This window comes from Podarcis liolepis, assembly GCF_965112155.1.
Source record: "Podarcis liolepis genome assembly, chromosome: 3".
Lineage (NCBI taxonomy): Eukaryota > Metazoa > Chordata > Lepidosauria > Squamata > Lacertidae > Podarcis > Podarcis liolepis.
Window position 1 is genome coordinate 75,550,130 of NC_139557.1, and position 139,010 is coordinate 75,689,139.

A 139,010-nucleotide genomic window follows, 5' to 3' on the forward strand; every position below is an offset into this window, starting at 1 on the left:
CCATCATCCTAAACAAACAAAAAAAAAGGTATATGCAAAGTGTGTGAAAGACAACAAGGATGCAAACTGTATGCAACAGGTAATGGCACAGAGACCTTTTTAAGGTATGAATTTCTGTTCACAGTCTGTCTCTTTGCTCAAAAATCTACCTAATGAGTTATGTAGGGCAAACAACAATGAACGGAAACAGCTTTTACATATCCAATTAGGTCTGCCCTTTCAAAATGGCAATTCTGAAGTCACATAAATTTTAAAAAGAACTTTTTCCTCCTATTAAAAATTCCTTTCTGTTTGATTTGCGTCATTTTTGAACCCACAATGAAATATTTTGGATGCAGTGGTCATAGATCAGCTTGAGGAATTGCACAGACTAATTGCCAAGCTAAAAAGGTAAGTTTGACAACATTCCTGGAATTTGTTTTTGTTTGGTTTGGTTTTGAAGTTGTGCTTCTTTTAAAATATTAAAAATGACAACAACGTTTTCTCTGGGAAATGTTTTAATGGAAAACAAATAAATCTACAGCCAACTTTGCTTTCTGCTTACAAAGAACAGGAAAAGCCAATCCATTTGACTCAAACCCTTTTCAGATGTGATACTTACTAGTGGTTTTTTGCAACCAAAGATACACACCAGTATTAAAAGGTGTTTCCTCGCCTCTACCATTCCTGGGCATGTGGCCTTCTTCTCATAAGAACATCAGAGCTCTGCTGAATCAAGCCAATGGCCCAACTAGTCCAGCACTTCCCAGGGGAAGACGGCAAGCAAAACAACAGTGCTCTCCCCATCTGTGGTTCACATCAACTGGTATTCAGAGACACACTGCCTTCGACAGTGGAGATGGAACATAGCCATTCTCTGTTTCAATTTCTTGCCCTCGTTTTCCTTCTACCTCTGAACTATGATTTCCTAGAGTCTTCCTTGCTCCCCTTGGCCTCCTGTGCTGCATTCTCAGTCCCCCATCACCTGCTTTCATAGGCCCTTCCATTCTGGCCTTCCCTCCTTGGACTCTAGACCATGCTCTCCAACATGTCACCATAGAAAACCAGGACGCGGGTGTTCCAGGATGCACAACTGCATGAGTCACGTGACTCGTGAGAGATCATGGCGACCCAAAACATGCATTTTTGGGCGTCATAATCTCACATGAGATCACGCCCTGAGTGTTTCGGGGGGCTTCAGTGCCCAAAAATGCACCGCAAAATAGGATGTCCCTATTTAATCTGGGCAGTGGGGGGGTATGCTAGACTCTGAGAGGTTTCTGTCATTTCTGCCCCCATGGCATCAAGGCAGACCTGCCTGTCATTTTGAGAAGCGTCTAAACACCACATTCTCACTTAGTGCTATATAGATATGTATGGTATAGTTAGTCACCATCACCTACAGAGAAGAGTCAGACTTGCATATACATCCAAGCATTAATGGCATTTAAGCATTAATGTTGGCGGTAGTTTGCTGTGTTTATGGAGTTCTTTGTGCCTAAATTCATTCTGTTGGAGTGAGCCACTGACTGCAGAGAAGTGACCATCACCAGCTACATAACCCATCGCTTACTTTCAACTATGTTATGTTTAACTTACAAACTGATGCATGAAAGCTTTATTAAGCCCATTTTTATACCATTTTTACTGATGGATTGATCTAGACCAGGGGTAGCCACATGGTGTCCTTAATATGTTGTTGGACAACAACTCCTATAATCCCTGAACACAGGACATGCTGGCTGGGGCTGATGGGAGCTCAAGTCCAACAGCATGTGAAGGGCACCATGTTGGCTACTCCTGACCAAGGCACTATTCTGTATCTAGTAGGGAGCAGAACCGATTGCAATAATTTGAAAATGCCATATTTTGCATTTTCTAAATTATTTTTTTTTACAAAACCGTGTGGATTGGTTAGAGAATTCAAATGTGGAAAACCCAGGTTCAACTTCTTGCTCCGCTATAAAGTGTGCTGAGTGGCATGAAGCTTTTTCTGTCTCTTATCCGAGCTTACCTTCCTTTTGTGAACCCAAATGCTATCATGAACTTTTTGGGAGGAAGGGAGGTATGTGGGTAGCAGTAGCAGTGCATGTGGCAGGGCAGAGCTGTGAACCAGAGGTAAGCCACTGGTGCTGCTGCTTAACTGGACAGTGCTGTGATGGGGAGGATGGTCACACCAAGTTTGATGCTGAGCAGTTGCACTCTTGGGAGTTCTGCTGCCAATCCAGCACCCCGGTGATTCAATCGCAAAGCCCTGACCTTGCCACCACATGAGCAGTAACAATGCAATGAAACTGCTAGCACATTTGCAAAGCTAAGCAGGGTCCGGTATGGTTTCAACTTGGATGGGGAACCATGTGTTGAGATTCCTGCATTGCAGGGGGTTGGACTAGATGATGTTCAAGGTTCCTTCCAACTCTATGACTTCATGTCAGTGGCAGAAAGGTGGTTCTACTGCACCACAGGTGCCACTGCTGGTGGATACTGTTCAAGCACCAGGAGGCAGTGGCTGTAGTTGATGGTATTCTGCTCTTGTTTGAGATAAACAATAAAGTTTCCGTTGATTTTCCCCACTGATATGCCCTGAGAGCCTTCTATGACAGGAAACAAACAAACAAGAAGAAGAAGCATTAACCTGCACAGAGTTTGTCTGAGCCTCAGAAGACTCAGCCTAAACCTTCAAAGGTGAGCAGTGCCTGAATCGAGTGTTTCCATATTTTTAAACTTCAAAGGTTTCCACTTAAAAGCCTTTTTTCCACTCTGGAGCTCAGCATGAGCTTGACTGCAGGATGGTTTTGTGTGGCGGCCTGTCAGCTTACATCTCCACCACAGTGAAATTCAACTAATTGTAAGTGTGTATTGTTCCAGGCACAACATACACACTCTGCTGCCCAGGCGATGCACACTTGCAAACAGACTTCTCCACTAATGTATCAGCCTGCTCCAGTTTCCTCCCCTCTGCCCCCAGGATAAACTTGTGGTACCTTTTCCATTAGAGCTCTAGTTTCCAGACAGCATGTTACCTGCTGGAATACGAGTCATTTTACCTGTTTTTAAAATGCAGGATGCAATCCTTCCATATTCTAAAGTCAAATAAGGTATTTAGGAAGACTGTCTCAGGAACATAACAGGGTTTGTCAGTGACATCTTTCTTCTCTGTATACACAATTCCACTATAATAAGAGAAGCAGGGAAGATTATTTCCCCATGGTCTTCTTCTCTCAGACTAGCAAGTTCTGTGTGTAAGTGTAAAAGGCATTCATGCTTTTTACCACTTTACACCAGCTGCATCCTTGATGGTTTCACAAACGGGGCACAAAGCTTAGGTTAAGAAACAAAGTCTTTAAACTTTTAAACAGTGCTGTTTAGCAAACCAAGCCTCAGGAGGACTTTCCCACCTAGAATGGCTCTCAGTGTTCTACCCAGCAACACCCACTCAGCACCTTCTAGGATTTAACTTTCTCTCAGGGAATCAAAACCAGGTTGCCCTGCCTGGCTTACCCCACGCAGATAATTCAATCCCCAACTGCCCACATTGACAGTTAGCCCCTCTCCCACTGACAGTCAAATCTCTACCTCTGAGAGCCAATTCACTATCTGTCCCCACTGATGGATACTCTCTACCTGAGCCCATTCACATAGTCAGAGACCTCATTTGCCCACCCAGGCAGAAAGTCCCTATCCGACCATTAAACTGTCAGCATCTGACTTAAATTTTCCCCTTCTCTCGCTCCTGATTGACTGATGGCCTCACCAGCTCTCACTGGTTGCTGGGTCACCAGGAGGCAGCCCCAAGGCCTGTCCATCACAGAAGGTGTTCTAGATTTATAATATTATCACCATCCATTTTAGGGATGGGTCGATCTGTCTATTTTGAATTTTGAAGGAGGGTTGTGTTTCATGTTGCATATTATTTCAGAAAGTGTGAATTTTGTAGGCTTGTCTTTAAGAGAAAACTTACTGTACTTTTCTGTGTATAAGATAATGTTTCCCTCCCAAGTTTTTAAGTGAAAAATTGGGGGTCGTCTTATACATGGATTTATATGGTAAGGCTGGGGCTAGTTGCAGTTTGGCATGGAGGTAGCTGGAGATGCGAGGCAAGGGGGTGTGGTGGTGAGGAGGCAGCTATTACACAGTGAAATACAGCTCCACTTCCCACTTCCGTCAACCAGGGTGGTGGATTGAGTGGGGAATCATGGGAGAAAAGCTCATCAACTTTTTGGTTGACCTTATTAGATAAGCTCAACAATCTTTTGGGCAATTTCCCCCCCAAAAGCTCACTTAAACTATTGATTTCTTATTTGGAGGCTCCCCAAAATAGGGGTTGACTTATACATAGGGTCGTGTTATACACGGGAAAATGTGGTAATTGACTTTCTCCCCCTTCCCTTTCGATGGTTACAACTTCGTTTACGATAAAATGCATTTGGGTGCCACACACCCAGATGGTAGTCAGTCAGAAGGTACAAGACCAGTTCATACTGTGGTGGCAAAGGTGGGAGTCGACAGATGGCTACCGTAGGTTTTCAGTGATCAAATGACTAGGCCCTGTAGCCTATCACACTTTTAAGTGTAAAACCGGTGTGGATAATATTGAAACAAAATTTAATTTAAATAGCTGAGCCCCATCCCGTGCAAAGAAGTTCATTAATCAAATGGCTTTCTGAATAGACAGCAGGAAATTTACTCTCGCCTGATTAAGTATTGCTCCTGCCTGGTGTCCACACTGCATTGACAGTAGCTGTTCGTACTGTATTTTGTGTACAAAAATCCTTTAAGTGGAGCATGGCTTACATATTAGGTTTCTGCTCTCAATAGATCTGTGTAATGCCGATCCTTCTGCTGTAAAAATGAGAGGCGCGTAACTGAGGTAGTGGTGTTCGAGATGGGAGGGCATGATCACGGGAGCCACCATGGAATTAAAGTATCCATTCTGGGCCTGTTCCCAAGGCCATGAGATGGAAAGGCACGTCCACCATGACTCAGGTTGCCTTTAGATCAAGTTTTCTTTGTGCAGTTGTCTTTTTCTCCCGACTTTTTCTGCTTCTTCTCCCATACTTCTTGTGTGGTAGTTATGATGCATAGCAAACAAGACCCCAGCTGAGAGGCTGCTGCATGCTGGGATGGAGAAATAGAAGGTTCCTGATGTAGATCTCTACACACTCCTTCTTCCCTGGTGGGAAGCGGGGCACCATTTTGTGGTTTGCCTCAGGTGCCAAAATGTCTTGGGCTAGCCCTGCCCGGAAGTCTTTGAGGGAAACCATGAGTATTAATTAAAGTATTATAAATGTGCTTAACATGTATGGTGTGCATGTGAACCAAAGGTTCAGGAATGCACTTGAATCTGTGCTGCAAAGTACTTACAGGCTGGACTTTTTGGCATTTGGTGACCATGGGCTTATTGGTTTTTCAATGGCAATAACTTCCTGACATCTTGGGGAAAGGTTATTAAATGTTCTAGCAGTGCCATAAAGGGGTGAGCAAGACCTGAGATGTATAGTTTCCTGGTTGATCCTTAGACACCCTATTGAGTCTTGAGGGGTCTAATAAATTTGTTATCAAACCGGCAGCCGTATATCTAACTGCTGTAACATCTCAGACCTGCTATGAGGGCTAGTTCCAAACTTATCACCTCTAATAATTAATAATTGGTTCCACTGAGGCTGTCGTTTTGCATTTTCGCTGTGTTTCACGATCAGTCAATCGTAATAAACGTTTGCTGGATTGGTGAGTATGGCCATGATTGCCAAAGGCCTCCAAGTCCACCTTGCAGAGCTCCAGAGCTTGACAAGCTGTATTTGTACCACACAAATCCTAGGGGTGGATTGATATATTTGCCCCCTAACTGATCCCTCAACCCTTAGAGTATAGAAACCTCAGCCAGTAGAAACCTCAGCCAGTGGAAATACAATTGAAGACTTATGGGGTGGATGTGGCTGTTGAGCTACTACAAAATTAGCAAACAATTTTTTTAAAAAGAATAAAGAAGGAATTTTATTTTATTTTTAACTCCAGCCAAATGCCTCATTTTTAATTTGATCTCACTGTTTTAAGATAGCTCAGGGCAGTGCAAATCTGCTGTCAGTACACTCTTATTAATAAGCAATCATGACGGAGCTGCAGGTCCTTTCCTCTGAGGATTAAATGGTCTGAGATGCATCAGGAGGTCATTAGCCCCAAGTCAGTCATTAATCCCCAGGAAGTGTCCTTTGCTAGGTGGTACTGCTATTAGCCTGAAAAGCATCATAAAGCAGTTGTGGGAACAGTAGTGTTGTTGCTTTGTTGTCTTTTTAAAAAAAAAAATCAATAGACATAGGCAGTGAAAAGCATAGCAGTGCTTTAAATGGAGGATATCTCTTGTGTAAGGGCATTTTGGTGACAGATACAACATACCAGCAGAAGGCCCAATAATGTGTCCCTGCTTCCCCGCCTGTGATCACAGCTCAGTGACTTTGTAGCTTCAATTGCACATTGATTTTTGTTTCTCTGAGCACTGTTTATTCAAGTAATTGTCAACTCTTTTCCTGTCCTTTGCTGACCCCAGGAAACAAGTTTTTCCCCCTTTTTTTCAGAAAAGAAACTTGTTTCCATTTTGGGATTCCTATTATCTACTGAATCGAGCTGCATGGACTTCCGTGGAAGACCAAGGAGAGAGAGAGAGAAGGCGAATGCAATTTAATCTTGAGCAAAAGTCAACACAGAAAAAGGCAGAGATTAAAGCGAAGGATTTCCACCACCCGCTCTTAAAAGAGTGCTAGGACTCTAGAACAAGAATAGCCAAACCAGGATGCAGCCATTAAGGACCCTGGTGAAATTAAGGGGAAAGGATTGTACAATTTGAATGGGGGGGGGGGGAGGCGGAAAGTTCATGGTGTTCATTAGTGAAATTTACTCAGCATGATTTACCAAAAAGAGAGGGATGCAGAAAGGAAACAAGGCAGGCAAAACGGGGTGAGAGGGGGGAGAATCTTTATGATTAGGTGCTGGGCAGCAAAGAAAAGAAACAAGAGCCTTGCAGGATGGAGGAACAAAAGACAGACTTTTCTGCCTGTCTTCTGATATTTTCGAACTCAGCAAAAAATCCATTGTGTAGCTTGAAAGGGGGGGGGGAGAGTTAAACTTGAAAGTGATGTGGGGTGTGAAAGCAACTGTTCAACCATTGTTTAATATGAGCTAATGTAATGTCACCATTTCTCCATTATGTAAGTTCTTATTTTTATTACAGTCACTTTGATGCCATGCTATCACTTTTGCTTCAGTGAGGGGGGGGGGAGCTTGGAGGTGGCATCGCTTCTTAACCTCCTTCAACCTAGCCCATCCCCAAGCAGATACTTCTGTTTGGAAAGATCACCATTAACCAGATGTCATTGACCTTCCCCTCCCTCCCCCCCTTTTTTTTGCATGTGTCCCCCTAACAGCTGGCAAGAATATCAGCTCAAATTATTCACCACAAGTACACTGTTTCTGTTTGTCTCCAGATAAAGGGATTGGAAATCTTGCTTGTCAGAAGGGGAATGTCAAAAATGATGGGATGGATTTCTTGCAGACAAAAGGAATACTTCTTTAAGATCATTAGCCAGTGACCAATAATTGCCATAGTGAACATCAGAGCATCCAGATGACCTCTCTGCCCTCTGGATTTGACATCTGTTATCCCTGGAAATCTTTTAGCCAATAACTTTTTATGCCAGCCTTTTGCGTGTAACAAATGTGTCCCTAAGATAGTTCAACATGAGGAATTCGTGTTTTCAATAAACAGTGTGGAACAAGATGGTAGACATTATGGCTAGGTTCCCTGTAGGCTCTGCAAAGCAAATGAAAGCAAAATTATTTACCCTACTGCCCAAGGGCTACTCTCCCCCACGTATACTGAATTAAAATATTGAGAATTAGCCTCATCAGAATTGTTACTCTAAAACATCCCAATCAAAAGCTATTTTGTCAACAAGCAAAGAGAAGGGATGGGGTTTGACGTTCCGCTTTGTTCTGATTATTAGTGGCAATGTCAGCTATTGATAAAGCACTTGCTGTAACTTATTCTTTGGAAACATGGCTGTAGCCAGGGCTTTTTTTCAGGGGGAACTTGCCGGAACTCAGTTCCATCACCTTTCAGGTGGGTGCTATTGCCATTCTAAGAGAAAGAGAGAGGCATTCATGATGAGTTCTGGCCACAGGTCGCAACAAATCTCTTCTCAAACAGGGGTAGGTACTTCTTAGTTTGTTATTGCTGTCTAAAGCAGGGATAGATTAACCTTAATTCTAAATGTGCTACTGGTATCTGTATGCTTTTCTATTCGTTTTTTTGGTAAGGTGCTTTAGAATGTAGTGGCAACCCAGCTCAAAGAACTTCTGGGTGAAACTATTTGCAGAGGGGTAGCCGTGTTAGTCTCTTGCTGTAGAAACAAGAAAGAGTCCTGCAGCATTGTGAAGACAGGGGCAATGTGTCCCAGTGGGTTCTGTTGGGCCTCTCATCAGTTCTTGATGCCATCGTTCTGCCCAGACACTGAGGTCCAGTGCCGAGGGCCTTCTGGCGGTTCCCTTGCTGCAAGAAGCCAAGTTACAGGGAACCAGGCAGAGGGCCTTCTCAGTAGTGACACCCACCCTGTGAAACGCCCTCCCACCAGATGTCAAAGAGAAAAACACCCAACAGACTTTTAGAAGACATCTGAAGGCAGTCCTGCTTAGGGAAGCTTTTAATGTTTGACAGACTATTGTATTTTAATATTTTGGAGAAGCCTAGCCAGATGGGTGGGGTATAAATTATTATTATTATTATTATTATTATTATTATTATTATTATTATTATTATTACAAATGCCCTGTCCTTACAGCATCGAACAGACTCTGTTTTAAAAACAAATGTTTATACTCTATCAAATAAAGCTTTTACAGAGGTCTCGTGAGTCCTGGGCATCCCTCCCCTCGGGCCGGAAGGAGAGGACATTTATTTTAATGTTGTAGTGAAATTGTATTATTGTGTATTTAGATTATGCATGTTTATATTTCTTCATAATTGATTTTGTACAGACTGTGCTGACCCCACCCCTCACCAACCCCAAATAGGTCTCATTGTCAACTCCAGGCTCCAGGTGCTCAAAGTTGGAGTAATCCAAAGCTACATTTATGTAGAGGGATCCTAGAATACATATATACAAATCCTAGGCCACATAATTTTTAAAAAATAAACATGGCAAGTAAAAAAGAAAACTATGGAACAAATTTCAGGAACCTTGGAAATAGTATACTAGCCTTAGTTGCTATGTCGTCTTATTCCTGTGTTTATCCCACCCTATACCACACCTCAAGAACTACCTGGAAAAAGTCCAAGAAAAGCCCAGGTGTAATGGCTGCAGGAAGTGACACGAGGAGTGCTTGGAAAAGCGGCACGCGCCTACTGAGTCAATGTTGGCATAGTTTTTCTGGCATAGAATGCCAATGTAATTGGTTGCTTCTGGCTATTAAAAATGGCATGACACGATTCACACTTCTGAGTCAGTATATTTTGCCCAGCTAATGCTCCCTGTAACTTTAATTACATTAATTGCTATTCTCAACTTCCCCGCCTTAAAAACTGTTGCGTAAAATTCCTGGCACTGAATTACACCTGGCTTCTTCGCAGCTGTGAGCTAGCAGTTCTAGCACAGATGATGTACAAAGGGGCTTTTTGTGAGAAAGGCATCTTGGTGAAGTGGCCAAGTTAAAATGCAGTTAGAATCTTGACACTATAGAAATTAACTTTCCTAAGTTCAGTTCAAACTGATCCAGATGTACAGATTCTTAAATAAAGTACAGTGGAACTTCGACTTCTGAAACATTTGACAGCCGAGGCACAATGGGCGGTCAGCAATTTCAATGGAGAAAATTGAGAAATGTGCCTCAGAAGTCGTTCGACGTCCAACGGAAGCAATTAATTCTGGGTTTTCGGTATTTGAAAACCGAAACGTTCGGCTTCCGAGATGCTCAAAAACCAAGGTTCCATTGTATTACAAATTAAACAATCACCTCATATGGGTCCCATGGCTCTGGGGCCAGTTTCAGAAGTTAGTGATGACCACTGACTTGGATGACTTTAGAGAAGGGCTCAGCAAATTCACGGAGGATAAGGCTATCAAAAGCTACTAACCATGATGTTCTTGCTCCACTGTCAGAAGAAGTACCGTATTCCTCTGAATACAAGATGCTGGGATTTAAAAGTGGAGTGTGCTATTGTACTCAGGTCAGCTATGTGAGCTTCCCACAGGGATCTGGCTGGCCACCATGAGAACAGAATGCTTGACTAGATGGGCCTTTGGCCTGCTTCAGCAGGGCGATTCTTAGGTTATGCTTGCTTCAGACAGGTACAACAGATTGTTCTACTCCTGCTTCAAAGAGAAGACTAATACCCAACAGCAGCTGGGCAAGGGTAAGAAGTGAGGCCTACTTACATTGACAGATCTCCTACTTCCGTGTCATCAGTCTTTTGGAGCCTTGTTGGCTTGAGTTAATAACTCCCTCTAACAGTAAAGTCAGGGCTAAGGTACGTGGAGGCACAAGGGTGACATTGGAAACAACAGGGAACTATCAGCATGCTTAGAGGGAACCCTGAATTAAGAAGGAGGAGGAGGAGGAGGAGGAGGAGGAGGAGAAGAAGAAGAAGAAGAAGAAGAAGAAGAAGAAGAAGAGGAGGAGGAGGAGGAGGAGGAGGAAGAGGAGGAGGAAGAAGAAGAAGCAGCTCCCAAAACATCCTGCTTAGTGAGAACAAAGCATGCTTTGGAGCCACAGAGTGTTGTCACATAGAAAATAGGAATGCATAGGAGAGAGCCAGTGCTTTCTTTAGGGGAAAAAAGGTCCCAGTACTCACCAGGAAGTTGTTAACGTACCGTATTTTTTGCTCTATAAGACTCACTTTTTCCCTTCTAAAAAGTAAGGGGAAATGTGTGTGTGTGTGTTAAGGAGCGAATGCAGGCTACACAGCTATCCCAGAAGCCAGAACAGCAAGAGGGATTGCTGGTTTCACTGCGCAGTGATCCCTCTTGCTGTTCTGGCTTCTGAGATTCAGAATATTTTTTTTCTTGTTTTCCTCCTCCAAAAACTAGGTGCGTCTTGTGGTCTGGTGCGTCTTATAGACTGGAAAATACGGTAATTGCCACACTTTTGACATGGGGGGGGGGAGGTCTGGTACTGCACACCTTTGAGTACCCCCAGAAGAAGCACTGGAAAAAGCTAGGAATGGAGTGTCCTGTAGTAGGACATGACTGGCTGTTTGAAACTCTGAACAGGAGTACTCTTGGGGCATGTACACATTCGCGGCTTAAATTTCAGTGAGGTCCTTTCCCCTGCTGCCTTTCAAGTTGCATTTTACATCTGATTATCTGGTTTCTTTTCCTGTGCCTTCAACCAACCCCCACCCTGCTATTCAACAAAGCTGCCATCTACACATGCATAGCCATTTGTGCATGCGCAGCAGCTGTGTGAAATGAACACACCTCAGCTTGACCGCAGTTTGAGGGGAAACACACCCAACAGCAGAATTTTTCAAGAAACTACAGAATTCAGATGAATTGTGGGTAAAGTCACATGTGATCTGCTTCAAACACCAGTGGTGGGAGCAAGCTAGAACCAGAATGGCAAAGTGTACACAGCCTTCTCAAGAGGTGAGGATGTACTGCAACCTTTTGTTGACAGCCCCACTTGTCTCCCAATGATATAGTCTCAAGAATAAGCACTGAATAAAACAATACCTTGACGTAGTACTAAAAGGACAGGAAATTTATATTGATTTCCCTCTTTTGCCACAGCCACCCTGATTCAGTGTGGGTGGGAGAAACCAAATTTCAGATAGTCACTGAGAAATATGAGTGGTTTATCTTTTAAAAGGGCAAGATTTGGCTTATGAGGGCACCCCAATGATTTCACCGCATGAAATGCAAGTCAGAAATAATGTTTGGCTTTAAAAGCAATATATATAAACATGGTCCAAATGCAGTCAGCTAGAGTTATGAATTTTGCTGGAAAGTTAATCCTTTGAAGGCCAAATGTTAACCAGGCCAAAGATTTGTGATTAGCAGAACCAGCACTCACCCTGAAGTTGTTACAGTAAGTGTCATACTTTTTAACAACAACAAAAAGAGGTGCTGGTACTGCGTATCCTTGAGTACCCCTTGAAAAGAAAAAGCACTGAGCATGACATTTATTTGGGGGGCTGAGTTTTAGAAACAAAGAGAGAAACATTCCTTGAATATGTGATGGTGGAAACCCTCTGGGGGGAGAAATCTTGATCCCTTAACAGAAAACCGATTGAAAAAGATGACTTGTGATGCACTAGCAGCTGCTCACAGCACCTGTTATTTATTCCCATCGTTACATTTCCTGCAGCATTTCTGGAAAGACCTAAAGGGGTCTCCCTCTTCTCCTCTCTCTTTTGCAAAGGCTTCTTTGGAATGGCATTTCATGGTAGTTGACTGGTATATTTCAGCGATGACAAGGATTCCGAACGTTTCTCGAAGTAAGCTTTTCCCACAACAAGATATGTGTGCTTTGCGTCTCAAATGTAGGACATGAAAGATCGTTTCTCAGGCTACAGTTCCCATGCGGAGCCTGCCAGGAAATGGGGCTTTGTGCGACGTGCTGTTTCATGTGGACGGCTTCATTCTCCGGATCAGCCTCCACCGTCTGGTTTGCCCTCCAGATGTTGTTGGACTCCAAATCCCATCAGCCCCAGCCAGTGTGGCCAACGGTCAGGGAGGATGGGACTCATACCCAGCAACATCTGAAGGGCATCTGGTTGAGGGAAGGCTGCTCAAAAGTTGACACCAGTTGACAGCAATGCACAGACAACTCATACTGTGGATAGGATGTTACTCTGTGCGATTAACCAGAGTACACAAAATTATTCCCTGCAGGAAACAGCCATCAAGCATAGCCTCCAAGTGCTGCAGCAGTAACCAGTGTTGGTTAGAACATGGTGCTGATAATGCTAAGGTTGCAGGTTTGATCCCAATAACAGACAGCTACATATTCCTAGATGATCGTCAGGGTCCCTTCCAACTCTGCAATTCTATGATTCTGAACTATAGCTCTTTTAAGGTCTTTCAACAAGCCTTTTAAATGGAGAGATTTATTTTGGCCTGCATCTGCAGTGGAACTGTTTTTATCTGTTTTTGTATATGGAATTGTTTTTAAACATTTGCATTGCTCTTATACATGGAAATGTTTTTGACTTTTTACTATATGGAAGTGCATAGCAGAGAATTATGCTAGATGACCCTTCCAACTCTTTGGGTTCTGTGATTCTATGGTTCATGTCATGTCATGTACTGCTATTCATAAAAAAAATAAAACGGACAATTCACAACAACTGTACATAAAGCCATACAATGAAAACCATTTTTTTTAAAAGTTAAAATCAGAAATCAGTGAACTATTATGGAAAGATGCAGTGCCCTGGCTGCAAGACAGGCATAGCAGCCAGAATTAAGGCTTGGCTACCAGGAACGAAGTGCTGTAGTTCTGTTGTTGTGGGAGAAGAGTCTGTTGCCATTCACATTCATTCTATTAGCATGTAGGAGGTCAAGCATCAGCATGATTTGCTGGGTTCTTGTGATCTCTTGAAGAATCCTCCCTCCACTCCTGGGCAATTTGCACTTTAAAAAAATGTGTTATTTTCAAAATTACAGAATATTTCCGCATATTAAAGGCTAGTAGATATATTGTGGCATAAATGGACTCTTGTCCATGAAAGCTAAGGCAACAATAAATCTATTCAAATTCAAGGTGCTGCAAGACTTCGTTGTTTCTTTATGCAGATAAACTTTCACCGGTGCGTTTTTAATTAAAGTAATGGATGAAGTATCAGCAAGATTGGCAGCTGATTGTGTATTTGATTCAGTAGTTTGCACAGACTGGTCATTATTCCACCTGTATTTTAAAGTCAGAAGGAAGCCAAGCTCACCCTGCAGCTGAGGGTTGCTATTTTTTTTTAGATTACACCTGTCTTCATGATATCCACTGAATTATATCTGTGCTCACCCAAGGAGTGCTTGCCTGGCTAGGGAAGCCATGTGATGATGGGAGTGGAGCCCCACTTCCCCTTAATCAGCTGGAACACTCCGTGCATGAATGGCGCTAGAACTGCTTCCTGAGGGGCTCCTTCAAGAAACAGAGTGATGCTTCAGCCCATGTCAGGACTGGCCCACACAGAGGGACTGCATTGCAGAGCCACCCTCCTGACACCAGTGTCACTGGGAAGGTCAGCAGCAAGGTCAGGGCTGCACATGGATATTGATGGAGACAATCTGTATTTCATATTGACTGCTAAGTGTGTAACTTCACACTTGGGTCCTAAGAGACGTCAGATTGTTCAGGTGTTTGGACTAATGTCGAGAAATGAAGCAAAAGTCTACCATTATCACATTGAACTGCAGCTCTTGATATTTTAATGGTGGGTGGGAATGGGGATCACTTTTAAAGATGATATGCTGAAAAAGAGAACTGTCTTATCATTAAATCCCCAATAGTGTTATTTTAGTAGTTTGGCACTCTTGATGTTTTCCTTTCAATATTTGTTTAATTGTAACTATTAGTAAATGTAGCTATCAGTAAATGTAAAACAACTAATCATTAATTGGTCAACTCTACTGTGTTAGATATGGCTACAGTAAAAATATATTTTAGTAAAAAATAGAATCCGTCAGTTGTTTCCCCCTGCCCCAAGCTTGTGGAAACAGTTCCATTCATCTTAACTCTATGAAAACATGTTGTTACAAAATTATGCTGCAAGACAAATGCAAGTGGACAACACTCCTTTGACAGCAACAGTTCAACAAAGCAAAGTATTGTATTTCTCAAGAGGAAATGTCAAAAGAACTTTATCATCAGGCAGATTGATAACCTAGATAAATATGCCCGGCTCTGGATGCTCAGAACTGCCATTCTAGAAGATAACACTTCCTGGAATCAATTCAAAAGCAACCCTGGGCAGCGTTACACAAATCCTAACTTGTTGATATCTAAGGTTACATTGCTTTTTTCTTTCATCCAAGCACAAAAGCAGAGGAAGCGAGATCTAAACCAACATCAACAGATTAAATAGTCACACTCCCAACACAGAGTGAAGCATGTGTGAACCTATTTCAGTCATTGGACTCAATCAAGTGCACTTCACTCCTTGCTCGACTGTGGTCACTTGCTTCTTATTGCTGTTGACATGCAAGATGTTCAACACTGAGAACAACACTAGAAGTTTATCCTGAGCTACAGCTACTTTGTGTATTTTGGTTGCATATTAATTAATCTAATCTGGATATCTTTTGTGTTGGCAAGAATGCGTCAGTACCCTCGTTACTGAGGATCTGACATTTTTGTCATTGAAAACTAAGGTTGTAAGATTGCACACTTCCATGGAAGTAAATTCCATTGAACTCGGTTGTTCATATTTCTGAATGTACAGGATTGCACTGTCAACTGTTGCACAACAGCAGCACATAATTTCCTGTGTTCATGCACCATGGTATTGAGGTAAGTTAGGTGGTTATTTTATCATTATTATTCAGAGAAAGAGAAAGAGATGAAAGATAGTTATTGTGTGTCCTCAAACAGAATTAAACCTTTGTCTCTTTTGGTGAAAGAATAGTTTGATGCTAACTTTATTCTCTTCCTATCGGTTGTTCTGCTCACATATACAAGCCAGTTCCTGGGTTCCATCATTTTGTCACATTCTAATGGGGCAAAGAGAGAGCTTGCCCAGAGCTTATCACACTCATCAGTCATGTTTATTTCATGAAAACCAAAGGTCATCACAAAAATGCCACATGCCAAAGGTAGACAAGAACTGGGTAATAATTAAAAGTAGACTACACTGGGGCTGAATTCACTTCTCATGTGCTTTTTCTGACACCCAAGACCTTTCAGGGGAAACACCCTCACACAATCAAACCTGTTAACATTTTTGTGCGAGGTTTGCCCATCTCCAGTGTGACTGGTCAAACTGTGACACAGGCAAGAGACCGTGCCTGTCTGAAGGTTACATAGGGTGGGTGGGTGAAACATAAAACTGGGAACCTTCCCCAATACAGCAGAAATACTTTAAAAATGTTTCTCCAAAGGAGATTAAATATTCAGAGGTGAGCGCCCAGGGGTTCAGTCCAATACTTTACATGCTTGCTCAGAGTTCCATTGTTTTCAATGCCTTAGAGTGCAGTTTGGCAGTAACACAGTTACTCTTTAAGACTAATGGGGTTTAAAAGAAGTCTGATTGTATGGAAGCTTTTCACTGTAATCCAGCGTTTCTTGAACTTGGCTGCAAGGTATGCCACTAAGCAGAGGAAGTAGGCAACCAGGTGCAATGCTAACAAAAAATCTGGACCACTTGAAAGGGCTTTCATTTTTGCCTGGATGAAGGCCTTTATGTACAGCCCTCTGCCACAAAGTCAGCCAACTTCTTTCCAAGTGCACATGGACCTGTTTCCATGCATGCAACACAAGCGGCAAATTTGGATTGCTTAAAACATGTCTTTCCCCTTGCAGAAAAAGGTCTATCAACAGAGCCCAGATATGTGCAATTTCAGATCCAAGAAAGCCATGTGGATTCGGGAAGCTTTAGAAAAGGTGCACAGCTCAAAAAGAGGAGATCATTTAAGCTGGATGCCCAAGGACTCACCCAGAATCAATGCTGAACTTCAGCACGCTGTACTGATATATAAACCATTGCTTTGTGATAACTCTGAGCTTGTGCAAAATGTAGTTTTGCCCCTGTCATCACACATCAGGGATGAGGTGTCAGAGATACCAAACAAGCTTGCTTCAGCATCTGCTTCCCCCATTAGAAACCAAGTGATTGAGAGGGACAAACCTTTTTCAACAGGAGTCCGTCCACCCATGAACAGGTCCTGTAAATTACAATGGCCCTAGCATGAGACTGGCACTCAGCGAACTGCATCTTTATCATTGCTCCCAGAGTTTAGTAAGTTTTTTTCATTGCTACTGATGGAATGACAAAGCTCCATGTTCAAACAGTGAACTTTCACTTACCGCAGCTAACCGTGGGAGAGTCCCAGCTGAGCATGCAGTTTTGCTCCATGGGACCTCATGATCTACAAGATTTAATATAAATGCATGACATTGCTTTAAATGGACTTGGTTCATATTATCCATGTAGCCCAGCTGGGTGGCAGTGCCTATCCAGAGTCTCAGCCAGGACTATTTTCCAGAGCTATTACCCAAGATCTTTTAAGACCTGGTATTTGCCATAGCTGGGTTTCATGCATCCCCCTCCACCAATTTGCTTTCATGTCAATAAGAGTCATGCATGGGGAATTCAACCTTTGTGAATTCTGATAGAAACTGCCCCGAACACTATCTCCCAGACTAAATGTGTGGATCAGAAAACATTGTTATTCTTTGGAGTGAACACTTCTCCAAATTCTGTAATAAGATCCTCAGCATATTTTATAATAAAATACATTTAAAAACATAGGAAGCTGCATTAGACCATTGGGTCGATCTTGATCAACATTATCTAAACTGACTGGCAGTGGATCTCTAGGGCAGAGCTTTCCAAACTTTTCATGTTGATGACACACTTTTTAGATATGCATCATTTCGTGACACAGTAATTCAGTTTTGTGGGAATGTTGTGGATAGTAGGAGAGGCTATATTGACTAAATATTATCCTTCCTCACTCATGCTAGTGAGCTAGTAGCAGAGCACGTTCCTTTGCACATTGCTGGAAGCAAGTTAACAGTTCGTTAGAATCCTTTAAATTAAGCAGTCCAGTCTGGCTTGTCGAGTCTGGATTGTTCCTGGTAAAATTCCCCTTTATTTCCCTCTTAAAATAATAGTAACATGGCAGTCTTCTTTAAAAGTAAGCGTAAAGATGAGTTACATTCAGTTCACAGTAGTTTCCTGAAGGCAGGCTTTAGTTTATAGTTGCAGTTACATTTATAGAGATACAAAGTGTGGCTTCCTCCTCTGTAGGGATGAGACATATGCTGCTGGCTGAGAGCCAGCAGAGAGCAAAAGGCAAAATGGAGAGAAAGGCATCAAGAAAGTATCAAGAGGAAGATGGCTGTGTGACTGGCCCTTTTATAGGGTCTACGCCAGGGTCACGCCCCTCTACCTGGTCACACACAGGAGAAGGATGCTCCAGACCAGGTGTGACAGGAAGTCCCCTGTGAGTCCACTCTGGGCAAACAGGAAATGTTGTATTTGACTGCTTCAGTGATGTTACATCCCACAAGTTTTACTAGCAAACCAGAGGTTAAACTAACCCTTTCCAGCCCTGGGAGGAGTGCTGCAAGCATTCGTACAACTACACACTGCAGCCGACACACCAATGTGTCCCGACACACAGTTTGGAAAGTTCTGCTCTAGGGTCTCTCCTAGCCCTACCTGGAGATGCCAGGGATTTAACCTGCCACATTCTGCATGCAAGAAAGGTGCTCTGTCACTGAGCTATCACCTGAGAGCTGCATACATTGAGTCCAAAGCCATGCAACTCTGATATGGAGCAAGAAATGGACTCATCTATCCGTCCGTCTACCTTCAGATGACGATGATGAATGATAGAATATGGTCCAACAGTGTTATGTTTTTAAAAAAACAAACTCACAAATGTTACTTTGGATATCATTAATAATATTTATTTTGGAAAAATAGTTTAAAAATGAATTTCTTCATTAACCAAAAAAAAAAAAAAAACCAGTAAAAAAACCTCAAATAACATTTTGCACAATATTCCATAAATACATTATATACAAAAAATATAGTCACATAGACCCGAAGTGCCTTTGTACATATTTACCAAAAAAATTAAATTATAAAAAAGAAACGTCACAAAATACTCAAGCTTTACAAATATCCTGAAAATAATTTTTTTACAGTTTTAAAAAAAATAACACACTTTCCCCCCACCTAGTAAAAACACATTTTAGTATAAAAAGGACAATAAAGGCAGTGTTTGTATCTCTAATTCAAGAAACGACTGGCTCATAAGAATCCAAAATATACACTTCAGGCAGTGCATGCTTCTTATGTAGGAATTAAGTCCATTCATTTAAATATATATAGGAAAAAAAGCAACTGACCATAGTGCAATGATAAATAGTCATAAAAGGCAGTGCAACAGGTATCTTTGAACACAGACCCTGGCCTAGTGTCCACCATGTATTATTTGCAGTCACTTTTGCTAACTTCAGTAGAGAACCAGCTCAGCCTGAATTTAGTTTCTCAGCAGCAGTCAGTGAAGGAATCTCTCTCCCTTTCTTGTTCAGCAGCATTCATTGGGGCATATCACCTTTGAAAATTGTTCCAAAACAACAATCTTGCCATATCGTCTTTCCTTTACACCTGCGTAAAGTTGGAGGGAGGGAGAGAAAGCGAGAGTGAATTGATGAAGGTACAAAAGATGAAGGTACAAGACCCTCCCAGTACGATGCCAGATATAGAAAACAGGCGCTTGTCTGTCTGGTCACCTGCAGGAAGCAAGCATCTCTTCCAGACAATTAATTTTATGGAAGTTGGTTCTTCCCTTCATGCCCCCAATAAGTACAGGTGGTTTAGCAGTATTTGTGTAGACTAAGCACTTAAGTGGAATTATTTGCAAGGCTGATGAATCTATCAGGCAAGAAGGAAGACTGGGAACAACAATATGCATACAATCTTATACATTCTCATATGCAGATGCCTTGTAGGGTCTCCCCTTGAACCACAGCCTACCGGATGCCTTTCTCTTTAAGGACACATTTCTGATTTCATACTACTAAAGTACCTAACCTAGTAACTGATGCAATCCACTGGAATCGGTAGGTGGTTTTTCAATAGCAATGGATACACATACAACCTATGGGGCAGTTTCCTTGGAACACAGAAAGCTGCCATTAGTCCATCCATGTCTACACAATAACAGGCTTACCGGCCCTACCTGGAGATCTTGGGAACTGAACCTGGGACCTTCTACATGCAAACCATGTTCTGTACCACTGAGCATAGCTTTATAGGGATCTACTCTGGAATTGCCCTACTTACTTTCCACCGGACTATTCCTATGTACCAAACCAATTAACTCCTCTTCAAGTCCCCAGTTGCAAAGAACAGCTTGAAGAACTGGGTTGCATTGGGAAGAGCAAAAGTTGCAGGATTCAATTAAGAACAGCAACGCAAAGCCAGATCCAATTTCAGCTAGTCTAAGCTAGCACAGCATTGGTAAGTGACGGAATTTGCTGGCTGACTCTAGTTAGCTGGGAAGTTGGATGGGTAAGTTTGCCTTTCGAGTGCATTAGAGAATATACCAACCTCCGTTGCTATTATGCATTCATCTTTCTCTTCTGATATGACATACACCGACTGGTACTTTGTGTCTTTCGAAGTGGAGTATACCGATTCTGGCCGTTTCCTTTCAGACAGTTCACTACAAGCCAAAAAGAAAACAGGAAACAAGGATGAGACGGCTGCTTTGGCGACCAGCTAAATTAGCTGCCTGCACTTCACAAGGGACATGCTGAAACCACCCCCTGCCACCCTCCTTAACCTACCTCTTTAGTTGTACTGCGCCTTTCTCCTCTGCCTCGGAGTCGTATGTGTCGCACTTAGCTTCACATTTGCTGTGTTCCTCTTTAACAGAGTCCTCGTTCTTGAGTTCATGCACCAAATTGTAATCCACTGACGGGTACCGGGCTTTGTAGCCGTTTTTGTCCGCGTTATCGCTGTGGAAGTCCACTTTCTTGTTGGTGTTCTTAATCTGGGTGGCGCCAATGACGCTGATGGAAATGTCCTTCTCTCGCTGACAGTTGGCCAGGTTGTTCATGGTCTCCGTCTCGCTTCTGCACGGGTCGGGCTGCTGTTGCCTCTTCTGCATTTTGAGCCGGAAGCAGACAACCACAGTGGCGCAGCCCAGCAGCAACATCAGGACCAGGATAATCCCGGCGCATACTGCAATCCAAGGGAACTGCGAACTCTGCCCCTCGGTGTACTTCTCGGTGATGTCAACCGTCACTGCCCCCGGAGGCTGTTCGGGGAGCAAAAACTGGCAGTTCAGGCCCCCGTAACCACGAGCGCACTCGCACACATAGCGGTTGTTCCTCTCGTGGCAAGTAGCCCCGTTGTGGCAAGGGCTGTGTTCGCACTTGCTGACGGGAGTGCTGCAGTTCTTCCCGCTGTAACCCGGAGGGCAGGTGCAAGAATAATCATTAACCCCATCTTGACAGGTCCCGCCATTCAAGCAAGGAAAGGAAGCACAATCGTCCACATTATTGTCGCAGTGTCTTCCGGTGAAGCCAGCCAGACATTGGCATATGTAGGAATTCCCCAGATCAACACACTGGGCTCCTGCAAAACATCAGAGAGGACAAATGAGATCAGTATATAGCCCAGGAGTGACCATTTATAGCATTTGCAAAACTGCCTTTTCGCCAAAGAACACGTGGGATTTTTCTATTTTATTCTAGCAACAATCATGGCCAAGTGGGGTCCTGACTCCAGATCTCACAGGGCCAAAGACAAGCCTCTTATCCATTAGACAACAGATCTTTTCAGTTCCCAGTCGACAGCATCCTTTAAACAGCCCTGTCAACGGCTCGTCCACACTTTTGCCCGATCTGCATTTGGATCGTATTGTGTACCGATTAATTTCCCTGGGCCCAAGAGCCTTTCACATTGTTCCGAGGATGTACTTTGTGAAAATCTGATCTTCTCCACTGAAATGAAACTCGGTTTAAGCAAAATGTCTTTGGTTTTTCCATGCACACTGCAAGATCCAATTCGATGGGTAAGATTGGATTTTCGAGAGGCACAGCCATGGCACAATGAGAAAAGCTTCCAGTCCCGTTGGAATTAAGTGGTACACAATATGATCAAAATGCAGGAGAAAGTATGGATAATCCCTGAAGTTATGTAGTATTCACAGCCTCACAGCGTACTGCTTCATTGTGTAGGAAAGCAAGGAAAACATAGCCCAAAGAGATGAGCCTTTGTAACGGTAGAAAACGCAGGGGAAGCCCAGTACAATCAAATGTCTTATTACAGGGCTTACTTTCAGCTACAGGATTGCAGCTTCACTCTGACACACGTAGTTGGCAGGCTGCCTTCAAGGCATGATGAAACATATTGCCCACTGAGATCCATCAGAACTGAGGCTTTAAAAGGAACTTGTAAAAATAACTTGTAAAAAAAAAATAAATCCACAGGCCTTTAAGGTGTGCTCTGTTATCAGCCAGTTTTATGGTTCTTACTAGAAACAGTTTTGAATCATTTACAATGGGGTGGGGAAACCTCAGGCCTAGGGGTCATATGCAGCTCTCTGGGCCTCACTTTACAGCCCTGGGGACTCTACCCAGGCCATGTCCTCTAGGCTGCAGCCTCCCTGGTCCTGCTCCGCATCTTTCTCTTATGGTTTTACCTGGCTGGAATGTGTCCTGGAAGTGTGATAACACCTTTTGCTTGCCTGGGTGGAGGATGGAGAGTGGTATGCGTCTGGCCACACCTGCTTAAGCCACTTCCATTACTGGTAGGAGGGCCCTGGAAGTTGCCCCCAAGGGAATGTGGTCCCAAGGCTGGAAAAGCTCCCACCAGCCACCAATTTTATCATGACTACTTCTTGATGAGGTGTGTCTAGGATTCTAGTGGACATTTTGTATTTGGTTGGTTATGTGATTTTATTGCTTAGGAGCTGCTCTGGGGGTCTACAGAAAGGGAAGATAAGGATTTGTAAAACAAATAAATGAAGTGGTTTTGCGGTCGCCATACTTCACTGCTCCAGCGTTTCGAAGGGGTATGTTCTATATAGAAAACAAATGTCCAGATCTGGTGACCCAATTCTTAAACACACAGAGGAGGACATATAGTCAGGGTATCAAGCTGGTCCAGGTCATTTCTTAAAAACTGAACCGCAACAGAATCTGAAGCATACGCATAACCTTACTTACTAAACTCAAGCCAAAAGTGCAATTAAAAAGAACCATCAGAGAGAATAGGAAGCAGCCCGTCTGATGCCAATTCCCTCAGCTGAAAAGCAGAAGATCAAACTGGTTCTGCTCTCTACACTCATTGCTTAAGACCATATGACAAGAACAATTTGGGAAGGGCAACAGGCATGGACAGGGGGATTTCTTCTAAGTCTTTGGGTCTGTTTAGACATTTAGCAGAGAGAACCAAGCGGCCATTTCCTAGACTGCACTACCTCAAGCTACTTTGGGGCAGGCGTGGGGAGCGGAAGAGAAGAGTTCTCATGGGTGTGAATACTTCCTCATATTTAAAAGTTAAAAGCCTGCCTGTACACCTCAGGGAGAGGGGGGGGGGTCAGGAGATGGTTCTCTTTCCTGATATGCTAGGTTTTCCTTGTTTAAGAAGTATTTGGGAGAACAAACTTCCAAACTTGCAACCTTCCAGCCACAGGCTGAGCAGCGATTTATTCAGCTGAAAATGGAAAGCTGACACTGTTGAGAAACAGAGCATTTATACTAGGCAAGACAGATGCGCAGAACAATCCTTTGCGTGTCTACTCAGAAGTAAGAGTTACTGAGTTCATTGGGAATTACTCCCAAGTAAACATGCGTAAGACTGCAACTTTTTGAAGTTACACCAAAAGAGTCTTGCTGAGTCAGGCTAGTGGACAACCATACGCCGGGGTGGGGGTGGGGAGCAAAGCACCATTTTGCTGCAGGTCCTATTTATTCTCTGTCTTCCATTTTCAGGGTTCCAGTTATAAACCACCTTGAGCACCTCAGGATAGCCATTGCAAAAATTCTATCCAAAACAAAATGCCCCCTTCAAAAGATGTCTAGCCAATATTCACCCACTGTGAATTTTTAGAAAGATGCTGCGAAGTTTGTGGGTTTTTCCCCCTGACTTGGCACAATTCAACCCAAGGCCACGGCACATTTCAGAGTAAGCCCCACTTCAACAATTTGGGCCTTCCTTCTGAATAAGCATGCATAAGCTGCATACACCTCTCGTGACACCACTTGACTTGGATTGGATCTTACTCTTCCCTCTGCTAAAACAGGAATTCACATTATGGGGCCTTAAGTGAACCTCAATGGGAAGTTCATTCACTTCCCCTGAAAGTTACACAAACTTAAATGGGAAGTTCATTCAACTTTTCATTGACGGTCATGGCAAAATGCTCATTAGTCTTGAAGGGATCGGTCAAAGACTGGTTTAGCTTACCATTAGCACAGGGACTGGAGCTGCAATAGTCAATTTTCTTTTCGCAGTTAAATCCAGAGTAACCCACTGGGCAACGGCAGCTGTATCCACCTTCCGGGTTGTCTGTGCACCGCCCTCCATTGAAGCACGGACCATCAGCACAAGTCATTGCTCCCAACTCACAGTTTTTACCATAGAAGCCAGGTGGACAGGTACAAGAATAGCTGTTCTCAAGATCCTGTTGCAAAGAAGAGTGTGGTGTTTAGAAGCCTATATTGCATACTGAGATTACCGTAAGCATCTCTTAAAACTACTTTTTAATTTAAAAATAAATAAATAAATAACATTTTAGAAACTTACAGTACAGCTCCCTCCATTCTTGCAAGGATTGGCATCACATTCATTGATTTCAATCTCACAGTTGGCTCCGGTGTAGCCAGGACGGCAAGAACAGGTGTAGCTCCCTTGGCCAGTGTTGGTACAGGTAGCACCATTCTTGCAAGGCTTGTGGTGTGTACAGTAATTGAGATCTACAGAAGATTAAAAACAAGAGACATGTCTGTAAGGACACACGGTTTCGCAAGGACATTACACAGCTTCCAGAAGCAACTCCGCTGTAAGTTATTACCAGGTAAGCATGCATAGGATTGTAGTCTTAGTTCAAGGAGGATCAAGTCATGTTACTATGAAAGGTGAAGAACTTACCCTGGTTACAAAAGAGACCGCCCCAGCCTTCCTGACAGTTGCACTGCCATGGCTGTTGACAGGTACCATGAAGGCAACCTGGGTACCGGATGCACTCGTCACAGTAACGCCCCTGCCAACCAACTCGGCATCTATTTTAAAAAATCAAAAATACCAGACTATCAGTACAGGAAATCCTACCACAAACTGCAAACCCATTGAAGCTAAAAACAAAAACAGAAAACCCCAGGGGGGGAAACTTCCTTAACAATCAAGGAAGCCATATTCCTAAACTATTAATAGATGCTTCTTTCGCAGACTGAATACAGAATTTTCCATTCCATTCAAACTCTTTGATTTGAATGGAACTCATTTCGGAGCGTAAAGTGCTTAAGATGGTGGCCTTGGTTTATTATTGATCACACTTCCGCCCTTCCTCCAAGACGTTCGGCGCAGTATACATGGGATGATCCCATTTGATCCCACCAACCCTGTATCTTGAGAGATCTCCTAAGGCCAACTAGTTTCGTAATTTAGAAGAAATTTAGACCCAGGTCTTTTCCTAAATACGACACTCAATCTTCTATTCTACAGCACGCCAGCTCTCCACTAGATTTGGTTCCTGGAACTGCAACACTCCACTGCCTCATTATTGCAGCTATCATTTAAGCGATTGTAATTTTTGCCAGGGCTTCATAAGGTCATCGAATTTGAACTCATTATGGCTGAAATCCTATGCACTCCTGCTAGGAAGTAAGCCTCATCCCAAAACTTCATTTCCTAGTGAAAGCTGAACAAGACAGAGATGTAAGCCAAGACTTCGGGGGGGGGGAATGTTTCAATTTCTGGATTAATACTTTGACTTCATATTACTGGGACATCTCACCCAACCATCGGTCAAAACCTCTAAGGCATTTCATGTCATCTATTTGGGATTCTCAGATCCAGTCTGCAAGCAGGAGGGCTGGAGTGGGAGGGGCAGAGGACGAAGAGCTCCGAAAACTTACTTGCATTCCCCAGGCTTGTCGCAAAATCCATGCTGCTCATCACATCCAGGCAAGCAAATTGCTGAAAAACACAAAGGAGCAGAAATGTACAGATAAGCCTTTGGGGGGGGGGGAAGGGTAGAGTGAGTCAAACTCCTTTCACTAGGGCTGAGTTGGTAACAGCAGCTGAATTAAACTCTGGCGTATTGATCTTGCTTAATAACTGGGTCCTTTACTTATCGCCAGGGATGAACATTCCCCTTAATACAGTTGCCCATGGACAAAAGAGACCTCACAATTGCTCCTGTCCGCCTTTTCTTCCCGGCAAGGGTCAGAAGTCCTCTCCCTCCATCCCCCACCCCGCCAGTCTATGCACACAGCTCCTCCTCTTGCTGTCCTCAGAGTGTGTGTGTGTGTATGTGTGAGAGAGAGAGAGAGAGAGAGAGAGAGAGAGAGAGAGCAGATAAGGGTGGACAGCTGGTGTGCAGGGTGCCAGCCAGGACAGCTGCTCTATTGTCTATTCTCTCCCAGCAGCTGCCCCACTGCAACAATACCCCCAACCTCCTGCGGCCAATCAGGGCCAAGATGTGCTTCCCAAACAGCCTATCCCTGCCCAGATCTAATCTATGGCACGCGCAGTGATTTTTCTTCTTATTCAAATAAATAAGTCCAAAGTTCTTTCACACACCCAGAAAGGGAGGCAGGAGTGAAGAGGCCTAGGGAGCGCGCGCGCACACACACACACACACACACACACACACACACACAGCAATGGCAAAGAAGTATGCAGGCCAGCAGGAGGGAAGACTTCTGCTCATTACTTTGCCTGGTTATGGAACTCATTAAGCAGGCACTGCAAGTTTTAATTCAACAAAGCAAGCCAGAGACAATGACGAGCCCCAGAGAAGGAGAAACAGAAGACGAGGAAAAGCTGGGCCGATAATCAGATTGTCTCAAAAAAAGTGAACTGAATGGGCAGCGGGAGTGGGGGTGGGGAGGGCAAGCAGGCCTATGAGGAAAGCCTGCAGTTTGTTTATTTATTTCCTCGGCTTCTAGGGTGACATCACCCCCATTGGTCAAAAAAAAAGGTGGCATGTATTCTAACTCGCTCCTCAAACTCAGCTTATTAAAAAGAAAAAGAAGGACGGAGACACAGTCAGTCTACACCAGTAATACAAAGGGGCTTCAGAAGGCAACATCAACTAAGGAGTCAAAGGCAAAATTTTCCTAAAGCCGTCTCATTCTGCGCTCCTCCATGTCTAATGCGAAAGGAGGAGGCAAGAAGACTAAGTGTTATGATGGGAAACACAAGCCCTCTGTTCGCTGCATTGGCTCAGACTTCTGCCCACCCTCTCTGAACAGATACTGAGCCTGGGCAGTGTCAATCCATTCAACAGTGTTTTCTTAAAAAAAAAAAAAAAAAGCACACACATACAAACAGCGACAATTACATTGGACACATCTTATCACAATGGCAAGGATCCAACATACTACTTTAGACACACCCAAGGGCTTGGGGCATGCCCAGTGGCCTTTGTAAGCTTTTGTTTTCTTTTGAATAGCACACAGCCATACCATATCACAATCTGCTTTTGGAAGTTCCCTCAGGTGGCATGGTGGAGTGCCAAACCCATTGGAACATGTGGAGCTTATGGGGTGCAACTTTCAGGTCCTGGTTTGTTGATGTTTTGGTACAGCTCCAGGCCATTTTTTGGAGTTATTGGCAACCCTGGCTCACTAGGTTTGGACAAGGACATTCAAATTTCTCTTGCCAGGCTATAAAATGTAGCCGCATGCCTCCAAACTCCCATGGGGATCCATGGAAGGGCAAGGGGAAAACAGTCCTCCTACCACCAATGAACTATAATCCCCAAATTCCTACCTTTTTTAAATTAAAAAAAAAGGTTATAACATGTGTAGATCCCAAGAAAGGAGACAATATGTGCAGACACTTCTCATTTTTGATGAGCACCTAGCCTGCCCACTGCCTCTTAGTGCTCCACCCCAGGAAAATGTCCCCCCCCCAAAAAAAAAGTTCCTATGGACACCCATGTTTCCTCCACTATCATTGCTGCTATCAATGACATTACCAGAACTGAAACTAAGAACTCAAAAACTAAATAAGACCTTTAAAAATACAACCATGTGGGATGCAATTCAGATGTCACTGAAGTCAAGGAAAGAATGCTCACTGACTTTAGTGTGGGGGTTGCATTTTCCACACCTTCAAGTGAACCAAATTCAACACTTCCCTTGAATTTCTCTCTCTGTGTGTGTGGTGTGTGTTTGTTCTTTACTCCTCCCACAATTATGCTGGCCTGATCTTTGGGAGAGGGGGATAGTCTTTAACAACTTTAAAGTGCCAAGTGCAGAAATGCAGCTGTCAATCAGCAGAATGACTTTTAGGAATGTTTCAATGTGTGTCCTTGATTTTCATCTTTGTTTTGTGTACATCTATCTATCTATCTATCTATCTGCCCTTCCTCCCAGAGGAGCCTGGGTGGCAGAGGGTGATATATCAGAGTGCAGGGTGGTAGGGGCTAACCTTGGACCCTCCAGGTGTTTGAGGACCTCTGGTTTGAAGTTGGGGTGGGGGGAGGCAGAGGTTCCCCACCCCTTTTAGAGAATGTTGGCATTCTGAGTTGGAAATGTCAATGCAAATTTAGCATACTGACTCTAGCACTTAATGCCACCATGAGCCTTATCTCTTATGCAATAATAGGGAAAGTCCTCCCTCTGCTAATAAAACAAGAAGTTGTGGCTGAAAAAAGGGGGGAAAACTGATTGGGCTGCTAAATAGTGATTAAACTATTTGACTACATTCGGTTCATAGGTTTGCTATGCAATGTGCATGCTAAATAACTAAGAGGGGATTAGCTATATTAGACTTGACACTATTGATTAACAATCATGTCATGTCACACAGGGCAAGAACTTGGTGAAGCTGTATGCATTTTAATGTGCATTACAAGAAATTCTATGCATATTTACTCTGAAGTAAGTATCTCTGTGTTCAATGGTCCTTTACTCTCTGGCAAATGTGTTTGGGACTGCAGCCTAATCTATTGTATGTATAGAATGTGTTTACTGTTTACGTTAGTGGATGTTCTTAATTTTTTTGGAATTTGGCAAATGTTTAAAGAATGAAAAAGAACTAAAAGTCAAGAATGTGTTGCAGGCACTGCCATAAATTCTGTAAATTAATAGTAAGTCTGATACCCTATAGTAGGAAAAAGCAGCATGTCACATTTATTGGTGTTCAGAAAAGCACTTGCTGCAAAATTGCCAATTCGGCTACATGCACAATTTGGCTACATCACAGCCAATAGATAAGACAGGCTGCAGGAATTTTGTAGAAATGTGTATGTTTTAATGTGTACTATAATGCTATTAGCCCAACTGGTAACATAATACTATGTTAGTCAGACCCATTGGTTGCCACTGTTCACCTACCATTAAAGGTGGAGTTAGGAATTCTGTATCTGCTAGGCGTGGGGTGGGAATAAAATGCTCTAAATATTTGTCCAAACCTTCTATATAGCTCCCATAATTATTTTGCTGATTTGCCCTGAAGGTGATGTTTATTTTAGGTCAGGTTCCTGAATTCTGCACCTTTGGATTTTCGTTGGCAATTTCTATGGATCCAATCCAGCCAGTGTCAAGCACTTTCAAATTCCACTGATTTCAGTGGGACAGCCAGGAACCTGTTTTACTCTCCCAATAAAAGTCATGCAAATCCAAAGTGTTGGCTGCATCATGTCCATAACTTTGCTGACAGGAAGTCTCCTAATGCCTTGGCACCTTCTACTTTCTCTAGGAGCTCATCGATTTATTGCCACCAAAAAGAAGTGTCCAATATTATTTGCTGTTTGGTGTACAAAGCATTTTTTTGTAATTCTAATATATTTTATCCTTATTCCTTAAGAACTACAGATTCAGGATTTAAATTTTAAATTTCCTTCGATACGATACAATACGATATCTTTATTGTCATTGTCCCTTTCATTATATTATTGTTGGTATGTGGCTTTTTTAAATTCTCCCTAGCTAGCACACTCATTTCTGAATGGGACATGTTTGCACCAATGCATGAGCGAGGAAGAGAGAATTGGTGGCACCAAAGAACTTTAGAAAGACAAATGAGGATTTCCTTGAGGACACTCACGGTCAGTGCAGTACTGCCCCTTCCAGCCAGGATTGCAGACCTTCTCCCCACGCTCTCCACAAGTGAAGTGGCCAAAGGCATCATCCCTGGGGCGGCAGAAGACAGAACAGCCCTCTCCATAGTAGTGCTCATCACACACAAAACGGTAGGAATACTTGAGGTCAGTGCGGCCACTGCTGTGCAGGTCCTGGGACCATTCTTCGCCAACAGTCAAATGTCTCTGCGTAGCCAGGCGGCTAATGAGGCGTTCTGGATTCTCTGCAAAACAGAAGGCAGGGGGTGGGGGAGCAGAGCGAGAGAGAGAGAGAACAGGAATGCAGTTAAATAAATTGAAAGCTTAAGATTACACTGGAAATTTAGAGTAGTTCAGGGAGGGGTGAGAATTTTTAAGCAGGTATGGAAAAGCTATAGGTTGCCACTGATCCAGGTAGAATTGTCCCACTGACTCCAATGGGACTTCCTTAGAAGTAAGTGGCTGCTATTGGGACTGGAAAAGTTCACTAACTGGAAAAGCAGGCATATCATGGACCCATAAAGCAACAGTCCTGGGTGGAACTTGGAAAAAGCCATTTACCTGTGTTGAGATCATCAGGGGAGTCTGTGTGCAGAGCTTCAATGATGAGAGAGAAAGTGCCCTGGAAAATAAGATTTTTAAAGAACACAGATAAAACAATGAGAGCAAACATCTACAGTCAGCAGAAATAATATGGTCACAGGAGGGGCAGGAATATGTGTGCCCAGCCAGCGTGACTCTCTGATCCCCTGACTCCAGCCTGTTTTCACTTTCCTCAAGGAAATGGCAGAGCTTTTTGAAAAGTTGCTTCCTGGCCTGTTTTTTCAGCCTGCTCCGCACAGGATGTGGTGTTAAAAAGGAGCAGAGAGGGGAAAGTGGGGGAGGGAGCGGGAGAAGGGGCATCACTGTCAGCCTTCGCACTTTTTCTCTGCACACTGCCTGAGAGGTAATGGGCTGGAGGAGAAGATAGCGGGGTAGATGAAGCCTTTGGGAATTCCAGGCAGAAATGACAATGACATAGCCATTTCCATAATGGAAAGACAGGGGGAATGGAGTCGCAATAAAGTATGTGCAGCCACCCCTATTATCACCCTCCCTCCAGCTGACTGGCTGAGGCCGCTAATGAGACACAAACTGGCCCTGCCAACAGTATTGCGAGGTCAGAACTGCTCTCTCTGGAGCACTAATCTGGCTTCACTCCTCGGAAAGCAGGGAGTTGCAGATACATTATGACACTAATGTGCCGATTCTGGACCAAAAGGATGCAGCCTTGAAGTCAGGAGGTCGCTTTGCATTAAAAAGCATCTAGCAACCTTGGCAGCGGCAATCAGCCATTAGCTTGGCAGCAGCATAAGCAAGGTCTCAAGGAGCAAGGGCATATCGTGGGGAGTTGGGGAGAAGCCTGGATTTGTGAAGCAGACACTCTTTTGAGCTGCGCTGTTGCATCAAAGGCTACAAATAAACACACACACACAAAGCTCTCTTCCCGATTCCATCCCTGCTTCTGAATCCACAGTCCCACCCCAGTTTCCTAACCCCATCGGAGTCTTGACAAGCACTGGAAAGGTTAAAACGCCTAGTTAAAAATCAAGTTCCCCCCAGTCTTCTGCAGCAGCCTTATCTGACCATGAGCATGCGCTCACTAATCTGGAATCCTAAAAGTGCACTTACACATAGGGAACGGCAATCCTAATCTGCATTTGTTCAAACAACACTAGGGGGGCGTAGTTAAAAGTGTTTTGTAAACAAGGAGACCAAAGAGGGAAGTGATGGCTCCTTTCCTTAGCTTGCGCTGCTCCCCCCCCCCCCCCCCGCAGCCTCCCTGTTCTTTACCCGTAACGGAGGCCCGGGTGAACTTACCGGCCAGGTGAAGCCGAAGGGGAAGCGGATGGGGTTGCTGAAGGAGGGGTCGCTGCTGGCGGCGTTGTCGGGCACGCTGAAGGAGTTGGCCCCCAGCACCGGGGTGATGGAGCTGCCGTAGGTGCAAGGCGGCTCCGGGGACACGCTGGCTTGGTAGTGCTTGAGGCAGACGCGGAAGAAGGTCTTGCAGTCGCACTGCTGCAGCCCAGGCGCCGCGCCGCCCCTGGGCACGGCGCCGCCGAAACCCTCCCGGCAGCAGTTGCGGTTGCCCAGAAGCCCCTTCTTGTTGACGAACTCCTGCAGCTTCAACTCGAACACGCCGGAGCTCCAGACCTGCAGGAGGAAGCGGGAGCGGGAGCCACCATTAGCAACTTAGGGGGGGGGACGTGGGGGGAGCTCTTGGCCCTCGGAAATGGAGCCGCAAATTGGCGATTGGGAGGCGAGCGCCCAGAGGGGGGCGGAGCAAATTTATCAATGGAAGTTCTGCGCTGATTCCAGGCAAGGCGGCGCGGGGGGGGGGGGGACAGCGGCTGCGTTCGCGCAACGCGCCCCCCGCAGAGCACAATGACCAGGCCCCCCGCCGCGTCGAACGCAGCCGCCGAATTGTCAATGGCGAAGCTCCCCATTGATGGCACCTCGCAGCGCTCCGACAGGGGGCACCTGCGCAGCGGAGTTCGCGTGCCCCAAGTACCGGAGTTCCGCTAATACTGGGGCGCCAGCAAAGCCACCGAGGTGAACTCTCGTTCTCTCTGTGCCGCGCGCGTGTATGTGTGAACGCGAGCGCGTGCGTGCAGACGGCTCTCCACTAAATCGAGGGAGGGGGGGCGACAGGAACCCATGGGGTGGGGGAGAGAAGGGCAACGCTTCGTTACAGATCGCCACCACCCTCCGCCCTCGGTAGCCCTTCAAGTTCCCCGGAGAAGTGCAACGCGCCAACTTTTCCTATCTACGATGCCTTGCGGGTTTCAAGAGGTTTGTCAACACGACCGCACGCGCGCAGACATGCATTATATACAGCCGATGCTTACCTGGCAGGGAAACTGAAGCACGCAAAAGACCACTAGAGTCAGCGTGGACTGGCCTCCCATTCTGAGAGGGAGTGAGTTGCCCGAGGGGAGATATTGGGGCTTCTTTCCTTGCCGTCCCTTGGGGAAAAGGCAACCGCAAAACAATAGGGGCGTCTTGACAAGAAGATGGGTCCCGACAAACCTCTCGCTCCCTAGCCCGGCCGGAGGGGAATTAGAAGGGAGATGTGCGAGTTTCAAGTCTCTAGCTCTTTTCCCGTCGATGCGGATTTCGATACGCCCTTTGGATGACTGACAGCTCTTTGGGAGGCGATTGTTTTTAAAGATGAATTAGGCTCGAGGCGCAACTTTTACCCTCCTCTCGGCTTTTCCTCTTCCCGGCGACAGTTCTGGGCGGCTTCGTTGCGCTTCGCTCCTCTTCTCCCACCAAAGGAAGAGAAGAGCCACTTAATTCCCAGAGGCGGAGAAAAGGCTCCCCAAAGCAGATTAAAATAATCAACGATCTGGAAATCCCTCCGGGGACGAGAAGGAGATAATTCCCGGTGGCTTCAGGCGAAGAGGGCAAGAGGGGTTTTGCTTTGGGCTGGTGGTCTGGGGTTTTTTTTCCTCTCTTTTTTTAAAGGGGCGGCGGCGGCGGTTTGGGCGGGCGTGTGTTTAAGCTTTGCAGTGGGTTGTCAAGCAGCCGCCTTCAAATCCCCCGGGTTGCTGGTCGCCACTTTCTGGCAGAGACCTGCGATCAGTCTGTTTCGTTTTCTTGAAGGAATCCAAGCCCCCGGGAAAAAAGGAAGGCAAAAGAGGCTTGTCTTGTTTCAGCAGCTACTCGAGAGCAGCTGACTGGCGGCGCCCGCGTGAGAGTGTGCACGCTTCCCGGGTCTCCCCTCTGTGGTTCTAGGTGTGGGTGATCTTTGCTTTCGCCTTGGGTCTGGCAGGCTGTCGGCTTTCCCCCCCTCTCTTGTCCCCCCCTTTTTTTGCTCGCTCGCTTGCTCTGTAGCGCTACGGATCTGCCTGCGGTCGGGCGCCTGCCTGCCTTATATCTCGCCGGCCGCCTGCATAGCTAATGAGATGCAAATGAGCAGCCCCCCAATCTGGCGAGAGCGGCCACAAAGGAACCACTTTTCCAAGCCCTCCTCTCAATGGATCGCCAAATGGTCAGTGAGCTGTAAAATGGGCAACCCTCCGCCTCTTCCCCTCCCCTGCGGCTCTCACAAAAAAAGTGAGGGGGGGTTCATTTACATTCCTGCAAATTTGGAAGCTGCAAGAATCAACCTTCTCTCTCCCCCCCCCCTTTTCCCTTCTGCTTTCAGGGGACGGTCACACCCAGACACACACGACCGACCTCTCTTCCACTCACGTCTGAACGTTATAAGCGCAGGAGAAACTCCCGCAGGAAAACAAGCCGAGACTCAGAACGTCTTGAAAGGTGTAAATGTAACACGCACGTTTTTGTTTTGTTTTTTAAAGTACATTCTTGGCAACGACATCTATCCGCCGCTAAGGATATCCTTCAACCGAGGGAAGGAACCAGATCAGCGTTACGCCCGGCTGAAACCGAATACCTTGAACCTGGCACGTGGGGCCACTGTGATATTTTTGAGGGTTTATAAATGCCCCCATCTGGAGGAGGGAGGAGAGCGAGCGAGACAATCGCGCCGAGCAAAGTTGTAGTTGTGGGGTGTGTTCTTTTAAAGTTCCCTTCAACGTGGCTACCTATGTGAGAGGTGTTCTTGGGGGAGCAAACCGGGGGGGCGGGGGCGGCGGGAAATGAATTTCGAGGACGCGGCAGGACCTCCTGGATGGGTTTAAGTTCCCCAAAGTATCGAGAGCACTTCGGAATCTGCGCGCTCCCTTTGCTGATCATTATGCGGCACACACCCCCGAGACTCTCATGCTCAAACAATCCGGGAAAGACCCATGTGTTAAGTTCCAGGCGGGGGAGATGCGGGGGGGGGGGGAGCTTGGCTGGGTAAACAGTCCTGCTTTTTAAAGACCCAAAAAGAAACACCCCCCTCCTCCCTTCCCCTGGATTCTTGGTGAACTGCATGGAACGGCTCCACTTCCCCTAGGATGATGATGAAGATGAAGATGATCGCCATTCCTTTTTCACTCTGTCTCTCTGCCTTTTTCCTCCTTGAAGCTTAGTTTTTCAATTTTTTTGAAGGGAAAAAAGTGAGTTTGGTGTGTGTCGTTCGCGTGGCTGTCATTAAGGCAGTTTGTTATTATGTGAGGCCTGCATCAGTTGGCCCTTTGTGCTCTCAGCTGTATGGTAATGTAGGCAGCACCTGCTCCTTGCACAATACAAACGAGAGAAAGAGCTCCCCTCGGCGCACGCTACTGCCTCTACAACAATGTGCACACATTTTTAAAGAAATCCCTTCCAGCCTTCCTTCCCCTCCCTACCTAAAAAAAAAAAAAAAACTTTATGCCAACCGTCACCTTATTATTATTTTTTACACATCCATCAGACACTGGAGCTTTTGTGTTGGTTAACACACACACACACACACACACACACACGGGATGCTGCTGCTGCCGCTGACAGAGCAAGTCTTATTAGTCTCCCTTGCTTCCTGATGGTAGAAGCCTAGGATTTGAACACACAAAGTTTGAAGGTGACTAATTTCGACTTGATGAGGAAAGGGAGGGGGGCTGAGGAGACAGAGAAGGCGACTCCCCCACCCCACCCCACTCTCCCCGCCTTCCTTGGTTTGGGCCTTGTTACAAAACACCTCTGTAAACAAGCAAACAGCAAAGGCTAGCCTGGTGTGCTTCATTGGGATGCAAGGTGTAACTGTCTGTGTAAATGTCATTTGAATTGCAACAGAGCTTTTCAGGGGGCAGCTTAAGCTGGTGGGCAAGGGAGAGTATTGGGCCACAATGAGTGCCCTGTAGGTATGGCTTGCTCATTCTTCTTTATGGCCACGTTGGAAGCGTGTTTTTGCAGGAGGAAATGTGACTTTCATTGAAGCAGATGTCTTGATCAGAAATTATTTTACCATGGAGGGAAGTGGGCACGAAAGGGGGGGGGGGACACACACGATCTAAAACACTTCTTCAAGTTGCTGGTGAAGGTCAGTTAAAAGAAAATCACTATTTGAATGTGCATGGAAGGAGATGAGTCTGTCATTCCAAGCCGTTGTTATTGCCATTAAACCTGGAGACTTCCAACTGATTATAGTAGGCCAGTATTGATTCTGCAACAGACATTGGCCCCTAAACACACAGTTCCTCCCTGCAAAGTAGCAACAGATTTGGTCCTTTCTTGCATTGATTCACACATTAGAGAGGCAGCCTGGCTCAGTGGCAGAGCGCATCCTTTGCAAGCAGAAGGTCCTGGCTTTGGTCTCAGGTATCTGGGCTGCCATGGGCCTGCTTGAGGATCATTCTCAGCCCTGCCAGAAGATGGTACCAGGCCAGACTTGGTATAAGGCAATTTTGCAGAGTCCTCTTGCTCTAAGCTGACTTTGCCTTTATTTAAACCCTCAACATGCTTAGTCAGAATTCCTGCTGGAGAACTTTTCTACACGGACTGGCAGCAAGTTTCAGAAAGGGGACCTCCCAGATCCTACCTGGAGATACTAGCGAGTGAGCCTGGGACCTTCTGTATGCAGAGCAGAAGCTGAGCTACAGCCAATGTTGTCTTGCTAGATCAGACAACAGCCATCCCGTGCAGCATTCCAAGAGATGCCTTCTGGAAATTCACAAGAAGTCATTGAGGGAGATAACTCAGAGAGAGATTTCACCTTTCATACCCTTCCAAGAGATTCTTCCTTCCTTCGTCCTAGGCAGGTTTTTCCTAAGGTTCAATTCAGCTGATCTCCTTGGAATTTTAAGCCATTGATTATTGTTCTAGTTGTGAGTGGATAATTGTCCCCCTTGCTAAGATACTTTAAGTGTATTTTCTCCATCTTTCTCTTGGGATTCTGGTTGTCTCATATGCTTCAGGAAAAGAAGAGCAATCCAAAGCTGACATTGGACGCTGACGCAAAGGCAGGCGAGAAGGGGATTATGTGTTTTGTTGGAGATTTAAGTTGACTGAGAGATTGGTGGGCAGACACATTTCTATCCCACTCTTTTCCCAAGGGACTTAAGGGTGACATGGGTGGGATTCCTCCCCCCTTCTCAACAACCTTGAGAGGTAGGTTAAAGGTAAAGGGACCGTCCGACTCTGGGGTTGCGGCGCTCATCTCGCTTTGTTAGACTGAGCTCATAACAGACTCAAGGCTATTCGGCCATCTTTATATTTCAGCAGGAATTTGAACCTGGTGGTGTTGAGGTATCCCGCAAGACAAGACAAGCTAGCCAACGGAGAACTAACATGAAAGGGAATACTAGTGTGAAGCATAAGCACAGCTGCTGGAGCACGAAACCTGAATGCAGTAAATAATTGAACGAGTCACACAAGGTGTGTGCGAGTTTTCACAGACACAGGCAGCAAATCCTCAGCTACGGAGACACACAAGGCTTTTTTCTTTTCTTTTTGCAGTGTATGTATTCTTAAGTACACTAGTGGAAACAATCTCACTGAGTGCAGTGGATTTTGTTTCACCATGACCTGTTTAGAACTGGCACACCTGGGCAGTTTAAGGGGAGGAGGGAGATGATGATGACGTATCATTTTGAAACAATCGGTTGAAAAACCTGCATGCTCCCATTTAAATCCAGAGTGACATTTAGATGCATCTTTCTCCAGATGTATATTCATCACACACATTATGGTTTTATACTGTTTATTCTGGATCTGGTTGGTTTGCACATGCGAGAGCTCCTCTCTCCTTCGGCCCAGTTCCACAAACTGGAAGAAAATTGCAGTAATGATGCTGTAGCTTTTTGCTACCAGGAAGCTTATAGATTTCCAGAAGTCATTGCAGCAGTTATCTCTTGGGACAGCAACCAAGAGGAATGGACAGGTGGGGACAAGAGGACAGTAAGATGCTGTTCCATAATGCCCTGCCTTCCCCCATTCCTGTGTACTGCACTTTCTTTGGGAACCACAAATGAGATGAAGTACAATGTGTATGTGTATATATCACCACCAGCTTGAGCTGTGTAACCAATGCATTCTCTTGCCAACTATCAGTCAGGCTGGAGTGCAATCTTTCTTTTTTTTAAAGACTTCTCAAGCCTCATTCCCATTCATGTCTTGCGCAAGAGAAGCTCCCCATAGTTTTTTTTCTAAGGCATTTGCCAACATTGCGAGGGAGGGAGGAGGGAGAGAAGGAGCGGGTGATGGAATTCTCCCTTTGCTGGATTTGCAGATTTAGGATCCACTGTAGATTCAGCTTGGAAAGGCGACTGGGGAGGGAGGATTTGGCTCATTTACATTCCTGTTTTGGAAGGAGTGGGAATCAAAAGTTAAACACGCGCAGGGGCTGAAACCTTTCCCTTTCCCCTGGATTCCACCACCCTTCCCCAAAGAACCCCCAAAGTCTCTCCGAATCTTTTTAACCACCCTCCCTTCGCTCTCAAGGATTTGTTAAACTGACGCGGCGCAGATTTCTCGATTAGGCCCGCAAAGCGGAACTGAAAGGCGTCGTAAAATCCGTCAGAATCCTGCCCAAAGCGCTTATTCTCTTCCAACTTAATTTATGCCACGCGATTCTGTATCGGGGAAATCAAGCAGAAAGTTCCTTTTCTTGACTCTCCCCTCCTCCCCCTCCTCCTTCTCTCTCTCCCCCCCCCCCCCGCCCCGATTCCTTGCTTGTGTGTCCTCCCCCCCCCCCCTTCTCTTTCAGATGCTGCTGTGCTAACGGGGAGACTGTTTAACTTAAGTGTTTCTATAGGAGGCTGTTGTAGTTTAACTCCTGCCCACCAGTAGCTGGGCCGAACAAAGGAGGGACTCGAGGTCTAACCATTCATCCTTTCTCTGCGCTTTAATTTTCATTGATTTTGAAGACAAGGGGAGCCCTCAGGGATTCGAGCTGAAGGGGGATGACACGCCTTTAGACGCGATCAACCCCCTAGCCAGCCATCTGCTCCGAACCAAATGGCGTTTTTTCACTCCCAGTTCCTGCGTGTCTCTATACTCCCCTCTCTCACACTTCCAGTCCCGGAGGAGGATTTCTCTCTCTCTCTCTCTCTCTCTCCCACCCCCCACCCAGCAAAGGCAGCTTAAGTTAGAAGTATGTTGAATGGACTTTATCCTTCATTCCCCCCCACCCACCCCGTCGTTTTTATTTGCGGCGCTTGGGAAGACGGCAGCAGAAAAGGCCATAAATCCTTACCTTCCTCATTAAGGCCACGCCGCAACCCCTTTTTAAATACTTTTTGATTCCTCAGCAAATTTACTGTACAACGCCGAGCTCATTAGCCAGCGGAGGAGACATTAGCGGGAGACAAGGAGAATTTGTCCCTGCAAAAAAAAGGGGGGGATTATAAAGTGTGTGGGAGAGGGGGTGGGATGCGTGGGTGGGAAGCTGCGGTTCCCTGCCCTCGAAGAAGCTTCTCTGCTTTTCTTTTTCATAGGGAAACTTTCGTTTTGGCTCCGGAGGATCTCGAAAGAGATCGCGATCCGAGGGCAGGGCGCCGTGGGTCCTTGCAACTTCCGCCAGGGCAGGACCCTAAGCAGCTTGGGGGGCTCCGGTGGAAAGAAAAGGCCCAGGCCTGCTGACTGTTGGAGCAGACCAAGAGTCCCCGTCGCACCCCTCCCTCCCCCACAAATGCCTCGCCCTGTTTCCAAGACGTCGGTGCTAGAGACCACCACCTTCGCATCTTGTGGCAGTGAATCCCTCGAGCTGGCTAGATCCAGCCAGCGATTCGATAGTCAAGTGGCCAGTTCGTACATGCATGCGCGCAATTTGGTTGCCGAATGCCTGCACTGTCTGGCTCCACCGGAAGGCGCGTCACGCGAGACATTTGTCTGCGCGATGTGATGTCTGTCGTGGCTCAGTGTCACCTGCCAATCTCTCCTCGGTGCCGCTTGAGTAAAAAAGGCACGAAACGAGCCGTTCTGGATTTCCCCCCCCCCCCTCCTGACGGGGGAGAAGGGATGCAGACCGAAAGGATACCTTGTGGAACCACAACAGGTCCAGATCTCAGGGTTGCAAACTCAGGGTAAAGGCCGACGTCACCTGAGTGAGGGAGATCCTTGCCCGTTCCCCTCTCAGCATCGGGGTTCATTATAAGGCTAGTCGCTTCTCTGCAGCAGCAGCAGCAGCAGCAACAACAGTCAGGTGGCCTAGTCAGGTGAGAACCAGGGAGCAGTGGCGTAGCGTGGGGGGTGCAGGGGGGCCGGCCGCACCTGGCGCAACATCTGGGGGGGCGCGCTCGCACTCGCAGCTCTCTGCCCCCTGCTAAAATCCACGGGTTAGGGGGAGCAAATTACTTGCCTTGCCCCGGGTGCTGACAACCCACGCTACGCCACTGCCAGGGAGATGCAGGTTCAAATCCCTATTGCTCCGTGAAACTAACTGGGCGACCCTTAGCTAGCTTTTCTCTCTCAGCCTGACATCCCCCACAAAGTTGCTGTGAGGATGAGATTGAGGTGCGGAAGATATGTGTTGAAGCTCCCAGGAGGAATGGTAGGATTTAATGCAATTAATAGCGCCTCCCCTTGTTTGGTATCTTCAAATTGTGGTGCGGGGGACAAGAAAACCTCACTGAAATCAAAACACCTTACCAGAGAGAGAGAGAGTATTGGGAAGGGTCTTAGCTCAGTAGCTGAGTATATGATTCCTGCAGTGCAGGGGGTTGGACTAGATGATTCTCACGGCCCCTTCCAATACTACGATTCTGTTCTTTGCTTTGCATGCATTTGCTCTGCATGCCTGCATTTGCTTCCCTCCTACCAATCCATAGGCTATGCTAATAATATAAGTGGTGCGCGGACTGAATGGTGGAAATGCCAGGCTGCTGCGACCAGGTGCATCATAGCTGCGCTTTAGATGGGCAGGCGAGGTCTTGCACTTGGGTTCGGGTGTGGCTGGGAGCGGCGGGACGCGCCTGGTGGTGGGTGCCCGATCTGGCGGTGGAGGAAGCTCTAGATCAGCCCCCGGGACGTCGCCCCACCTCACCTGTCTCACAGGTGGGGTGGGGAGACGTCCGGGATGCCAATTCAGAGGGGTAGCCTCGTGCGTCTGTGGTAAGAAAAAGCCACCGAGAGTCCCGGGGCCCCCACACAATGCCCCATGTTAGCAGAGGTGGGCTTCCCCTGCACCTGGTTAAAAATCGGGCGCTTTTAAGTTTGGCTTAGATGTTCACGGAAGAACCGTTAGCCGCCTGGAATATCACACGAGCCTACTCCACAAATGCGGAATAACCCCCTGCCCACTTCCCCGTGGTGAATGGCCACCTCAGCGGTGCAGTCAAGGCAGGACTTCGGAGCAGAAATCTGCTGGGCACAGCAGAATGGACAGGAAGAACCCCACCCCCTCATCAGGGTTAATTTATGGTACCTATTCTGAAAAAGCAAAGCAATAGACATTCTCTAAGATGAAAACCTATAGATCCAGAGCATACAATTACATAACTGCATCATAGGGTGGCGGTGCCTTCCATAAATCAGTCCCCTTGAATTCAGGGGTGTGTATAGGATTGTAGCCCTAATAATCCGGATTGAATGAAGGTTTGAATGAAGGACAAAGGGGAACTCTTGATCAACCTAAAGTGACGTGTCACTAAAACGGATTCTGGACACCATCAGCTCTGGCGTCTTTTCACCTGCTTGATCCCGGAGCAAATGAACTTCAGGAATGCTGTGTGTGAGCAGGGGTGTGATTTGGAAGAAGAGACTCGAGCCCTCCGGAAGCTCGTACGGCGCTCGCTGTGGGTTGTTTTTGTGTGCGCGCGCAAGCACCTGCCCCAGTTGGTAAAACGGAGGGCGCACCATTTGGATGCGAAGAAAGCGCGCGCAAAGTTATGTCTGGGAAGCGAATCTCGCTCAGAGTTCAGGCTGCTATCCTATACGTATTTTGACGGGGAGGGGGCATTACATTCAGTGCGGGCCTTCCATTGGATCGAGCTGCGCAGCCACATCACTCTTATATAATTATAATGTCATTTCTTGCATCCAGACAAAACTCTTTTCCTTTTCTAACGTGGAACAGTTTTTACTCATCGCTCCACTGCCCCCTCCCTGCTCCCCCCACCTCTCCCCCTTCTGCTTAGCATGTGCAGGCCACGGAGAATTAATGTGGGAAAGGACTCCTCTCCTGCTCTCCTGAGACTTGTGCCATTGCAACCCCAGCCTTTCACACACCACAGCACAAAAATGAAGTGGGTGGAAAGCAGAGACGGCTTGTTTGGGGCTTGGGGGTGTCCAAAGAGGAGTCTGGCAGTTCCAGCCGAACTATTGCTCAAACATACATGTTGGGAACATGCCTTTCCGCCTCCTTTTTTAAAAAGAGAGGAGTCTAATTCTTCAGAAGTTTCTCCCGCAGGTCTGTCGAAAGTTGCAAAGGCATGTGCTGATTAGAATAAGAAAGGGCCAGTCGCGTGGCTCAGCTGGCACACAGAGAAGCCAGATGATAGATAAGCAGCAGCTCGGGGGCTCCCCTCCCCCTCCGCTCTTCTCCCCCCTCCTTTTCCAAATCGCAAATCATCTGCTCCGGCCCTCTCCTCGCCTCTCATTTTCATCACAAAGCTTGTGTGTTTACCTGGGATCCCAGAACCGACGGGGCATTCCTTTGTCTCTCCGATCAGATTGCTGCAGCCAGCTGCTCTTCCCAGCCCCTTCCATGGGCAAATCTGATCGTGGCCCCAACATGTGGGGTTGGACTTGATTGAAAATGAGGTGGGGGGCGGGGTGGGGGGGGAGAGAAAGGCCTCCAAGACCGCTCACTCGAGGGGAAGGGGGGCAGTTTCTACCCCTTGGTTATACCCGAGTTATTTTTTTCTTTGCCTCCCCCCCCCAACCCCCCTCGCCCTTTGGTATCTTGTACGTTTCGGCTGCTAGAGATCTGCTGGGACAAGGGAAATGTCTTTGGGGACAGTGCTCTCCTCTTGCTGTCTCTCCCCTGCCTCCCTTCTCCCTAGCCTCCCTCCTCGAACTGGAAAGGATTATTGGTTGAATATTCTTGCCAGGGGCTGAGGTCAGTCGCGTGCCGGTGTCTGCCCAGGGAACATCTGCCGGGGCCTTAGTGCAAATAAAGGCAGCCGCGATGGGCCGAGGAGATTAGAGAGAGAACGATGGAGCCCATAGCTCCCCAACGTAAGATTTCCCCGCAGGGTCGCCAAAAGAAATTGAGAGACACGTGTCTAGGATGACGTCCCCGAATTACAGCATCCACACGACCAAAGGTTTAGAGCTGATCCCCGCGGGATGCGCGCGCATCGCTTCTCCCCCCCCCCCCCCGTGGGCGGGGAGAGTCGCTCCGGGGAAGCGTGAACGGAGCCCATTGGGTCACGAAGAACTGCGCCGGGAGGGCAGGATGGGCGCCCTCCCACGCGTTAGGCAGCGGTAGAATTCTGAGCTGTACCATTTCAGATTGCAGGCGCGGGCGGGAGTGGCTTCTTCTTTTATTATTATTTCGGGATTCGCCTGAGCATCAAGTATCTCTTGAGTATCATAAGCTAACACATCAGAAAGGAGGGTTGAGTTCAGTTAGTGGAGGGGGTTTGTGGAGTCATTTTAAAAGAACAAAAAGCAGGCCATCACCTCTTGAAGTCTGACATGGGACAAGACACAACATCTGTCCTCTCAGTCCACCACTTCGTGCAAAGCGACTTTCCCACGTGCAAATCGTGGTCTGACGTTTCAGTGAGAAATAAGCATGTGTGAACACAAGCATGGATTCTAGCTAGTGGAACCCGTCCTTCAAGTTAGGCCTCAGTATTCTGAGACGAAGTAATCCTAGTGTGCGCAGAGTGCATTTTGTTCGCCACCAAGTAGTCATAAATAATCCTTCCTCTGACCTGTCACAATGAAAAGGTGGGGCTTCGAGGCAGGTGTTGTATCGCCGTATCGTTTACTCTGGATTTCTTATCATGCAGTAACCAAGATGCATATTCAATGTCACTGAATTCAGACTGGTTACCTTCCAGTTCATCCTGTCTTAACCTCCTCCCCTACTCATGGTCAAATATTCAGCCTTGGCCTCTTTCACATACTTGTCATCTTATGGAAGGGAAAAACCACAAGAGGCTGTTATTAAAGGATAAGTAATCCACAGCCAATTGTCTTGATTACCACCCCTTTGAAATACACATAAACAAAGGACATAGGAAGAAATTTATAAGCCATTTTTAAAAAAATGTTACTAAATTCAATCCTGAGTTTAATTCCTGGAAAGCAAGCGTGTACTTTCATGCAAGTCATACGAAAGGACAAAAGTTACTTTTTTTGCATTTCCCATCTTTGCAATGTGAATGTTAAACCTACAGTGGCTACATGATATACACACAAATAGGCACACACAGACACATATTATATAAATATATATAGATATAATTTTGATTGTTTTTTCAACAAGGCAACATATAATTTAAATGTTCCATCTTTTGCTTTCTGTCCTGCATTAACAATATGCGCACAAATAGTGAGAGGAACTCAAAAGCAATTTTTAGGGTGTCATGTGTGAAAATGCCTTTGGTTTGTTCGAGCAAAAATACCAAAGGAATTTTCACACTTGACACCAAAGCGCCTTTGAGCCTACCGGAAGCTACTCTCAGGCACATGTGAATATTGTTAAAGTGAGATAAAAGGCAGAAAAAAAGTTTGTCAACGAACAGACATTCTAGACCATGTTGGTTTTACATTTGCGTTACATTTTTTTAAAAGGCAGACTATTCAAGACACCTTATTGAATATGCATTACAAATTATATTCTAAGTATGGGCACGTAAAAATGTACCCACAACAAGGCCCTATCCCAAAAGTAAGTGGTTGAAACAAGGATCAATTCTCTTCCAAGATGCTTAGGATCAGGACGTAAGGTCTAAGTAAAAGTTTAAAAACCATTTTGCAAAACTCCCTCCAACAGAAACAAATAATTTTAGTCTTGTTTACCCTGAAACGGATCTGCACAAGTTTCCAAACACTTAAATCTGTCATGACGTATTTTTGCTTCCCACTAGACGTTCCTCTTTGGTGCCACATTTAAACGGTGTGAAGCTGGCTATTGTGGCTGTAGAGCAAGGCAATATTGGAACTGCCCTTTTCCACCCTGGATGCAAAACAAAACTAACCAGTTTTGCATAAGGCAAAGAGAACAGGATTAGAACAACAAAAGGACCAGCCATTCATTGCCTAGAGAGAATGGAGTGATGTCATGGGCTGTGTTAAGTGGTGACGGTGAGGTTGGGCCTGATCCTTACACCCAGCAGTACATGGTGGCTGGACGGAGAACACAGTGCCTGCTGCGTGCTTAGAACTTTTAATGGGTGGACAGAGATGGTTTCTTTGCAGTGGCCTTCGTGGCTCAGAACAGTGGGGTGGGGGATGCAATTGATGCTCTGCAAGGAAGACTGTTATCTTAACCACTGGCTTAGAAGCAAGTCCCATTATATCCAGTGGAACAGAAGAACATCAAAAGAGCCCTGCTGGAGCAGTTCAAGGGTCCAGCACTCTCTTCTCATAGTGGCCAGCCCAAGGCCTGGGGGGGGGGGAGAGAGGGGAAAAAGGAGTGGGACAGTGCTTTCCCCGCAGGTCATTACTACAACTTGCCGTAGCCAATTCCATCATTTCAACTATGTGCTTCAGCCAGATCCTCTATGCATGTTGACTCAGAAGTGTCCGTTTGTCCAACAGGACTTTCAAGGAAAGAACCAGGCTACTAAGCAGCAATTTTTTTGCCCAACATGTGCCTTTTCCCTGGAAGCAAACAAGGCACGAGCCAGTCCAGTGCCCAGGACTCTCAATCAATCAATATCCTTTATTCGACCGATAGTCAGAAATAAAACACAATAATTATAAACTATAACATCATAGGGGTACATAAATAAGGTAGGGCCACAGTACTAGACCTCTCACAGATAACCCACATCAAGGCATTCAGTTATACGTTTCCGACACTTGAGTGCCAGGAAAAGAAATTTAGCCACTGACAAAGTTGTTTTCCCAGAAGACTTATTTAGCAGATATGCTGTTTGCTTTCCTCTTTGTCGGGAACTGAGCTGGGGTAAGTATGGGGTTATAAGATACTGTCTTAAATCGTTGTAGCTGGGACAGCTCAGTAAAATGTGCTCTGTGGATTCTACCTCGCCCAATGCACAGTGGCATAATCTCTGGTCATATGGGACTCCTCCATATCTTCCCTTCAGAACCGCCAAGTCAAGAACATTCAGCCTAGCCGCAGTAAATAGTCTGCGGTATTCCACGTAGTGGATATCCGCCAGGTAGCGAGCTGGAGCAGCCTGATACAACTGCTCCCCCAGAAACAACCCAGGTTTCACACGGGCTATGTCCTCCTGTCTGGCAATATCCCTTAATCTTTGAGCGATCACCGCCTTTGCGTGGCTATACGTCATGGACTCTATATAAAGGGAGGACAACCCGCACTTCTGCACTTCCTCCACTATCTCCCCTTCCCATGGAGATTCAAAGTTATCCCTCAGAATCAAGGGGGCCAAACCCACCAGTCTGAAACAGAGCTTGAGACATAGCCATAACTTCGCTTTCAGGGCCACATGCCTAAAGGCTTGACAACCGGTTTCCAGTCTCATGATCGCACCTGCCACAGAGGGGGGGATCCTGAGTATGGCCCTGAGGAATTGGGTTTGGATAGATTCCAATTTTTCAAAATCCCTTAAGGACTCTTAATATGCTGGCTGCCTGTTTTGTTGTATCTTGAATGCATTGTAAACAGCCTTGAGAACGTCAGTCACTAGGTAAGTTTAAATATTTCAAATAAATAACTAAACAAACAATGCAGTTGGCTCCTATCCTTGATTACCTGGAAGTGAAACTCACTTGAATTCAGTGACGCTTACTTTAAAATAATGTGGGCACAAGTCCCTTAATTTGGCTCTGGGACCTGTTGTTGGTACGTAGAACACTGCAATATTCCTCCAAGCATGTGCAGAGTTCCTCTCTTTCAAAAGTAACTGCCGCTATTACCCCTGTATCTGTGTAAGAGGTTGCAGGTTGGGGCTTGAATCCTGACACCATAAAGTAATACACCCCAGACACCCCAGTAAGAATGAATGAGACAGAGGTTACATGCTCTTTTTGCCATATAAAGATTTAATATTAATATTTGCTGCTGACAAAAAACACTTCAGTGTAGTTTATGTACACTACTTTGGTACATATGTCAAAAGCAGTACATAAATCTTTTAGTAAGTAAAATGTCTAGGAATATTTTCTTAAGTAATAAAACGTCTCCATCTCATTTCCAGCTAGACATCTGCCTTGAAACGCCAATTATTAATTGCATTCCAAAGTACTGTATTTTTCAGTGTATAAGACACCCCCTATTTTGGGGGACTCCAAATTAAGAAAACACCCTTCAGCACTACCTGTGTATAAGACGAGCCCCAATTTTCAACCTAATTTTTTAGTAAAAAAAACACCTATGTCTTATACATGGAAAAATATGGTATATTTACTGTATACCACCATTCAAATTTCGTATCAGCTCTTTTAAGGCCTTGGATTTAATCGGCAGTTCAGAACACCTCAATCCTAAATAGATTTGCTTGAAAACAAGTCCCGCAGAGCCCAGTGGAACTGTTTGCAAAATAAGTGAATGCAGCATTGCAGCATTAGAAAAAGCCACGTATTTGCTGCTTATTATCTGCCGTGTCTCTTTTACAGCTCTATTCTGTTTCAAATATATTATTTCCCATTAAGCACTTCCTTCTTATCTCTCCCCACCCCCCACGCATTTTACTTAAAGCAAGTATTTTCCAGAAAGTGGTTGTGAAAGAAGAGTTTGGGGATGAGGCAGATCTCCTACTTTTGAACCGGGCTCCCCCTTTTCCCCCTGCGAGCATCTGCCTGGGGAATAACAGATGTGGGCACCTGCGGTGGCAGGCTGCATATGTTCCATCCTATTCACAGGCATTCAGACGTGGTTACAATGGTAAGCCTTTGTGTACGCAAAGTCACTAAATATATTAATCTGTGTTCCCCAGAGCACTGCTCTGTTTAATTTTTTCCACTGGCAATAACATCTGATCTAATCCTCCAATTGGCTCCCCATCGAGCCCCCTTCCCTCCCCCCCACCCCACCCCCGGAAAAAATATGTGAAGTTATTCAAGCTTCCACCTGTTGCCTATCGGATTGAAGTAGGTCATGTGATCGCCAGAGAACTTCAGAGAGGAGCTCATCATCCAGACTTATGGTGCATATATATATGTGTCCGTGAGAAAGAGGGCATATTTTAGGCCCCAAACCAGCTAATTTTTTTTTTGTAAACTTAGCATATGTGACTCACTGCTAAAGAAAAGCCACCGGTGCCCTTCTTCCTTGCAAAACACTTGCAAGGCCAGGAGGACAATGGTAAAGGAACAAAAAAAAACCCACTACCCTGGCTGCATCTTTTCTGCCTTTTGCAAATGATCATGGAAGTTCCCATGTGAGGCTTTGTTTATTAAACTCTAGTGGTTATTCGAAACACTGGTCAATAGGCCAAGCAGCAAAAAGGTAACATAAATCTCAGATGTAAGACTTCGATTTTGGGGACAATTTTGTTGCATGACTCTTTTCTCTGATCATTGCTTCTTCTGTTTTGATTTGTTTTCGGCCACAATACGTCCTTTAGTTCTATTGTAGCCAGCACAATGCCCATGGATATCAGGCTGTGAATGAAGACAGAAGCAGTTTAAACAAACCAGCCTCTTTCTTTCCTCTCTGCCCATTGTAATATGAATGGGCCTTCTGCATTCTGCTGCTAGGAAACCATCTTTTTAAAGCCCAACTCCAAGAAAGAGACACAGAGAAAAGATTCCCAATAAAAAAGAAGCCGCAGAAGCAAAAATAGGGCAGTATTGTTGTTGATGATGATGATGAAAAGAGGAGGGACATTTAAACAAATCTTTAAAAACATTTTCATTGAACATTTAAGGAGACACCTATAGTTTTTAATAGTATTGCCCCACGTCCCCTGCCTTAGCAATTAGCAGACAGAAAGAAGACATTAAAAAGTTTGCCTTTGGACAGAAAAAGAAGCAAATTAGCATGAAGCGTGATTATTTGCGAACATTAACTATAGGGCACACTTGGTATTAAGGAAAGACAACAGTAGACAATACTGCTTTTAATCAAGGATTAATCAAGGATGGAAAAATATGAAGATTTCTCTTTCATTTCAACTGGAGAGAAAACTCGCAGGGATAAATTAAGAGGAGTATGAAACATATATAGAAGATGAAAAAGATTTATGGGGCGGTATAAGTTGTAGGAGAGCATATGCAAAGACCCCTCAGTGTCAATTGCATGAAATCAACGAGAAACAATACGTACGCGGAAAGCCTCACGTGAGATGGCCTTGTGCTCTTACTGAGGCAGCAAATGATAAATAAGCGGCACTGCAAAAGGAGGAGGCTTCAAAGTTGCGCAAGTTGTGTGTATTACCAGCCTGTCCTGTGCAAGTTCTCTTTGCCATTCCCCTCCTCGTCTGCATCTACGATCCTATGATCTCTAGCTGAGATCCCTGCATTGCAGGAGGTTGGACTAGATGACCCCTAGGGACCCTTCCCTTCCAGCTCTGCCATTCATTCTACGTTTCTAAGCTCCGCCTCTATTCCACGGCGAGGGCGGCGCCGACTTCGAGGAAGAGACTCCGGCCGCGGGAGGTCACGTGGTCGACTCCCGCACTTTTTCGGTCCGGGAAGAACCATAGAGATAAGAAAAAAAGGACGCGGCAGAAATCGCGAGCGGGATGGTGTACGCGGCGCTCTCTCTCACCACGGTTTTCCCAAGCGGCGCCGGCTTTTTCGCAAAGAGATAGCTCATTAATGAAAGCGCTCCACGCAGCGCTCACTTCGGGCTGCCAGTAGACGCCGTCGAATTCCGAGCAAAGGAAGGAGAAGGGGATTGTAGTAAAACTTTGGGGCAGAGAGAGAGAGAGGTGCTTTTCCGTTCCAGTGCTTTGGCAGAATTATACTCTACTCGGGAAGGAAGGGGGGGGGGACGAGATTCTGTATTTCCCTTGGTGAAATTGCTTCCCTCGCTGCCTGTCAGAATAGAACTCGAGGTGTTTTAGGTAGGAAAAAAGGCAGCCGGCCTAGTGGTGAGAGGAGGAAGCTGGACAGGGAGGCAGCAGAGAAATTAAGAGTTGTTTTATCAACGAGAATTGAAGCATAAATCGTGATTTGGGCTCCTTCCTCTTCTCAGCTTCTGGAATAGTGCTGGGCAGGATTCCTCCATTGCAAGGGGTTGGACTAGATGACCCACAGGGTCCCTTCCAACTATACACTTCTATGATTCTATGAATGCTGATCAAATCAGTGGCCATGAGCCACGGCTGCTATTTTCCATGTCCACTGTCGGAGGAGGCTGTAGGCCTCTAAATGCTGGTTGATGAGACTCCCAAGTGGGGAGGGAAGCTCCTTGCCGCACTCAGGTCCTCTTTGGGGTCTTCCTGTGGGCATCTTATTGAGCCCTGTGAGAACAGAGGAGCCTTTGGTCTAACCCTGCAGAAATGGTCTTAAACAGTGGCAGAAGTGCCAGTTCCTGTTGCTGCAATTGCTTAGGGAGTAAGCCCCATCCACCGTAGCGGGCCTTACTTTGCTGCGGAAGGCTGCAGCCCTGTGTCTGCTCACAGCAGTCTTCTGAGTATCCATCTATTTATATATGGTGATACTTATATTCTCTGTAGGGAGTCGTGCATGCTTCTTCTTTCTCCCCCCGCCCCAATTTCATCTGCAAGGTAGTTTAGGTTGCGAGGCAGTGGCTGGTCCAAAGTCACTTGCTATGCTTCATGACTGAGGTGGGATTTGAATGCTGCTTTCCCAGGTCCTATGCCTAATTAACAGTCTAACCGCTACACCAGATCGGCTCACATGGACTGTTAAACATGCTTTTCTAGGGAACAAGCGCCATTGAACTTGGCGGATGTTCCTTGCATGTAAATGTATGCATAGGATTGGGCTGCGTGGCTGTAATCCTCCACACACTTACTCCGCTGGGAGTAAGCCCAGCCCTGTCAAGCCCTGTGGTGCTTACTTTTGGAATACACAGGAGTGGGGTGTTTGATGCTGTGCCCTGTCAGCGGATTCAAGGGATCGCCAGAAATGTGTTGGCCTAATGTGTTGGCATTACAGATCCAGAGTTGGGCTTGAACCAGGGAAAGATTTGCAATAATAATAATGATATGCTGCCCATCTGACTAGGATGTCCCCAGCCACTCTGGGCAGATCTCAACAGAATCTTAAAAACACGATAAAACATCAAACATTTAAAAACTTCCCTAGACAGGGCTGCCTTCAGATGTCTTCTAAAAGTCAGATAGTTGCTTATTTCCTTGACATCTGATGGGTGGGCGCCACTACCGAGATGGCCCTCTGCCTGGTTCCCTGTAAGCTCACATCTCGCAGTGAGGGATCTGCCAGAAGGCCCTCAGCGCTGGACCTCAGTGTCTGCTTAGGCTTGCTACACATCGGGAAAATTCCTGACACGTCCTGGTTTTCGGGTGTAAAAAGGGCGTTGGGGGCAAAATGCCAGGAAAAACCCATGTGTATGGCAAAGCAGTGGAGGTTTCCCCCAAGAAGCTCAACAATTTTGGGTTTGTTCCCAAAAAAAGCTCAACAGTTTTGGTGGGCCAAAGCTACTTAGGGCGTTACAGGTCAGCACTCACACTGTGACTTGTGCTTGGAAACGTACTGGGAGCCAGTGTAGATCCTTTAGGACTGGTGTTATATGGTCCCGGCGTCCGCTCCCAGTCTGCCACATTCTGGATTAGTTGTAGTTTCTGAGTCACCTTCAAATGTGGCCCCACAATAGTCCAGGGGTCAGCAAACTTTTCCAGCAGGGGGCCAGTCCGCTGTTCCGCAGACCTTGTGGGGGGCCGGACTATATTTTGAACAAAATAATAATGAACAAATTCCTATGCCCCACAAATAACCCAGAGATGCATTTTAAATAAAAGCACACTTTCTACTCATGTAAAAACATGCTGATTCCCAGACTGTTCGCGGGCGGATTGAGAAGGCGATTGGGCCTGATCCGGCCCCTGGGCCTTAGTTTGTCTACCCATGCAATAGTCCAAAGTGTTCGTTCCCAAGGCTGCACAAGATGCAGAAATACTACCCCCCCCCCCAAATTTGCATGGCTGGGGGCAGAGTACCTGTTGAATGCCTGGCTGTCCCGCATTTCTGAATGCCAGCATGGGGTTCCTGTCCCACCCCATATAATTTTAACCCTGGATCGCTTGTTGTTGGCTTCTCTGTTTTGGGGTCGACGTATGACCTGCACTGGAACCAAAGGGGAGCGTATAGGTTACATTACTTTGAAATCCTGCGGGCAAAACCTTTCTCAAAATTTACTTCTCTCGCCGGGATTTCTGTGAGGCGTAGATGAGGGGAACGCTCACGCCGAGGCTGAAATAAAACGCCAGCGCCCTTTTATTTCACAGCGTATATCATACCTCCCATCTCGTAAAGGGTCCAGTTATTTTAAAGCACCGAGAGCCTCACCCCTTGTGAGGCTTTGCGTTAATTTCCGACGTCTTTCCTCCCCGCATATGGCTTCTGAGAAAGGCCACCAGGAACCGGAAGTTTTGCGAGAGGCGCGTGCAGCCCGTAGCCCCTTGGCGTGCGTGTACGAAAGGAAGCCGAGGCGGCCGTGGAGGCGGGTTAGTGGCGTTGTCAGCGCGAGGGCGAGGGCGGGTGGCTTCTTTCCTTAAGGCACAACGCAGGTGGTTGCCTGTATGCGCCCAGAAAAGGGCACAGTCAGGTGGCCTGGTGAGCCTCTCAGACAAGGAATTCTGTTGTGAGGTTGTGCCACCTCCATTTAGGGGCCTGGATATTCATGGTGGGGTCTTTGGCAGTGCCAGTCCTCCTTATCTGCCAGTTTGTCATAATATAGGCTGCTTTCACAGGTAGCAGCATCAAGAGCTCATCCATAACTGCTTAATGTGGATCAGGGCCGGATTTAGGGTTGATGAGGCCCCTAAGCTACTGAAGGTAACTGGGCCCTTTATAGGTCCAGCTGTCCTTTGTCAACAACAAATTGCGGCTGTTTTTTGTGTTGAATATATGGTAATTTATGGACCTAAAAGGTATCTAAAGCCATTTGCACATGCAGAATGTAGGCACCCTATATATAGAAATGAGCAAACCAGTGATATTTTAGGGTAAGGGTACCAAATTTTTTCCAATGAATCCAGGGAACCTTTTCAACTTCCTACTAAATACAGTCATACCTTGTGTTGCGTTAGGTTCATGTTGCGTCTTTTCGGCTTGCGAATGCGGCTTCACCACGTGTGTGTGCAGAAGCGTTCTGCGCGCTTTGCACATGCACAGAAGCACTCTATCGCACTCTGCGCTTCCTCAGAAGCGCCACTCCAGTTGCGGACTTTTTGGGGTGCGAATGGCACCCCGGAACAGATTGTGCCCGCAACTGGAGGTACCACTGTAGATGAATTTTGTCAGGGGACTGATTTGTAAATCTTGGGACTGCCCCCGGGAAATGGGGATGTCTGGTAACCTTATTTTAGGGAGCGGGCTAGCAGGCAGGGCCTACTACATAGGAGCCTACACAACCCAAAACACTGTTGCTGTATGTAGGTTTTATTTTATTTGTGTTTTATCTTATATTTTGGAAATTTACATCCAGGGTTTTTTTTCCATTAAATTTTTTTGGGGCCCCCAAAAGAGGGGGCCCTAAGCTATAGCTTGTTTAGCTTATACGTAAATCCGGCACTGGTGTGGATAGTAAGCTTCCTGTTGCCTCCATTAATTCTCCATCGTCCATAGGACATTCTCACTGCCTTCTCCCTCAATGTACATTTTTTTTTCCTACCTGGGATCCTCCAAAAAGGAGAGGGTGTGAGAAAATTTGGGTTGAGGGAAGGGAGACAGGTGAGGAGGACAGTCACACCCTCACCGTTTCAGGTCACTGGGAGTTATATGATAGTAGTTTCTGTAGGTATTTGAGACATTTTAGTGATGATGAGCTGAAACATTGGACATGGCTCTGTGAAGAGTTTAATTATGCCCGTTTTTAATTTCCAATCTCTTATGCACAAGGTTTCAGGCCTCAGTTAAGCCTGTTACAGCAAATCTTAGAATTGTCAGGGAGTGTTCATTTAACTGGGAAAGAAGCTACAGCGTCTGTTAGATAAATCTGTGCACCCGAGGAAGGGCATTCAGTAGCATCTCTGAAAAAGTAATTTCATGTTAGTTTTAGATTGTGTTGGGCTGCAATCCTATACCTTCTTGCCTGGGAGAAAGTCCCATTGAACTCAGTGGGACTTAATTTTGAGTAGACATTGCACTGTTTTAGTAATATATTCTGGTGTTACAATGAATAGGAACTTGTAAATTGCACATGAAGGGCTGGGATTTTTGAACCATGAAGTTAGAAAGTAAACCCACTGTCAGCTTTTGAAATGGAAAATTAGCAATCCGCAATCACCTTATTTTAGTAGCATGTACTGAATATAACACTTCGTAGGTGCTTTGTAATTGAAAATGTGAGAAATCAGTCGTGCGAAAGATAGACACCAGCCTAATTAAAACTTGCAGTGTATTTCTTCACTGTTTGTGTTAGAAATAAGGGAAATTTCTTTTCAGTAATGTAAAAAAGGAAAAGAAAGTCTTGCATTATTAACTGTGTAATCCTGAGCACACTATTCAGAGGCAGTGCTTTTTTCTGGGGGGGGGGGGGGATGCAGGAGTACGCATAAACCTAAACATTTGTGAATCTAAGTCTGGCCTCATTGAGAGGCAGTATTTCAATATGAGTAGGAAAATAAGAGTACCCCTAAACATTTTTTTAAGAAAAAAGCACATCTCAGAGGTAAGTCTCATTGAGCTCAGTTAGGCTTATTCCTTAGTAAGTATGGGTAGGATTGCAGATAAAAGTTCATTTTTAAGGGAGGTTCTTTTTATATCATGGCTAGTTCAAATTTCACTTTTCTGATTTCCCATATGCATTTTGGAAACAGTTCTTTCCTCCTGAATGATAGGAGACCGTACCTCTGGTATTTATACAATTACAGTACTTATATCATCTCATTGTGAGCCCATGAATTTAATCATGTAATTTAATTTATTTAAGCATCTACAGTATCTGACTATTTAAAAGGCGCAGTGTGTAGGAAGTGTCAGTGAAAATCAGTTGTCCGTTTTTTTGTGAGTGGAAGCACTGCTTGCTTAATGCCATCATGGGGTACAACCCAAAAAGGCCATGGACAACTACCCCCCCTGCCAAATCAAGTAAATCAAAAGAATGTAACTAACTGAGGTTCTGTCACCCCAACATAAATCCTGGCTGCACCCATGAAAAAGGCTGTGTGTGCACCAGATTTAGCTTACATGTCAAATGTTAAAAGGTGAGGTGGGAAACTAGGTCTTACAGCTGAAGGGTGGTTTTCTACCTTCAGCTGGTGGCAAGGGTACATGGGGAGAAAGAAACCGAGATAGAGATACGATAAAGACATGGGCCAACATCCAGAGAGCTACTTTTGCCATGCAAATCCTCCATGCCAAATCACCAAATTGCTTTCAAAAGTCCGACCAGTTTCAAAAGCTTCCACTTTCAAAAGTTAAGGAGGCCATTTGGGAAACACAAGTCTTAACCTTCTTTGGATATGTGGGGAAAGTTGGATGGTTCTTTGGACCCCAACTGTTATCGATGAAAGTTTGTTTCAGTCCCTTGTCTAAGGGATTCAGATGTGTTGCATCCACTGTGTGCCATGGAAGAGCAACCCTTTTGCCAATGGATCTCTTTTACAGTCCTGTGGATTTGTGTGGCGTTTCTTGCACCCTTCTTACGGTAGCCTTCCTTATTGAAATTGTCCCCAGAATGATTTGTCTTACTGTTTATGTGTTTCGTTTCTTTAGGTTCTTGAAGAAACCGAACTTTACGTATCGCTGCAATATGGGCGTTAAAGGCTTGTATTCATTTGTAACCAATGACTGTCCGGGTGTATGTACAGCGGTAAACCTGAAAGTAGTGGCAGAAGAGCACCGCAGCAAGTATCCTGGGTCTACACCTGTCCTTGTGGTAGATGCCATGTGTTGTATTAAAAAGTGGTACACAGCAGAATCGTGGGTTTGTGGTGGCCAGTGGCGCGAATATCTTTCTGTACTGGATCGTTTCATAAACACCTTTACAGCAGCTGGTATCAAACTTGTGTTTTACTTTGATGGTTTGGTGGAGCCGAAAAAGCGAAGTGAATGGGTTAGGCGGAGATTGGATAATGGCAAAGAAATAGCCAAGATCTTTCGGTTCATCAAGACCTATAAGCAGCAGCCCGGGAGAGAAATGTTCTTTATTCCATCTGGGTTGGCTACTTTTACACGCTCCGCCTTGAGGACCCTTGGTCAAGAGACAATATGTTCACTGCGAGAGGCAGACTATGAAGTGGCGTCTTATGCACTGCATAACAACTGCATGGGGATTCTTGCAGAGGACACAGACTATCTGATTTTTGACACTGCTCCCTATTTTTCTGTCAAAGAGCTCCACTTGCACAGGCTAGATACAGTGATGTTCTCAAGGCAGAATCTCTGCAGCAGGTTGGGCCTCCATCCAACAGATCTCCCCCTTCTTGCCTGCATCCTTGGCACATACATAGTACCAGAAAAGGTTATGGGACGTTTTCGGAATCAATGCGTCGCTTCATACTGTGCAAAAAGCCAGGGCTCTAATCAAAGGAGTAGCATGATTCTAGCCGTGGCAAACTATATTTCATCTATTTCGCGTTCATATGGTAGTTTGATAGCTTTAGCAGAAACGTTGCCTTTGGAATCAGGCAAATCCCTACTTTGCAGTGGGATAGAGTCTTATCTCCTGCCTGGGCAGCAGTCTCCATGGCTTCCTTGTGACTTCTCACATTGCTCAGTGGCATCAGTCGAACAAGAAGTGCCCCTGTGTTTAGATCAGGAGATCCTGCAGGTAATTAAGCTCTTGAAGTTTCTTTTTGTATAGTTATGAATGCCCTGTTGTACCTTGGACTTAGGCACACGTGTGTGATACATGCATATTGTATTAGTATCATTTGCTTATGCACTTGTTTTTTGGAGAGGAGCTCATTTGCCCTTCTCTTGTGCTAAATCTTTCGTGGAATCCTGCTGCTGTAAAACAGAAAAGAATCACAAATACCAAGTGACAGCAGTGAAAGCAAATAATATATCTGGGTCTCTTGTGAACAGATAGCCAAAGAAAAATTTGTGAGAGCTGAAAGTCGTGCGTACGCTTTCATGTGCAGTGGAGAGGATGAATGCAGCAACACTTTGGAAGATGAAGATGATACAGAGCTTCCTGGACAGGCACTTATCTTTCTCCCTGCCCGTCAGCATATCTATTCTCTTCTGCTGGAGTCTGCAAAAGGTAAACGCTGTGCTGGAATTTCAGTGCAATGTAACTGGTCCTACTGGATAGGGCTGAAAGGAGTTCTAGTCCAAAATGTATGAAGGGCACCAGATTGTGAGCTGGGTCACATTTTTATTCACAGGCTTCTCAAAATATTTTGTTGAAATGTGAAATCTCTACATCCATTTTTGAGAGGCTCACATCTGTATGAAATTTAGGCCTTGATGCTGTAGGCATTCTACATGCAATTAGTAAGGAGAAGGCCATTAGAAATAATAAGAATAAGAACAGGGTGTACTTACATGTTGGTGCATTTTTGAACCTTTTAAGGTGATTAGTTCCCCCCACTAGTGTGGTAATAAAACAGTCATGAAAGCTGTTAATGATCAGAAAGCAGAGCAAAACGGTTATGTTTAGACTAGCTTTGTAGGTTTTTTTAAAAAAACACCACAGATAGTTTGTGTTGTTTAGAAAAATGTGATGTTTTCTTCAGGGGTTGAAATAACTATTGTGAGTTAGGTTGGAGGATTGATCCCAAAGTGTTACCTCCTTTAAAAAAAAACAAAAAACCAGTTATTCAGGCTGAACTGTAAGGTCATTGGCCAGTCAACACAGAAACAGAATTTAGAATATTCAAACCATTTATTTTTACTTAAAGCTTGCAATATATATATATATGTGTGTGTGTGTATGTATATATATATATATATATATATATATCAGCTTAAACAATTCCATATGTAAAACAATGTAAACATTTGAAAATACAGTGGTACCTCGGGTTACATACGCTTCAGGTTACAGACTCCGCTAACCCAGAAATAGTACCTCGGGTTAAGAACTTTGCTTCAGGAAGAGAACAGAAATTGTGCTACGGCAGCAGCAGGAGGCCCCATTAGCTAATGTGGTGCTTCAGGTTAAGAACAGTTTCAGGTTAAGAACAGACCTCCGGAACGAATTAAGTACTTAACCCGAGGTACCACTGTAATTCCAAATATAAAAACAGGGAAGGATAGTTCCAGTACAGATACAGACTCTACAGTATATTGTTGCATCTGCCTGACCACTGTGGTTGGCCTGATCCTGCTAGGCTAGACAGTTGTTCTGTATCTCAGGGTGAGGAACCTTTCCTTGCCAGAGAGCCAGATCTTTATCTCCTCCACCCCTGCCAAGCCAAAGTTGGCAGGTGAGCAGGGCCACTCACCTGTCAATCACTTGACAGAACGATGCCGGGTGTGGGGCAGGTGGTTGGGGCCTCCTGAAAACAGGATTGCGGGCCAAATGGAGAGGCCTGGAGGGCCACATTTGGTCTGTGGGCCAGAGGTTCTCCACCCTTGCTGTATTAGAAGGACTTCCTTCAAAGAATTGTCTCGTGCAGAAATATGAGAGTCTTGAAGACTTCATTTGTTTGCGGACAAATTGACAAAATATGCAAAATATGGGAGCAAGCAGGGAAAGCAGAACTGGGGCAATATAACAATATGCTAACCTAAAGGCTTCAAAGCTACTATGAAACTTGGTTCAAACATTCACATTCAAAACATGGTTGTAAACTAGCATGGGATTGCAACTTCTATTTAACACTGTCACGATAGCTTACATGGCTTGCCGAGGTAGGTAAGTCAGTGCCTACTGCTGTCTGTCTTGTCATATCACATCTATGCGACGTATAGAATTAGGGTATTAAATACAGTGGTTCCTTGGATATGGGATTGCAGCCTTTATCTATACAGTGGTACCTCGGGTTACATACGCTTCAGGTTACATATGCTTCAGGTTACAGACTCCGCTAACCCAGAAATAGTACCTCGGGTTAAGAACTTTGCTTCAGGATGAGAACAGAAATCGCACGGCGGCAGCGGGAGGCCCCATTAGCTAAAGTGGTACTCTCAGGTTAAGAACAGTTTCAGGTTAAGAACGGACCTCCGGAACGAATTAAGTACTTAACCCAAGGTACCACTGTATTTTTGTGTCTTTAAAGAGTAAATGCTTCCAATTGGAAAATGTCAGTTCTCTTATTGGTTCATTGATCCAATTCTCTTTTCCTTAGATGTCAATGGGTCCTACCCTGTAGTAAAGGAGTGGTTTGTGTACGCTGGGAATTCTCTGAAACAACCGGACTTGGTACAACCCAAGGAACTCCCAGGTAAAGTGAAATTTCATTTTGTATTGAAAATTGATAACTAAATACACAATACTGTCTTTTTCGCCCCATAGGGCGCACCGGCCCATAGGGTGCACCTAGTTTTTTTTGGGGGGGAAATCAAGGGGAAAAATCCCCCCCCCCCCCGCAGCCATCCCCAAGCTAGAAGAGGGAGACGGAGCACTCCGTCTCCCTCTTCTGCCTTCAGGGACAGCCTCCCTAGCCTCCATGGGGCAGCGGCTTGCCCCGTTGTCCCCCAAGCTTGTGGGGCTGGTGGTGGGGAGAAGCTTGCTTCTCCCCACCGCCAGCCTCCAAACCAGGTCGGGGAATGGTGGGATGGCGGCGCTTCGCCTCCCCGCTGTCCCCTGAGCTTGTGGGGCTGCCCAATATCTACCTGAACCCCGGGGCGCGCTCCGGAGCCTGCCCCGTGCTTCGTGTTGCAGGCTGCCACCCGCAAGCCTTGCAAGCCCGGCGGGAACTCCTGCTGGGCTCACAAGGCTTGCGGATAGCTTCCTGAAGCCTGGAGAGCGAGAGGGGTCGGTGCGCACCAACCCCTCTCGCTCTCCAGGCTTCAGTGAAAGCCTGCATTCGCCCCATAGGACGCACACACATTTCCCCTTCATTTTTGGAGGGGAAAATGTGCATCCTATATGGGGGAAAATACGGTACTTTGCTTTCAAATAAAGTGGTACCCCGGGTTACATACGCTTCAGGTTACAGACTCCGCTAACCCAGAAATAGTACCTTGGGTTAAGAACTTTGCTTCAGGATGAGAACAGAAATCGTGCAGCGGCAGCAGGAGGCCCCATTAGCTAAAGTGGTGCTTCAGGTTAAGAACACTTTCAGGTTAAGAACGGACCTCCGGAACGAATTAAGTACTTAACCCAAGGTACCACTGTATATGCAGTGTGGATTTAAATTATATTTAAGATGATTTTGTTTCGGAGAGCCAGACAGCTTGGATAAAGCCACCCTACGTAAATGCATTTATTTCAGAAACATGTAGCTTGCCATAATGGTTTGATAGGCCCTCAAGGAGGCTTTTGACATCTAAAAACAACAAACATCAACCATGAAAATTTAGCGGGTTAAAATACAGAAATACAGCACTGCAATAAAATTAAAAAATGGCAGCCAACACAATTTCCAGAGAAAATGTGAAAAAAGACCCAGACAGAATCCACTGTGAGTAACACTTTGTTTGATACCACCCCAAGTCATTGGGAAAGGACTGTAATGTAGAGCAGATGCTTTGTCTGTAGAAAGTTCAATCCCTGACATCTCCAGGCAGGGAAAGGCCCTGGAAAACTAGTACCAGCCAGCATTGATAATACTGAGTTAGATGGATCAGTGGTTAGTTTTGCTGTTGGATGCTGCAGGTTGTTTAAGTTGCCTTCTTAAATTTATAGTATTGGAATGTGGTTTTGGAGTATGTTATTGTTTTGCTTGGCTATTATGAAACTGTTTTTGTAGTGTTTGGTTGAAATGCATCCCTTTTCCTTTGCTGCATCCCATTTTGAGCATGATTTTTGTGTGTGGAAAAGCAGCATACAAATAAAACGAATGGATGATGGATTTGGTATAAGGCAGCCTTCTATGTTACGTTAAGGAATATAGAAAAAGACAGCATAGGCACTTTCTTAACAAGAGTGAGTGAGCTTCATACTTCATTCACTGATTGCATTCCTGCAAAGAGGTGGGAAGGGAAATATGAGGAATGATTACATGGTGCAGATGAGAAAGAAGCAAAATAACCACTAGGAAAATAATATACTCAGGATGTGAATGCACCCCAGTGCCAAATTCTGCTCTAGCTGAATAATGTGGCTGAGACAGAAGAACTGTGCCTGTTTCTGCACTGCACTAGTATGTTGTTGGGTTAGTTACATGTTAGATAGGTACAAAGGCTGAAGAACCTGTGTGTCACCTGATCTGCAGGTGTGTACTGTTAGCTGTACAGTCATCAAGTATCTCTACTGAATTTTGAGTGGGGTCAGGCATGGTGAAAGTGTAAACTGGTTCCATCTCATTTTTCTCGCTTGCCAGCAGTACAGACGTAGAGTTGGGAGACAGAATTTTGCATCTCATAAGATGGAGGAGTTTCCTTCTTGGGCAGAGGCAGTGACATGAATCCATCTCTCTAAACTCGCTTGTAAAAAGGATTATTTGGGCTGAGTTTAAGTATGAGAAATTTCAGCCAAAAATGTCTTGGAAGCAAGGCTTTGTAATAGCACCATATTTGCTAGCAATTCAGTAATGAAAAGCTGTTTTATTTCAGTTCAGACTAGTAAGGAAGGAGAACTTACAAAGTTTATTTTCAGTGGTCTGTTCCAAAACAAATGTTTTTCTAAAAAAAATCAGCTGTCCATATTTGTATGCCTTAAATTCTCTCATGTCGGTTTTATCTGCAGCATCAATCTGTAGCTCACCAAATAAGGAGGTTAGCAGTGTGTCACTTTCAAATCTAAAAATGCTTTGGTAGGAGGTTATTGACTGAAATGCAAAGTCAGGCTAGTAAAAACAAATGTCACATTCTGTTTACTTGTTTAAAGAGTATTTTTGGAACACATATAAATGTGCGCCTATGTATTTCATCTACATTTCTTTTTTAAGGAAAATAAAGATAGGTATGAAATCTTGCATGATTGAAATGAATAATTCAACACTGTCACAGTTTTTACTCTGTTTACCTTTTCAGATCTTTTATAAATGTGTGAATTTTCTCCAAAAAGATTCAAGTATGTTTTCATTTGGATCTGTGTAGATGTTGGTAACTTATACTTGAAGGTTAAAACCTAGTCAAGAAAAGATTAAAGAATAGTATTTTTGAGAGATGCAGGAGTGCTTAGACTACCTTCAAACGGATTAGTTGTGTTGACAGGGTGGTGGTCTATAGGCTGTCCCCCACCCCACCTCTTTCTCATTGCCTGCGCATGAGAATAAAACACATGTTTTGGAGCACCGTCTCCCTTCATGCTGTTGCCATGTTGGGAAAGCCACTACATCATGTGTGTGCTCTGAGATATCTGGCAATTCACTCTCCTTGGTAAAGAACCGTTTGTAGATCTTCACAATAGAGGACCGGAAGTCCACTCATCTAGAGGTTCAAACCATGGTAGTCACGCTTCAGGCACAGTGGGCTGAAGGGGAAGAGCTGTGTTTGACTCCCATAAGAATTCTGCTCTCTGCACACATATAAAGAGAAATGGATTGCAAGTTTAGAGAACATCACTGTTGCAGAACTGTAAACGATGTATTAGGGCTTTACTGGGAACAGGCATATTTACATCAACTTTTATTTATATTTAGGGAAATCCTTTGTATGTTTTATTGGAAGTAAGTTCTTACCATATTCACTAGGAAGTAAGCTCCACCGAGCTTATTAAGAGTTTGGAGTAAACATGCTTAGGATTGTATTATAAAACATTAAATGATTGCCGGCTTTACTCATTTCAATGGAAGTTTATCACACTGAGTCTTTATGGCGCTCTTTTCAGTTTTTCCCTGGTCTGAGTAATATCCAGATAAGCTATGCAGAATACACCCATTGAACTCATTGAACTTTCATTATTTTTCTCATACAAGTCTAAGGGGGGGTTGTCTAAAATAAGGTCAACAGCTTACAGGATTTCCTAAATAAAGCTCAACAATCTTGGGGGTTTTATTAAAAAAGCTCATCAGTTTTTGGGGTATCCAGAAATATGGCAGTATATATAAATATATATATATATATATATATATATATATATATATATATAAAGTAGGAGATTGAACTAGCAGACTACTCAATTTGTGGGCAATTGAAACTCTTCTAGAAAATTGCATTCAGTGGTATTGCTCAAGCACCAATTTTCTCCAAATTTGAGAAGCCATTCTTCAGAAATTTAACACTGAGAATATATGAAAGAAAACCAACACGAGGGTGATGGACAAAATATTTATTTTCTGTTTTGTCTCCCTGGGCAAAAGCACCATTTGGTTAGTGAGTTTTGTTGGCCAAATAAACAAACATTTATTTCACGCCCTGTTTGACACCTCAACACTATAGTCATTTATAGTGGCCAAGTGGTTCACCCAAAGGAATGCAACTCCTGTTTGTAAGGAAAGGCAGATGTGTTACCATCTTAACTCATCTTAAAACTGACATCTTTGTCTATCTGAAAGGCCGGGCAAATAGTTTTATGGCAGGAATTTATCTAAATACAGCTTTCTAAACATTGTATTTGTATTTCAAACTTTATATAACTCACTTTGAAAGTTGAGGAACAGTAATGCAATAGCAATCAAGTTTTTGGTCACTGGCAATAAGATATAAGACAAGTGGCGTAAAAAGGAGTCTAGAAGTAATGCACACATCTTGATATTTTCATGGATGCATTATGACTTTGCATGCTTTCATTCTTGCCAGGGAATAAAATAATAAACCCTGTTGTCCTTCACTGTTAACATGATGCACAAATGAGTTTTCATTTCAAGAGACAGACCTTCCAGGTTGCAGCATGGTTTGAATAACAGCAGCACACCAAACACAGAGGTGACATGCTGGGAGGGGAGACATTTAAATGGGTCCTTTGGGGAGTGCTTGCGTACTGTTTGGTGCTTGGGTTGTAGGAGCCTAACATTTTCAAGAAAAGGGAAGTGAAAGGATCATATCATTGTTGCTAAACATGCATCTTTGTTAAACTTGCAGCTGAGTGAAGTTTTTCACGTGTGCAAACAAATCCATTGTATAAATAGCACAGATTTTTCAGCCCTGTAATCCTGTACAACTGTAAGATGCAATTTCCCCCTCTATGAAATCTTACAGAGATCCAGGGCAGCTGTCGGGGTCAGAGTGGCAATATCTTTTATGTGTCGTAAATCTTGATTCTAGGTATAAGTCATTAATATTTGCATTATAGCTGAGGGGAGCGTTGTTTTTGTTTGTTATTTATGGTGCGTATTTTTCTATTGTAAACCACGCTATGATCTTTGGATAAAGGAATTTAACTAATTATAATAATAATCTCGAAAAGGTGAGTCATTCCTGTTAAAACTTAGTTATAGCTTTCTTCTACAGTGTTTGAAATAGTGGCCTTCTTTTCTAGGTGGCACTCCTAGTTTGAGATCCCTGTGGCTCAGCAGCGGACCCGAGACTGAAAAGCTACGCCATTGGACATTTCTGGCATGCTTTCAACTGCAAGAAATAGCAGAGGAGATCCAGGCTCTGGAAGCTTCTGTTGCTGTTGTCTGCTGCTTGTTACTGTACCTCTTCCTACAAGTAAAGAAAAACCTACTTTTTGTGACTTTCCTTACTTCTGCCTGCAGCAGATCTATACGAATTGGTGAAGGGGTAGCCAACACGGTATCCTCGTGATGTGTGGACCACAATACGCAACATTGCTAACCACTGGCCATTCATGTAGGGGCTGATGCAAATTGTAGTCCACAACACTGCAAGGCTTTGGCTATCCATGGATTAGGACAAGTATGTTGCGAGGTTGATTTGTGGGGGGAGGAGAGAGAGAGACTGTTCCCAGGCCTTTGCGGGATTGATTTAACTGATGACAATGAAGTTCTTCTCTAGGAAGTCATTCTAATGGTCAAACTGCCATGGAAATAGATTGAGCTTTCGTAACAAAAAAAGAGCAATTCTATGTCTTCCTGGAAGATAGTGATGGCAATCCAGAAAGCTACTTAAGGTTAAACTTCCCTGGGTTTCCAGAGCAGCTTGACATGCAGTGTGAACAGAGGCTACTATTTGAAAATTACTGAAGTACAGTAAACCCACATCTTACACACATTTAACCTACACAATTTCAACCAGATGTGGTTGAATGCAGGTTGGGGAGGAGAAAGCTCAGAGGTGGGATGAAGCTTGAAACCCCAAGTGGACGTGGCGCGAAAAGAGCTTTTAAGCTCTCGGCCATTCTTCCTGGGAAAGTCCAGCACAGCACTATTTAATTCCTAGGAAAAGTGATGCGAGGAGCTCTCCGATTGGAGGCACACTTTGTTATCGGGAAATCCTTTTCCTTAATCACTGATGGCTCTGTGTGTGTAATAACTCAGTGGGAAAAGAATGTACCCTTTACATGCTCAGAGGCACTGATTCTTCCCATCTTTCAGGGTGGGACCTTACGTACAAGGCCTGACTCGCCTTTAGAAGTCGTTTTTATAGTAATAGTAATAATTCAAAACTAACTTTAAAATAGACACAGATATCCATCAAAGCAGTTTCCCAACGGTATAAATCCCCATAGCCTGCAGCGAAGAGGCAACTAAAGGAAATTGCTGTCACATGAGCTTTTGTTCCTTCCTTTGTCCCTCTCATTCAGATCCGATTGCTTAAATTTCATTGGCTTTCTATCCATGTTTCTATTAATTTAATCAAAACATTAAGGAAGTTATTAAGAAAAAGGTAAACCCCTTTCCCCTCAAGCTTCAGTGCGGCATTGCATGAAATAACTGTACTGATTAACAGAGCAAAGAAGCAGTCCTTTGTATAGTAGTTGTACAGTTGTTCAAAAGTAGTATTTGATGGATTGCACCTAAAATGCTTGAAGCAAATTATTATAGCATAAGCATGCCATCTGTCTGCGAATTCCCAGAAACCACAAAAAAGCTTCAAGTCAAACTCAGAAACCCCCTTAAAGCCTGTAAGAGGTGATTTAGCTGTGATTCCTGCTTTGCAGGGGGTTGGACTAGATGACCCTATGGACCCTTTCCAACTCTACAGTTCAATGCTTCTATGATTCCATGCTTTATAATTGGCAAAGACACAGCAAGTGGTTTGTTAATTGCACCCAAGGATGTTTTCCCAACTTAAGTGCAAATCCTGTCTTTTCTCAAATGCAGGAATAGGAGAAAAGGCGCAGCATTACGGAAGGCAGTGGGAAGTGGGAATGTCTCTGTGGTTCATTATAAAATCATCAAAGAAGATGGGAGAGAGGGAACCTTTAAACCGATCCTTGAGCGCAGGGTGGTGAAGTTGGTGGAAGTAGGGCAGAGGAGCTGAAGTTGCGAAAGCAAATTGCAAATGGTGTTTCAAAGAACTACAGATGAATAAGGCCATGGTGCAAGACTGGCATTCCTGTAGCAAGGAATTTAGGTAATGGGGGAAAGTATGTACTTTTTACATAGCTCTGAGCTAAGCTTTTCCCCCTAGGTTGACAGCCTCTCCTTGGAAGACTTGAACGCATTTCTAGCTCAAACTCTGTGCCTGGAGGGGAAGTCGGCTGCTCAGCTTGCAAACTTGCAGGTACAGACATGACTCATTTACTAATGCAATACCAGTGGTAACCCCTAGATGAGCAGCACATCGCGTTCTCTTTGACCTTTACTCTCACTCAGTGGTATTGAGGAGATTAGATTTAAGGGGCAGGGTGCCATTCAGTTATCTTAGTTTATTTGCACTCTTTCGTTACATGGACAAGGATTCAAGCCCAAGCCCCTATTCCAAAGATTCAATGTGACCTGCCACATTTAAACCTTCAGCTTTTCTCTTTACTGCCATCCCAAAATAATTGCCTTTCATCTGCTCATCCAGGATCTCATTCAAGTGCTTTCCCCCCCATCAACTTGATGCTGCCTCCTTCTGCTTGCAGTCAAATTAGAGATGCCATGGAATATTCAGATCCCTTCATTTTCCTGGCTTGCCTAGTTCCTCATAAGCCTCTTAACGATGGTATAGTGATCTAAATGATGCTGATTATCTAGACCATATCACTGGGACACGGGATTGAGACTGCTTTGCTCACCTTGGCTGATAACCTACAATAGGAATTGGAGGAGGGGAGCGCATCCCTCTTAGTTAGTTCTCCTGGACCCTCTTGGTGGCTTTTGATGCCATCCACCATGGTAAATTTCTGGACCGCCTAGCTGGATTGGGCCTTGGGGCCTGTATTAAAATGGTTCTGTTATGGGACTGCAGTCCTTGGCATGCAGTTTCTCTCAGGGTTCTGCCTTGCTTCCAGTGTTATTTAATACCTATACAAAACCACTTGGGAGTTTTGGATTAACTTGTCATCAATACGCTGATGATATTCCACTTTATAGCTCCTTGCCGTCTATGGCCAAAGAAGTAGCTGGTATCCTTGAGCCCTGCCTAGATCTCTTAGTGAGCTGGAAGAGAATGAACAAGCTGAGATTTAATCCAGACTAGCTGGGCATACTGTTGGTCAGTGGAAAGTCTGACTTTGGAATTGGGATTCAGCTTATTCTGGGAACGATTGCACTCGCCCTGAAAGATCAGCTTCCTAGCTCAGGGGTGCTTCTTTATCCTGTGCTATCCCCGGATTCCTGGGTTGTATTTGCACAGTTACATTCATCCCTTAGACATATCACATTTAGACTACTTTAGTGTGTTCTATACAGGGCTGCCCTTGGAGATCGTCCAGAAGCTTCAGGTGGTTAGGCTGCACAGTATCAGGAACATAGTACTCTGATACTGAAAGTGCAGCACTGGTTAGTGGTTACTGATTGTTTTTCAGGCTCCATTCCCCTCGGAGCAAGAATCTTTCCCTGCTCTGCAATTTGAAATGGCACAACTTTTTAATTTAATTTAATTTAATTTAAAATAGTGTAACTACTTGTAATGTTTTAAAGGCAGCTTTATTGTTGGTTCCATGTTCTTAGGCTATTTTTATTGTTTTTGACCTGTTGCACACTGCCCTGGTGGTTTACAGAAAGCGGGTATAAAAATATTAAGAATAAATAATGAAATTACGTTGAAGCCTTTGCCTTTAGTGTTCAAAGGAGGAAAAGAAGGACAATCCTGTAGAGAGAGTACAGGCTTGGATTTGAACACTCAGTTCTTAATTTAGCCACGAAGCCTGTATCTCCATAAAAAGAAAAGTTACCCATGTTGACCCATAAGAAAGATTCCAGGAGCTTGCATGCTATTTTGTGATGTTTTGATTATCCCAATAAAAGTTACAGATAATATGGATTTTGGAATGTATCTCTATAGTTCTCAGTGAAATGACATAGTTTTGAGGAGAGTCACAAGCTCTTCCCTCGCCCTCCTTAGTTTAGGAATAGCAATTCTGCTTAGCAACTACAGAGTGTTACACATCGTTCTCTGTTCCACTAGTCGGGTGGAAAGCCCCCTGCCACTGCCCTCTCTGTAAATAATGACAGGACCTTCCTTTTTTCAGTAAGCAGCCTGGTGTATAAAGGAAGCAGCAAGAGACTTCTAGTCAAGTGACCATAGACTACTCCTGAATCAGCATTGCGATACTTAATATATTGGTTGTATAAACTTAAATGAAAAATCAGCTTCCTGTTAAAAAAAACAAAACAACTTATTTGCAAGGAATGTGCATAGAATATGATGTTGCTTGAAATTCAAGCAGTCTGTGCCATAGTTATTTAAAATTTTACCCAGGGCACGTGGCTTTGTTTTATGGTAAACAAGCTGTGGTTTTTATCCCTGCCTCCTTAGCAGCTGCAGGCATATGCTGCATACAGGGGAAGGAAGTTTTAAACATGGGTGGGGTTCTTTACCGAACAGCCTCAACTTGTGGAATTTAAGGTTGCTTTGAAGAGACACACAGGGCTATTTTAAATACTCCCTCTCTTGATAAAAAGGTAAATGAGCCACATTCAGGTCGTGTGTCTGTGCCATTTCCCATTGTTGGCTGGCGTATTTACACTGGAATTCCATGCATGCTCCGCCTGCCTTCTGTGTCTTGTTGGTACCTGCCTTGTTCGCCCCAGCTAAAGAAACAGAATTTTGGGGTTTTTTGGCATTTACGTCTTCTGCATTCATCAAAGTATTTTTGTGCCCTGAAGAATTTGCATTACATCTGCATAATGTAGGAGAGAAAGCAAACACTATAATTAAACCAGCGTAGCTGCTAGCTAAAGGGAAATATTTCTCTTTGTGGAAAAAATATCACACACGAGCACAGGGTTTTCTGTTTCAGAATCTTGAAGGGCCTGGCTTCATGGCCTTATGCCATAAAAGACATAAAGCAAATGGACCATGAACATGAAATGCTGACATATTTTATAGATGTGTTTATGAGCACTTTTAAATAGATTTGTGGACAGATCTGAAGCAACGTTTATCTGAATGACTTTCTCTAGCTGTATGAGTGTTTGATGTCTTGTCTTACTTAGAGCAGAATATTATGTGAACAATCTCACTTTGGTGCTTGCTATTTTGTTTGTTTGTTTGTGTGCACACACACGTTTCTGTGGGAACTTCTAGGCCAAAAAAAATAAATACCAATTTTAGGATATTCTTGTATGTTTGTCTCAATGTTCTGATGGCCCCCAAAGATGTCCATGTGCAAGGCTTATCATATCCCTGCTGGAAATACGATTTTAAAATTTTGTTTTTTCAGTGCAAGGAACTAAGCAAGATATTGTCTATTTTTATTGCACAATGTATTTTATGGATAAGTATTCAAATTTAATAAATAATAATAGAAGAGAAATGAATATTTATGTAGCAAGTAGCTCAATAAATTCCATATAAATTACTAACTTGTATTAAAATAACATAAAAGTATTCACAATCTTTTTCTGTTTATGATAAATTTATTTGTTCTCCCCTTCTCTCTTTTCAAGTTTTTATTACAATTAAAAAGAAAAGTCAGAATGTATTGCAGACCATAGGATTTATTTTAGCTCTGCTTTTGTCTTGCTAGTAAGCTAGAAAAAGAAAGAAAGAGAATAGCCAGGTCTAGATGTACCAGAACTCAGTTAATCTTTTGTTCTGTCTTAGGTTGCAATCAACAGGACTTGCTTCTGATAGTAGGGGAGCATTTTTTGGTGAGAAATTTGTGGTACAGTGTTGGGGTATGGTTATTCTTGAAGATGTTTCTCCTGTGGTTCAGAATCGACATGTTGTCACACCCACAAAAACTGTGGGTTGGTGATGGTGGGCTATTTCAAAATGGTCACCATCTCACTCGGAAAATTGGCAATATCTTCCTCATGTGCTACTGGATTGTACAGAGTCATTCATGAATCAGCCTTAATGCTGTTTGTAACTTTACAATGGGTTTTGATGGATATAATCTGTTGTCAGTGCTTCCCCCCCACCCACCGAATAATAGGCCCCAGTACTCACCATGAAGTTGTTATAGTAAGTGCCTCACTTTTAAACAATAACAAAAAGAGGTGCCAGTACTGCGTGCGCTTGAGTACCCCTGGAAAAAAAGCACTGTCTGTTGTTATGATGGTAAGTGCAAACATTAAAAAGGGGGCATAAATATCCCCAAGAAGAAATGTGTCCCTATGTCATGCCACAAACCTGCCACGGAACACATAAATCTAATCAATTGTTCCTTTACTAAACAGGCATGTACAGAATTGTTGCCGCAAATGAGTCAAATGACACCCATCAACATTGGTCAATGTAGTGCTTTTGATTTGAGCAATTCCAAGCTGTTGAATCTGCTGTGTTATTGATAGTAAATGTCAAAATGGTTGTTCTCCCCATGAAAATACACGCAAGCTTTATCACGTTTGTAAAAATAAAAATAAAAAAAGGAAGTCGAAATGGCTTCAGGAAAAGCAAAGCAGTAAACTCATAAATGTATCTCATAAAATGATCACTAGCTTCAAATGGAACTCTTCGGGGTTTTAAATAAGTTTTGCAGTGTGAACCTAAACCATTAAAAATGGTTGACACTCTTAAATCCCTTGGAAATTTATGAGACTGAAGCAGTTCTCTGTGCACAATTCCTTCTTGATTTTACTAAGGTTTAGGTGTGCTTTATTAAAGGCACTATTCAGAATGGTCCTAGTTGTCAAAAATAACCCTGTGAATACAGAATCAAATACAACAGCAGTATTTTTAAATATCATGCTCTTGATCTAAAGAGTGGTGTAACAAGTGCATGGAGGTAATATTTTGTTCCTCACGATTCTGAAACCAGAGAATGAAACTGAATGGTGGGAGATTCAGGATAGGCAAAAAGAAGCAGTTCTTCACACAGTGATTAGCTAACTGACATTTGCTTCCATAAAATAATCATCACCAACTTAGGTGGCTTCAAAAGGAAATTAGACAAATTCATAGAGGATAAGGTTATCAGTGGCTACTAGTCATGGATGTAGCTTGAATGCTACATCCAGAATCAGAGACAACCTCACCTGTCACTGGGAACAACTGTGAAAGATGGCAATTGCCTTCTTGTCTGTTTATGGGCTTCTCATAGCATCTGGTTAGCCACCATAGGAAAGAGCAGTTTTTTTCAAAAAGCACCCTCCCTTCCTATTCCTTGCTTGCTGTATAACAAAACACTTTCAAAATCCAGAGAAACTTCAGAAGCAGGTGTGACGCAAGAATTGCTGTTTTAAATAAACCAGACTATATGTATTAAACCTAAGCACACTGAAAGAATCCCTTTCAGGTCCTAGCCTATGTTTTATTTATTTTGCCTTAAAAAGAGAGAAGGGATCATTCTGAACAAATTATTAGCAAATTACAACTGTAGTCATTATGATTAGGAAGGTAAGTTGGGTGTGTAACTGTAGGCAATTTACTGTGCAGTCCTCTGCACTTCCATTGATAAACAAGTCCCATTGAGTTCAGCATAGCTCACTTCCAGATGAGTGAGTGTAAACTCCGAGAATGAGTCCCATTTGGCTCAGTGGGACTTGGAACAATTACCTATTGGATTGCACAGTGATTCAAATGAGTGGAGCCCATTTCAGGTTTACTCCTTGCCAAATCCAGTGGCGAAAATAGGGGGAATGAGAGCTTCAGAAGGCTGCCCTACAAAGCCCCGATGGAGGAAACAAGCAACTGCAGGAGAGTTAACATTCCCTGTTAAATATTATCCTAACTTCTGGTGTGATTGGTATGTAATGGCTAGGTTGAAGAAATTCTGAAAAGCATTCTTTCTTCAGGTTAATCTTAGAAAGATCGTATGAAGAGGGAAGATGTGTTTACCTGGTTAACAGAGCTAAGTCATGTCCTGTTTAAGAGATGACCTGCACTCTTAAGTGGCAGGTGCTGCCTAGGCTTGGGTGTAGGATGGCAGCAGGTGGGGGTGGGGTGGGGGAAAGGAGCCTGCAGTAAGGATGCCATGGCACTGGCACCTGCTTCTCAACTGCTCTGGTCGCTCCCCCACTCCCGTCTGCACCTGCTTGTCCATACTTTGTTACTGATGGAATGCATGTTCATCTGCCTAGGGGTTCAGGTGGAAGGCCAGTAGTAAACTTGAAAAAGAATGAACAATATATGGGGCACAATCCATTTATATTTTTTTTCTCCTCCAGCACTGAGTGTACATACTCTCTGGGTAGCTTTCACAATAGAACCCAACAAATAAAACAAGGAAATTGAAAAACACAATAGAATCATTTCTCCAAACAAAGGGCTGGGAAAATAAAAAGACTTTTGGCTGGCACGGTAAAGGCAGTCAAGTGGATGGCATAGGACCCTTGCTGGGGAGAGGATTTCATAAATGGGGTGCCATCAATGGGAAGGCCCACTCCTCAGTTGTCATCCACCTTGCTTCTGATGATACCTGGAAGAGGGCCTTAGATGATGATCTCATTGGACAGGCAGGCATCTGAGGGTGAGGGTGAGGCAAAGGCGCTGAAGGCTTGAAGAGGCTGTTATGTTTTGTGGAAAGAGCTGAATTTTAAGCTCATGGCTGATCTGTAGAAAGGTCACTTTGCTAGTACTAAGGTCACTTTGCTAGTACTAAGGACCACACTACGAACACAGAGCATGCTCACTCAAATATTATTTACAAGAAAGCAGTGTAGAAACTATTTGTGCACCGCATCCATACTAGCAAGTCAGCATTTGTGCTATGTGTGCTACAGTTTCCATACTGAAGTATATAGTGAGATAATCCCTGATGGTACTGAAAGCTGTAAAGCTATTCCATAGCCCTTTGATGATTGTGTTTTCAAAGCATTCTGCCTAACTTTGACAAAGGGGGCACTGTAGACTCTATTTCTGTGTTTGGGGACAAAAATGGAATTGATCCCTGCGTCTATGAAGTTCCATACTTAGTTTTTGTTGTGTGCAAGTAGTTCAAGGATGCAAGCTGGATCTTCAGCACTATTCTAGGATGAGACATATATGAGTGGGGACAATAAGCCTTTCCATTATGAATAAAGGTAAAGGGACCCCTGACCGTTAGGTCTAGTCATGGATGACTCTGGGGTTGCGGCGCTCATCTCGCTTTACTGGCCGAGGGAGCTGGTGTACAGCTTCCAGGTCATGTGGCCAGCATGACTAAGCCGCTTCTGGCAAACCAGAGCAGCGCACAGAACTGCCGTTTACCTTCCCGCCAGAGCAGTACCTATTTATCTACTTGCACTTTGACTTGCTTTCAAACTGCTAGGTTGGCAGGAGCAGGGACCAAGCAACGGGAACTCACCCCGTCGTGGGGATTCGACCCGCCAACCTTCTGATCAGCAAGCCCTAGGCTCTGTGGTTTAGACCACAGCACCACCCGTGTCCCAATTCCATTAGAGGACTATGAAAACCAGTGTGGTGTAGTGGTTAAGAGTGGCAGACCTTGGGCCAGTCACACTTCTTTGAAGTCTCTCAGCCCCACTCACCTCACAGAGTGTTTGTTGTGGGGGAGGAAAGGAAAGGAGAATGTTAGCCACTTTGAGACTCCATAGGGTAGTGATAAAGCGGGATATCAAATCCAAACTCTTCTTCTTCATATGAAAGCTAAGTTTCATGCTCCCAGTGACTTGCTGAGATATTGACTAACATGAAGAACCCACCAAGTTGTAGTGATCTAAGATGCACTGCAGAGGTGCATCATACTTTTTCCAGGACATGCCTAGCTTGAGCTAGACACTTGTCTGTGATGTGTCAGAGAATTCAGATAGCTAGTCCCTGAGCCAAAAAAAAAGAAAAAGCAGTGTTGAGAACTGATTCAAGAATTTTGAGTTCTTTCTGCTTTTAAAATAACATATTACAGTTTCATAAACAAAATCTAGTCCCCTTTTAAAAATAAATCCCATCTTTAAAATATTAACCTTTATTCCCTGTTGCTGTAATATCCCAGAACCAAACTGTTTCACAAAAGTAAACTAGTGCGCACTTAACTCCCACCACAAGCGATTAAAATTTCACTTCACTGATTAATTTTGTTCAGTTCCAGATTTAGTTCATTGATCTATTGGTTAAACCAATTAAAGCTTGCAGCCTACAAAAATGTCACACAGGCCTGCTTTGCATGGCACATTAAGCCAAACCTTGGCTTAGGGAGACTGTGCAAGCTCATGCTTAGGGACAAGGTAGCATAGCCACAAGTCCCCAGTTTGGACAGTCACCTTGGCCTGGCTCAGCGTGGCAGCAAAAAGGACCAGAGAGGAGTAAAGCTGCCAAAAGCTCTTCCCTGGAAGCCCACACAGTCATGTGGTCCCAGTAAGTCAAGCTTTGGCTTTAGGAATCTCTGTGGTGACTTTACCCTGTCATTCTCCACTCATCTGCCTTGACTGTATATTACCAGCAGAAGCTCTTATTTTTAGTGCTGAAGAGAAGAGCAGTGGGAGCCCACATATTTCGTGGCTTGTTTCTGTCTATCTGCTACAATTAATTTGAGAAAATTATTTAACTGTGGCTTCTCAACCCCCAGCAAATGGCAATACATTTTAGTGTCCCCCAGTACAGCATGATTCACTTACTAGAGTGCGGTGACTTAAAGGGACACCAATGCAGAGTATATTGCAGTGAAGATAAGATATTGCTCACAAACTCCCCCTTCTCACATACTTGCAGATTGTATCTTTTTAGTTCTAATTTTAGCTTTGTGAAATTAACAAAAGTGAAGGAGCCACCTGTGTGGACAGGTTATGGTTCAGGTTGCTATCGCGCCGCAGAAACTTGCCAACAACATAAAGCAGGCCCAAACAGACATTCAATTAAGGTGCTATGGACAAGACTGGTCTCAAAACAAATGGTGCCCCAGGCAAGGAACACACCCAGATTTCCCCCTCCATTTAAATACCTTATTTCTTATTGTGTTTCTAGCCCATTTCACAACTCTGATCCACTATCTACATCGTATAAGTCAATGAAAATGCAAGCTAGGACCTGTAAAACTGTATTTGTTCATGCCATATAAATTTTCTGTATTAGTTGTTTCAGCTGCTGAATGACTGCGCCTGGCCTTCTTGTCACCCAATATCCCAGGTGGTCGCCTGGCCCTAAATCTACCCATAAGCATATTGCAATCATGCCATGAATGGCTGCGTGTGAATGGTTTAATGACAAGACCACTGTATAAGGACTTCCTGCATAACCCATACCTTCTAGCCTGATTTGAAAACATTTACACAGAAAGCATCTGTAGTACATTCATAGACTCTATACAAAGTAAAAGAAAACTGTGACACTCTGAAGAGCTTTGTTGTGATAGCTATTAGGAACTAATCACATGTATGAAATAAAGGGCCTTGCAGAGGTACTGCTACTAAAATAAAGCTAAAGTTCAAGGTGTATTTGGAACAAGATCTGCAACACTGCAATTATTTGCTTTCTTGTTAGCCTTAGTTCTTATCTTGTTTAATTTGATTTATGCTGCATTATATATGCCAGTTCTTTTTAATGCTTTATTTGTCAGGAAACACAGTACCACATCCGTCAAGAGCAAGGTATTGTTAAGTGTAAAATATTATTTCCTTTATTGGGTAACCCTTCTAGGTGTGTTGCACCTGAGCAGATGGTCAACTTGCTCAAGGTATTTTTGAGAGTTTGCATTAGTGTTTTATAGATATCTAAAGTGATGTGGACAGGTATTCTCTTTCATTTTAGACCCAGAGAAGTTTTACATGGAAAAGATTTTGCTTGTACTTTTCCTTGCAGGGCTGATCATTTTGTAATTTTGTAACTAATACGTTAACTTTAACCAATCATACTCCGTACCAGCAAACACCTGCCTGCCTCCTTCAGTTTATAATAAAACCACTTTACAATGTATATTCATTGTGACATTATGAAAACTGTAATGTTAGATACAGGTATAGACATAGATATATGTATGTAGGCCACATAGTCTGAAAACCACTTTTCATGCTACCTGTTTATACTTGAGTGTGCATACTCAAATGCAAATTATCTACATTTCCAATCAGTGTAAACAGCATGCATGTTTGGTAGGAGAGGTGTGTCTTCTCAGAAGTGGAATTTGGTAATAGATGGCTGCTTTTAAGTTTCAAAAATCAGACTTTGCAGCATTTCACCCTTTGCAACAGCAATAATAGCAGTTGTCTAGCACTCTAGACATTTTCAGAGCATTTCGTTTCAGTATGCGCTGCAAAAAGCCAGGTTAGCATTATCAGTCCCATATTTCAGATAGGGGTGTGCGGCTTTCTTGAGGCCACTTAGCAAAAGCTCATAGCAGAGATGAGATTTCAACCCGGGATTTCTTGTCCACACAGCCCAGTCTCTTAGCCTCAACCTCTCTTAGCTTGTGGGGTATGTGTGTATAAGGGAATGGCCCATAACAGCATGAAAAGAGCCTGCTAGATCAGACCAGTCACCCATCTACTCCAGCCTCCTGCTTTCACAATGGCCAACCAGATGTTTGTGGGAAACCAGGGAGCAGATAATGAGCAGAAGAGCACTCTCCCCTCCCATAGTTTCCAGAAACTGGTATTTGGAAGCATTGCTCCCTCCATCTGTGGCAGCTGACCATAGCCATTGTGGTTTTGGATAGCTAATTCTCACAGTGTACGTGAGAAGGATGTTTTCCGCTTGTGCTGGTCATCAGCTGGTCCACACGGCAGGTGGCACAATCCATCCATCCTTTTTCCTTGCACAGTTCTCTGCAGTGCACTTACTACTCAGTGTCAAAACAGGAGTGCAGGAAACCGCTCTGTGGGGGGTGCCCCAAAATGAATCCCTTTGAGCTTTAGAAGTGAATTTAACTGATTTGGGTTTCGATTAATAAACAAGGCTTTGTTTGTTGTGAGTCTCTTGCTGTGTTTTTGATTTTCAGGGTTTCTTCATGGGACACAAAAATGTAAAGCGATATTGAAATCTTTGTTTAGGTTCACTCCAGAGCCTTGGCTTACAGTAAATATCAGTTTTGTTCAACCAAAGTATCACTTTACACAAATCTCCCAATGAAGCACAGTAAACAAACTTTTCCGAGCATATATAAACCCCAAACTGCTGTTCTGTTTACTGTTAAATATTTACTGTGTGAAGCATTAGGGACATTTAAGAACTGGTTATTCCTGTTTTGTCCTTTCAACAGGTATCTTAGCTGGTAAGACCCTCCTTTTCAACTGTATTGTGTTTGCTGCTGCCTTGACTAAGCAGGAAGGACTTAACTTAAGCTTTAGTCTTTTGGGTATAGCCTACCCTTGTTCCAAGGTGCACAAGATGGCATGTGCCCCCCCCCCCCACGAGAACTGTACAAAATAGGTTAAGCTGAGAGACGGTGAACTAGCCCAAGTCACCCTGTCAACCATACCAGCCTGACATTAGTAATGCTCACAGTTCTGAAATCTTAGATATTCAAGCTGGAGGGTCACTTCTATAATGTTCATTCTGCCATCATGTGATCTGCTCATTTGCATGGATTGATTTATCTGACTGATATCTTATATTTACTGACACTTATATTTATCCTTGTCAACATTTGTTCAGCCTTTATTGGCATAATCCTTGTCAACATTTCCCTCATTGCAGGCAGAGGTAGGTGGATATGTGCCACTGTTCACACCAACGAGGTTCATACTTGATTTGGGAATAAGCCAAGTTGCCCTTCAGTTTTTTACTTAACAAACACTAACATCCATACAACCATCTGGCTGTAGCTATCAGTCATTTAATTAAAGCATCTACCTCACTTTCTTTTAAAGACATCTTTAACAGGTTTAAGATTACCATTTAAAGTCATTGAAAATAACCTGATCTACACATAGCTCACGCATAACAGTCTTAAACACCTTCTACATTTTCCACCAAACTGCTCTGTAGATACGCAACTGTGTTTGAAAAGATGAGTGCTCCTCCTCCTCCTCTTCCTCCTCCTCCTCCATCATTGTTTTCCTTTTCCCAGGACCATGGATCTTCTTTACTCTTCCAAGGAAAGCATCCTTCAGCCACTTCTGCATGGGAGCTGTGAAGCCATTCCATGCACTTGGGGCTGCATGACAATGATGGGGCCTATACCATGTTTTCCCCTGGGTGGGAAAATCCCATGTGGCTGTGAAGGGCACCACAAGTAGAGTAGAAACAGAAGCTGGTGTCTTTGCCCAGAGGTTGATTGTTTGCATTTAAAGCTAGGGTTCTGTTACCACATTGGTCTATGCAAGTATATGTGTATGAAGAAAAAAAGGTGCTATTACGTTTTTTAAAAACCGATGATGGAAAGCTTGCCTAGGCATGGATAGTACCATATGGTCAGCTCAAATAGGCTATGAGTATGAGATGGGAGCAAGTTCCCCAGTCAGGTTCTCTCGTTTATTAAAGAAAGGGGGGACCAGAAACGTCCCTTCAGTAGGATCTACACTGCTGGAGTGGCACCTAAAATGAATGGGACTGCCTATCATCAGTAATTAAGTCATCCATCAAAGACAAAATGCACACACCTCACAGCAAGAGCTGCCAGGTGGGGCTGTGTCCTGGCTCTCCTCGTGCCATGGGCAAAGGGCTTTGACTCAGCTAGGCATTGCTGGAAAGCATTCAGGCAAAAGCAGCTTGTGTATAGATAGCAGTAGGATCCCTCCTGCTCCACCGTCCCCACCATCCTTCCCCCCGTCCTTTGATTTCTCATTATGTGTTCCTGGGAGGCTGCTGCAGCTGGCACAGCCTCCTTGCCATTCAGGCAGCCCCACACTGAGCACATTCTCAGGGTTGCACATGTTTGGTACTGCTGGGATGGTAAACTAACAGCAGGCCCGTAGCCATGGGGGTGGAGGCAGCTGTGAGTCCCCCATGATATTCTAGGCTTCCCACCCCCCTAGCCTTTGCTTGTGGAGAGATAAAGAAAATATCCAGGCGTTATTCCACCCAGTTGCTCAGTAAGAAGTAAATGGGCTCCTTCTCTTCCTGGGTTCTTGGTGCGAAAGCAGTTGGACGTTAAAATTAATAACTAGTAAGTGGATTTAACCAGTTGCCTGTCTTTAAAACATCAAAAGGCTTATATATCTGACATTTTGTTATTTGAATGTTCTGCTTATCCTCTGTGCCCTCCAATATATCCAGCACAAAATGTCTAGCTACAATATATCCAGCTACAAGCAGGTCTGACTACTTGTCGCATCTTCAAATCCAGTCACTTTTTTGGGGGGGGCGGGTGTCCAGTGGCCTTCTAACTTTGTGTGATGTACTCCAACAATACTTTCCCTCACTTTTCTAAGAATTAGATAGGTTTGTCTCTTATTTTCCCCTGTATTGGGGGGTGGTTGTAGCCACAGCATCTTCTGTATGGCGGAGGAAGGCAATAAGACACATGACTACAGTTCGGAGCCATTCTTCCTTCCAGCTCCTGTTGAGGCATATGCAGTCAGTGCTTCATTTATCCCCATCTCATCCACTAAACATTGCTGTCAAAAATAGAGATACCGGCCGTGTTTGCATGTCACAATAAGCCAAGGCTGAGGGCTTTTCATATTTCATTGGGAATGAGTGGCATGCTTCATTCCTCCCCTGGCAGAAACCAGGAAAGCTTGGTTTCTCATGGCATCTGAACCTGGGATCATGGTTTGTTTCCCCCTAACAAATCAGAATTGCAAAACATTCCTAAGCTATGGTTTGTTGTTGGCTTCTGAATTCTACATTGTTGGGGAGAAGCAAACAATGATCCTGGGTTCAGATGCCGTGGGAAGTCAAGTGTAATTGCAGCTTCCTGGTTTATTTGTCCCCCTTGCATCACAAATATGGCCCTGGTACAAGCGAAGAGTGGGATGGAAAATTCTGGAATGTACTTCTGCTGTACCTATGTATGTATGTATGTATGTATGTATGTATGTATGTATGTATTTACTGCCCTTCCTCCTAACGGAGACAAGGGTAGCAAATAGGAAGCAAAAAAGCAAAAATATTTATTTAAAACATTTTAAAAACAATTCTAATAAAGATGGAGACGAGGCTTAAAAGGCTGTTTGGAAGAGGGAGGCCTTCAGTAGGCATAGAAAAGACTGTAGGGATGGCACCTGTCTAAAGGGAAGATATTCTAAAGGGTATGCGCCACAACACTAAAGGCCCAATTCCACCCAGAGTGGCTAGGGAAACTCAGCCAGATGGGCAGGGTATAAATAACAAATTATTATTATTATTACATTGCATGGAACAGACCTCCTAATAAGATGGTATAAGTCAGGCATAGGCAAACTCGGCCTTCCAGCTGTTTTGGGACTACAGTTCCCATCATCCCTGACCACTGGTCCTGTTAGCTAGGGATGATGGGAGTTGTAGTCCCAAGATATCTGGAGGGCTGAGTTTGCCTATGCCTGGTATAAGCTGTGTAGGGCTACACCGAAACAAGCACCTTGAGCTTAGCCCAGTAGCTAATTGATATATTATTGCAACGGAATCATGGCAAGCACAGGCAGCAACAACTCCTCTCTCTTCCCTTTTAAATGCTTTAACAGCTTCCTCAGGTTGATTCCAGAGGTGTCCAGCTTGGCTCTCTCTTCATACGAGGCCTAGCTCTGATGATCAAAGCCAATAATACCTGTGGCCTCCCCTTTAAAGCGGATGACATAATGGCGTGGAGTGTATTTGATGGAACACTCTTTCACACGAAGTACCTGCAAGCCCACAGAGGATGCTCTTTACATGATCTTTTGGAAGGCAATGTAAGTACATAAGCTTGGGGTGGGGGTTGTTTTATTTAAAAGAAAAGCAAGCTTAGTTTGGGGATAATTTTTATTTTAGGAAAGCTAACCCTGTTTTCTTTGGAAAATAAAAGGTTTTCAGTAGTAGTACTTAACCTTTGCAAACTTTTGTGCTTTTCCAGCAGTGGAAATCCACCTTGTCAAATTGAAAAGAGATCCCACTTGCTAATTGTTTCTGTTGCTGATGTAATGAATAAAAATATAAATGAAACCATCTTCTTCATGTTTTATTTTGGTCTTGAGCTGAAAATCTAAAACTTACTTGTTTCTAGTTCCTTTGCCTTTTTCCATTCTGAGAGCCACATTCCCAGGCAGGGTGGGTAATGTTAATTATTATTAATTCATTAAATTTGTATACTGCTCTTCATCTGAAGAGTAGAGTGAAGTCCCTTACAGCCAGTGTCAGGATTTAAATTCAGATCAGGGCCCTGTGCCAGCAGTTCACAGCATTTCTGTGCTGGTTGGGGAGAAAGATAAACCTATCCTTCTGCAGGCAGATGACAATTATCCAGAGACTGGAGGAGATTCCCCATCCATTAGGGCCTTAAGTCATACATAGACAACTTGGTGAACCTGGAGGTGCTCATTGAAATCACACTGCAGAAGTCTCTCTAGCAGCTCTGCAACATAACTGACCTGACTGGAAGCACACAGTGCTGAGCTAGAAGTGATGTATTGGCACGGATGTATTGGCACTGAGTCCCTAAAGTATAAAGTAAAGGTAAAGGGACCCCTGACCATTAAGTCCAGTTGTGGCCAACTCTGGGGTTGCGGCGCTCATCTCGCTTTATTGGCCGAGGGGGCCAGCGTTTGTCCGCAGACAGCTTCCAGGTCATGTGGCCAGCATGGTTCGCTTCTGGCGAACCAGAGCAGCGCACGGAAATGCCGTTTACCTTCCCGCCAGAGCGGTACCTATTTATCTACTTTGACGTGCTTTCGAACGGCTAGGTTGGCAGGAGCAGGGACCGAGCAACGGGCGCCCACCCCGTCGCGGGGATTCGAACTGCCGACCTTCTGATCAGCAAATCTTAGGCCCTGTGGTTTAACCCACAGTGCCACCCGCATCCCTAAAGTATAGCCTAGATAAATGTTCTGGGGATTTCAGTGTGACTTCTCTGAAAACGAGAGGGAGAGGTTGCCATTGTTTTCATTATTTCCTTGTCTGCAGGAATCTTGGCTTGCCAAGTTTCAGGATCTGATGTCCCTTATTTGCAAAACTTGCTCGGCAAGAGGCAGGATAATTCAGAGCAGACAGCGACTGGACAGCTTCGTGACAGGTAGGTGCCATGTGAGTTCTTTTTGCAAACCACTTTGAGGTGTGTGTGTTTGCATTAACGGACGGTTCGTGTGGCAAAAGAAACATATATGGCAATATACCTGCAAGGTGTGCATGGTTTCCTATACATATCTGTGCAGAAAACTCACCAAATATGAAGCTGTCCTACGCATGCCCACAATAAGGACCATGTTCATTGCTTCTGTGCTTTTAAATTGCAGTAGTTAGTGATTTTCAAGTTTTGCTTAAAGCAGAATATCAATAATTATGTCAGCTGAAACTTTAAATTAATTTATATGCTATAACTTTCAGTTAGTTAGCTTTCAACTTGAGAACTCTGGATTTTATTTTGTTAGTGCGCTAGCAGTTTCAAGTGTCATAAATTCCTTTCCAGAGAGACGAGGAAGGGGAAGAGGTACTCACTTTTGGAATCCAAACAGAATTCCATCTCGTCCTTATCGTGATCAGGGCAGTGACTCTCTGTGGTGGAGAGACCGTCAGCCACCTGGCCATTCATATGAATCCCAGCCTCCAGGTAAAAAGAACGCAGCTTATAGATTAGCATTCAACTACACACTTGCAAAATCTTTCACTGCATCAATATTTTGATATATGAAAGCATGCATTAAAAGACTTTAACTTAACCACTGACAAGCTGTTAGCTGACTTCATACAGTGAAATGTAGGAATAGGTGAGGAACCAGCTCATCTTAATTATGCATCACTGACATTTTATAATAAGGTCACAAATAGATTATTGCCTCAATAATCACAACAAAATTAAGCATCTCCCTCCATCTATTCTAAATCTGCCGCACATATGCACACAAAATTTTCCTGTTCAAGCAGAAGCTTTATGTCGTTTGTTTTATTCCAGTTTCTTAAGGAATTTCAGTGGCGTGTTGTGTCAATCGCTTGCAGTTTCAGATTCTAATTTGTTACCCAATTCAGTATGATTGAGCTTTTGTGCAGAATCTCTATTTAATGGGTCTTGGACATACTTGAAAGTGAGCTTACAATTGCAATAAAGGGTTTTCCTCTTTCAAGCCTGAGATGTATTCAGTGTGATTAAAATATCACACTTAATTGTCTGTAATTTTCCTCCATCTCACCACCACAATTTGGCAGCCCCATATTAGTCCTCTTGTAAACATCAAGCTTAGAGCACCTGTTAATTTATCAGCTGAAACAATGCAAGTTTAATTTGCCACTTTAAACAACTGCCTCTCTAACAAAGTCTTATATCTCTGTATGTGACTGATTTTGGGGTAATTTGGAAGGATTATGACAGCACAAAGTATGGAACCAGGCCAAGCCTTCTCAAAGCTTGGGGTGAAAAAGGCCTGCATAGCCAATCCTCTTGCATCATCTGAGGTTTCCTGAGCAGAGAGGAGGCTGAGCACTTTCTCTGGAGTTCTGTACATTGGCCGCTGTTCCACCAACATCACCCAGCCTACCTCCTCCCTAGTGTCAATGTTGCTCTTGCAGAACTCAGCACGGAGGAGGATGGGAACAAAACTAGAATTAGTTGGCTTTGTCTGTCGTTGGCTCTGGCTCCTCCTACTGGTGATCTCCCTGCAGTCTCAATGGGCACCGGCCATGACCTGGTTCTGTGTTGGGTATTTTGTTCTTCTCCCACCCCCAGAAGAAATTACAGAGAAAAACAACTAGTTGAGAGGTTGTGCCCCTTCTCACAGCGTCCACTGGCCAGAGAGGGAGGAAGCAGCGTGATTTGGATTTCCTAATAGGACAGCGAATTGTCCCTCTTGACTTGAATCCTTCATGGCATTCAATTAAAAGAGATAGGAATTCATCCTCTGAGAAAGTAGAAGCTGTACCTCTTTCTTCACAGAAGGCAGGCACCAAGAGAGGGGAGTGTGAGTTCCTCCAATCAAACCAAACACCTTCAAGAGCTGCCTTAGCAGGGTCTATTTTCTAATGTTTAATCTCACACAGTAAGAGAACACATCCAGTTTCCAAAGCTCTTACTGCTTTCCATGAATACACTGGTAGTTTTGAAGCAATGCACATTTGGGTTCAAATTTATGTTAGTATACCGTGGCAGGCAGTAACTGCTTCATGCAGTAAGCTAAGTATGGACTGTGAATTGAAGCGTCCTTCCATTCAAGTTGGTCTCAAATGTCTATAAAGTTACCTGAAACAGCCACTGTTGATAGATAATTCATAACTCCATTAGGGTGTAAATAAAGAGCCATGTTCTTCCAGCTTTTTATTCTGCCTCTTCTCCCCATCAATCTGCATTCTGTATCCTACGTGGTCCCGCAGCTATCAGTCATGTCCCCTGTGACTTTACAAATCTACATGAAACCACTGAGTGGGTCAAGGTGCTTGTGGTTCACAAGCTGCATGAAAGTAGGAGCAAAAAGGGGAACGCTCAAGATGTGTGCACAAACCACTCATCTTGTCTTAGAATTATGGGTGAACATGAGAAATATAGGTTCAAAAACATTGTGTCACCCTGGGTGGGATATAAATTAAGCCTGTCTGGTCTCTTAAATCTGAGGGTGAATCCTTTTTCATGGTCCTCATAGAGGTATATTGGGTGGTAATACAGTGAAACCTCGGTTTCCGGGCATCTTGGGAGTCAAACGTTTCAGCTTTCGAACGCCGAAAACCCGGAAGTAACTGCTTCGGTTTTCAAACGCTTTTCGGAAGCCAGATGTGCCACACTGCTTCCGTATTGAGTTTTCCAGATGTAAATTCTTCCGGAAATGTATGCATTGGTTTTCGAACGTTTCAGAAATCGAACGGTCTTCTGGAACGTATTATGTTCAAAAACTGAGGTTCCATTGTACTATGAAAAGGGTGTTCTCTGCAGCGGTGCCAACATCATGAAATGCCCTCTCCAGGAAGTATGACTGGTGCCAGCTATGTTGATATGTCCCCCGTTTGCCTGAGCCTTCTCAGGGTTTTCTTATTGGTTTATATTGCTAGGTTGTTTTGAGTTGTGCTAGTTTAAAGGGATATTTTATGCTTGGCATTAAGGTTGAGTATAGGGATTTTTTTATCTCCTTTGTTCATCTGTCTGATGGTTTAGCTTTCAACTGAATTGTAGATTGCAAGTTGATAATCTACAATTATCAATAATAAAAGTGGGATAAAAGTGTACTGAACAAATAAATCCTAAAATGAATAAAATAATTTCTGAACTGTTACCAGGGATGCTCTTTGAACATTAAAAATAATCTTTTTCCCTCCATCAGGTCGAGGATATGGACCAAGACACCAACCTACCAGGGGACAAAGATTCTAGGTAAATAGCTGCAATAGTAATTAATGGAAAGAGATAGAAAGTGAGTTAATTAAAAGTTTTCTAAAGCTATTCTTAAAGATTTTTAGATGTATTTGTAAAATAAAATAAAATTCTTTTTGGCTCCCATTTACTTTTTTTTTAACATTTGAATTTGTACCTAGTATAAAACAAGTTTGAGCGTTTTGCCTCCATAAAGCTGTCAGACAAAGGCAGGACTAAGTAATATTGAGCCCCAGAGCTGTATCTACTCCCCAAGGGTTCCACCACCTGGCTTTCTGCCCCCTGTGGCAACAACGATAGGCCAGGCATTCCAAGGGAAGAGATAGTGGGGGAGCCTTTGTACTTCAGTTTATGAGGCCTATATAGCCTACATTTGAAAGTGCTGGCCATACTATCTTTAAGGCTACTTCCTCTTGAATATTGACATTGCTGTCAAAACATGAGGACCAAATTCTCTAGTGTGGATGTTGACATTGGAGGCAATGGGTGAGGTCTTGATACAGTTGCTGTAGTTTTCTTTATTAATGTTTCTCCCGAATTCACTGATCCTCCCCCAAATAAATAGTTAAATAAATAAAGTTAAAATAATGTAAAACTGTGGTATCACAACATACATACATACATACATACACAGCACATTATTATTATTATTATCACTCTCCCAATGTCTTCCTATTCTCTTAATAAATGGTTTCAGAATTGCAGCCCAGAGGCAGTTCAACTTTACATCTAGGTGGTCTATAAACCAAGCTATCAACACGGGCATCATAGTTTTATAACATTGGTCCATAACCAGCAGGGAATGCCCCTCAGGTTTTTAGGGTTGTTGTTGTTGTTTTTGCTGCGTATCATGGTGTAGTCTATTTTAAAGAGCTGAAAGCACCGAAGCACATACATATCTGTTGTTCTTCTTGTAGTGCATGGTCCGAGATCCTTGTCTGAGGTATAGAATTGACTGTTGCATAGACAGAATTAAAAATAATTATCACAGCAAATCAACATTCACCTACAATTGTCTGTTATCAGCTAGAGAGTTATAAAGATCAGGAGGGGCTTATTTATGTAGTTCCAAACTGTTGTTTAAAACAAAAGTCTCATTTCATTTTGTATTGCCACACAAACATGGCAAATGTTCTTTTTTCTGTGAATATATAGAGTAGTTGCTTACTTTAGCTCCATGACTGTTTGTTTGTGTTTTTAGGTAGCCCCAGATGATTCTCCTCCTGGGTGGAACTGGAGGGAGGAAGAGTGAGAGAGGAAAAGGGGGTCTGATAATGTATGGAAAATTAATCATTATTAATCATTAAAACCAACTGACTGATTTATATTGCTGGAAGAGCAATTAAGCACATTCTAGCTTTTAAAAAATGAGCTGTGTAATGTAGCTTGCTTTGACCTGAAGAGCTTTGCTTAAAGCACAGCAAAACCTATTATAGTGAAAGGGAAAAACTTCAAAATGGGGTGTGGGCAATCTTTGATGTTTCCAGCTCACTGATATGGGTGCTTTTGTGCCAATAAAAAATAATGATTTTATTAGCAGTCAGTTATTCGTACCCACAATGTATATTGGTATATCTCTTTGATAGAACTGCACCCTTTGTTTCAAGCAGAGTTCCCAAAGCAGTTCACAGCATACGTAAGACATAATTGAAGCATCAGAGTGAATTGTATTTTAATATTCTAACATAAACACACTTGAAATCTGATTATGGGAGAAATTATGGTGATTATGGGTGGCGCTGTGGGTTAAACCACAGAGCCTAGGACATGCTGATCAGAAGGTCAGTGGTTCGAATCCCCGCAACGGGGTGAGCTCCCATTGTTCGGTCCCTGCACCTGCCAACCTAGCATTTCGAAAGCACGTCAAAGTGCAAGTAGATAAATAGGTACCGCTCCAGCGGGAAGGTAAACGGTGTTTCCGAGCGCTGCTCTGGTTCGTCAGAAGCGGCTTAGTCATGCTGGCCACATGACCCAGAAGCTGTACGCCGGCTCCCTCAGCCAGTAAAGCGAGATGAGCGCCGCAACCCCAGAGTCGGCCACGACTGGACCTAATGGTCAGGGGTCCCTTTACCTTTTTTAGGCGAGATAAAGATTATAGATTTGCTATATTTTGGTGAGTGTACTATGTTTGCATTTAATAAAGAAAAGGGCGGTGATGAGTGTGTAATGCAGCTTCCCCAAATAAAATTAACCCAATGCTATATCATCATAGTATTGTGCTTATACATATGTAGGTGTGAAAAGCAGAGAAAATAATACAGAATACTATTCAGTTAACAGGCTAACAAGGTGAGAGAGTGGCTGGCCCCTCAACTCCAACCAGTTTTGGATGATGCTCATTGCTTGGATCCATTCTCTTTGGCCAGCTCCCCTGCTACAGCAGGCAGAGAGATTGCCATCTCATTTTTAAACCTCTGAGATCAGCAGTGAGTATCCAGGAAGTTCTTTCAGCACAGAGAGCCTAATTCAATCCCTTGTGGGACAAAGGTGATAGCTAACATTACAGGAGCACATCTCGCCAGCAGAAAATGTATGAATGAAGCAGAGTTTATCACATCACTAGGGATCTCTTTTTTAAAATATATATTCAAAATGTGGCGTTTCAAATAGCTCTCATAGAAGGTTCATACAAAGCGAGATAATTTTTTAGCTCTGGTTCATCTTCCCAACTGTAGAAGACACGCCAAAATTTGCATGGCACCTGGTGACTCATATAAAGGTTTAAGATAAGTCCTTTCATACCCTGGGGGAACCTGAAATAGGTATTTTCTTCTGGTTCTATTTCCTAATCAGTACTTCCTTCCAACAAACAGTCATACACAATTGATCTTTTAGTAGTAATATCTCCATTTCTTTTCACTAGGACTTTCAGGAATAGCTCAGCCATTTGTAAATAGCCACACAATATATACATACTTTCACATACACAGAAAGCATCTTGAATGCATGTCCAGTGGTCAAAATGATGCAGTGTGTGACTATTGTTAGTTTTCTTCTAGCATAATCATGGCTATACTTTTGCAAAATTCCAATTCAGGTAGCACTTCCTTGTGGATTGTACCCTATCTCCTGAATTTAAGCTTGATATATGGTCCCTGTCTCACAATCTTCATGCAAAAGCAGGCCCTTTAAAAAAAAAGTGCACATAAAAATCAAACTTCTGTTGAACCAAATTGTAGACTGAAAACAAGGTAATTATGGAGTGCACTGGCTTATCTGATAAAAAATCATTTTGCTCAAGAAGTTTATGATTAGAGTCAGTGCTGGCTGTATTTATATTCTAAGTAGATTTCATGTTCATTTATATCTTAAAATTTTGCTCATCTAGGATGGACTTAAATGAGGATTTGAATATCATTTGATATTCACCATTACCTTATCCTACGGCTTTATTGTTCACTAATTCCCTTTCTTATCGTCTCTCTGTCTCACCTATAGTTTTATTATTTGTGGCATTCTTGCATTAATCCTGCATTTCCATGGTATATGCCTTCTAGGTACATGATGTTTAATTTGTGTTATTTGCTGTGTGTATCAATGGCATCCTATTATTCTTAGACTTCCTGGTTCTTCTTATTTTTAAGTAACCTTCACAATTTTTAGGATCGATATACTATTTCTCTGTTGATCATTGAGGCTTTTGTTTCTCTCCCTCTTAATTTTCTTTCAATTTTGGGTTCAAGGTTGCTTTTGACAAAATGTACCATGGCTTGGACCCTAATTTCTGTTCTGTAAATAGAACTCCCCACCTCCCATCCTTTCATCCTCTACAGCTTCCTGCTCAGAGTTAGGAACCTCAGAAAAGCATATGATGTAGGGGATGGGCTGCAGTGGGACAAGGGAATCCCCCCTCCCCCCCCAAAAAAGAATCCATACATCTTCATATACGTATGGTTCATCTTTGCTGTGAGGCCCACAATATCCACTCCCTGCTTTGCTGGCCTATTTCCACCTGGCCTGGGAGGGTGGGGCCCAGACTGACTCTTGCTTCAAAAGCTCCTGCTACTGCAGAAGGAGCCAGAGGCCATCTTACAAGACCTGTTGCTCAGGAGGGACCAGGGGCCAGGAGGTGGGGAGCTTTTGTTGGGATCACGAGTTTAATTTTGGAGAGTCTTAATTTTTGCTGTTACTGGTATTATGTTTTTGTATCTTTATTCTTACACTGTATTATGAACTATGTGGGGATTTTTCAGTTTTATTGTATCCTTATTGAGATATTTTCATTTATTGTTTATGACTTAAATTTAGTTTTAGTTTTTTTGTAATTTTGTAATTCATTTCATGTTGTAAGCTGCCTTGAGCCCGTTATATCTATGGAAAGGTGGCATGCAAATAAATGATAACTGTTGAAGGCTTGTTGTTCTTTCCATAATTGTAATTTATGTTATCCTCCAAAATCACTTTTTTATTATTATTATAGGGCGATATACTTCATAGCGGTTCCCAAGATAACATAGAACTTCATTCAATACACTGTGATCACACACAGTCTTGTAAAAGGTAAAAATAACAGTTACTCAGAATACGTCTTGAAGAGTAACAAGACACAGCTGCTTCATTCAGGCAGGCTTAACATGGTAATTGAGTTACTAAGATGTACTTAAGTCTAGGTTAAAAATGGAGCCTGAGCTGGAGCTCAGACTTGCAATGACCTCACATTGTAGGCATGGTGGAGATGAGCAGAGCGAGAGGGTGACCTGGCAAGGAGGAGCATAAATGGCTATGCCTTCTTGCCATCTGGGCACAGAGAGGAGGGATCTTACAGAGTTCTCTCTAACGAGTTTACAGGAAAGCTCTTTGAGCCCCGGTCCCTTCATGTGCCTATCTGGCAAAACGGAAATTGTTGGTTTGACTACAATTAAATATCCCACACAGCCTGCACAAGCATTTCAGCTTGCAGATAGAACAATCCTCTCTCTCCTTCCACTGTGCACTGTTCTTCCGATCCTACAGATCCAATTTTAATGGGAAGGAGAGGGAAAGCTCCATTGCACAAGCGGAAGTCCTTCCTTCCACTAACCAGGTGTATTAAGTGAATCCTAACTTAGGTTTTTACATATTGACATTGTGGCTCTTTGCCATTGTTTTGTTTTTGAAGAAAAATGTTCTGTTTATTGCTTTGGACATAATCTTGCAGGGAAACAGCATACAAATGCACTGATAGTGATATGATTTCCCCAATTATATGTGAGCGTACCCGAAGACTTGGGAAAATCCTTTCAGATCTGTATGTTCAACTCCCTGGTTCACAAAAAACAACAGTGTGGTCCTGGTTCACCTGCACTTGAGAGGCTGCGGGTGGCGCTGTGGCCTAAACAACTGAGCCTCTTGGGCTTGCCCATCAGAAGGTCAGCAGTTCGAATCCCCGCAACGGAGTGAGCTCCCATTGCTCTGTCCCTGCTCCTGCCAACCTAGCAGCTCAAACGCAAGTCAAAGTGCAAGTAGATAAATAGGTACCGCTCCGATGGGAAGGTAAATGGTGTTTCCGTGTGCTCTGGTTTCCACCACGGTGTTCCATTGCACCATAAGTGGTTTAGTCATGCTGGCCACATGATCCAGAAAGCTGTCTATGGACAAACGCTGGCTCCCTCGGCCTGAAAGTGAGATGAGCACTGCAACCCCATAGTCGCCTTTGACTGGACTTAACCGTCCAGGGGTCCTTTACCTACCTGTACTTGAGAGGGCATTACTGTGGGCCTAAATATTTTAACTGATATTATGGTTCCGCCACCATTTGCAAGTGGAATTTATTCATTTTTACCTCACCCTTCCTCCCTTAGCAGCACAGGGCAACTTAAAGCATGACTGCTATGTGCCCGCTTTCAAACAAAGCCAAACAGCTGTGATAGCACAGTTTACTCAACCTTGGGGATTTATTAAGAACAAGCTTGGACGTCCAATAAGGTGTGCTAGTTTCATTGTTGATACGAAGGAACACTGAAAAGTGAAAACGCCAGTCATGAACTTAAGTCAGTGCCTTGGGGCAGCATGTGATTATTTTTTTTTTTTTTTTGTCGTCGTTCAAAACCCAGGCCCAGTTACCTAGGAGCTGAGAGAAGCAATGCATTTGGAGACCACTTGCTTTGTGAAAAATCAACACATACAATAACACGATCAGACCATGATTAGAACTCGTACAGAGGGACTGTGATTGCTTAAAAGCCAGTCTTGGGAAACACTGTGCTTAGACATTTTGAAACCCCTTCTGTGGCCCTAGAAAGCGCAGCTGGCCCATGGTCTTTATCTTGAAAAGCAAAGGATCATTCCCATTTTGCAGTAAGGCTTCCACTTATCGGGGCCTACCAGTAGCAATTTGCAACAATAGAGGAACAAAGATGCCATTTGACCTAGAATACAATTTTCAACTAATTAATAAAGTGACCATTAGTTCCTGAGGGGATAATAACAGGAGTAAGAGCAAATTACTGTGCTAACTAATGCTTGCTAAGGGGGTGCAAAGGAGACACGGTCATTGTATTGCAAATGTATTGAGGCTCTATTCTCCCACCCCCACCCCCACCCCACTAATACTCTTAAAGTGCTCCCACTCAACACTTGCTCCTTCTAGGACCCTTGCAAAACATGTAAGAATTAGCCCTTCAAAGATCAATCAGGATCTAATTGTTGCTAACAAAGTGCCACCTGGTGAGAAATGTTACAATATACCTTCATTACAAATCATTCAGTCTCTTAGCCCTACAACTACAGTAAAGGGGGAGTGAGACTCTGTTTCCCCCTGTTATTTCCAGGCACCTGCAATGCTTATAAAAGGCTTCAAGGCAAAGGAAAATGTGCACTTTGCACTGCAAGGCCAGAGCTGGTTCTGTTATGTTTGCAGTATCTAAGAACGGCTATTTACAATGCCCAGACGTAAAGTACTCTGTTTTACACCAGCAGTTCTCCAGTGGTATCTCAAAAAATAAATAAATGCCTGGACCTCGTCTAGTAGAAGACAAACAGTTTCTGGCATTCAGTGTTATTCTTTCCTTTGGGGCAAACTGTTCAAAAGAAGTCCATTAAAATAGACAGGTTATCACAGCAATGTCAGCTGATATGGCAGGTACATAAAAGGGATGGGGAGTTGTATCGCAAAGGAGAAAATATATTCCGAAATGCACAGTCAGATAACAAAATAAAATATATTTGCATTGAGATCAAATCACAAATATACACGCGCGCACATACATGTACATAGACGAAACAAAAAATAAACCAGAACCACATCAAAGTGGTTATAGCACATTAATAAATCTATACCTAAGAATACCATGCCTAGGGCAGGTTGTATTTTAATATACTTTTTGTACAATGTGCATTGTGTTATTTGTACATTAGATATGATTACTAAGTGCTTTTGATCAGAAAAGCAGGATAATTGTATATATTCACTGCGGACGACAAATAGGGCAATATAATTTGCCTGCTATGGCAATGGCTAGCTTGCAGTGGCTTAATGTCAGCATGGCTTACCTTAGTTGGGATCCTGTGGTCTCCCAGCCACCAAGGTGAGAACCAAACAACAATACAATAGCCCACACAGGATATGTGTGGCTGGGAGCCACAGGAGCCAGCTCTCCATTGACCATGGCAACCACGTGGACTCCCACCAATGAGGGAATGGCATCCCAAATGGCACTTCCACATCAGCCTAACATGCCAGGGTAATTAATGGATTCCCCTTGCTCTGGCAAGTGAATGAGGTAAAAATAAGCCTTTCAAGTTTGTGACAGATTATCATAGAGAAAAAAATGACAAAAATAAGCAGAGGCTGGATACTTCTTTCCTATTCTTTGATAGGGTTTAAATAGTAACAATTCTTTGCCCATTCATTTGCATTGTGGATTAAAACTCGAGGTTGAATTTGAGCTGCCTGAAGATCCCTTGTTAAAGCTCCGTGTGTTTTACCTACACAGTTGAACCTATGCAGTCAGAAAATAGCACCACATAGTTCAGTGAAGCTGACACTCATGAAATTATGGGCAGGATTGCAGTTAGGCTGATCCTACTAAGATGGGTTTTAATGGCTGGCCCTATCATTAGGCTGGGTAAGTGGGCTTCCTCAGGCAGTAGTGGGGTCAGTGGTGCTACCAGCCATTCCCCTCTGTTGGAGGACTGAGATGTGTGTACTATTTGGCCTGCCCTGTGCCTCACTGAGGTGCCGTGGAGGGTTGCTGTGTTGTTGCCAGTGAAGAATCAGCTGCTAGTCGGGTTGACTTCTGTGTTCAAAATGAGGGCATCAACTTTGCCCCAGGCATCAATAAAGCTGCCTGAGCTTCTGGTCTCGCCTTGGGGCTGTGGCTACTGGGGAGGCCAGGATGAGCTCCCACACTTCAATTTTACTGTCACACCATGACACCAGCTCATACACATAGCAGAACAACTTGCAAGAGGAGCAAGAGCTGCACCCTTCCAGGAGCTTATAGTTCACTGGATAGGTAAAGGTAAAGGGACCCCTGACCATTAGGTCCAGTCGTGACCGACTCTGGGGTTGCGGCTCTCATCTCGCTTTATTAGCCGAGGGAGCCGGCGTACAGCTTCCGGGTCATGTGGCCAGCATGACTAAGCCGCTTCTGGTGAACCAGAGCAGCGCACGGAAATGCCGTTTACCTTCCCGCTGGAACGGTACCTATTTATCTACTTGCACTTTGACGTGCTTTCGAACTGCTAGGTTGGCAGGAGCAGGGACCAAGCAATGGGAGCTCACCCCATCGCGGGGATTCGAACCACTGACCTTCTGATCGGCAAGTCCTAGGCTCTGTGGTTTAACCCACAGCGCCACCCGCGTCCCTTAGTTCACTGGATAGGCCACTGCAATAGGAAACAGACAGTGCCAGTTCAAGCCCCATCAGGAGGAACGTTAGAAAGGACAGATTTGCATTTGCATGTCTGGTTAGCAACATCCATGTCAAAGACAAAAGAGGAAGCAAGCAGCCCACTCTGCAGAGCAGCTCTATTAACCATTGGGATCTAGCATCGGGGAGGAAAAGGGCACATCAAGGGCACATCAGACCCAGGTATACATGTCAGGATCAACAAAGGATGCACAAGGAGCCCTATAGGGTTCCCTTACATATAGTCCCATGTTCAGTCTTTGGGCAAATCCATGTACAGCTTCCAGCATAAGGTTCACCAAACTTTTGTTTTTGTTCAGATGGGGGTGGCGCTGCGGTCTGAACCACAGCCTCTTGGGCTTGCTGATCGGAAAGTTGGCGATTCGAATCCCCGCAGCAGAGTGCGCTCCTGTTGCTCTGTCCCAGCTCCTGCCAACCTAGCAGTTTGAAAGCACGCCAGTGCAAGTAGATAAATAGGTACTGCTGTGGCAGGAAGCTAAACGGTGTTTCCATGTGCTCTGGTTTCTGTCACGGTGTCCCATTGTGCCAGAAGCAGTTTAGTCATGCTGGCCACATGACCTGGAAAGATGTCTGTAGACAAATGCCGGCTTCCTCAGCCTGAAAGCTAGATGAGCGCCACACCCCATAGTCGCCTTTGACTGGACTTAACTGTCCAGGGGTCCTTTTCCTTTACGTTATTGTTCAGAATATAAACTTATCCAGAGGGTAATGCTCAGTTGTATCACAAATGAAGCAACATTATATAATAATAATAATAATAATAATAATAATAATAATAATAATAATAATAATAATAATAATTATTGAGAGCCAGTGTGGTGTAGTGGTTAAGAGCGATAGACTCGTAATCTGGGGAACCGAGTTCGCGTCTCCGCTCCTCCACATGCAGCTGCTGGGTGACCTTGGGCCAGCCACACTTCTTTGAAGTCTCTCAGCCCCACTCACCTCACAGAGTGTTTGTTGTGGGGGAGGAAGAGAAAGGAGATTGTTAGCCGCTTTGAGACTCCTGAAGGGGAGTGAAAGGCGGGATATCAAGTCCAAACTCTTCTTCTTCTCTTCTAATAATTTATTATTTGTACCCCGCCCATCTGGCTGGGTTTCCCCAGCCACTCTGGGCGGCTTCCATAGAAACCAAAAAACACTAAAATATCATACATTAAAAACTTCCCTGAACAGGGCTGCCTTAAGATGTCTTCTGAATGTCAGGTAGTTGTTTATCATTTTGACATCTGATGGGAGGGCACCACTACCGAAAAGGCCCTCTGCCTGGTTCCCTGTAGCTTTGCTTCTCGCAATGAGGGAACCGCCAGAAGGCCCTCGGCGCTGGACCTCAGTGTCCGGGCAGAACGAAGGGGGTGGAGACGCTCCTTCAGGTATACTGAGCCAAAGCCGTTTAGGGCTTTAAAGGTCAACACCAGCACTTTGAATCGTGCTCGGAAACGTACTGGGAGCCAATGTAGGTCTTTCAAGACCGGTGTTATGTGGTCTCGGCGGCCGCCCCCAGTCACCAGTCTAGCTGCCGCATTCTGGATTAGCTGTAGTTTCCGAGTCACCTTCAAAGGTAGCCCCACGTAGAGCGCATTGCAGTAGTCCAAGCGGGAGATAACTAGAGCATGCACCACTCTGGCGAGACAGTCCGCGGGCAGGTAGGGTCTCAGCCTGCGTACCAGGTGGAGTTGGTAGACAGCTGCCCTGGATACAGAATTGACCTGCGCCTTCATGGACAGCTGTGAGTCCAAAATGACTCCCAGGCTACGCACCTGGTCCTTCAGGGGCACAGTTACCCTATTCAGGACCAGGGAGTCCTCCACACCAGCCCGCCCCCTGTCCCCCAAAAACAGTACTTCTGTCTTGTCAGGATTCAACTTCATTCCATTAGCCGCCATCCATCCTCCAATCCATTCCCCCAATAAGTTGTTCTCCAGTTTGGTGTGTTCACAGTTCTTCTGACCATGAGCCAGCCAGCTGAGATGTGTCATTTTTATAGCATTTGAATGCTCCATAGAATTTTTAGGAAATCCCTGGAAACGATTACTGTGTACACGCTCCCATCCAGTCTGTACCCAGTGCTTGCTTCTCCAATGCCACATAACCCTTTCTGACAATGGGGAGCTTCTGCTACTCTCCCCCTCCTCTGGGTGTATTGTCTTTAAATGGGCTGGTGATTCTGGCGGAGCACTTTACCTGCTTTACCTAGTCCCTCTCTGTGCCCTTGGAAGACATTTTTTTCATTTTAGGAAGACTTATTTCCACTTAAAACAGCCACCACTTCACAAGCCCCCTTTCAGGTTGTCAATATCAGCCCAGTGCTGTCGATTCTGTTTGGTGTTCATTTGGTAACTGCAGAGTAAGATAGGAACAGTGTAGTGGACACAGGTATGGGCAGTCACTCCTGGCTTGCAGAGTGTCTGCCCATATCTGTCGACTGTCTTACTATGTTAGTCCTCAAGGGATTAATGAATTCACCCCAAGGCGGCCCCACATTGGCCCATTACTAGACTGTGTGAAAGTGCCTTAGGTCTGTTCTCCTACTGACATGCAGAAGATGGATGGAGATCCAAGTCTCATTAGCATGAGAGAGAAGCGCCTGTGAAAATCTCTCATGCATCATTGGGAGAAAGGCACCACATACTTTTATAGCATATCAGGGGCAAGCTATGTGTGAATATTTCAGTTATCCTTTTTTACAAACATTTCTTAGCTTACTCCAGTTTTTTTTTTAGGAGGAGGGGAAGTGCTGGTCTAGATGGCAACCTACTTTGATATTCAATGACGTTTTGGTATTAGAAAAGTGTTGAGCATATAAGTTATATCATTTCTAAAATGTCTGTGCTACTTGAATTGTGATTTCCCTGACCTTCAGTATCAAGGAATATGTGGTCTGGGGTGGGTGGGTGTGTTTTTCCCTGTAGTTTCCCTGTAGTTGTGAGTTTGGGGTTTTATAATTTTTTTTACAATTTATTGTTCACCTCTTCTCCCATACATAAAAGTCTTTTTTTAAAAAAAACCCACCACGCAAAATCATAATGTAAAATTTATAGGAATATTTATGTGCGGGAGGTGCGTGTTGGGGTGGTGAAACCCTGAGGTTATTTCTGGTTGCACTCATCTTAAAATGACGATTTTGGTAGTTTTATATTAAGAATTTTTAATATATGCCACGATGAAACTGGAAGTCACAGCAAACAATCAACACAAAACAAATCTTCCCATCTCTTAGTTTTCAAAAGTGTGGCTGGTTTTTAATATTTATCCAGGAAACCGAAATATTTATACAAATAATGTTGCTGTGGTTGTGTGTGTGTGTGTTTTTAAGAGTAATCAATAAAACTGGAAAGATCAGGACACCTAGGACTTGGCAATCCCTGTTAATTAGTGTTCTTGGGAAAACCTGCCTGTGATGAAAATAAAGCCCCTGTCGTTAAAACCCACTGCATTTCCTTTTGTGCAGCTGAATGTTGTTAACAATGTTGCATTCTGGTTAAGTAAAAATCTAAAACTGCACTGAAGTGTTAATAATTGGTTCTTGAGCAGATTCCCTAATGCTATTCACTTTTCCCTGCTAATCTTCCTGTGTGAGCTATAACAATGCAGCACCAAGTGAGAAGGAAATGTCAGGTTATGTTACAGGGCCAGCCTCCTGCCCACCCTCCATCTGTGCTGATGTCAGTGCTTATTGGAACATATGCTGCCTGTTGCTCACTGGCCATCTGTTAGCTGAGCTGATGAAGTGTTCCAGTTACTGTGGCAACGGAACCCTTGATTGCTAGTGGCACCACAAACATTTTCTGCTCGGGTTTCACTTTTATCCCTGCTCAGGAATGGCAGGAAAGGGAAGGGTGTGCGTTACAACTGCCCGGCCGGTCCACCACCACCTCTTCCAGATCCCAGGTTAAAATAGTTATTAGGGCAGGAATTTAAGGCACAGGTTTGTAAGGTACGCTGCAAACCTTGGAGCCATTAAGCTGTTTTTTAAAAGCAAGGTGTTTATATTTCTTGCTTTCCTAGTTGCAGTTATCACCTAAGAAGCGTCACAGTCATTGTAATGGAAAGATACCCGCTGGCCTCCAGTTCATCAAAGGCCTTCCACCCATGGAAAGTGGTTTCTACGCACAGAGTGATGCTCCTTTTGGATTCAAGACTACTCATATAAAAGGGTGCTGTGCAATATATATATCCTTGGGGAAGGCACATGATCCTCCAGTTCCACACATATATCACAAAACAGATGGCACCTGTTTCCTTCTCCCTGAACAGGTGATCATTGCTGACAATGCCAATCACTGGTTCATTGGGGAGAACCCTGCGTGTCCAGTTGTTGTCTTTTTGGTTCTGTGACCAATATTTTTCATGTTTAATGTATGGAGGAAACAGTTACAAAAGACATGATTCTTTGTGGGATCTGTTTTGTTCACCAGACTTTTGAGAAAGTAACTGGGTCCCATGTTTTGGCTTCACTACTCTGACACTTCCTAATGTACAAAGGCCTTCTCTCCTTTTTCTCATAGTAACCCTAGGTAAACCAAGACCTACAGTAGCTATCACAGCTTGCTCATGGCTATCCGAGGCCATGTTCCAGTATGACAAAGAGGCAAAAATTCTAAATACCATAAAGGAATTTAGGATGGAACTGGCTGGATGGGTACACACCCTGGACCTGGAACAAGATGTAAGTGTTGTTGAACTGACTGGGAACAGTGACCACAGTACTGTCAGATTTGGCATATCTTTAAGTAGGCATTTGCCAAGGAAATCCAACACAAGTGCATTTGACTTCCAAAGAGGAAACTTCTCCAAAATAAGAAGATTGTTAAAAAGGGAAGTTGAAAGGCAAAGTCAAGAGGGGCATATCTCTCAAAAATGCTCAGGGGTTGTTTAAAAGCAGAATATTAAAAGCTCAGCTGGAATGCATGGCAGAGATCAAGAAAGGTACCACTAGGGCCAAGAGGTTACTTAAGATTAAAATCAAGGGTAACAGCTGTATCCAACAGTGCGGCTCTCTTGCCAGCCTCCCCCACCCAAGCACCCTCAAAATCAGTTCTGGAGGGTTAGGGGAACACCGGAGCAGATTTTAGAGCTATAGCTCTAAGCCAGGCATGGCCAAACTTGGCCCTTCAACTGTTTTGGGACAACAATTTCAATCATTCCTGACCACTGGTCCTGTTAGCTAGGGATGATGGGAGTTGTAGTCTCAAAACAGCTGGCGGGCCAAGGTTGGCCATGCCTACTCTAAGCTGTTTTAGAGCTATTTTTGTGTGTGTTGGAAGCCGCCCAGAGTGGCTGGGGAATAATAATAATAATAATAATAATAATAATAATAATAATAATGCGCAGGGAGAAGAGGAAAAAGAAGTCCTGTTGCATAAACATTGGGTGCACCCCCAAATCTCCCCATCCCTGTGTTCGGAGGGATTACCTCTTAGTTAAATATGTTTAGAAGTGAAGCCTAAATTCTGTTATTGCTGTTGTTATTTTGCAAGCGTATCATACCAATCCCCCATTATGCACATTGTACTCGAATGGTCTAAAGAACAGACAGTACTCCTTTCTTTATCTTTAGAGCTCTCATTGGCACCAAAATTGGGTGCTTCAAGCAAATATTAGATAGATTGCAAGTCCTCCGTTGTTTCAATACGACAACACGGAAAAGAAGAGAGGGGCACGTCCTGATTAATGAACCTTGCTTATTGACCCAGGTGATTGTGCTAGACGATAACTTTCCATTTACTCTCTGCTGGTGCTCCTCACTGCTCGGTTCACAGTTCTTCCCCTTTCCCTTCTGCACTCCTGCCCTTTGCATGACCTCATCTGCTCCGATGATCTTTCGTGCCACCACCACTTGATACTCCTCGCTCTCTTCCTCGCTTCCCCCTCCCGGCAATCACTTCTTGAATGGCTTGCTCCTTTCTCCTGCTGCGTTCACACACAAGGTGCTCAATTTTATTCCTAGTCCTCCTCCCTACCCCATCCCATTCAGGAGAAATCATTTGCTACTAGGCTAAACGCTCCCAATACTCATCTTGTATGGAACCGAGCAAGATTGGGCACCTGTGGCAGTTCAGCTAAAGCAGTATGTAAGTTGGCAATTGCATGGGAGTTTCTACAGGATCAGAAGTCACAACGGAGATTCAAACACATGATCATTTATATTTGGTTATAGCAGTCCTACCACTGGAGTGAAGGTAATGAATTGGGCACTGTGTTATAACTGACTGCTGTGAAGTAAGTGGTTCATTTCCTAACCCAGGGTTTCTCAAAGTCAGCCCTCCAGATGTTTTGGGACTACAACTCCCATCATCCCTAGCTTTCAGGACCACTGGTCAGGGATGATGAGAATTGTAGTCTCAAAACATCTGGGGGGCCGAGTTTGCCTATGCCTGTCTTAAAAGAGCTGGAGTCCAAGTTTGGGAAACCCTGTCCCAACCAATGGTTTGTCTTCAACAGAACCCCCTAGACAAGGGGTAAGGAGCAAATGTGCCTCCCCCCCCTGCCTTCTCCTTTTAGCTCTGACAATGGGCATTCATTGTGATCTGCTTGCAGGGTGTTAATATGCCTTTCTGTTAATCATTCATTCATCCCATACTTTCATTTCCCCCATCACTTTCCTGGCCGCAAAGAAGTCTGTGTTTGCTTTGTTTTTAAGTGGATCTATCGTACTAGGGCAACAGAACACTTTAATCCACTTTAATTGCACAAACCTACATTTCCAGCGTGAGGCTGAATTCCTTTTGTAAAATAGTGGCAGTCTGGAGGCACCCCAAGTAAGCCTGAAAGCCATGCCTGTATTTAGAAAACGGTTACTACAGCTGCAGGTCATATTTAGAAGGCAGCACATATCATCTGGAAATCAACCCTGCCTGCTATCTCCTTTTTATTTCTAATTTAGTAGCAGCTATGCTTTCTCTCTGGCTTAGATATAAGGGCAAAGGTCCCAGTTCACTGATCAGGGAGATCACTTTATTTGACTATAAACCAAGTGTACATTTGGAGAGCTGTCATGAAGTTGATTATAAATATAACAGAAGTTTTTTTTATTCACATTTTTGTTCATTGTTTCTGAGCAATGTGTTTAAATGCAATAAGTAGACTACTTGAAAGGCCTTTCTAAAGATCAATGGATGTTCATTAGTGTTTATAAGAAGTTTGTTTTTATGTGGATATTAGTTTTTATTGGTGTTGTTGTTGTTACAGAACATGATCCATAGGGTGTTGTTAATGGGTGGTTAATGAATGTCAAAATGAATACATTAAAAAGGATTCATTTGGGAGCAAATCTTGGATTTGTTGACATCACTGAGTCTATTAGCATTCATTACAAGTACAAAAATTTTCTCAGTATTGCCTGATGTAGGAGTGGCAGACAGATTGCTCAAACCCCAATGACTGCATCATAAACACATTGTGAACTGGTAAGTTACAACTAAATTGTTTAGTCTGGTCCCTGTAATTAACAAGGTTTGCATAACATTTTCATGTTCTTGTTATGGCAGCCTGCTGTTGGTGAACATACCCCTAGGCTGCAGTCTCAGGTAATCCTAAACCTACCTGGGCATAAACCCGGTTAAATTCAGTGGGACTTAGGGTCAGAATTAATCATAATGATAATATTTTTTTATTTATACCCCGCCCTTCCCAGTTCAGAAACCCGGGCTCAGGGCGGCTAACAACAAATTTAAAACACTAAATTGTAATACAACATAAAAGCAGCATAAAATACAGTATAAAAGCATGAATAACAATAAAATTCAAAGTTCAAAAATCAATTTGAGGGAAATCCATCCAATAAACATTAGATAGTCACCAGCAATTCTGAACATCCTTACCAGGATGCAAGTCCCATTAAACCCAATGGATCTTACTTCTGAGCAACAATAATAATGAATAATGACTATTATTATTTTATTATTTCTATGTCACCCCTCTGACTGGGTTGTCCCAGGCACTCTGGGTGGCTCCCAACAGAATATTAAAAACATGATAAAACATCGAACATAAAAAACTTCCCTTGACAGGGCTGCCTTCAGATGTCTTCTAAAAGTCAGATAATTGTTTATTTCCTTGACATCTGATGGGAGGGCGTTCCACAGGGCAGGCGCCACAACCAAAAAGGCCCTTTGCCTGGTTCTCTGTAACCTCACTTCTCGCAATGAGGGAACCACAAGAAGGCCCTCAGTGCTCAATCTCAGTGTCTGGGCTGAACAATGAGGGTGGATATGCTCCTTCAGGTATACAGGGCCAAAGCCATTTAGGGCTTTGAAGCTGAGCACTTTGAATTGTGCTCAGAAATGTACTGGGAGCCAACGTAGATCCTTTAAGACCAGTGTTATGTGGTCCCGGCAACCGCTCCCAATCACCAGTCTAGCAGCCGCATTCTGGATTAGTTGTAGTTTCTGAGTCACCTTCAAAGGTGGCCCCATTTAGAGCGCATTGCAGTAGTCCAAGCGGGAGATAACCAGAGCATGTAACACTCTGGCTAGACAAGTCTGCAGGCAGGTAGGGTCTCAGCTGGTGTTCCAGATGGAGCTGATAGACAGCTGCCCTGGACACAGAATTAACCTGAACCAGATGGACAGCTGTGAGACCAAAATGACTCCCAGGCTGTGCACCTGCTCCTTCAGGGGCACAGTTACCCCATTCAAGATCAGGGAGACCCCCCACCCCCCCACCCCCAGACCCCAAGAACAGTACTTCTGTCTTGTCAGGATTCAGCCTCTGTTAGCCGCCATCCATCCTCCAACCGCCGCCAGACCCACTGCATTCACTGGTTCTGATTTAAAGGAGTGGTAGAGCTGGGTATCATCCACATACTGGTGAACACCCAGTAAACTGCTTTGAGATTTTTTCTTAAAAATATAATGCAGTATAGAACTAATAATAATAATAATAATAATAATAATAATAATAATAATAATAATAATGCATAGGATTGTGCAGTTAGGCTGGATGACAGCTTCTTGCTACATCTAATTATCTTCTTAGATGTAGACCTATACCTAGGCATACACAAGTTACTTTTTAGTATAGTACCCAAAGTTAAACAAGATGGGGTCTCTTAAATTTCAGCAGGGAGAGAATTCCATAGACCTAGTACCGTGGTACCTCGGGTTAAGAACTTAATTCATTCTGGAGGTCCGTTCTTAACCTGAAACTGTTCTTAACCTGAGGTACCACTTTAGCTAATGGGGCCTCCCACTGCCACCGTGCCACCGCCGCGTGAATTCTTTTCTCATCCTGAAGCAAAGTTCTTAACCTGAGGTACTATTTCTGGGTTAGCGGAGTCTGTAACCTGAAGCGTCTGTAACCTGAAGCATCTGTAACCCGAGGTACCACTGTACTGTCATTGAGAAAGCCTACCTTTGCATTACCAGAAGCTGATAAGCATTGGACCACAGCAAGGCTCATCAGGTTCCACTGGCTGATCTTAATACCTTTACACCCTGCAATGGAGGGGAAGGCTGCAGTCAAACCCCTCTCTGTGCCAGGCCAGGTGAGGGGTTGGATGAGGCAGATGTAACCCTCTGCCGAGCCTTGACAGTCTCTCCCTGCTGAATGGGTGAGTGGTCAGACCTCAAAAAGCATTTTAAGGGCTTAGTTGGCCCTATCCTCTTGGTGACTATGGCACATGGAGTTTAGGTTTTATTGGAGAATATGTCAGGTTACCTGAAAGACTCGGTATCATGGGCCAGGAGTCAACTTCACTTGCTAAACAGCCCGAAGGGGGAGAAGGCAGAATTACTCCACCTGCAGCTGCTCAGCCTTCAAGGACAGGGAGAAGAAGGCGCTGATGAGAACCAGCTGGCTTCAGTCTTCTTAAGCCGAGCTCTTAGCAGCAGTCAGAGGCTGGAAACACCTATGGTTCTTGGCCCTGCCTTGCTGCTTCCTGTTCTCCATCTTTTGGCTCTGTGATCATCTAGGTTCCCTAACCTCTGGACTGTCTGACTTTGTATGTGGATTCTGCTATCAGGCAAGTGTTCCTTGGAGATTCCTAACTCCTGCCTGCCCAACGGAACTTGGATGAGGCTATGTCACCCACACTCACTAGGGCGGATGGTGAGGAGGGCAGGCAAATTGCTGGCACAGTGATTGAGCTTGGATTGGACCTGATTCTATCACAACAGCAATAGGGCCAGGTTAAGATCTAGCAGATCCTGGTCTGACTCGGCCCCTCCCCAATTGCAGGATGCCAAGTGCCATATTTATGTATAAGCTAAACAAGCTATAGCTTAGGGCCCCACTCTCTTGGGGCCCCCCAAAAAATCTAAAAGTATTTCACTATTAATATACTTCTTCTTAACTGTATTTCAGTTGAACAATTACTTTGATAAAATACATATTTTGTTATGTGCAAATGGCTTTAGATACCTAGTAGGCCCATAAATTACCATATAGCATATATTCAACACAAAAACAGGAGAATTTGCTGTTGACAAAGGACAGCTGGACATGATAAAGGGTCCCATTAACTTCAGTAGCTTAGGGCCTCATCAAACCTAAATCCGGCCCTGACGATGCCTCATTTTAGGGCTTTTAAAAATACTTCCATAGTCAGCAGATGGAGGTGGGCTGGGCAGAGGGAGACCTCTCCCCACTCCAGCTCTATGCAATGCCCTCCCTGTTGAAATTCAGGAGACCTCATCTGCATTGACATTCCAGCAGATGTTGAAGACACACCTGTTTACACAGTAGTTTTCCTGACCCCTTGACCCAGAGCTCCTGTTTTTACTGTTGTGTTACTTTTGTGACACTCTTTTATTGCGTCTTTTAATAATGGGTTTTAATTGGCTTTGTGTATTTGACTTTTATATTTTGTAACATAGAAGCTGGTTCAGGCATTAAGCAGGATATAAATCAACAACAACAACACAGGAGACAGGACCTCAAATGAATGTGCATCACTGTCTTCCATAGCCCCCAATGGAAAGCCTAAGTCACAAGCATCTTTCCCCCCTTCTGGTTGCTATACCAACTAACTCATATGTAGCCAATGCCCCAAGATCACATTTTCATCACTAGAAGTGATTGCTCCAGATTTACTGATGTAAATCTGTACTGACTTAACAAAAGCTGAGAACTTGGCTCCTAAGGTTTAAAGACTCACTCTGCCTCCCACATTGGACATGAACATAAAATAATAAGGCGCATATTAAAATATTAATTCTGATATAAATGCCATATTGATAATAGACATAGCTGACCACTTTGATCCTGCAGTTCCTTTTTCATGAGCATGCCACAGACATTAGTGGAAGTATTTGCAAGTCAGGTTATCGGCTTTTTTATTGCATATATCCACGCAACAACTAACAAACGAGGCAAAATAGCTTCTGATAAAACATCCGGAGGGTTGGGTGATCCTGAGATTTTAGATTTTAAACTTGATCAGGGTGAGAATAAGAGTAGATGGAGCCTCTATGAGAGACTTAAAAAAAAAAATCCCTATCTGCATTCAGTGCCATCTGGTCAATTCCAAAGAGAAGCAGGGGGAAGGGGGGGACCTCTATTCATAACTCATCTCCTGCACAGATGCTTTGCCATTATCCTGATGTGAACTCCATCAGCAGTAAATTATTCCAGACTTACCTGGAACAATGCACACAAAGTGTTTAGCTGCATGACTGAGAGCCCTCGACTGCAAATTTATATGGCTGTGTGCTTGATATTACACATACATACATCGGTGCACACAATGTACAGTCATTTTCTACACCGGAAAAAAAGACTTCTGGCAGAAATCTAATTAATTTCTCCCTTAGTGGTCCTGACTTGATTTAAGCTTCAGGATCTTTGTTATTCTATTCTCTAACGCAGCCTTGGAAAGAGAAGTGTGAAGCAAAGTTCTTGGCCATTTGTTATTAAAGACCTTTATGGTACTTTTCACAGCAGTGGAAGTGTTAGGTGAGCTCTAACTGTTTGGCCTAACTCCCAATTTGGGCTCTTAGCTATTTACATTCCCATGCATTTTACATTCCTTTACTTCTTTCATCACATCCAGCACATGTTGAACTTCTGCACTTTCGTTTTTGATGTTTAAGCTGCAGAACATAACAGAAGGGCAGGAAAACATCCTCTGATAACTCTCTCCTAAAAAGCAAAGGTAGTCTGTTGACCCACGAGAAAAAAAACTCCTTCAAATTCCTTTATTGTTGGAACCAGCCCTGCCAAAATGGCACAACAGTGTGACAAGCTTCTGAGTTCTCCAGAACCCTTCCAAAGAATCTAAGACAAGCCTGCTGGATTAGGCCATCTTCCCATATCACAAACTACATCATCATCATCATCATCATCATCATCATCATCATCATTATTACCCTGCCCATCTGGCTGGGTTGCGCCAGCCACTCTTCAGATTCAAAAGCAGGTTGTCATGTAGCTTGAGGGGCCAGTGTTGAAGAAGTACTTCCCTCCCCCTGCATCTTCCAGAATAGCGGGGGAAGTGTCTGTCTATCTCTCCATCTACCTGTCTCCAACCCTAAAACAAGCAAGGGATAACAAGCTAAGTGTGCAACGATTGGTTTATTTATGATGCTACTGGATGAAGCGCAGATAGCATCTTCTTAAGTGTACATGGCATTGCCTTGCCAGCCTGTGTCTAGAGGGATCTTGAGAGCTTCCTCGTCATTTCTCTAATGGGTAGCAGTTATGCCCAACGGCTGCCGAGTCCTGTAGATTTAGATTTAGCTCCTTACCCTTACTCCTCCTCATAGACAAATGAACCCCACAGCAGACAACTTCTGGTGAAGATGGTTTGCTGAAGACAGAAAAGTTTGAAAACCTTAGGCCCCCTGCTTTCACCTGAAGATCAGAGTAAGAGAGGATGTAGGCCTCTTGCACCTTCGCCACGACCCATAGCCCTGTACCTTGGTTTTCGAACAGCCTAGTTCTCAAACGTTTTGGCTTCCAAACGATCGAAACCCAGAAGTGACTGTTCTGGTTTTTGAACATTCTTTTGGAAGCCGAACGTCCAACGGGGCTTCCACGGCTTCTGATCAGAAGCTGCGCTTTGGTTTTCGAACACTTTGGAAGTTGAACGGACTTCCAGAATTGATTCCGTTCGACTTCCAAGGTGCAACTGCATTAACTTCTGTATCTCTTACAGCCCATAGGACTGGGCTACCAGAAACATTTTTTCCCCATCTCTACATTTCTTTTATCACTACACATGATACTATTATTTACTATGCTTCTGTCCAACTCTTCCTTTAGGGAAACTCAGAATGTACTATTCAGGGGTTCACTGCCATATCCTATGCATGCGCTCACTGATCAAATGGACATAGATACGTTGATTTATACTGAGACAAATTATTGGGCTAGCCGGTTCCCTAGCCCAGTATTGTCTGTGCTGATTGTCTGTGCTGATTGATAGATGCTTACCAAGGTCTCCAGCAAAGCCTGTCCTAGCTTTGCATTTAACTTGAGATGCTGGGGATTGGACCCTTCTGTGTGGAAAGCATGTGCTCTGCTACAAACCTCTGCATCCTCTTAGCTTCAAAAATGCCGTGGCATTGGGTGTTCACCAGATAAACTTTATTTCTCCACCACCACCTCTCCCCGCTGCTCCTACCATAGTCTATCCTCCATGTTCTCAAGGTGACTGCAAGTTTCCATAAAAGTGTTGGCACCACCAGGTGGTTTGCTTTTTTTTTATTTTAAAGTGTGCAGGTGAGAGCTTTTGCCCCCCTACCAGTCTCTCAGAATATCCTAAGAAACAGTTGGAAATCCGAGAACAATTTTCTCCACTCCCTTACCATGCCGAAGGGTTTGAGTTTCAAATTCCCTCACAAAACCCACAGAATGTTTTAGCACAAAGCTGTTGCAGACTCTCCTGTAGCGGAAGCCTTTTTAAAGAGCGCAAGATACCTTTCCTTGGGGGAGTGCTAGCTCATATTGCAATGAGCCAACCCATTGATAAAAGGCCCCAAACGCCCGAGAACATGGGCTGTGCTGTCACCGAGATGCTTTTCAAAGAGGCATCTGTGCTTAGCATATGGCAACTATTTATTATAGCTGTTGCATTGAGAAACAACAATTCCCATGACAATTGTTTCTCGTATATCAAGATGCTTCCATCTCTGTTTCCCACAACATTCTGCTTGTCTGGGATTCGTGTGCCAACGTTGCTACGGCCGTAGCAGACAGTTGTCTACGTTTTGTCATTACTGAGAGTAAACAGACATGACTTGAGTAGGGAGGTGACCTGCTAATTTAGTCTGGCTTTAATAAGGAACTGTGAATGAGGTATTTGAATAATTGGTCTGCAATATTTACCAACCTCCCTTTTGCTGCCACCACCCTTTCCTCCAAAGCATGCATTGTTTCTGAATCTTCATGCTTATTATTTTGCCAGAATGTGGTATAGAGGCACAATACCGGGGGAAACGTCTCGTGTGTTAGAGGTTTCTTGGCAATTAATCTTTGTAGTGATTTTGCCACCAAAGATTGACTATGTTCCATTGTGGTCAGAGTGCACTGACAATACTCCAAATATAAAGACCTTGGTTCTGTGGTTGAGATCCGCATGCGCAGCTGATGCAAATACCGTATTTTTCGCACCATAGGGCGCACCGGACCATAGGGCGCACCCAGTTTTAAGGGGGGGAAATCAAGGAAAAAAATATTTCCCCCCCCCAGCCCCAAAGAGCAGCGTACAGGCTGCACACAACCTCTCCCTGCCAGAGGGGTTGTGCGCAGCTATGGAAGAAGGCAAGGCAGCGAGCGGGATGGATCCCGCTTGCTGTTTTGGCTTCCCCTTTAGCCCCGTGCAGCCTCTACCTCCTGGGAGAGGCTGCGTGAGGCTAAAGAATCCATAGCCCCGTGCAGCCTCTCCTTGGCGGAGGGGTTGCGCGCAGCTATGGAAGAAGGCATGGCAGCGAGCGGGATCTATCCCGCTCGCTGTTTTGGCTTCCCCTTTAGCCCCGTGCAGCCTCTCCTTGCCAGAGGGGTTGCGCGCAGCTATGGAAGCAGGCAAGGCAGTGAGCGGGATCTATCCCGCTCGCTGTTTTGGCTTCCCCTTTAGCCCCGTGCAGCCTCTCCTTGCTGAGGGGTTGCACGCAGCTATGGAAGCAGGCAAGGCAGCGAGCGGGATCTATCCCGCTCGCTGTTTTGGCTTCCCCTTTAGCCCCGTGCAGCCTCTCCTTGCCGGAGGGGTTGCGCGCGGCTATGGCACAAGCCTGCATTCGCTCTATAGGACGCACACACATTTCTCCTCAATTTTTGGAGAGGAAAAACTGCGTCCAATAGAGCGAAAAATACGGTACGCACTACAGTGCTCTGTCGCTTCCCACTAACCTTGGTGGACAGGTCTGATGTAGAGGGAGGAGGATGGGCATGTTCAAGGTCACGAGCTGCATACAAGAAATCTCATCTGGAGCCATCCATGTTTAATCTCTGAACAGTGGTGCCATGGCTCCTATATTGTCCAGTTTATGAAGTTAGTTTGATTTCGTCTGGTGTGTTATTAGGGAACAAAATAAACAGGTAATAATACAGTTAGCCTGTTTTGCTAACGGTGATTGGCAGGTTTTGTTTCTTGAGCTCATTTGCCCAGTATGACAAAAAAGCACCTATATTTTAACAGGGACACTTTTTAAAATTAAATTGATTACTTAGGAACATAGGAAGCTGCCTTACACAAAGGCTGTGTACACACAAGTGGTTTAAATAGGATTTGATGTGCCCCATGTGCATGTTTGTTGCATCGTCTGCTCAATGTAGTCTTCACCCAAGTGGCAGCTCACACTCCTGCTCCTTAATTTATATTTTCTCAATCGACAGATAATGCAGCAATGTGGAGGGGGCAGGGAAATCCAACATCCAATCACATTACTTGTAGATAGGCATTTGTTTTAAAAAGGTGTGTTGCGATGTTTGGCTGGGTGGAATCTATTATACCACACACTCTGTATCCGTTGCAGAGGAACTCCTTGAAGGGCTGTTGGTGGGTGTGTCACACACATTTTTTAAATAAAAAGTTACCTATGCTTTGCGCAAATCTGCTATATCTTGTATTTTTATTTTTTTTAATGGTTGCATGCACAGATAAAGAAATTCCTGCCCACAGTGGACCTCAGCCAACTGAAGAGAGGAATCGACAACAAATTGTGCAGATATATTCCTTGGCACACCACCCACCAGTGTAGATGGGGAACATTGAGACCGAGTTCAGCTGAAAGTGCTGTATATGGACAAATATGGGCAGAAGGGCACACTGAAAATTGGATCTGGGCCCATATGCGTCCTAACACTCTGGTGTGTACACAGGCCAGGCCAGGCCATTTGTCCATGTAGCTCAGTATTGTCTTCTCTACACTGACTGTCAGCAACTCTCAGAACTTCAAGGTCTACTCTAGATGACAGCATCTATCTGTGGTTTGTAGCAGAATTGTCTTTGCTGCCATGGTGTCAGCAATTGGTGTGGGGAAGACTGAGGAAATGAACACAGGAGACTCTTGTTCGGTTGAATTAGGTCAGAAAAGAGTAGGTTTGGCTAAGGCATTGGACATGCATCTGGCATCAAGCAGCCTTCATGCTGGCTGAGAGGAACCCAACAGGTCGATCCTGTGCTGGGGAGTCACCCCCGGCATGGATCGGGTGCCATGACCCCTTGGGTATTTTGGCCTATCGGACTCCCAGACAGATCCACCCCCTCCTGGACCCCTTTAATGATCCGCATGACTAAGGATCCAGCCCAATGCCTTATCCGTCAAAGCTGTGACTTGATCTTTTTAAGTGGAGTAGTTGGGGATCCATCTTGGAATCTTCTGCATACAAAGTGTATATGCTAAGAACGTAGAAACCTTCCTGGATCAGACCAAAGGTCTGTCTAGCCCAACATCATTTTGACCAACAAGTAAGACATGAGGGCAAGAGATAGCTGTTCTGCTTCAGTAACTGGAATCCAGAGGTGTGTTGCTTCTGATCCTTGAGGTACCATATAGGCAACATTACTTATAACCATAGATAGAGCATGTTGATATCCTTTGATACCCAGTGAGCACATTGCTCTATCACTGATTCCTCTGATTCATAAAATGACATGACGTTTGCAGGGAAGGAGAGCGTGTCATTGAGAAGGGCGTAATGCAAACAGCGAAAGGACTTAATAGCAAGTGGCCCACTGTCATTTTTGGTTCCATATTTGATATTCAGTGTTAAAGGTAGCAGGTCTAGATCTGCCTGTCTCCTATTGAGTTAATCTCATAACATGACATACGTTAAGCCCGTTCAGCTCCGATACACTTTGGGGTGGGAGGGGGGGGCAACTGCCCATTTTTATTCTGTGTCTCAGTATGGTCCTACATTCATGCTTAAGTCTGGGATCTGAAGGCAGCAGAAGAGCCGTTCTACTTGGCACAGTGCAAATAGTTTTCACTGGAATCGGCGGCAAAGCTGCTCCGCGAGGCGGGATGAATATGTAATCAGTAGAAATAATGAAAGCAATAGCCAGTCAGCTGCAAACTGCTGCCTGGTCCCAATATGCACATGGCACTTTGTTTTGCTGGCACATTGCTGAAGTCTATTAAGTCAAATTATGAGAAGTGTTTTGAGGCCTTTCAAACAAAATGGTGAAGCTTTTGATTCCTTATTTACATGTGACAATGTATATGCATGGAAGATTTTCAACCCACGAATTAGCTCCAGAGAAAAACAAGCCGCAAAATAGACCCCCAAAAAGAGGCTGGGTTGTGGTTGTTTTGCTTTGTTTTGGGTTTTTCCCCCCCTAATCCCAAAGCAAAGAAACATCCTCATAGAATTTTCCTGATTAATTTATTCAAAGAGCTTAATTGATGTATCGCAACACGACGGCCTAATTTACATGGCATTAGAAAATGTAATTGCAGAGTTCTTCACACTGACAAGCAGCCAGCTGAGTGAACCGTCTACCATGTTGGCTTTGGAAGGTCATTTTTGTGAAATCATCAAATGCGCCATTCTTTCAACTTCGCCCCATACTGCTATTTTTAATAGCATGTGCAATGGGGAAGCCGTGTTTTAAATGGAAATCTCAGGCCTCTTCATGAATAGGTAATGTCCTTTCTGATGACAACTGTGGAGACTCCTAGAAAAAGGTATATGGAAGGGTCATTTATTTTGTGAATTATCTTTCAACGAGAGTTGTCAATGCTGTTTGTAGAATAAGACAACGAAAAACATAACTGAAAACCTAAAAGCAGCTTAAAACACAAATACGTGTGCACACAACTGAAACAAACCACAACCAGCTCTGAAAAGCTTGACAATTATGATGTTTAAAATTGTTTCCAAAATGATATAAGAGAAAGAAAGGAAAGGAAAAGCCCCAAGGAGAGCATTTTGAGAGCCACCTCAGTGAAGACCATGCTCCTGAGAAATTACAGTATTACAGTATTTTAATATTTTTTTGGAAGCCACCCAGAGTGGCTTGGGAAGCCCAGCCAGATGGGCGGGGTATAAATAATAAATTATTATTATTATTACAGTTGGACATCCATGCAGAATTATGCTTGGTGCAGGCTGGACTGGTTTTTATTGGGGATGGGAGGTTAACATGGGGGGAAATCAGCCTCTTATATAATTAGTGACCTATTAAGTTATTTGACAACTGGAAAAAGGTGGTGGTGGCGGCTTCCTCCTGCCAATAATCAGGCAGCTGTATTCTGTGCTTTTGAAGTTTATATCATCTGAACTAAGCAAAGAGTACATAACCCAGGAGTTTCAACACACCCCTGTTCAAGCACTTCAGTATTGCCCACCAAGGCTGGGCAAGGCCTATCTTACTATTATCCTGTCTTCTGAGATACTTTCGCTACGTGTGTGTGTGTGTGTGTGTGTGTGTTTAGATTCATTTTTGGTTTTGTGTGCAAGAGATTCTGCTTTAAACACCACCCTCTGGTTCTCCCTGCCCAGCTGTGCTGTTTGAGTTGTTCTACCTAGTTTAGGATTTAAATTACAGCTTTCAGTTTTTGTTCCCATAAGTATGGGCTAGTCTCTATGTTTAGAAAAAGCATGGGACTGTAGCACTTCAGAATGCAACTAGAAGATAATTTGAGTGCACTTTCATCCTGAGTTGAAGCATAGCCAGAATGCAGAAACCCAGGATGGTATGATAGGTAGATGTGGGAAGCTTGTGTACAAGTCAACATGGTTCTAACCTATAAAGTTCTAACGGTAGGATTAGACAAGTCTAAAATGCCATTTTGAGCTCCTTTAAGGAATCATAGGGTACAAATGTAATCAACACAAGGATTTGAAATATATGACCCCAGCACTGTTAAAATATGTTCCTGCCACTTGCTCACAGCCAACATAAATAGCTTCATTGCCTTCTTCCGCTACTTTGGGTACATCTTTCTGGGTTCAAATCAGGAGATGGAGCTTAGGTTGTAAATGTTGTCTGCTGCCCTCCTTTCACACTTGGAGGAGTTAAGTTAAAAAGCACAAAAAGGCAGGCAAGTCCTCAGCCCCCAACTAAAATCTGTGGTGCTGACCACCATTGTTGAAGGTGTTAGGGTAACATTCTTGTGCTGATGGCTTTTCTCTCTCCTCGAGATCCCATCAATGGAGGGGGGAACTTCCAGGGCTTTGAAATGCTTCTCCTCTCTCCTGTCACACACATGGCAAGTAGATTATTAGAAGTGGAAAGAGCAAATGCAAAATTGGGGGCGGAGTTCTGGATGTCACACTTCCAAATACTCTAATAGTAGCATGGCCGCCTAGCCAAGACTTGTCACAGCCTAGGCCTAAAACATGCCAACAGAAAAAATGAGTGGGAAGCAGGCCAGCGGAGGATAAAGTGAGAAATACTCTTACCATGAGGAATTAGAACTGCTCTTGGAAACACCAGCAGTTATAAAATGCTGGTTACAGGTTGCTGCTTTGCACGCGATGAGTAGAGCATGTCATTTGTATTTTGCATGATTTGCACTGGCTGCCCACGTGCTACCCATCTCTGGTCTCAGTTCAAAGTTCTGGGTCTTGTTTTAAAGCCCTAAATGAAGTTTGAATACCTTAAAGGCCACCCTCCCTCAGATCTGCTCTACTGAGATCTCTGTTGAACGTCTGAGGCCTTGCCTTCTCGGCAGGTAATGAAGGTTGCAATCCTGCCAACACCTACCTGCAAGTAGTGAACATAGTGGGACTTACTTCTGAGTAGACAAACTACAAGAATTATAAGCACTATTGGGGGGGGGGGAATGGGATTGTGAAAATTATAGTTACATTTGGATTGGTAGCTCTCCACATGAAAATGGTTAGCCAATCTCCTTACAATCCAGAAGTAGAATTTGGAATTATGATAATAGGATAATGGAATCACAGGATCATAGAACTGGAGAGTTGGAGGGGACCCTGAGGGTCACCCAGTCCAAGCCCTGCAGTGGAGGAGTCTCAGCTGAAGCATCCATGACAGATGGCCATCCAGCCTCTGCTTAAATACCTCAAATGAAGGAGAGTCCACCACCTTTGAGGGAGTCTGTTCCACCATCAAACAGCTCTTACTGCCAGAAAATTCTCCCTGGTGTTTAGTCAGAATTTCCTTTCTGATAACTTTAATCCATTGTTAAGAATCCTACTCTCTGGTGCAGGAGAAAACAATCTTGCTTCATCTTTCATGTGACAGCCCTTTAGATATTTGAAGATGGCTAACACATCTCCTCTCAGTCTCCTCATTATCAGGTACAGCGGTACCTCTGGTTACGAACTTAATTCGTTCTGGAGGTCCGTTCTTAACCTGAAACTGTTCTTAACCTGAGGTACCACTTTAGCTAATGGGGCCTCCTGCTGCCGCCGCGCCACTGGCACGTGATTTCTGTTCTCATTCTGAGGTAAAGTTCTTAACCCGAGGTACTATTTCCAGGTTAGTGGAGTCTGTAACCCAAAGTGTTTGTAACCCGAGGTACCACTGTATATGAATGGAATTGAGGCGCTTTTAACTTGACTACTGTGCTGTTTGCATCCGACAGAGGTGAGGGGTAGGAGCTCCAACCTTACCACCACCTGGCCTGGCCCTTCCCCTTCTACCTGCATCAGTGGTGCACCTGACTTGAGGTTAGGTGATCATCATACCATCCACTCCTGACACTCTTCCTCAAGGGTGTTTCCGTGAGCTGGGAAATGACTCTTTTTTTTTTCTGGGCCTTGTGGCCCAGAGCAAGTGCCCTACAGCCTTCCACGGTAAGGTCTTCACAGATGATGATGTCGTCATCATCATCATTAGAATTTATGTACCCCCCTATACTCACAGAATAAAATCAGAATATAAAACCACAAAGTACATAATGTCCATAATGTCTTCTACACTGGAGTATGAAAGAGCTTATCTTGGAGGAGAATGATAGACAACTGGCCCTGAAACACTGCATAATGTGGTGCTGCTGAAAGTGTGAAACAGAGTAAAGCTAAATTTAGTAAAAACCCTCCTCTTGGTGGCGATACAAGGGCGGCTTCATCTCTCCCAGCCTACAGTAAAGCTAACACAGGTTCATTTGTCCTTCCTTGAGTAAAATTAGAGGGAGGGTGGCAAGCAGAGAAGAGGTGTCTGGCCCATTATAACTTTATCATGACTTTCTAAAGAGGTTCTGCTCCCTGCTGTGGGGCTGTTGTCGCATCAGTGTGAACAAGCAGCAACCTGTCACCTGCAAATCCTTTAGGTGAGAGTCTGGTGACACTTCACTATTCACAGCGCTCTGGAAAAACCAAAGGGGTTTGGGGAGGGGGGGCATGGGCACAGAGAAAAGAATACTGCAAAAGATGCCAGTTAAAAGCTTCCATTGTCTTCCCTTTATTAATGAAGGGAAGGTGAGAGAAATGTTTGAAGGGACCCCCAAGCAACTTCACATGGCAGAGCCCTCTGATCTCTCTCCCTGCTCGTTCTTCTCTGATATTAAAGACTGGCCAGAGCTAGTGTGTGCAAGATGGCTATTCATGGGAGGCTGAATTCATGAGCCATTAACTCTCAGCCTTATGAGACGCTCTGAATTATGAGGATAACAACAACGCATCTTACACTATTGTTGTAAGGTAGGGGAGAGCAACCTGTGTCCCTGGAGTCAAACAGCCCTCATGAGGGCAACCCTTAGTCTACTTTTATCTGGGTGGCAAGGAGGGTTGAAATGAGGAAAACAGGGGTGCCCCCCACCTATGTTAGACTCTGGCCCTGCCCACCACCAGAATGCTGCCCTGACAGATTACACCCTGCGAGAATGCTGTATGTCCATTCACCCCTGTTGTAAGGATTTGTTTAAGATGTGTTAATATTGCTTTTCAATCAGTGTTCCCAAAGTGGAGCACATTTTTTTTTTAAAGGAGCATTCCAGCTCTCCGGGGCTACAACTGAATAAATGTACGTTATAAAGTAAAATGGCATATTAGAATACATGTTAGCTTTACACAGGCTGTGAGTAAACTCGCCTAAACAAAAACGGTTTAAGCAGGCACCAAAAACAGTTTGGAGTGTTGAAGGAGTTCCGAATTTCAGAGCGCAGGTGCTGCCACTCTGAAAGGGCTTGTTCTGCAGATCGAAGCCATGTATGAGCCAAAGCAGTCCCTCAGGTAAACAGGTCCCAAGCTGCTAAGGACTTTATATTGTAGTAGTAACACCTTTAATAATGGCTCAGTAAAAAAAATCAGCAGCCAGTGCAGATCTCTGAGCACAGGTGCAATCCCTTGCCAGTGCTGGATTTACATATAAGCTAAACAAGCTATAGCTTAGGGCCCGACTCTCTTGGGGCCCCCCAAAAAATTAAAGGGGAAAAAACCTGGATGTACATTTCCAAAATATAAGATTAAAAAACAAATAAAATAAAACCTAAATAAAGCAACAGTGTTTTCTGTTGTGTAGGCTCCTATTTGTTATGTGCAAATGGCGTTAGATACTTATTAGGTCCATAAATTACCATATAGCATATATTCAGCACAAAAACAGGAGAATTTGTTGTTGACAAAGGGCAGCTGGACATATAAAGGGCCCCATTACCTTCAGTAGCTTAGGGCCTCATCAAACCTAAATCTGGCCCTGTCCGTCGTGCCTACTGGGACTGGAAGTGCAGAGGACAGGGAAGCTAAAGTGGGCAGGGCAAGACACACCTTAGCACACATTGGAGGCCAATGTAATATGGAGGGCACAGAGTGATCACTACAGCTACAGATTGCTCACACAAGGAAGTCGGTAGATGGCCAATAGGAGACCTATATGCCACAAGTGGAAAAGGCAGCAGAAAAGGTGGCACACTTAAAAAGGAAGAGTACTTGATCCTGGCTACGGCAGGAAGTCAGATCTACATCACGGCTTGCCCTTTCCAATGCTGTGTGGTGACTAGAGTAAAATCACTCTGAACCAGGTATCTACGTGTTCACTGCTGCACACATTAGAATGGTACTTTTTCACACTTTGTAGTTGATTTGTGGCATACTTGCCAGACAGATTGGCCACTGCTTTTCTGTTTTCTTAACCCTGAGGCTTAGGTTTAGGACAATGCTGTTCATCTCCCCAAACCCAGTTCTATTTCTTTGGATTTCACTGAGATTATGGTATAGCCCCAAAGTACGCCTAGGCACCTCTTAACCATTTTAGTGCTTCTGATTCTAGTCAATGCATGCAGCTGACAGCATGATGTGTACAGCCTAGTAATCTGTACAGTTGTTTGTATACAGTACTTTGTGCTCAGGGCTGTAGCTGTTCTTGGTTGCCCCCAACTGGATGTGCAGGAAGCTGCACCCTGCATACTGTATGGAGCACTGTTTTGCTAATTCATCAATCTAACAATCTTGGTGAGATCAGAGCAGGTTAGACATGTTCTTCATAAGCAACAGCAGCAGCAACAAATAATGATTTTAATCCACGCCTATAAACCAGTCTTAGGGATCTGCTCTATTGTCATAGTTGGCCTCTCCTGAAGGTACTCTGAGAACTTTTCACATCCTTGCTAAATGCTTTTGGCCACAAAGCCTGCTATGGGCTCCCTTGATCATGTCATTGCTATGGTGTAAAATTGAATTACTTTTACAATGCAAGTTGTACCCAGGCAAAGAGGATTTTTTCCCACACTTGACAGAGAAAGAGCCAGCAAAATGGGTGCCTAAGGTTGAAAAGCTGAAGTAGAAAATTACATTTTAAAAAAACAGAAGGAAAATAGTACTTAAAGGTTCAGCTTGAAAGATAACTTGAAACAGAGAAGTAAGCAATATTATGGGAAGCAAGACTAGTGCCATCTCACTTGTCTTCTAGAGCAGCTTCTTTTCATGAATGGTTTTAGGAGAGGAGGTGCAGTTTGGGCAGCTTCTTGTTGTGGAAGGAAGGAAATATCACTGTAAATATTAAGATTGTTCTTGGAAAGTGGTGGAAAGAGAAGATTGTAAGGCGACCATTCTCCATTACACCCCCCCAACCCATTCCTTCAATGTGACCTGAGATTAGATGGCCCTTATATTCCCTCCCAAATCTACAGTTCTATGATTCTAAGTCTTTAGACACTTCTGAACACAACTGGAGGGGCGGGGAGCAGGCAAACATACCATGGGAGAGCCGGAGCCTAATAGTAGTAATACGACGGGGTGAGCTCCTGTTGCTCTGTCCCAGCTCCTGCCAACCTAGCAGTTCAAAAAGCACACCAGTACGAGTAGATAAATAGGTACTGCTCCGGCGGGAAGGTAAAAGGCGTTTCCATGAGCTCTGGTTTTCGTCACAGTGTTCCGTTGCACCAAAAGTAGTTTAGTCATGCTGGCCACAAGACCCAGAAAGCTGTCTGTGGACAATGCCGGCTCCCTCGGCCTGAAAGCGAGATGAGCACCACACCCCATAATCGCCTTTGACTGGATTTAACCGTCCAGGGGTCCATTACCTTTACCTTACCTAGTAGTAGTAGTAATAACTGCAGCCAAAATGTTGGCTTTGTAATAAGTCCCTGAAAATAATGATGCCATCATCACTCTCTCCCTCATTCCTGAGCCTAAGGGGCAGCACTGATTGGAGGTATTTAGCTTTTTAGGGGGCAATAACTGTGACCACATGCTGCTGCTTTCGTTCTGTTGACTTGAATGACAGGACTACATTAGTCAGTGAATTTTCCCATAAGCCTCTTAAAGAACAGTTAACCATAAAACTGTTAAATATATACAAATCCCACGTACCAAATGGCGGACTGTAATGAAAAGCCGGAGAACTGCTGTTCAGCAGCTTAATCTGTGTAATTTTGATAATTTCATCGGATATCAGGGAATTGCAGTATGCGTGGCTGAAGGGTGGGGAACATTCTACCGGCTGAGGGCAGGAAAGCAATACCAAGCAGGCAATCGGAAGATTAGGAGATTTTAAAATTCTGGCCAACGCTTACATGCACACACATACAGCCACAAAGAGAGACTAAAAGAGGGTATTCTTGTAATCTATATTTATAGAAAATGAATGTTAAATATTGAAGGCGTGATTCAGTCAGAGTTAAAACACTTCAAAATCACATCTGTTTTGATCGGCAAGCTCAGTATGTGTTTTGCTAGGTCCAATTTAAATTAAAAGGGAGACAATAAAACAGTTAGAGTGCTATCCTAAATGAATCCAAAGTAGACTCCCTGAAACCAATGGGCCTTAAGTAACCTATTCTATTGATTTCAGTAGGCCTACTCTCAGCATGATGTAGTCAGATATCACCCTAATACAATAACAAAATACAAATAAAAACCTTTAAAAATTGAAGTAGCAAAGGACAGTTTTAAAAAAAGGTAAAGGACCCCTGACAGTTAAGTCCAGTCGCGAATGACTCTGGGGTTGCAGCGCTCATCTCACTTTACTAGCCGAGGGAGCCGATGTTTGTCCGCAGACAGTTTTTCCGAGTCATGTGGCCAGCATGACTAAGCCACTTCTGGCGAAACCAGAGCAGTGCACGGAAACACCATTTACCTTCCCACCAGAGCGGTACCTATTTATCTACTTGCACTTTGACGTGCTTTCAAACTACTAGGTTGGCAGGAGCTGGGACCGAGCAACAGGAGCTCACTCCGTCATGGGGATTCGAACCACCAACCTTCCGATTGGCAAGCCCGAGGCTCAGTGGTTTAGACCACAGCGCCACCCACTTCCCCATAGCAAAGGAAAGTACCCCCCACAAAAAACCACCCCTCCCTACTTAAAGGGCACTGGAAAATAAGAACATTTATTGGCACCAAAACCTCACCAGAGGCACCAGGTGAACCTCTTGAAGGGGGAAAAATCCATCATCAGGGTGCCACAACATAAAAGGTCCCGCTTTGGTTTGCTGCCCACCATCTCTGCCCAGGTGGGGTCACTTGGAGAAGTGCCTCTCATTAAACAGGCAGGTTCATGCAGAGTTATGTTGTCCCTCAGGTGCCTCAATCCCATGCTTGGAAAGGGGCAGGCAATTTAGATCAGAGACATGGCATGGGAAGGAAGGGTTAAAAAAAATCTTCCTCGGCATGGTGGCTTTGAAGTTAAAATAAAACCCCTGGGAGATCCTGATTATTGATCTCCTGCATCATGCTCAGTCGGGTGATGGTAAAAGCATGAGCTGGTTCCAAAGCACAAGTCCTGCATTTAAAAAGAAAACAAACAAATGCTACCTCTTGGGAACCTATGTAATGATTTTTGGTAATGTTTTTTGCTTTGTGCTCCTAAGTCTGAGATGCATGGCCCATTTTTACTATGATAATAGATACCTCTCTCTGGGTGAGCCCTTTGAAGTGAACGAGAGGCGTACAAGACAACTTCCCAGAGGACTGGACCTTTAGCAGAATAGAAGATGCATTTCTAAGCTGGGTGGTTTGCTCAACACTTTCCAGAGTCTGTTTCAATAATACTGTAATAAAGAAGCAAATATTGCCATCCTTCTGCCTCTTTAAGGAGCAGAGAGGGTATTCCCCCTCCAAACAGATAGTGTTTCTATACTGTTTAAACATCCACCTTTTCCAAAGCCCATTAGCAATGGTAATGCTGTGCTGGCTTTTGTTTCGTAAATATTTTCCCTCTATTATGTTCCCAGACTATCTGAAGGCCATCAACACATTGCTGATGATGAACTAGGAATCTTCACCTACAATCATCACCTTTCAAATGACCCATGAAAGAGTCTTTGGAGATCAAAAGATCTGCCTCTACCCCCCCACCTCTCATACCTCTTTGTCTCAGATACTGAAGGGATTTAGCACCCATGTGGGACATGGATATGGCCCAGGAGCTGAATTACCTGAAAGGGGGGTGGGGGTGGCAGAGGAGATGCTGTTGGATTTCTTTCCACTTTGGCTCCATAGTATCACTCGCAAAATGGTTAGAAACCAAAAGAAGAAGGTATTTGCATCATCTAAATCTCCTGGCCCAAAGCACGTTAGTTCACTCTCAATTGGTGATCTTGGCTAGTCAATGGAACCTCATGCAAATTTATCTGTAGCAATATTACATTGCATGTTTAAGGGCTCGTCCACACTCCTGCTTGGCCCGTACCTAGAAAGCACAGATCTCAGAGGTTTTCCACTTTTCACATGCTTCCTACACATGGGTCTGAAAGGTTTCTCATTTGCCCCACATCTTTCCTCCAGAAAACCTGCTTTTTACTGCTGAATTGGAACAAAAGGCAACCCACCGCAAACCCGGTTGCTGTTTGTTCTGATCCAGCAGTAAAGGGTAGGTTTTCCTTGGGGAAAATGGAAGTGTAGAGGAGCCCTAAGACTCCAAGGCTTGACAGAAGTATTTCCGGTGAATTTTAGTTCGCCTTCTCCATTCATTATATGGTACATAATGGTCTAGGGTGTTTTTTGCTGTCCTATACCCTGGGATGTTTGGAGATATCATGTAAGGGGGGAGGGATGGCTTTGTTACACTCTGCTACAGCCGTAGGTCCAATTGCTGTAGGTTAAACTTCTCACAGATGCTTTATAGACTTTTACAGACATGCTCTTAGGATAGCAGCCTTAATGTTTATTTAAAGGATAGACATATAATCAATTCATGTGACCTAATGCTGGCCTTCATCAAACAGCTTAGTTCACATTACAGCTGCCTGTGCAGCAAAGTTGTTATCTGATTGTTCTATCACACAGATCAGTTTTCACTGCACTGTGAAGTGAGTGGGGAAAATTACTCCAGAGCATGTCCGCAGGACCACTTAAGGCAAGCATTTGGGGGGCTCCTCCTTGTTTGGCTGATCTCTCTCTTTCCAAAAGCACAGGCTAAATCCACACACCCTGTGTTTCCAGGGGGCTTGAGTCCTCGAATTAAGGAATGAGCATGCAACTGTTGTTCTGGTTTAATTAATCCTGCATAAAAAGAATATGACTGTGGAGTGTGTCTATGTGAGAGAGGGAATCGGAAACACAGAGTGAGAGAGAGATGTCTTGGGCTGTGGAGCCAACTTTACAACATTTAAGGAACTGGGAAATCTGAAATAAGGTCCCTTGGCTACATCATGTTTGATGAAGCTGCCATGTTTGGATAACAGGAACCAGTGTGGTGTAGTGGTTAAGAGCGGTAGTCTCGTAATCTGGGGAACCGGGTTCGCGTCTCCGCTCCTCCACATGCAGCTGCTGGGTGACCTTGGGCCAGTCACACTTCCTTGAAGTCTCTCAGCCCCACTCACCTCACAGAGTGTTTGTTGTGGGGGAGGAAGGGAAAGGAGAATGTTAGCCGCTTTGAGACTCCTTAAAGGGAGTGAAAGGCGGGATATCAAATCCAAACTCTTCTTCTTCTTCTTCATTCAGTCAAAATATGAAAGGGTGATTGAAGGGAACTGAAAGATGTTAAGTCTCAGGCAAAGACATCACTCCACTGAAGGATTTGCTTCAATGTTGGAGCCTTCTATCTCTCGCTTCTTTGGCGATCACTTGTAGCCGAGTTAAGATTGTCTTCCATGAACACTGTCTTAACAGTGAGTCCGTAAGTGACTGTCGAGGTCAATTTTGGATCCACACGTCCTTCCACAACGGGGACATATGTTTCTTGGCGGGAGTTGATCAAGGTTTGCCAAGCGTGCCTTCCTCTTAGCACATTTCTCCCTTTCGTCCTGAGTTTGAGCATCTTCAAAGCCCATGGCACCTTTGGTAAAGGCTGTTCTCTGAATCGAGCACTCACAGGCCAGTGTTTCCCAGTTGTCGGTGTTTATACTACATTTTTTTAGATTTGCCTTGAGAGAGTCCTTAAACCTCTTTTGTGGACCATCAGCATTACGCTTTCCATTCTTAAGTTCGGAATAGAGTAGTTGCTTTGGAAGGCGATAATTGCTTCAGTGTTGGAGGCAGCATGTATCTGAATACCAGTGACTGGAAACCACAGGAGGAGGGAATGTTATTGTCCTTGAATCCTGCTCACGGGTTTCCCACAGGCACCTGGTTGGCCACTGTGAGAAGAGTATGTTGGACTAGGTGGTCCTCTGGCCTGATCCAGCAGGCTATTCTAATGCTTTTCTGAAAAGGTTAGGGGCTACATTTTGTAGGAAGCGTCTCCAGGAAGCAAATATATATGGAAGCAAATATATATACCAATAAGCAAATGTATAGTGGAGCCCATAGTCAGCCACTTGAAGTCTGGGACACGTTCTGTACAAGACATTGTGCATCGGCAATGACGACATTCCATTGGCTTTTAATAGAGAAAGAGCTGGGGGGAGGGAAGAACTGCAGTTATTCCCAGCCCAGCATGCCATCTTTGTATGTGGCCCCCACCCCCCAACAGAGGACAATGGTTCCCCTTGCTGTGAGAATCCCTGGGAAGCTGGAGTCTGACAATACTGCCCCATAGCTGCCGAGGGAGAGAGAGAGAGAGAGAGATTAAGTTAGGAGTCATCAGTTTTTACCACTTTCCTTTTATACCAGCCTCCTCCTCACTCGCCGCCCCCCACATTTCCCCCCTTTGTTGGCACAGGGTTGCCATCTACCAGCTGTTCCCAATTCCTTCACCCTTTTTTGCCTTTCAGCACCACACTACCATGAAATACACTTAAGAGAAATTGCTTCCACTTCAGCAGGCCCCTCTGCTCCCCCTGCCCTATTGAGCTGATTTAATAATAATAATGATAAAAGAAGACGAAAACCCTTTCTCGTTTCCAGAGCTGGCTTCCCCAAAAGCCACTTCCTAACTTGCAGGGGGAAGTTATTATATTTGCGATCGCAGCACAATTCAGATTTGCCCGTCTGTCGTCTTCTAATTGATTTAGATTGATCTCTTGAGTGTTTCTCACAGTCTGGGACTGTTTGTTCTCTCCTCCGCCTCTCGCTGGTGAGCTGACCTCGCCCACAGAGTGAGCACTGGCGTTTTCTGAAAAAGGTTTCTCCCACCGATTCATGAAACAGAGGTTTTCTCGCGCGCCAACAAACTTATCCTTTTCTTCTCTCTCCCCTCCTGCTCTGGTGGCTTTTGCGGCATAATCAGATTATAATTCAGACTTGAACTGTACTCGGGTCTCCATCAGTCACACCTAAAGAAAAGCAGCTTGGGAGAAAATGGATAACCAAGAACCAAATGCCAGCTCTCATAGACTCGACAAGATGGCCAGCGGCAGGGCCACAACACCTATCAACGTATAGGATGATCCTGAGACTAGAGTGGCACCTGTCATTTTAGTAAAAACAAGAACAAACAGATTTGACAACCTGAGTAGGACCCAAAGAACTAGCTCCAAGGATGCCAGGCTTATGTTTCATGAACAGCAGTATCCCATGTCACATGGCAAACACCTTTTGAAATTGAGGTGAGTTTGCAATGTACGTAGCACAGGAATCTGCTGTCGGCTGTGTACAAACCCATACATCTAAAGCACCCCCAAATAATCTTGGGAATTGTCCACCTCTAACAGTGCTACAATTCCCAGCAGCCCTAACAAACTGCACACTGCACACACTCTACCTTTAAAGCACACATGGAGCAGATTATTTCCCTCTGGGAAAATTCTGGGCACCATAGCATTACTGGGAATTGTAACTCTGTGAGGGGTAAACTACAGTGCTTGAGGGAAAGAGTGCTTCAAATGTGCTTAAAATGTATAGCGCAGGTGTCACGAACCTTTGGCTTTCCAGATGTTGCCGAACTACAACACCTATCAGCCCCAGCAAGTATGACAAATGGCCACGGACAATGGGGTTTGTAGTTCAGCCACATCTGGAGGGCCAAAGACTCCCAACATCAGGTAGAGTGTGTACACAGCCTCCAGTTCCCAGGCTTTGGGGTGTGTGGGGGTGTGATTTAATGCACTTTACATTTCTGGTATGTGTGCAGCCATAATTAAACCTGTCAAAAATTCAAAAATCGAGCATTGCCAAAGCTGAAGTGGTGCAGAAGTCTGCCTGTCACTCTCTCATTAGTATCCCACTTCCTACAAGAAGTAGGACTAACCGGTGTTATCTTCACAACACTGTGAGGTACATTAGGCTGAAAGCTGGTGAGTGCAGGAATGTCACCTGATGAGCATTGTAACTAAGAGTGGATTGGAATACAGAGAGAGAGAGAGAGAGAGAGAGAGAGAGAGAGAGAGAGAGAGAGAGATGCATGTGGTTTATAAATGGTTTTCCTTCCACTAAGTGGCAAGGCAGAAGAAAGTACTACTGTGGAAGAGAACAAGTAACTAAGAAGGGAGAATTATCTTTTTGCTAATAGCGTTTTCCAGAGGAGGATAATATTTCCATTTCCATAGGCTGGGTCCACTAGAAATCTCAGCTTGTGGTAACTGTGTATCTGGCACTTCATAAAGACAAAGAACTTCAGTGGTGACGACTCTGTGAAATGAAGAATCGAGGTGTCACAGTAGCAAAAAAATCAAAAGCACAAAGGGAAGGAAATCGTCATTCACATTTGAGTGCAGAAACAAATATGTATATGCAGATGACAGGATAGAGATGGGCAGCGCACTTGAAATGTGCTTGATTATGCATATGCCGCTTCATGCACATCTGAAGCCAAAGGCAAGTGGATCCGCTTTCCTCTTCCACAGAGGCCACTCCAGTTTTCCATAAACAGCAGGATTCTATATTGGGTTGCATGCGCATAAAACAGATTAACACTTTCCCTGCATGCATGCAGTGGAATTGTGTAGGGGTGTGGGTGCAGCTATGCCAGCCTTCATCCTGCAGTTGTTCTGGAGTACAACTCGAATCAGCCCCAGCCAACACAGATGTCCAAAACATCTGGAAGGGCTCATGTTGGCAAAAACTACGCTTTTGCAACTATTCCGCCATGCAACGTCAGGGGGCAACTGGTTGCCGCGTACCATTTTCCTCTAGTTTTTGAACAGCATATAAAGGGTTGTTTGTATACAGCACCCTCACATATCTGAATTTCTGATCTTACCAACTGTGTTCGAGGTGGGATGTGAAGAAGTAGAGTTTGTACTACAAAACAGAAAGGGGCAGTAAGATGTCATAATCTGTGCCTTGTTTCTGCACTGAAAGCCTCAAATGTTGGTATTAACAAGAAGCTTATTGTGTAAAAGTAGCCTTGTTTCCATTTATCTTAGTACCAGGAATATGGAGGGAAAAATTATATCCAGGGTTTTTCTTTTTTTGGGGGGTGGGACACGTGTGTGTGTGTGTGTGTGTGTGTAAAAAATGACTCATGAAAATTATAAATTATTAAGCCATGTGTTTAAATCAGTAAATGGAATGGGTGAAAACTAATTTAAAACAGTTCTGGGGGGAATCTCCTATTCTTGGGAAATGACCCATTCAAAGTGAAATTCTTGGATGGAAAGCAGCTCTCCACTATTAAAAATTTCCTCAGCTTTTTCTTTTAGGCACAAATACAAACGCGATAAAGTTTTCCCCTTTAGGAACACAAAACTTAGATACGCCATTTGCGTGTGGCTGCCATGTTCCACTCCGCCAGTTTTGATCCTTCTGTGCTGCGGTTGTGTTTTGGAGACATTCTGCATCTCCTCCTCCTCCCCTCCATCGCCCGCCTCACTCCCCTCTTTTGTCTTTTGGTAACAGCATTTGGCATTTCCTGGACAGCCCGGACTCCATAAGGCCTCAGAGTTTGAATGCTAGAACGGCTTGAACATTGCCTGCTGAGACTGAAGAAGAACTTGAGTGAAAATAATCCTCTCCTTTGTTCTGCTTGGTTTGCTTTTTGTTTGCCTGACAGATGTTCGGCCCCTGAGCGTGTGCATGGAACGGCTCCTCCGAAGAGTCGCCAGGCCCTGTGATCAGTCAGCTTATTGATTTCTGAATATCCCCGTGCTGCTTATTACCACCACTCAGCCCAGGACAGGCTTCTGGGCCTGAGACCTCTCTCTCTCTCTCTTTCCCCCTCCCCGTTTTCCCACTCTCCCTGACATACACAGACTGACACACAATTTGGGAGACCTCCCGTTGCGAAGCTCCAGAGGAAAGCAGGTCTTCCTACTGTGCAACTTTAAATGGCAGTGGGCGCGGGCGGTGGCGGAGCAAATTCTGTCAAACGGGCAGATGTGATGATGTGTATTGATGCGTCATGACATGTCATTTCAAATGGGATGGAAAGCTCTGGGGCCAGAAGAGGCCTTGCGGTTCCTCTCTAAGCCTGTCTTCACTGGATCTGAATAATGGATGGATGAATGGATCAAAGGTATAATTCTGAGCACAGTCGCACACATCCCACAGATTCTAGGCTGGTGGTGTCTGAATCCCATTTATTTCTTTGTTTGTTTCTTTAAACAGCGCTGCATTTTGTTGCTCGCTGTCCTACAGCTTGTCTGCACCAGAATTTACTGTGTGTTTGCAGCTGCTTGCATAGTCCACATGATGTCTACCCTCAAACAACGCCAATCTCAATAAATTGGGGGATACCGGGCTCCAAACTGCTCCACTCAGGGTTGCAGATGACTTGCTTCAGTGTCTCTGGATGGGTAGAGTATCACTTTCTGCTACTACCCTTTCCACACCCACTAATTCCTTGGTGATTTTGTTTCTTTTTCCAGCCTTGCTCATAACTATTTCTGGTGCGATGCTGAATGGAGGAGTGTAGCTTTAGCAAACACATAAGGGGATGCTTCCTGGGAAAGGCTAAACATGTTTCTCATATACAAATAAATGCAGGTGTGGACCACTATGGTCTCATCTGAATGGTGGGAAATGTGGATTAACAGCTAAATAATGCTCAAACATGGACAATCCCCCAGTTGACACCTGTTGTTTCAAGGACATGAAAGAAGCAGCCTCCAGTTTTCCAGAGATACAACTGAGTTTTCCACATCTGATTTCCTTGCTAACACCCTATGCTCAATTCTGACACAATTTCTCTCTCATTTTTTTAATGATTTACCCCATGTTTAAGTCAGCCTGTCAGGCAATGGAGCCCACAGGTTGAAGTGGCAAGGCTCATGGGAGCATCTCTTGGCTACGGAACCTGTAAAGCAAAGAGTTAATCAGAGACTACAAGGATATCAGACACAAGTTATGTAAGCTCCAGAGTATCAATCAAATTAAGTAGATCCAATCAGCTATCAGCTACTTTAGTGCTAGGCAAGTTGCACTAGTATATGCTGTCTTGATACTAATGGCTTTTATAGAGTTGCCACTCAGATATGTGCTGCTGCGCCACAAAGCTGTGATTCTGCTCTCGCGCATTCCATTCTGTAGTTGACTGAGCCTCATGTTCAAGTGAAAGTTTTGGTTCTTTTGTACAGCTTTCCCTCCGTTCTTGTGGTTTTGCTTCATCAGAGGGTTCCACTCTGGTAGCCTGGGGCATGGAGGAAGCAAATTTTTCAAGCCAATGAGGAAACACAGGTCATTTGTGATAATAACTGGATTATGGAGAAGATCCTCATGGAAACTGATAGTCAATAGAAGACTTCATTTTGTGGGAAAGTTGAGGAAAGTAGGAGAGGATATATTGATTAAATATTATCCCTCCTCACTCATGCTAGTGAACAAGTAGCAAAGCACATTCCCCTGCAGATTGCTGGAAGCAAGTTGATGGATTCGTTAGAATTTAAGTTAAGCAATCCAGTCTGGCTTGTCCAATCTGGATTGTTCCTTTTTATTTCCCTCTTAAAAATAATAACAAGACAGTCTTGTTTGGAAATAAGAGTAAAGTTTATTTACATGCAGTGCTCTGAGGACAGGCTTTGTCTTGTGGTTACAGTTACATTTGTAGAGAAAAGAAGTCTGAGCTAGGCCTTAGACTTTCTACCTTGTGGCTTCCTTCCTCTGTAAGGATGAGCCATGAGCCAGAAGAGAGGATGATGGCAAAAGAGGAAGATGGTTGCATGGCTAGCCCTTTTGTAGGGTCTGCTAGGGTCACGCCCATCTACCTGATCATTCACAGGGGGAGGATGCTCCATATCAGGTGTGACATGAAGTCCTCCTTGTCTGGAGCAACATTCTCCTGCATGTCCACTCTAGGCAACAGAAAATGTTGTATTTGACTGCTTCACTGATGATACATCCCACATATTTCACCCACAGAGGAAGAAATTTGGTTGTTGTTTTGACACTAGCTGACTAATAACTCTTCACTAAGACATTTGGGAGCGATTAATCAGCGTGGTTCTGCTGTCTTGTTCTAGTCTTAACTTGTTACACTGTGTTTTACAATTTTAAGTTTTATGTATGCAGACCATCCTGAGGCTATTTATGGTGAAAGGCAGCGTATTAATTTACTGAATGAATTTTTCTTGCCAGCCTCAGGACCAAGGATGGGGAACCAGTGTCCTTGCAGATGTTGTATGAACCAAACTCCCATTGGTCCAAGCCAATATGGCCAATGGTCAGGTCTTATGGGTACTGGAATCCAACATTTGTAGGTTGAGAGCAGGGGTCTGCAACCTTTAAGACAAAAAGAGCCACTTGGACCCGTTTCCGAAGGAAAAAAAACCTGGGAGCCGCAAAACCATTGTGACATTTAAAACAAATATATCTCCGGAGCCGCGATCTGACAGCGGGCGGGAAGGTGACGTCGGGACGGTGCGTGACTAACGCACGCACCGCCCCCATGCGACGTCACAGCCAGTACAGCGCCCGGGGCGCACAATGCACCTCCTCCCCTCGCTAGTATCCGCCCCGGAGCCGCGGCAAAGGTGTAAAAGAGCCACATGCGGCTCCGGAGCCGCGGGTTGCAGACCCCTGGTTTAGAGATTATCCATTGCTGCTGCCTTTCATCAAATATACATTTGTCCTGTTGTCTCGGGGCTTCTTCACACATGCATATACTCCTCAATGCTGAATTACGCAGCACCTACTGACACTGTAGAATGCTTGAACAGACTCTGTTGGCAAGAAATTACATTTGAATTGAATGCGGAGTGATGTGAAAGTTCTGTCTGCGATGTTAGGCTTGCAATGGTCGGTTCATACATGCAAGCCATCATGATGTTAGACTTGCAATGGTCGGTTCATACATGCAAGCCATCATCTGATCTTACTGTCATCAAGTGATGAACATAACGGTGTGATCCAGCATTTTGTAGGGGACAGTATTTTGCCACAGAGGCAGGATTGGACAGCTGTGGGGATAATGACATGATTGTTAGGAATGTATTGGCCATCCTGGGTGATCAAGTCTATTAAAGTCCCAACAAGCAGTACCTTTTTGTGAAAACTCTGGCTATTTCCTTCTCTAAAACAGATGTATAAAAATCATTTATGGGGATATTCACCCTTTTGACCCTGAGTGAAGCCAGTTTTTAACACACACGCCCATGACCTATCGAGCCAGATTATGTGAGTTGCACAAGCGACAAATCTCATTTTAATGTTGCGTGGCAATGCCAAACAAGTTCCGTGTCCCTTTTAATAGGAAGGGCACTGCCCTGCAAAATATCCCTTTCCGCCTAATTCTGGTGAAGTCAAACAGCCTCTAAGTGCAGTGTGAAGGGAGAGACCCGGGACATCTTTCAATCTAGAGCAGCTGTTAAAACTGTCAAACGGTCTCAGTGTCCATTTGGCTGTGGTAGTAAATGTGGCACTAATGAGATTGCGGGCCCTGCTTCTGCCCTGCTAGCAAATAAACACCTTCAGCCGCTGACATGTTTGTTACCACATCTGCTTAAGGGATGGGATTAACTATCTGCTTAATGTCACACTTCATTATGCTGTAGTTAAAATGCTACCTCCAGCAAAACTTTAGAGAGGGAGGGGAAAACATGAGATTTGTGAGGAAGGCCGGCTTTCCTGAAATCTAATATGAACAGAAATACCCTTTGCATGAAAGGTATGATAATAGCTTTGGTCGTTGGCATGTGCATGATATCAAGTTACATGGGAAACCCACCACGTGGAAAGACAGCTTATTCTCAGAGATAATATAGAGCAAAACTAGCCAGGTTTTAATGGGCTGGGAGCAGAAAGGGGTATGTGAAATTCTGTTTGTGCAGTCCCATGCAACCTTTAAAGCCCACAGTGATCGTGGTGCAGGTTTCTGCAGGGTGAATCCACACATCTGGATTGCAACACAACACAACAGCAGTGAGGTCACAGCAGTGAGGTCACAGCCATATTCTATTACTACTTTAAGTTGAGAAATACCTAGAGAAAGAAGGTAGGAGAGAAATGGTATTATTTTTAAAGGGTGCAGATGTTTGCAGAGGGGAAGAGGGGACAGGAAGCTTTTCTTCTGTGCACTTCCTGAAGTTAAATTATTTCAGGAGCCAAGCAGATATTTGTTAGTTGCATCTCAGCTGAGTTGCAGAGGGGCCATGGTTTCATCCCAGGCACTTCCAATTAATGGATCTCAGTTGGGAGGGATGGGGAAAGCCTCTCCCTGAGAGCTGTTGTTAGATGGAGTAGATGTTAGTTAGTGGGTAAAGATGGGGCAGAGCCAGTGTGGTGTAAAGTTAGTTAGTGGATAAAGATGGGGCAGAGCCTGTGTGGTGTAGTGGTTAAGAGCGGTAGTCTCGTAATCTGGGGAACCGGGTTCGCGTCCCCGCTCCTCCACATGCAGCTGCTGGATGACCTTGGGCCAGTCACCTCACAGAGTGTTTGTTGTGGGGAGGAAGGCAAAGGAGAATGTTAGCCGCTTTGAGACTCCTTAAAGGGAGTGAAAGGCGGGATATCAAATCCAAACTCTTCTTCTTCTTCTTCTGCTTCATTATAAGGCAGATTTGTTTGTCTGAAGGTAACTAGACTGATGCATGCAGTGAAAAACCAACAAAACAGTTCAAATAAAAAACAAAATTTGATGTCTAGATTAAATACACAAGCGACAATTTGGGGGGAAGTTACGCACAAGCCCCATTGAAATTTCTTCTTCTTCTTCTTCTTCTTCTTCTTCTTCTTCTTCTTCTTCTTCTTCTTCTTCTTCTTCTTCTTCTTCTTCCTTCTATTTATTTGTTGAATTCCCCCCGCCCCCAAAACTCAAAGTAACTTACAAAAAATGAACATTTGAAACAAGTATAAAACAGTCCAAGCTACACAAATAAAATAATGACAACTGGGCTCTTGTGCGGTTCTCATTCATTTTAATAGCACTTATGGATTTTGTAAAGGATGCTTGAGGAATTCGACCTTTGCAAACTCCTACACATATTTGTGAAATGTGTTGGAATATCTTGAAATATTTTGAAATGGAAATGCATTTTTCAAGGATTTGAATAAAAGTAATTTTAAGAAATATTCACAGAGCAAGGAGGAACTGGGACTAAATAGACTTGTGGATCTTATGGGACAATGAAACAGACCAGAAACAGAGTGATTCACCTGCCCCTAGTTCCCATACTTACTTCCATTAGATTTTCCTTGCTGATGTGCCTTTATGGGTCTTTTAAACTTTTTTAAATTGTAACAATAGTTAAATATTAAGCAGAAATGATTTAAAATGATTTAAAAATGATTTGATTGTGGTCATGCCAGTGGCGTAGCGTGGGTTGTCAGCACCCGGGGCAAGGCAAGTAATTTGCGCCCCCTAACCCGTGGATTTGCGCCCCCTAACCCTAACCCCCAGATGTTGCGCCCGGTGCAGCCGGCCCCCCCTGCACCCCCCACGCTACGCCACTGCGTCATGCATACACTGATTTAATACTTCTTTTAAAGCAAGTCATCGGAAATCCATCATTTCTCATGATGAAATCCAGAAATCCTCTCATCCAGTGTCAAGGATGGCTTCAACAAGCACTAAATTTCCTTTTTGAGCCCTTCTGGAAGTGTAGTGTGCTTCTCCACCACATCCACAAAGACTAGGTTCTAAGCAGTTGAATATCACTAGGTGACCCCAAAATTTCACGCATGAATGTCACAAGTCATATGAAACTCACCACCTCCCTCTCATTGCCAGCAACCTGGAAGTTCACCTCTTTTATTTCTGTGTACCACTGGTCAAATATTAACATAGCATAGTTTGCCAGTAGAAAGCAAATGAGCACATAGCCTATTAGTTTATTAAGTAGGCAATAACCCATGAATCTAATGTCCCAACACCAGAGAGTGCTCGAAAAGTAAGGATATAATAGCTGCCTTGTTAGTTTATTTTCCTTGAGCACATGATAAATAGGCCTAAATTATGTTTCCCCAAATGAATTCATATTAAATACAAAAGTTCCTTCATTTTGGAAGTTTACAGCTTCTCAGTGATATACATTCATATTGGTGCAATAATTCAGGCTGAAAAAAATTCATTCTGGTGATTTCAAAGTAAAAACTGGAAATTCATCCACTGAAATTATTCATTTTCAAACGGGATCTGTTTTATTATGTATTCTTTATTGAAAGCCAGCTTAGATCAGGTGACTATATTACCTGTATATGGTGAAAAATGTATCTGGAATAGGTAATTTGACATTAGAAAGTAATTTTTACATTCGAATAGGAAACAATTCTCTCCTTTTTGTTGATAACAAATGTTCACTGTTTATTTGAAATCTAATAAATCTCTATTCTGACCTCACCCACAGTTTGGCTACCACCATAATTGAGACTGAAGCCTCAGCAGCAAAGGCCCTTTTCACGTTAGATCTCAAAATTATCTTTCAAGATTTCCCATGCTATTTGGATGGGTGAATATCATTAATGTGGAGCAGAACAGGAACTGAAACTGAATAAAAGCTGCGCAGGTTGGTTAAATCTCTCTGTGTCTCAGGCCCAAAGCATTCCCCCCCCCCCCAAGCCACTAATAGCAACTCAATGCTGCCCTCTAATGTTTGCTCCTGGCCAAAATAACTTCAGATTCTGCTCTAAAATGGGCAGCCAAACATGTAAGTGGACTGACGTCACTAAAAATAACACTTTGAAATCACTGTTTGGATGCTTGAGAGCATTAACCAGTTCAGTTGCTTAACTGCTGTTTTAAATAACTTGGCCACTTCATCCCATTCTCTGATAATTTCCAGACTGGATTATTGCAATGCGTTCTATGTGGAGCTGCCTTTGAAGACAACTCAGGAACTACAGTTGGTCCAAAATGCAGTGGCTGGGGTTCCATTTAGGTCTTTTGCATAACTCCTGGGACCTTCTGGTGAAGTCATGAATTAAAGTAGCAATAATAAGTATTCTGATCATTATTTATATTATTTTATCATATGTATTGTGTTTCAGTTTTACAACTTCTGTAAACCACCTGTGAATTTTTGGCTAAGTTGCACAACTTTTAACTCTGCTTTTAAGTGGAAATTTTAGGTTTTCTTTCAAATCAAAAGACAAGACATCTGCACCAAAGTTAATGGAGCACAAGGTTTCTACATTAAGGTTACCAAACGTCCCCATTTCCTGTGGAGAGTCCCCAGATTTACAAATCAGTCCCCATACAAAATCCATTGAAGTTGAAAAGTGTCCCTGGATTCATTGAAAAAAATAATCTGGTAACCTTATTCTACATGCAACGGCGGGGGGGGGGGGGAGTTGATTTGGGTTGCGCTGGGGTCTGAGCATAGTTGAGGACAGTTCAGAATTGTGCCGGTTTCCATCCATAGAGCCCAAGGGCTGTTGGGTAAAGTGGCTCATAGTGTCCATGCATCTGGTGCATGTGTTGTTAGAAGGCATTATGGCATGGTTAAAGAACAAAAACTAGCTGGTCTGAAACAGAGAGGGAGAGGGCTCCACCTTCTGGCTCACAGGAAATCCTCTCACAGGAAATCCTCTCACCTTTCAGTGGAACTTCTGCATACAGTGGTACCTCGGGTTACAAACGCTTCAGGTTACAGACTCCGCTAACCCAGAAATATTACCTCGGGTTAAGTACTTTGCTTCAGGATGAGAACAGAAATCGTGCTCCGGCGCAACAGCAGCAGGAGGCCCCATTAGCTAAAGTGGTGCTTCAGGTTAAGAACAGTTTCAGGTTAAGAACGGACCTCCGGAACGAATTAAGTACTTAACCTGAGGTACCACTGTACTAAAATGCATGCTGAATTTAATAAATGGGACTCTTCCCAGTATTGGGGACATTGGAGATTGGGATGATATGATCAAGGAAGAGAATGGCTTGACTGATGTACCAGATGGCCCACTTAGGAAGATGATCCATTAACTCAGAATAAACTCATTATCCCATTAAAAAGCAGGATTTTCAGTCCCTTGTTTTATAACTGTGATGAGTTGGCTTTGGTGTTTACACAGAATGGGCTGAATGATTAACTGTAAGCTATATGGATGCTATTAGGTCTGTTTGACAATCATAATGACCTAGGTTTGTTTGAGGAGCAGTATTGCCAAGGTGCTGGAACTAGTCCTGTACAAGGCGTTATGACAGCAGCACGATTGCTTTCGATCTTCTTGCTATATCGTATGGGACATGGGACATAGTCTGTTGCACTGGTAAAACAAAATCAGGCACAATTACTTTGTAATTGCTTCAAGGTATTTGATAAGCTGCTTTGCCTCAGCATTACCAATAATATATTCATGTAAATATTGGATGAAACATGTAGTTAATCACATAGGACTTACATAGGTCTTAAGAAGCAAATATCATGTCTCCTTGTATTGAAAGCCTCTGAAATGGATGTCGATTTGCATTTGCAAGGCAGCAATTCCACATTCATGTTCCCTGTGCAATCTTTATACAAGTTAACAAAAATTCATTCCCTTCCTGGTTTATCCTCACACCCAGTAAAGCAGGTTCAGCTGAGAGTGACTGAACCAAGGTTGCTTTCATAGTTAAATGAAGATCTGAATGGCTCTACTTTTGGCATAATACTTGAACCACTAGAACCACATCTGCTCAAATGTATACCAAGTTTCAATCAGCACTCAGCTCTCTAAGGCAGACCTCAGCTTTCCATGACATCAGAGCAGACAAGCCAATTGCATACTTCTGGGCTGTTGATTGTGGAACGTGCTAGCAGGTTGTGAAAAGGGGCCTTTTTTCTATTGAAAATGCAGCTTGACATCAGAGCAGACAAGCCAATTGCATACTTCTGGGCTGTTGATTGTGGAACGTGCTAGCAGGTTGTGAAAAGGGGCCTTTTTTCTATTGAAAATGCAGCTTTGAGTGGAAAATCTGCAAGGTGATGTGCCATAATATTCCTAGCTCCACCCCCAGTTCTTATGTTGTCACTCTATTATGTTCTGATACCTTTGTGGTTGGGGTTTCAGGTTGAATAATAAGCTGGCTTGTGGACTGATGCAGTCACATGACTGAATTCTAGGTGAAAAACAAGAATATTAACTTTTCCAACTTTTACTTTCTTGCCCCAGCTAGCATGGCCAAGTCAGAGCTGTAGTCCAGCATAACTAGAAGCAATAGTTTCCCTACAGTTTCTGGGACAGTGTAGTTCTTTGCCTCTTCCCTGTATTTACCAGCAAACTGATCAATTCAGCATAGCCTAGTCAAACCCAGTAACACTTTGCTCCAGACTACATTTCATCCCTCTGCAGATGCTTGGTCTTTAGAAATGAAAGCCTTGAGTTGCATAGCAATACTGGGCAGGTGGGAATTTCTCAGATAAGGGAAAAACCAAGTTAATTCAAGCTAGGGGTGGTGTGTGTCTGTTTAGTAATTTGAGTTTATCAGGCAGCTTAAGGTGAAGTAAAGGATGCTACAGGTCTCCAGTTTTATTCTTGATTTGCATGCTCAAGGCTGCACTCTTCCTCAACACTGAACTATTTTATCTCGGTTAATTCTTTGACTTCGCCACATTCCCATCTCTGAACTGCTGTTTTAAAATGAAACTGCTGAGCAGAAGCCAGGAATTGAAGGTCAAATGCTCTCAGTATTAAATGAAGTTAAACAAACTTCCTAGACCATCAAGGGTAAATGATTTCATATAGCAATTCTTATATAAGCAGTCTTGCTTTGAAAACTGTTAGGAACAATTCCATGTTAAGAGTAACGTTTTATATTTTAACTTGCCAGCCATTTGTTCTATCCAAACATAGATGATCTGCTGTTTCTCCTAACTAGGGAAATCTTAATTCACTTCAAAGGAACAGTAATGCCACCTGGTGGTGGCCAACTCTACTGCAGGAAAAATCTTTACAATTGATTCATACCCTCCCGCACAAAGAATATTAGTTAGTTTCTCATTCATAACCTGTAATCAGAGAGCGAACATCTGCAGTCAATATATCAAACTGCGGATGTTTGATGCCTATACACAATATTAATTAATAATTTGCCAACTGGTACACAGAAATGAAGGGACGCTGGTGGCACTGTGGGTTAAACCACAGAGCCTAGGAATTGCCGATCGGAAGGTTGGCAGTTTGAATCCCCGCGACGGGGTGAGCTCCAGTTGCTTGGTCCCTGCTCCTGCCCACCTAGCAGTTCGAAAGCACATCAAAGTGGAAGTAGATAAATAGGTACTGCTCTGGCGGGAAGGTAAAACGGCGTTTCCGTGTGTTGCTCTCATTTGCCAGAAGCGGCTTAGTCATGCTGGTCACATGACCCGGAAGCTGAATGCCGGCTCCCTCGGCCAATAAAGCGAGATGAGCGCCGCAACCCCAGAGTCGGTCACAACTGGACCTAATGGTCAGGGGTCCCTTTACCTTTACACAGAAATGAGTATACTTTACTCTGGGCCACAAAGTGAAAAAAGGGGACAAGGAACCTGCAGAGACATAAAATATGACCTCCCAAGTTATTTTTTAACAATAGACTAAAACTACCAAGTTTCAATTTAATCTTTGTTAACGTTAGGACAGGACCAATTTCCATTACTTTGATAGCATCAATCACTTTTTTGAGTTAGGACACCTTTTCCTACATTTTCAAATAAGCACAATGGGAATGTAGTGTCAAACAATAAGGTACAAATGCAGATCTTTTTTCACCTATAAAAGGCAGCTGATGTGCATTTCATTTTGTAAAGAATATATGCAGGTTGTGTTCAATAGGGTCACTAGGCTAATGGTAATTTGGCTTACCAAAACAACGAAGACAATTTTTGGAAATTCCCTCCCCACCCTTTGCAACTTCCATATCTCCCTAAATATGCTGCAGAGATCACTGGATATCGCTTCAGTTCCCATTCTACAGATCATCATCTGAGTGACACTGTTGAATAGCGTCTTATAAACACATTTTCTGCCATAGCTTACAAGATAGGCATTATGTTCTCAAACAAGGAAGAAAATTTTCTTTAACAAATTGCTACTTCAGAGCATAGTGCTGTAGAAAAAAGATGGAGTGAATCATAGGCCTTGTTCCCACATGACAGTAAACCATGGTAAATCGTTTACCATATATGCACCAATCTC

At 44.1% G+C, this 139,010-nt stretch overlaps 2 protein-coding genes and 2 long non-coding RNA genes across 7 annotated transcripts; 2 read left to right on the plus strand and 2 right to left on the minus strand.

Annotated features, from left to right (window-relative positions):
* Positions 1-18,575: 18,575 nt before the first annotated feature.
* On the minus strand, positions 18,576-33,832 carry DLL1 (delta like canonical Notch ligand 1). Its single transcript, XM_083493870.1, has 11 exons — positions 32,834-33,832; positions 31,806-32,138; positions 30,507-30,567; positions 29,933-30,190; positions 25,789-25,849; positions 24,803-24,933; positions 24,458-24,627; positions 24,119-24,335; positions 20,488-21,280; positions 20,249-20,363; positions 18,576-19,303 (listed from the first exon to the last, which is right to left on the minus strand). The coding sequence occupies exons 1-11, from the start codon at positions 32,891-32,893 to the stop codon at positions 19,298-19,300; spliced, it is 2,205 nt and encodes a 734-aa protein (XP_083349996.1). The 5' UTR covers positions 32,894-33,832; the 3' UTR covers positions 18,576-19,297.
* Positions 33,833-33,844: 12 nt separating this feature from the next.
* Positions 33,845-37,346, plus strand: LOC310702401. The gene is made up of 2 exons (XR_014523492.1): positions 33,845-33,978; positions 34,135-37,346. It is a non-coding gene; the product is annotated as an uncharacterized lncRNA (long non-coding RNA).
* A 6,679-nt stretch (positions 37,347-44,025) lies between these two features.
* LOC310703898 lies at positions 44,026-49,293 on the minus strand. Its single transcript, XR_014524443.1, has 3 exons — positions 49,171-49,293; positions 46,518-48,506; positions 44,026-45,617 (listed from the first exon to the last, which is right to left on the minus strand). It is a non-coding gene; the product is annotated as an uncharacterized lncRNA (long non-coding RNA).
* A 403-nt stretch (positions 49,294-49,696) lies between these two features.
* On the plus strand, positions 49,697-90,004 carry FAM120B (family with sequence similarity 120 member B). Of its 4 annotated transcripts, none has more exons than XM_083496458.1 (11): positions 49,697-49,777; positions 55,716-56,772; positions 57,030-57,207; positions 59,240-59,335; positions 64,420-64,592; positions 66,477-66,569; positions 80,858-81,064; positions 82,272-82,380; positions 82,774-82,914; positions 85,604-85,653; positions 86,855-90,004. In XM_083496458.1, exons 2-10 carry the CDS (start codon positions 55,753-55,755, stop codon positions 85,651-85,653), a joined length of 2,067 nt encoding a protein of 688 aa, XP_083352584.1. In that variant the 5' UTR covers positions 49,697-49,777; positions 55,716-55,752; the 3' UTR covers positions 86,855-90,004. The 4 variants fall into 4 exon arrangements, with proteins under 4 accessions (XP_083352584.1, XP_083352582.1, XP_083352585.1 ...); XM_083496456.1 differs by lacking the exon at positions 49,697-49,777 and adding an exon at positions 52,288-52,501 and having other exon boundaries at positions 85,604-85,693; XM_083496459.1 differs by lacking the exon at positions 49,697-49,777 and adding an exon at positions 52,475-52,501.
* Positions 90,005-139,010: the final 49,006 nt, after the last annotated feature.

Excerpts from the sequence above, each read along its gene's own strand:
- DLL1 (XM_083493870.1), bottom strand. The coding sequence starts at position 32,893 with ATGGGAGGCCAGTCCACGCTGACTCTAGTGGTCTTTTGCGTGCTTCAG. Across the intron at positions 24,934-25,788 it reads GACAAGCCTGGGGAATGCAA|ATGCCGAGTTGGTTGGCAGG; the intron begins GTAAGTTTTCGG and ends TTTTTAAAATAG. Across the intron at positions 24,628-24,802 it reads CGGTCTCTTTTGTAACCAGG|ATCTCAATTACTGTACACAC; the intron begins GTAAGTTCTTCA and ends AATCTTCTGTAG.
- FAM120B (XM_083496458.1), top strand. The coding sequence starts at position 55,753 with ATGGGCGTTAAAGGCTTGTATTCATTTGTAACCAATGACTGTCCGGGT. Across the intron at positions 57,208-59,239 it reads TCTGCTGGAGTCTGCAAAAG|ATGTCAATGGGTCCTACCCT; the intron begins GTAAACGCTGTG and ends TCTTTTCCTTAG. Across the intron at positions 82,915-85,603 it reads ATATGAATCCCAGCCTCCAG|GTCGAGGATATGGACCAAGA; the intron begins GTAAAAAGAACG and ends TCCCTCCATCAG.